The sequence below is a fragment of the Pelecanus crispus genome, chromosome Z (genome assembly GCF_030463565.1).
Source record: "Pelecanus crispus isolate bPelCri1 chromosome Z, bPelCri1.pri, whole genome shotgun sequence".
Lineage (NCBI taxonomy): Eukaryota > Metazoa > Chordata > Aves > Pelecaniformes > Pelecanidae > Pelecanus > Pelecanus crispus.
The window spans coordinates 46,068,453-46,212,631 of NC_134676.1; the positions used below are offsets into that span (position 1 = coordinate 46,068,453).

General features: G+C 42.4%; 1 protein-coding gene across 1 annotated transcript; it reads right to left on the reverse strand.

Annotated features, from left to right (window-relative positions):
- Window positions 1-39,920: 39,920 nt before the first annotated feature.
- PTCH1 (patched 1) lies at window positions 39,921-107,037 on the reverse strand. The gene is made up of 24 exons (XM_075725929.1): window positions 106,828-107,037; window positions 105,073-105,265; window positions 83,466-83,655; window positions 82,096-82,165; window positions 81,892-81,983; window positions 80,273-80,471; window positions 79,519-79,640; window positions 78,066-78,213; window positions 77,168-77,299; window positions 76,704-76,859; window positions 75,976-76,074; window positions 74,531-74,656; window positions 67,404-67,522; window positions 63,821-64,220; window positions 63,039-63,348; window positions 57,261-57,403; window positions 55,018-55,201; window positions 53,244-53,524; window positions 51,574-51,711; window positions 48,014-48,156; window positions 44,953-45,052; window positions 43,264-43,518; window positions 41,642-42,170; window positions 39,921-39,942 (listed from the first exon to the last, which is right to left on the reverse strand). The coding sequence occupies exons 1-23, from the start codon at window positions 107,035-107,037 to the stop codon at window positions 41,643-41,645; spliced, it is 4,338 nt and encodes a 1,445-aa protein (XP_075582044.1). The 3' UTR covers window positions 39,921-39,942; window position 41,642.
- Window positions 107,038-144,179: the final 37,142 nt, after the last annotated feature.

A 144,179-nucleotide genomic window follows, 5' to 3' on the forward strand; every position in this document is an offset into this window, starting at 1 on the left:
ATATTAGGTAAGCACTTCAGTATATTCTATAATAAAAACCTACCATGATTTTGACTCCTTAGTTAATCACCCTTAGCTCGATTATGATATCCAAAGATGATGATAGTCATGTCACAAATTTACTATCCAATGAACGATATTTTGGTTATGCCAAAAGAAATAAAAGTAGTAGTCATCCAGAACATAGATACTATTTTCTCATTTACTATTTCTCTACATAAAACGTCTACTAGGTCCTTTCACCTTGTTCCCACAAGTATATTTCTCATCTTCACCTTGACAATTCTCCTTTTACTTTCCAAGAACAAAAAGAAAATGTAATACATATTTACTTAGGCAGTAAGATCATATATGATTTATTCCCTACTTTAAAGAAAACCTATTACTAGCCCCCCAAAAATAAATTCAGAAAAAATTTATTAGGAAAAAAGTGAATAATTTTTTAGAAACTTCAGAAGGCCCAAGAGTAGTAAAGACTATGTGAAAATTAAAAATATGTATTAGTTATTCCTGTCACCTTATTTTTCACAGTGTCCCCTTGAGAAATTAGGTTCACAGGCTCTTTTATAGGTTGGTATTGAAATCTAATCTACACTCACTGGCAGTCCAGCAGCCAAGAATAACCTAGAGAACAACTTCCATCTTGATTCTGGACAGTGTGCTTATATCCAGTGTTGATTAGTGTTGCTTTTTTTTTTAGTAACTTTTCAGGGAAGAGCAAGTTTGCCTATTCCTCTTCATGCCTACATCCACAGACATTTTACAGCAAGAACAAACCACTATTACAGAAAACTGCCTGTCTATATGCAGACTTGCCAAATTAGAACAAATTGCATGCAAATATATCTTCCTCTGGAAATAAAACCAAAGAACAGAGTTTTGCCATAAGAAAGGAATGAACATTGGCTAAGCAGCATGCAAAATCTTGTGAACTAAATAGCTGTCAAGCAGATGGGTGGCATTATCATTCAACATTCAGACTAACAATTCTCCTACAGAAAGTAATTAACTCCTCTATTTTGCTCCTCTGTATTGGTTTCCTCTATTTGCCCTGACATTTTAACATTTGCCCTATTTGCCCTGCCTGTATTTTAACAGTAGTCAGATCCACCGTCTGAAGTATGTTATCAGGTCTCACTGGAAAAAGACCCAATTTTCATCTTTAAGGGACTGTGGCCTCTGACAGGGCTACTTTAATGGACAGCATAGGTATTAAACTTCTTGCACAGCTTTAATCTGAGTAACATCGCAAACAGCAAAACAACATTTCCAGTTGCATTCTGTTGTCCTGCAGGACTGAGAAAACTCGATGCCCTGAGGAAACATGCGTTGCTGGGATTCATACAAGATCTCCCTTTCTAGAACACTCTGAAGACATTACATCTCCCTCTCCTCCCAAAAGGATTATATGATCATAATAAAGCTCTCTCCTTCCCATTCATCAGGCTATAAGCTTCATGACCAAAAAAATATTATTCATTAGCCTGCCCTGATAACAGTAACCACTTCATCCAAAAATTAATTTTAAAACTTTCTGGTTCTAATGGCAGGCTTGTCTTGCAGCAGCAGATCTTCCTTTTCATGTACCCCATTTCAAGAGGCTAAGAGTAAAACCTTCTTTAATGGGAAAGTCAGAAATAATATCTCGGCACATCCATCTAATTCTTATCTTTTGCCCAAAGGAAGAGTGAAAGATGTGAAAGACATTTAGGAGTGATATCGCTGAATTTTACCGATGTTATTTGTTACCTTTCCATAGTGAATCTTAACAGGACAACAAGGCAATTAATTATCACTTCCATATACAAAGGATGCAACTACCAGCCCACAGAATGGATTACTGTGTTTTTAGGCACATATTGAAAACAAAGTCTGATCACAAGCTGCTGGAAGTCGCTCCTGCAAGAAACACACCAGCTAAGTTATTAACACTACACCACCACAAGTGTTTTGGTTTTTTTTTTAATAAAGTTGAATTTAAAAGGAGAAAACAGACAATGAAGCAAAGCACTTTTATATCTCTGGCAGAAGGCTCGACATAATTCAGCAAAGTACTAAACCATATGATGTCCTAATTTAAAGGAATTTCAGTGTCAGGACTAGCCAGATCAAAATCCAGCAAGGCCCACATAAAGCTGTCCATAACACTAGGCAGGGAATCAGATGCATATACAAAATGGAAATTTGTTTCAAGGCAATAAAGCAAATCCCAGATTTGACCAGTGCACGCTGATGTTAAACAGATCAACATGGCCTTCCAAAACAAAAGCCAGACTTGAAAGAAACAGGGGGCTTCTAGCTCACCCTTTTACTCCTTGCTTGTTCTTCCGTATCTAAATTGCTTACCTCTCATCAGCACACAGAGATTTGCCACAGAAAGGTAACAACAATATATGACAAAATACAGCAGAATCTAAAAATGATGTACTGGGCATGGTGAACAGAAGCACAAACAGGTATACACCTTCATAGTCTTCTAGAAATGGGGGGGCAGGGGACGGTGAAGCACATCTCCTTTCAATATATTTCCTCAGTAAGGCAAAAGCTTACATATTTTGTCTTGCAAAATCTAAACAGCAAACCTTTTGAGGTTATTTTGGTAACACTCAGGTCACTGTAATATGGCAATCTCTCCTAGTGCTTGAGGGATAAAGATTTTTTGGGGATAGCTCTAATGAATGTTAAAATATTCTTGGATTTCGCTTGCTAGACAGAGCCTTTTCACTCAGCCCAGTTCATTTTCAGCTGACTTCTGTGACAACAGCTGCAAAAAAGCCCACACAAAGCAAAATGCAGCTAAGACGACAATGCAAAGAAGAATAAATGCAACTCTGGAAAGAGGCATTAGGTCTGATTCAGCCTTTGAACTACAGGAGGCAGAACTGCTTCTGTAGAATATCTGGTAACATAAAAATAATATTAATGTATTTGCGCACCACTTCGCAAAAAGTCCAATCATTGCTAACACCAGTGTAGCTTCACTATGACTAGTAACATCACACATCAATTGTGCATGGGCCTCTGATATCAGTAGTCTAAACACTACATAAATTAGACCTTCTTTTGCAGGTTACAGGAAAAGGAACAGAATTCTGATTCTGTTTACATCAGCAGCAAAATTTTTGTTAGTCTCAATGGAGCCTAAATTTCACATGGTGCATTCAAGACACTGAGAAGCTTATCCACATAAAAGAGCTCACCAAGTCACTACACCAGGAAAGTTAGACCTATTAGCAATAATGGTGAATTCTTGTTAGATGTAATTTATTGTTTGTACCCCTTCTCCTATACCCAATCTGCCAGCTAATGCATTGCTCAGTATCTCGTGGGCTATCTGACACAAACTTTGACTACAAAGTCTTCACTACCCTCTTCTGGCAAATACTATGCTCTCACAGAGCTTCATGGAAGCCAAAGCAAAGATGCAAAAGAATATAAAAAGATAAAATACTGCCTATGGTATTGATACTCAGAGTTATTCATACAGTGTATAGAGTTGTCTTGCTTATACTAAGTGAATTCCTTTTCTCTGAAAATCTCTAGAACCATTTTTTTAAGAACTTCTAATACTTACTGTAGTAATGAAGCACATACCTTTCATTGAAATTCGTCACCTCTACAGAACTAAAGCATTTCTACATAACCGTAAGGAAACAGAGGCACAAACAGAAAAGGACTTGTCCAAAGTCCCTGAGGAAACAAATGACAGAAAGAGATAAAAGACACAAATCTCATATGTTCTAGCCCACTAGACAACACTGCTTCTCAAGGATTTCCTCAAAGATAATCTATTTTTCAACCTAAGCTCCTCAAGCATGACACAATGGTGAAGTGCAATATTCCACCAAAAAGAAAACGACCACACAACAATCATGGGAAAATATTTTCTTTCCAAGTTTTATTATACATACTTTTGTATGAACTCTAGTAACAGCATAATGAATGCATTCGTCTTTCGCATTAAAAAAACACTTACCAAAGACTCTCATACTTTTCACCCCTCTCTCCCTGACTACTTACACCCAGAAACAGCCACAGAATAAAATCTTCTGAATAAAGATGTATTTATGGCACTAAGTACACCTGACAGAAGAAGAAAAATGTGTTCTTCAGAAGAATAAAAATCACTTTGTGATGTCCACATCAACATTTACACCTTTTTGTTGTACATTATTTTAACACACTCCCACAGACACTTGTCCCTGGAGTCCATTGACAAGGTTTCATGCTATTCACAGGCATTAAGCCAGGCTACTCATTCTCTGCAAACAAGAAGAGATAAGTTTCCTCAGAAACATCTAGAGCAAAGGCTTTCAGTGATTCACTCAGTCAAACTCATACTGCAGCAACAATTAGCTATGTGGGCATTTAGACTGGAGACAGAGCACTGAGATTCAAAGTGATGAGACATTGATTTGGGGAATTCTTATTCCTGCATATTCGTACTTTTTAATGTGCTAATAGTGGATCCTGTGACTTGCCAGTAAGATTTTTGTTGCATCTGTTCATGAAAAACTCACAATTTAGCAACGCCACCCTTGGCATGAAATTAAAGCTATATAGTTCTGGTATTCTATGGGAAGGGAGTTCCTTATGAATTTGGGTCAGTTGATGATAGATGAGGACTTTTAATATACAACACAGGAAAATAGTATTAGCTAGTGGTATGTCTCTTGGCCTCTTCTCCTTGGCCACTCATATATGTCAATTTAGTTGTGTATTATGATACTTTATTACAGTCACTGTTTAGAATATTTCAATACTGGCACATAGTTAATCAAGATTTATAAAATAAACATGTCTACTGAATCTACTAGTAGGGAGGAAGGACAGCCTTGCAGTTTGGCTCCAGGAGTCAGAAGCCTACGAGTCTGATTCTCACTTCTGACACATCTCACACACGACACTAAAGAAGTCATTTAAGTTTCCAAGGCCTGTTCTACTTCACCTCTACAGAAGCCTGATTAGTACTGCTCTAATTTTAAAGTTAATAGTGCAGTGTATGTTTTTACTTGGGTTTTTTTAATCAAACTAAAAATACATGTCTGATAACATCATATTTGCTCCATTTGCAAGTAAAAAGAATTTATTCCTCTTACAAAGTTCCTTGTGCTGCAGTAGCCTCATGGACTTTATTTTGCCAGATTACCGTAACTGATGCTGTGCAGATTACATTTGAGCAAGTCATCTGTCTTTACATTGTGTCCAATAATATCTGCATAATTCATGACTAGTAAGTTTATGAAAATATAACTCGTGGCATTGCTTACCTACAGAATTTCTGTTAGAAGTTAAAAATGCATGTAGAAGTTCTATGTCAGAACCCTGCAACCACATGCAAGGCTGACAGTTAAAAAAAAACCAAACCAGCAGAAACCTCTTGCAAATAGCCTAAGTCTGACATGAGTCCATGTTTTACCATTACACAGTTAGAGTAAAATCATTCTTGAAAAGATGTTAAAGAAGCTGTAACTAAAAATTTCCAAATTCAGAAGCTTTAAATTATAATTGTTAAATTAATATAGACTTCTCTTTATGATTTATTTATGATTGTCCTGGTTTTGGCTGGGATAGAGTTCATCTTCTTCCTACTAGCAGGCATAGTGCTGTGTTTTGGATTTAGGATGAGAAGAATGCTGATAACACACTGATGTTTTAGTTGTTGCTAAGTACTGCTAATGCTAGTCAAGGACTTTTCAGCTTCCCGTGCTCTGCCAGGTGCACAAGAAACTGGGAGGGGGCACAGCCAGGATACTTGATCCAAACTGACCAAAGGGCTATTCAATACCATATGACGTCATGCTCAGTATAGAAACTTGGGGGGAGGGTTGACCGGGGAGCAGCGATCGCTGCTCGGGAACTGTCTGGGTATCGGTCGGCGGGTGGTGAGCAATTGCACTGTGCATCACTTGCTTTGTATATTATCATTATTATTATTATCATTATTATATTGTTATTATTATCATTACTGTTTTACTTTATTTCAACTATTAAGCTGTTCTGAGCTCAACCCAGGAGTGTTTCTCACTCTTACTCCTCCAATTCTCTCCCCGGTCCCAGCGGGGCAGGGGGAGTGAGCGAGCAGCTGCGTGGTGCTTAGTTGCTGGCTGCGGCTAAACCACGACAATGATTAATTTATATTTATGTTTAATTAGTTCATAATTATTATAATACTAATAAAGAGTATTTTTGTATTAGGGATACAGTGTTCGACTCCAAATCATCACACACCATGTGTCCTAGCCATCTAAAATCAGTATTATTTCTATACTAAAATGCATAACTAAGTCTCACTAATTTTCAAATACTTTTACAATACCCACAAAGTTACTAGCCCTCACCAAGGAGAAAACATTTAACATAATGTACCTTCCTGTAACCTAGAAAGTAGACCAACTATGTGGTCCTAAAGTGGTCGCAGAAGTTGGTGGGATCTGCCACCAAGTTTCAAGACACAAAGGATTTTTTAATTCCAAAGCTTCCAGAGAAGGAAAATACAGATTTTTTTTTTTTAATGTCTTCATTTTGTCTTCATTTTAGCAACATTAATAACAATGACAATCATTTATGATAACATTAACCAGAAAATTCATTCTAGGAATACCCTTCTTGATGAAAGTTAAATTTGTTTAATTCAAGATTTGACTTGAGTTTTGAGAGCTGTTTTACTGTTTACAGATGTCGTAAGACCTTTACAGCCTGCGCATTTTTTATATCAGGTTGGCACAAAATATGGTGCATTCACATTAAAAAAAAATACAGGAAATCAAAGACTTAAGATCTTTATTTGGGATAAATCTCATGCAATATATGCATCTTCTTGTAAATGTGCAAAACGATTCTATGTATAGGACTCTAACATAACTCAAAGGACTTTAACATTTTCTGAATTATTATTCAGGAAAAAATTGTTTCTCCCATCCTTCACCCTTTACAAGATCCTTCACCCATCTTTTGAAAGACATCTTTGTCAAAATCAGCACCTTCACAACTGTAGGTCAGTGTACTGAAACATATGGATTAGGGAAAAAGAAAGAAAAGAAATTACCGTTTAAAAGTACACTGAGTTTAAAAGGCTGCTCCATTAACAGAAGAACAACTGTGTCTAGTACCCTCAAATGGGTATCCTTTGTTGCTTTAATTCTCCATAACATCACCCTTAAAACTTCAGCTCCCACTGGTGTCCCTTATGACACTTTCACCCATGGCATCCTGTGGTTAATTTCATGGGCATACCATCCAGCTGGCCCAAATGCATGTGCCTACTTAGATGGAGGACTACTGCCAAACAAAACGTGGCACAACAGTCTCTCTCTTTGACCCTGCCCCCAATTTTTAGAAAATATATAGGAAAAGAACTGTTTTCAAACCTTTATCTTGCTTTCAAACTTGGTTAAAACTGACTAACACATTCACTTCTTAGTAGCCAAAGACATGAAGATGTGGAATAGCACAGATCTCCTTTCCCAGGGAAACTAAGATAGAGAGCACAGAAATTATTACCAAAACTTGATCCACGTCTGTAAGTGAAAAGATAACCTTCGTGATCTGCTCCCGACTCATACCTTCCCACTGCCATGTTCTCTAAAGACAAGTCTCCACTGAGGGGCAAGTACAGCAGCGTTTATATTCTCTTTACAAACCAACCACTAGAGGACAACCATCAGAGACGTTCAGCAGGCCTGCTTCTACCCAAGAGATGGCACTAGTGAACAAACATCCAGAGAGAGAGGAAGTGAGACTGCAACAGGGAGGAAAAAAACGATGAGTAAGAGGGCTTTCCAGCAATGCCAAAACTCAACAGACAGGAGATTTTCATAGACCTGCCAGTTGGTCACAATGTACTCTGATAAATATCTCCATTTCTGCTTCAACTATCATATGATGATGAACTCTTACTAATTTTGAACTTTGAGAAGGGAAGATGACGATAAAAGCAAGTAACACAGTAAACAGTCCACCTGACTCGGAAACGAAATTGAATGTTACTTCGTTTAATGGCTGCAGACAAGAAAGCGTCCCTTTAACAAAGACGAAAGAAGATTCACAGGGTTTGCACTGGGGGGCAGGGGAAGATCTTCAGATCTTTATAATTATGCATTGGAAAAAATTCCCAATTCTTAAGACTCTCCTGGCTTTCAAAGGCCTGTCAGTAGAATGTTATGTTCCACAAATTTTACCTAGAGGATTCTTCACTGTGATACAGAGCAGTAACCATAACCCCATTTTAGTTACTCTTCCCATCAAAAATGGCAATTTGGACATTTTTTGAGAGTGGAAGGCAGTGGCTTAATTACCTACGTTTGTGAACCAAAAGCAAAAATAAAAATGGCGACTCCTCCCAACACTTACGAGGCATTGGTCTTCCCTAATCTTTAGTTTAAATAAAAGGCCAGCTACACTATCTGACAGAGTGCTGCAAAAGCACGCTGTACTGGAGTTCCTCCGCTCGAGCAGATGCCTGTGAGTGTCAGATCGCAGAGTATGAAGGCTCGCACATCTGCTAAGTCAGAAGCATAAGCCGTAGACTTTTTACTCCCTCTCTCCGTGAACCATTTAGGAGGGTATCTACGTATCGTACAGATGCACTGATCCCGTACAGGTGCTGCAAGAGGACGTTTTATCGCCCGGTTTCCGAAGTTCCTAGAAGGAAGGGGAATAGCCAGATGCAGGCAGCGCAGAGGTGGACGCCTCTCCGCTTCCAGATGTTTTTCAGTACCAGACGATCCGACCAAGCACCAGCTGTCCGCCGGGACGGTCCCGCCCTGGACAGCCCGCAGCCCACGCCGCATTTCTCACCGAAGAGCTCCAGCCCCGCTCAGGGCAGTGGCGCACAACTGCCGCCCCCCCGCCTGAAGGCAGGGACGAGGCCGAGCGGCAGCAGCCATGGAAGACCGGACAAGGGCCTGGCGAGCGGGGCAGCCGGGGCTCGGAGGTCCCGGGGCCGGCAGGCAGCTGGCCGGCCCCCGCGCCGCGCCCACCTTCCCCCGGCAGAGGGGAAAGCTCTGGGGAGGGCCGCGGCGGCCCGCCTCCGCCCCTCGCTGCCGAGGCCGGGCCGTCCCCGTCCGGTTCGCCGAGCCCGGCGGAGGGCGCGGGCCCGCACCCGCGCCCCCCCAACCCCCCACCCCGACCCGCATCCACGCATGCGCGGACCCTCCTGCCCGCGCCCACCGAGGCGAGGCCGCCGCGGGCGGGAAACGCCGCTCCCCTCGCAGGCAGCGGGCAGGGCCCCCACCGCCGCGGCGGCGGCGGTCTCGGCGGCCGCCCCCCGAGCCCCCCCGCTCCCTGCGAGGCGCGGCCCCGCCGCACCGGCTCCCGCCCCCGCCCCCCTCCGCGGGCGGCTTACCCCGCGGGCCGGCTCGCGCCGCCGGTTTGGAATTTTCGCGCGCGCTCTGCCCTCAGGCCCGCGGGCGGCGCGCCTGCGCGGGGGGGGGGGGGGCGGGGCCGGCGGCCCTGGGCGGCGGGAGCGGGATGAGCGCGGCCGGGTCGCCGTCGGGTGTTCAGGGCTTCCCCGCCGCCCCGGCTCGCCAGCTCGTCCCGCCCCGCGGGCTGTTCGCGTCCCGCTGCAAACAGGGGCCGCCAGCGGCAGCCGAAGCTGGGAGAGGAGCCTCGTCCGTCCTCAGGGCTGATGGGCTCAAGGGGCTCCTAGTGACGGGCAGCCGAGGGGCCCGTGTTAACCTATGCATCCAGAAATTTACTAGGTGAGGCAGAGCGAGGTGGGTGAGGCACGCCTGGGTCCTGTGCGTGCAGCTGAGGTCACAGCTCCGCAGGGACGTCAAAATGGCGGGGGGGTTGTGCCGCCGGTGGGCGCTGCGGTGAGCCTGCCAGGGCCGTTCGGTGGGGGGGGCCAGGGGAGGGTGCCCGTGCCCGTGCCCGTGCCCGTGCCCCACCGTCCTGGCCTCTGACCGTGAACGAAGAAAATCCTTCGTTTTTTCTCCGCCTGGTCAGGCTAAGCGCAAAACCTGTTACACTTGCGTGCGTTTCCACTTTTGTCAACACCAGCGGGCCTGCTTACCTGTGTGAAAGAAGCGCTAACAGTGTGAGTACGGACGTACAGTAGATAAGAAATTTTGCTTTGAATAAACTTACGGTTTGAAAAAATACCCAATTTCTCTAACTGAAATTTGTGCAGGTACTAAAATGAGAAATACACGCATGGGGCACCTTACTGGCCCTCAATTTGTTAAAATGCATCACTAGTAAAACTCCCAAGACCTGTATTCTGTCACTTAACCACTGTTGAGTTGTGCTGGTCCTCAAGGAAGTCCTGCTGAAAATACTACACAATCTGACTTCTTAGCACAGTTTTGCTAATCACTCGCTGGCCCACTTAACATGCTCATATTTCATTCACCTTGCTCAACTCTTTCTCCTGTCACCCTGGTAGTTTTTCCACTCCTTACTGGTTTTATCTCTACTTTCATTGCTTGCAATGAAGGCCTGGTGGGAGATTGCTACGATATTTCTACCTGCCTTTCTGAGAAGCCATTAGCACTTAAAATTTCTTTCCTCGCATCTTCCTCCTCCCAAATGCATGTGCTTAACATCACTCTGTCCTGTCTTCTTTGAAAAAAAACTGCATAGTGAGGCACTCATTGCGATCCTACCTAAATAAAACCAAAACACGTTATTTGAAAGAACAAAGTCACTCTACCTTGAACCGCTCTCCATCTTGAACCTAGGTTGGAATGTATCTTTTCAGACGGGTTTTAAATTAAATCCCACTGACATCATTAGTCTGAATTAACAGGCTAGTTTGTATTACATTAATACTCAAAATTTGTACTGTGCGTGAACATAGGACTACCACTGCTGCTAAAGCTGAGGTTGCTGTTTCTACAATTTACCCAGTGCAGCTGATGTCCAAACTCCTTACTCTCATTCAGCTTTCCTAGAATCATAGAATGCTTTGGGTTGGAAGGGACCTTTAGAGGTCATCTAGCCCAACCCCCCTGCAGTGAGCAGGGACAGCTTTAACTCAGTCAGGTTGCTCAGAGCCCCATCCAACCTGACCTTGAATGTTGCCAGGGATGGGGCCTCCACTACCTCTCTGGGCAACCTGTTCCAGTGCTTGACCACCCTCACTGTAAAAAATTTCTTCCTTATATCCAGTCTAAATCTATTCTTCTTTAGTTTAAATTCATTATTCCTTGTCCTGTCACAACAGGCCTTGCTAAAAAGATTCTCCCCATCCTTCCTATAGGCCCCCTTTAAGTACTGGAAGGCCGCAATAAGGTCTCCTCGCAGCCTTCTCTTCTCCAGGATGAACAATCCCAAATCCATCAGCCTGGCCTCGTAGGAGAGGTGCTCCAGCCCTCGGATCATTTTTGTGGCCCTCCTCTGGACCCGCTCCAATGTGTCTGCGTCCTCGTGCTGAGGGCCCCAGAGCTGGACGCAGTACTCCAGGTGAGGTCTCACCAGAGCAGAGTAGAGCGGCAGAATCACCTCCCTCGACCTGCTGGCCACACTTCTTCTGCAGCCCAGGATTCGGTTGGCTTTCTGGGCTGCAAGAGTACATTGTTGGCTCATGTCCAGCTTTTCATCCACCAGTACCCCCAAGTCCTTCTCCGCAGGGCTGCTCTCAATCCCTTCATCCCCCAGCCTGTATTGGTATCAGGGGTTGTCCTGTCCCAGGTGCAGGACCTTGCACGTGGCCTTGTTGAACCTCATGAGGTTCACACAGGCCCACCTCACCAGCTTGTCCAGGTCCCTTTGGATGACATCTCATCCTCCTGGTGTGTCAACGGCACCACTCAGCTTGGTGTCATCTGCAAACTTGCTGAGGGTGCACTCGATCCCACTGTCTATGTCATTGATGAAGATGTTAAACAGCACCGGTCCCAGTACTGTCCCCTGGTCTCCATGTGGACATTGAGCAGTTGACCACAACCCTCTGGATGTGACCATCCAGCCAATTCCTTATCCACCGAACAGTCCACCCATCAAATCCATATCTCCCCAATTTAGAGAGAAGGATTTTGTGGGGGACTCTGTCGAACGCTTTACGGAAGTCCAAGTAGATGACATCCATTGCTTTTCCCTTGTCCACTGATGCAGTCACTCCTTCATAGAAAGCCACTAGGTTGGTCAGGCAGGACTTGTCCTTGGTGAAGCCGTGCTGGCTGTCTCGAATCACCTCCCTGTCCTCCATGTGCTTGAGCATAGCTTCTAGGAGGATCTGTTCCATGATCTTCCCAGGCACAGAGGGGAGGCTGACAGGTCGGTAGTACCCAGGGTCCTCCTTTCTTCCCTTTTTAAAAATGGGCACAACGTTCCCCTTCTTCCAGTCACCAGGTTCTTCACCAGACTGCCGTGACTTTTCAAATATCGTGGAGAGTGGCTTGGCAACTACATCAGCCAATTCCCTCAGGACTCTGGGATGCATCTCATCAGGTCCCACAGACCTTCACATTCTTTCATAGACCTTTCATATTCTTCTATTCAGATTTTGTGCAGCATGTCACCTTTTCTGATCACCACTGCTTCCAATTTTCTGTAAAATGAGACAAAATCCCCTTCAGTACAAAGGCAAATTCAGCCTACCCTGTAGAGTGAAATCCCCATGTGTGAATATTTACCTTACCTTTTTTCATTTCATCCTATCAGATCAGCAGCACCTGATGAATTAAAGGCTTGCCTGTGGAAGTTTCAAAGTACTTTCTTGGGAAACAGCAATTGCTCATCAAGGCAACCCACCAAGGCAAACTGGTGGGGGTGTTTCCCACACATCCAGCACATCTGCAGAGCACAAGTCGGTGCTTTGGGTGTAATGCCCATATTCGCCCTGTGAGTCCAGTTCATAACTCATTCGGGTCTTTAATCATTCTACTCCTTCTCTTTCTTGTCAAATGAAAACACAGGAGAATTTATATTTGTTATCTACCATCAATTGTGTTAACACTTCCTTAGATGTCAGCATTATTAATTATTTAATTGCTGAAACATGTAACTGTTCTGGTACAGTGGAAGAAGCTTGACTGGAAGAAGTTTGATAACATCATTTTTCATGTTTCTGATTGAACATATTCCATTGGTGTCCAATGTCTATTTCTGTCCCATAGTCACAGAGTAGCAAAAAGCTGCCTTTGTTAATCAGCTTGATGTTTATACATCAGCAGAGCCAATTTTCTTCTTGCTATGCAGAAACCATATCCCACTTCTCATGCACACCCAGACATATGGCCAAAGATCATTGTAATATACCAGAAGCTGCAAAAAATAAACCCAGGAATTAAAAAAAAAGAAGGCATTTAAGAAAGTCATGGGAAAGGGTATACTAGACAGATGTATAAAAATAGGAATAAATATAACAGCAAAGATGAAAGCAAATGACTGATGTGCATAAACTCCAGTGGGTGGAAAGAACACTTGGCAGTATTACCTTCAAATGACCCTCATTTTAAATAGTCACAAAATAAGTGGCAATGATATGAATAATGAATGAGGTAGTACAAATCAAGTGAATGCCAATACAAATGTTATGTTACTTCAGACATGCTGTATACAGTTTGCCACTCTCCTACCTTTAATAAATGCAAAACATTTGAGTGTTAAAAAAATGTTATTGGGACTATTTTTTGTAGCCTTGATCTTTAATAGCAGGTACTACTACACTTAGAGCTAGTCCAGCTGCCAAGTCTCAGACAGAGAATTACTAAGAGTAAATCTTTGAAACTTCCAAAACATATTTGAAACTGTTAAAAGTTTATCTCTAGTACTGCTATAGATAAGAATGCCATGACTTCAAAACCTGAATATTTAGGAAAGGATCTTCCAAATAGCAGAGAATTTCTGGCTGCTGGCTGAGAACCCTAGCACTCTCCTCTTCCCCAAGGTATGTTGCAAAAGCCCCTTGTTAAGCTTTGCACTTTGATGAGATACAGCAGATACTACACTTTGGTTCAGGACAAAATATCACTATTTTATCTTTTGGCCAGTATTAATTTGGTGGGAAAAAATCTTCTGTTGTGGGAAAAGAAGGAAATGCATCTTTGACCGGGGCGGGTGCGGGAAGGGAGGAAAAAAAAGTCCCAGCTGTTTGAAGCTGCTCAGAGGTTTGGAATGTTAGAATAAATACTGGGGGAGATAGATTGATGGGACAAACTGCAGGTGAGGCAAACAAAGGTGCATGGTAAACATAATTTATCAGTGCACATGATCACCAACCACATAGGTAATGTATTTTATGCACATTACAGTGATTAGCTAAAGAGCGCATACTGCTTTAAGCAACGCAAGAGCTTCTGCCTGAACAAACGAACGCACAGTACCAAGCAAAATGCCCTCAGACCCCTTAGCTGAAGTGAGCATGATACATACCTTCATATAGGTCTGTGTCTAGTTCAAAATAGTTGCTACAAGACAACAAGGAGCGAATGCAGCCGCTGCATACGTACTGTATTTTGGGTGACTGTTAGCATAATAGCTACACATGCTAACATCCTTGAGTTCCAGGTGTTCATTCTCTTCCATATCTCCCATTCATTTTCCAGTATAATTTCATGGGTAAGCATTGCTTGTGCTTTCAGTGCTGTTCTATGAAAGAAACAAAGAACAGTCTTCAGTAAGGAGAAGCAGAGTTGCTTCCTGGAGGCGCCAGCCTCTGCGAATATGGTTGATGGTCTTAATGAGCAGTGCGTGTCACACAGTCTTTATGTTGACACTGGAACAATTTTTCCTCTCCTTTTGATTGCTGATTTGCTTGTTGATTTCCTTTTGATTTGACATCCTGGGGAGGTTTACTTGCTCCTAAGAAGGGCAGGAACATTCGCTGTGTTCTGTGTCCCAAGTGATAGATAAATATGTTTGGTTTCCTCTTAACACAAATACTATCAAGTTTTTAGCTGGGGACCCTCTGTGGGGTTCTAACAATTGGCCCTGAATAGGCCAATGGTACTTAATGCTCCTTAAACTAGACTGTAGGAATTCCCCTAGTATCTCTTAAAGCTATGCCCATGGTATTTCCCTGTCTTATATAAAACATATGTTCACAACGATAAAATTTGGAAATTATATTGTATATCAATCAACTAGCTAATCTTAACATAGTCATGATTTTCATAATTTGTCTTGTTGCATATCTTTCCAATATGTGCATTATTAGAGAAGCTGAAGTATTTAGCTTGGTGATTGATTACGTTTCTATCCATAATTTATAAACTTCCTTGTGGAAAAAAATCCTGAAAATAATTCCTTTCCCTGTACCTATCTGCACTGTCAGCAGGTGCTATAGAAAAAAAATCATGAGTGAAGTGCATCATTCCCAAGACAGCAAAGACTGACTGAGACAGCAAAGATATAAAACTCTTCCATGATGTCCTGCTGCTGTTTTGTGATGATTGAACACTTGATGAATACTGGAGAGCATTTCCAAGCTTGGTCTGCAGGAACTAAGCACAGTGCACAGGAGCAGAGAGCATACTCATTTCCATGGTATTCTCTGTTGATACTTTGAAAAATTTCTACGGCATATACAGAAGGAGCATAAAATACTTGCTACAGAATGGAAAGTTAGTGACTTCTCCTTGACCTGTTCTCTTACTGACAGCTGTTAACAATATGAAATACTTCAGTGAGAATTTAATTTGTGTGACTATATTCCTTCTTGCTTTATATAAAATACTCTCCCTAACTAGAATAAGTATTTACATATTCTAGAACCTGAAAAGTTTGAGGAAAATTTAAGATAATAAAAAGGGAAATGCTGATTTTACTGGCAGCAAGCAGGAGCCAAAATAACAAATCAACGAAATGTGATAAAGATCACACTTGAACAAATTTACAGAGGTTTGGAGCTGTGGGAAACTGCCTGTTGAGAATCAGAATGCAGCTACCAAACTTTATATTCTTTCATGATTTACATCATTATTCAAACTCATGTCAAGTTATGAAGCATTAAATCTTAGAAAATGAAGTTACCACCATAATTTAAAGTACACCAGTGAACTCAAAGACATCACACACCGAGAAGTCTTTAGTTTTTTTCCTTTGCAAACTTGATTATTAGAAGTGAGATCTTCAAATTAAGAAATTAAATCTCCATAAATTCCTTTTTCTTGATGGTTTAAAAGTATAAGAAAGCTGACTACTACTTGAAACTGAAATTTCAAACAAGCCCACACCACCATAAAATGCTGCAAGTAAAACAGTTTATAAGTTCTTATTCCATTAAATACAGAAATTTTGAAATAAAACAAAAAGCAAAATTCACACACAGAAAAGGTATACTTCAACTTTTTATGGCATGATACAAACCATAAACTGAGGTAAAAAGAGAACGTTGCCTTATAACATCCCACTGTACTAAAAATGCAGCAAAACAGAGTCTCTGTCCATGGAGAAGACGACAAGTGGGAAAATACGAGAAAATGTAAACATGTAAGTGGATACATTTCTTTTATAACTGCCTTTTATCATCTGGATGAAATGCTTGAATTAAAAATGGAAGCACAGTTGCCAAACTGACATAGTTTCTTCTGAAACATGAGACTGCCTTTTCATCTATAAGCCTTCCCAAGCATATGCCTCCATCAAAACCAAACAAATCCAAAGTGTAAACATAAATAATATGTATCAGATGAAAAAATGAAGAAATTACCAATATTGACTCAAAGCACAAATTTCCACCTATAAACCATAGTATTCCTAATGCTGACTTCTATGGTGCATATTAAAAAAGAAGTAAGAATAAAATATTAAAAGGCCATAGAACACAGGAAAGGAAGAGTGGATGGAGAGACAGTGAGAAGACACCTCTCTTTGTTTTTAACCCAATCTCATGCAGGCATCTTTAGCTGATCCGTCTGAGAAATCGTCTCCATGGTCTGCATTTTTCAACGTTTGCTGAATGTTTTATATGATCCTTTGTTCACAGTAAGATAGGCCAGTCTACTAGTGTAGCTTTCATGCCTTTGCAAATTACGTATTTTTTCAGTGTTGCAGACCCCTGCCTCACAAAAAAGTCCCAAAGTAGGGACTCCCTTCAAAATGGAGAAGATCTCCACTTACTTAGTATTAAAGTAGCTACCAAAATAGTATATAGCAAGTCTGTAGAATCACAGTCGTTCTAGTATTAGTCAAAACCAAGCTGAAAGAATACAGCTCTGTGGTAGAAAACAAGAACTGCAATTCGTGGTTTGCCAACTTTGCACCCACATTCTCTATACATTAACCGAAAACCTTGTATTTCTCATTCTTTCGTTTATTTTATTGGACACTACAAGATGGTGCTTCTTTGACCTCCCAAAGGAAATACAACTCCAATATTCCAGTGCCTTCACTGCTTCTTTAAACAGTTTGTCTTCCACACTCCTTTGCCTGCAATACTCATAGTTGCAAATCTGTGGAATGCACTCTTTAATAAATCTCCTCTCATTTGTTTTAGCAATCCTTCTTCCTTTATTGGTATTAACCTTTCTTTAACCTTGTCTATCTTCAGATTTAGTCCCTTCCTTGTGACATCCCAGACAAAATATCAATTTGTTTTCCATCATTCTCTCATTAAAACGGTGTTCGTTGGTTTCCTTAATTTCCTTGCTGCATTAACTGAATATTTACATTGGATCACCTTTAAATGGTCTATAATTTAATACGGTGAATGTGATTCACAACTGATAATCATTTACATGCATATAATGCATACAGTTCAGAAGTGCTTTATACAGCTTTGTACAGACCATGGTGTACAGACAATGCTTAGTTTAAAGGCATTGTGTCAGACATCTCTATAAATGAAAGCTGTATATGTAAATACATGATGCATAATAAAACAGCTAAGACAAATATGGCATTATGATGAAGATAAGGTTGAGAACATGTATCTGTAAATTACAAATAAATTCAGCGCAAATTGTGTTGAATTAACCCAAACCTGAGCATCACAATGCCAAGTTATTAATTAAGATTACATATAAAATAAATCTAAATGTATTAAGAGACACTGAGTAAGAGCCAAAAATCTTGTAAGGCTGTTTGTGAAATAATCACAAGTTCAAGGCATAGAGTTTGTTGCTCCATGCAAGATTTTACTGATTTTGGAAATAGTTGCCTGCCCCGTTTCTTTTGTACCCATGATGCCACACCCCTTCACACACCTTGTTTTCCCTCAGCGGTGTTCCTGGAAGCTTGCTCAAGAGCTTTAGCTCAAACCTAGAATTTAACTATGCATTTCCCTACATTTATGTACTTCCTTCATTTCATAGGACATAACATAACTCTGGGGGTAGCTACAATGTCACTAGAGATTCTTTCATATTTGATCTTATAAAATAGTTTTTGTCATGGAATAATATGATATCAAATAAGAATACAAAGCTGAATCCCCTCCCTACAAAGTGCTACCACATGGAGCTCATAGTGACCTGAAAATAAGTGCAAGCAACCTTCTTGCCTATTAAACTCTTAGCTGAAATTGACTGGTCTGGACAAAGCATAAAATAAAGAAATTGTGCAGGAAGTCCTGTAAATTAAGCTCTGGTGTGTCCATGCTTTAGCTGCTCCTCAGTTCTCTCCTGCCAGTCTGCCCAGCTGTGAGGGCAGGGCTGTACGAGGGAGGCTTTGAGTTACTGATAGCTGAGCTGGCATAAAACCGCAGAATCTGCAGTGAGCAATAAAGCTAGTGTAAGCAATTCTGCATCCATGAGTAACAGCTCAGAGTTACATATCTATGGACTACTGCTGCAGACAGATGCCCAGCCTGCTATACCAGTGGCCTGATCCAGTATGGTAATTTTGTTGCTCCTAAACTACAGTTCATACAAATGAGAACAGAAGAATAATTAATACTTAAAATCTTAACATTTAAACATTTAGAAATACTAGCTACTCTCAATACCCTAAATACCAAGAATCCTAAAAATTTCTCAGTAAGTAGGCTCTTACTTCAGATGACCGGATTGTACAAATTGACCAAATGGCCAACAACATTTGGAAAAACTCAAGAAACGGGGTATTTGACTTTAAGAGAACAGAGGTTGTACCCTGTCTCCCCATGAGCTCCACCTATGCCGGAATGTAAAATGTGTCCAGCCTGACCTCACCAAAAAGCTAATGACCTGAGCATCCATTTTGTCAGCACAAGATGGACATGGACCTGTTGGAGCGGGTCCAGAGGAGGGCCACAAAAATGATCCGAGGGCTGGAGCTCCTCTCCTACAATGAGAGGCTTGAAGGATTTGGGGTTGTTCAGCCTGGAGAAGAGAAGGCTGCGAGGAGACCTTATTGCGACCTTCCAGTACTTAAAGGGGGCCTACAGGAAAGATGGGGAGAATCTTTTTAGCAAGGCCTGTTGTGACAGGATAAGGAGTGATGAATTTAAACTAAAGGAGGATAGGTTTAGACTGGAGATAAGGAAGAAATTTTTTACAGTGAGGGTGGTGAAGCACTGGCACAGGTTGCCCATAGAGGTGGTAGAGGCCCCATCCCTGGCAACATTCAAGGTCAGGTTGGATGGGGCTCTGAGCAACCTGATCCGGTTAAAGCTGTCCCTGCTCACTGCAGGGGGGTTGGGCTAGATGACCTCTAAAGGTCCCTTCCAACCCAAAGCATTCTATGATTCTATCCTATCCAGAAATGTTACTCTCTCTCCTTGAAGTCACAGTGCCTTGTGTACAAGCATGTCATAGGCAGTAAAATGATATTCAGAATGCACCTAGTGGCCAATGAATTTTGTGGAGAGTGCACTGGGTGAACCATGAGTCTTCTGGGTGGCTGAAAGCATTTTATTTCATTCCTCCAAGTGGCAATTTTTTCCCATCTGGTAAATGAGCAAAATGATACTGGCATTGCAAAATGCTCTAGGAACGACGACTAAGGAACACAATGCAAAAAGTAAGTCTAGTAATGATTGTAGAGGAAAAAAGACATTCAAATGACAGGAGTCAAGAAGCCTGGTTCCTCAGAGTCTTCATTAATTGGCTTTGTGATTTCTAGGAAGTCATTAACCTTTACCTTTTCCATGCACTAACTAAATAGTATAAGTCCATAATTAAAAGTAACAAAAATTAAAGTGTCAGTAGCTTTAGGAACTGAGTAGGAAAATTAAAACGTCACTGGGAAAGTATCTAGAATGCAAAAAAGGCTTCTGAGTGTTTTCCTAGTGAGTGTATTTAGTGGAAACATATGGGATACTGCAGTGAAATGTTCTAAACATGATAATACGTAGCTGTGCATTACAGCACATGCAATGCTTCAAACCAGTAACTAAATTAGTTAGTGAGACGTCGTCTATCTTCAATGGTTCCAAGTTCCTCACTATTCAAAACCTATATAGGGGCTGCATCATTACTTGCCACCTCCCAAAAACCCTTTTCCATGCCACGGGGTGAGAGCCAAGCTGTTGATGGGAACAGATGGCCTAAAGGACAAGGAGACTGGGAGCTTGACCCCCATCTGGAATTCTTCTCAGGCTGCAACAAGGGTGGAGCAAAAACTCCGCCAGCAAGACTTGTGCCTCTGTTGTCAGAGCTGCCCTTGTGCTGCTGCTGACAGCTTGATGATTCACACTTTGCCAGGCACTCTGTTCAGTGATGGCTGCTCTGTAGCTCTGAGAGGAATCAAAAATGGAACATGATTAAATGCTGCTCTGAGTTGTGCTGCTGCATTAATGGGAATGGGAAAGACATGTGAAGACTGATCTGTAACTGGATAATGGTGTGATACCCATTTGTCATGGAATAAAGAAAGCCTAATTAAGAAACAGCAGGGAGAAAACCAAGAGGTCTGTTCTTTTAAGGAAGTCTGCAGCCACTGAAAAAAAGGTTTTAAAATGTCGTTTTGCTAGCTTCAGTCTACTTAAAATTATAGTAAAATCTATTACTACTTGTTCAGAGAACTCGTAACCATGTTAGATCTAGAAAAGTCATAGTAGGCCAGTCACAGATAATGATATAATTAAGATCACTGCTGTGAAATATTCTCTATCAGAAAAGGACTATTTTTTCTGCAAGCTGTGGATTGGAGGTTGTGAAATCTCTAGTAGCTTTATGCTCATCACCAGTTTTCATTCACATGATAAAATTCCTTAACCAACATGTGTCAAAAGTAATTTATCATATTTAGCACTGTTACAAACCTGTAATGTCAGTCTCCTCTCATTCACAGCTTTAAAATAGGCAGGTTTAACAGTGGCTTGTTATGAATTCATTTCAGGCTCCAGAATATCTGTGTTTCTGCATAGTGCAGCTGCAAAGCCTTCTGTACAGCCCTTGCTGATAGCCTGGCAGAGCCCTTGGTCCTGTGCTTAAGGTTAGGCAGAGTATTGCGGCAAGTGACAGTGCAACCGATGTGCACGCTGTTAAACACAAGCTGACACGGCTTCTCAGCATCAGGGCTAACTTCCTCATCACCTCACTAATGCTTGTGGTTGAATGGGAAATGGTGGCCTGAATGTGCCTCCTTTGACCACACCGGTAGCACAGAGTGAGCCAGAAAATCTGGCTTTCAGCCGTGTGAGTCCTCTGGTTTATCTCTCTTCATCCTTCTGGTTACTAATGTCTCTGTGGATGTTCTTGAAGACACAGCAGAAATCAAGACTTCTTTTGTCTGCCTCATCCCTTTCAGTAATTAAATGTTCTCCTCCTAAGTCCTCTGCAGCATGCAGCCGTCGCAGATAAGGCTATACTGCCTTAGATATTGTACCGATACAATAAGACTTAACCACAAACTACTTACATGAGCATAATATTTCTTTTTTGTATGCTGGAGCTCTGGTGGTAGACATTTGCAGACTTTTGACATGTTCCCCCAGAAGACTGGTAAATACCCACACAATTCAGATCCTCTTGGCCAACGGCCAGGGCTAGAAGAGGGTAATGCGAATGCTTCTCTAGCATATAGCCAGAAACACCAGCAGTGGACAATGAGACAACCCTAAGGGTGTCTAATTTCTCAGAGACCTCCTGAGAATATGCATCTTCTTAGCCCTGTCTGTTATGAAATAGGCTATTTGCCAAGCAACAAAAATCATCTTTGCTTACTTTTTTCAGAACCCTCAGCTTGTGAATATTTTGGAGTCTTCTGAAGGTGTCCTGGTTTTGGCTGGGATAGAGTTCATCTTCTTCCTACTAGCAGGCATAGTGCTGTGTTTTGGATTTAGTAGGAGAAGAATGTTGATAACACGCTGATGTTTTTCCTTGTTGTTGAGTACTGCTTATGCTAGTCAAGGACTTTTCAGCTTCCCGTGCTCTGCCAGATGCACAAGAAACTGGGAGGGGGCACAGCCAGAATACTTGATCCAAACTGACCAAAGGGCTATTCCATACCATAGGACATCATGCTCAGTATAGAAGCTGGGGGGAGTTGGCCAGGGAGCAGGGATCGCTGCTCGGGAACTGTCTGGGTATCGGTCGGTGGGTGGTGAGCAATTGCATTGTGCATCACTTACTTTGTATATTATTATTATTATTATCATCATTATTATATTATTATCATTACTATTTTACTTTATTTCAATTATTAAACTGTTCTTATCTCAACCCAGGAGTTTTCTTACTTGTACTCCTCCAATTCTCTCCCCCATCCCATCGGGGTAGGGAGAGTGAGCAAGCGGCTGCGTGATGCTTAGCTGCTGGCTGGGGCTAAACCATGACAGAAGGAAGGCACTATGTGCATTTAACAATAATAATATTTTCTCTGCTAACAGCTATTTACAGTCTAGGTTGTCATGCTGTTAAGCAGTAATAATCAAGGAGCAGAGCATTTCCTAGGAATTAATGGCTGGCTGGGCAGAGTTTAAAGCCTGAGGTACAGCCAGAGGCTATTAACTCCAGCTGGTCATTAAAAATCCTTTGGAAATACCTTGCTCTAAGGTCAGTATTACTGTTAAAACAAATGTAGGCAGATGGATTTATTTCATGGGTTGCATTTTCAGTTGGTATGCACAGGCCTTTTCTGAAGAATTTACACCTTCTTAACATTAACCAGCTAATTACTTGAGCCACATCTCAGCATTCCAGTCATACAGTTTTAATTATACGTATTATGAAAAACGGAAGCAGAGTGCTGACAACTTGCAGATCAGTTCACCTGATTATCATTTCAGAACTGCTGGCAGACATGGGATGTGTTTTGCGCAGCAAAGAAACAAAAACCCTGAAATGTGCATATATTCACCAAGAAGCAAGTACTCCATCTTCTCCTCATTACCTAGTATGTTTGCACAAAGACATGATCATTCAGAATACCAGCTGGTCGACAGTCCAAAATGAAAATTTAACACAGGCAGGATTTTATAGGCTTTAACAAGAGCCTATGAATAATAAATAATTCCACTTAAAACATCTTCTGGGGAGACAGTGTAGTAGCAAAAGAAGAATTCAGGAAAATACATTTGGAATTGATTTGATGAAACAGAAAAAGAGCACTCAGTGGAAGTATTCCTGCTCATAAGTGGAGATAGGCACAGTTCATAATAAAACAGGAATTGATTTAAGCTCTCCAGACTACTGAACAAATCTTAAACTTATGTGTCTATTAGGTCAGTTATCTTTCAGAACAGCCAGCCACACATGGCTTTGTATTTTTGTAGTATTTTGATTTCAAAAAATAAAAACAAAAAACAGTAAAAAAATTGTCATTGAAATACGCTGTTGCTGCTGGGGGGAAAAGGAAATTCTGGAAGTTTAGTAGAAAACATTTTCTTTTAACTGTTTTATGTGTTTGTACTGTAATAACACCAATAAGCCCAGGTATGGATAAAGTAGAAGCCTCCCTCTCTGCCAGTTCTGTAATATCTGAGTCTTTTACCTCACTACCGATTTTCAGACTAAAAGTCAGATGACTTACCTGAAGCTTCTGAGCTTGACTGGTGCATAAAACCAGTTCTGCTCTTGTCAAGTGACAGATTTTTATTTCACCAGAATTTAACTTCCTGGGTGATTACCTTTAGGGGGAGGTGGCAGGACTTTGGGATTTGACTTCACCACTTTTAATAAGATGAAGGTCAGTATCAACACATCCTTCTCAGCTACTGTTAGAATCACTATCAGTAAAGGGAGAAGTATCTAAAGCCAGTCATCCTGCTGGGCAAATTATGTTTCAGCAGTGAAAGTAATTGTTTTCTTAAGGTACGCAGAGCTGTAGAGCAAAAGATGATTCCAGCAATCCTGTCAATGTCCTGTTGCACTACAAAATCTTGCGTCACTTCTGCTGAAATACTGTTTCTAGCTTGCTGAAATATTAGTAGCTATTTGCTTGCTGTCCATACACATATACACACATACACACCCCAAAAGCTGTCCCATCCTATTTTAAGATTATTTCCACTGGCATATGGGTTTCTTCTATTTTCCTTCCAAAAATGTTTGAACACCTCAACAATGTGCATATGTGTTACCTTAAGGCTTCTGAATATCCCAAACCCGAGCTCCATTGAGATCGGTAGGATACAGAGCAAGTCCTAAGGCACAAATCCTGCAAAGAGTTACACATCTGCTTGATTTTACAGACTTAAGAGTCCTCTGAGAGTTAAGTAAACATTTGCAGGATTGAAGCTTAAGTATTTTTTATTGTAATATTTTATTATGCATGTAGGAGTATGCTTATATCCCATGACTGTACTATCCGTTCAAATATACATTTTCCCTCTCAGCCACCAACTTCTGATAGCAATAGCCAAATGCAATCCATGAAGTCAGACTCCCAACATGAATTCAAGGCATTCTAATAAATGCAGATTTCTCCAACAAAAAAAGGCGCTTTCCTAGTTTAGGCTGAAATAGTTGCAAATGCGGCCTGTGGCTAGGCATGAATTATGGACTTTTATACACTGTTTGAAAATCTGTGCTTTTAGTGTAAGAGACAGTGTGTATAAAACCAAATTTTGTCCTTCTAAATGTGCTTTCAAGATGAAACATCCACCCCTCCGACATTAACTGGATAAGTTGCAGCAGTTGGAGTGAAAGGATGCCAAGACTAAACTATTTACTTAAAGGATTCCAATTTGTCCAAGCACCAAATGGTTTAAGTCTCTCAACCAGACAATTAATAATAAAAACACCATTCCAAAACACAATTTAGCACCCCAGATATATACCCAAGTTTAGCATTATCTGATTGTCCAACATGTTGCACATTGCTCTGAACAAAAATTTCTCACCAAATGGATAGCTTCAATATTGAAATCCGTATCAGGCATTCAGGAGGTATACTGGCAAAAAATTTAAATGCCTCTAGGTTTTAAACTGCAGGTTATCTTCCTGCAGACAAATACTTGGGGGGGGGAAAAAAAAAAACCTTTGAAATTATTTTTGTTTTCACTGGGGTATTCCAAGAATCAACACTTCTTCATATTCCTGAGGTTTTAGGCAGACTTCTTTCCTTGCGAGGATAGATACATGTCACTCAGCTAGGTAGAAAGTGCACTGCTCCTGAACTGAATAGATTGCATGAAAATAAAAGGAAACCTTCTTGTGGCACTACACCTTATAATTTATTATTTCTACGTCACCTGACACCTGTTTAGAGGGCCAAACTCAAGTGTCTTAGCTTTTTATGTGGACAAAAGGCGGAAATCGGGGCAAACGCAAGTAAAAATCCAAGTGAAAAACATAAATGAACATATATAAGCAATATGGAGGTCCAAAACAGAATGCTGGAAAACACAAGTAAACACAAATTTCTGTCTTTTGGTAGAAGAGACACAGCCACTGCAGAAACTTTCAGAAGTCACAGACCCTAGAGCAAGCAATGTCCACCAAATTCAGTTCACAATTCTGAAGTCAAGCCAATCAAAATGGTAGATGCTCACATGTCATGTGGTTATATTGCATGAAGGATTAAACTAATCTATGCCCAAAGTTCCTAGGTTTTACTGCAATACCAGAACCACTAATGACGATGCCCAGAATAACAATTTGGATGCACGGCTACTACAAAGATGAGTTATTGAAAGTAGTATACACGTTTTGGGAGTCACAGCATTTCATGGGCAAAGCAGCGTATCCTCTATAATAGGATTCCAGGTATACTTTTATTTATTCCCAGGGTCTTCCTCAGATCCATCTTTTTTTGATCTCGTGTACCATAAAGATATTAGAGAGAGCCTTGACAGAGGTGCTTTTGCGTAGACTCCTTGAATGAATTGTTACATATAGCAGCATACAAAGTTGTACATTTCATAGAGGCAATGTCTTCTTTCAGCAGCTTGCAAACAACATGCAATTTCAAATGTCATATGCTTTGGAGCACTGTACATTGCTGTCCCCTGGCTGTGACAATAAACTGCTTAAATGGGCACGTACCAAGACATACCATTTTTATCAGAGGGTGTGGGAAGGAGGACCAGTATTGTTTCTGCTGCTTATGTTTCTGCTGACCCAGTGAACACCCTTTTTCAGCAACACGTTTTGCAACACATATGAAGCTCAAGCAGTAAATACCCAACCAGACTACATGATCTAAAGACTTTGCATTAGCATAAATCCTGCTATCAGATTTCCACATTCACTTCAGCTCAGCTCATCTCGACTAGTTACAGAAAAATCCCTCCTCAGTGCCACCTTCTGAGCTATGAAACATGGAACTTCCCTTCTATGGCAAAGCACAAGAGAATTAAAACCCTGATAAAGATATGGAAGAGAGTTTAAATTGGGTTTAATAGTATGAAGCTGGGAGTCACACTTCTTTTATTAGTCTAAAAGATTACACTGCTGATCCATTTATCAATTTTCTGCTTACGGGACCACTCAAAATTCATTCGTATTAAACAAGCAATAAGCCATTTAGAAAAATGTAATGATAACGAGTTAATCTCTGAAAGCACTGAGGTAACTAATCCAATAATTATACTATAATTTTTTGTTTAATATCCTGTAAGGGACAGATCACAAATCTATGTTTTCCATTAGAGTGGCAGATATTAATAAAAGGGCCTCATTATGAAATATGCTTCAGCTCAAAACTCTCTGGAGGAAATGCTCTGACCCTGTAGTACCATTTAAGAAGATCATTTTGGATCAAAGGCCCACTGGGATATGGAGCATCTGTGGTGGCTGAAAAGCTTAGGTTTTATCAGTTATCGTAAGATATAATCATAAAAGAATGGGAAAGGATTCGTGACACACAATAAATAAGATGTGTAGCCACTTTTAATTTTAAACAGAGATTAAAACTCTTCAATATCAGTATTTTATGTAACTTACTACTAACGATTATGATTTTCATATATTGTTCAAGTGACAATACAGCTACCTCTGTTCTCCCGACAACGCAGCACTGGGTGAGAGTCTGAAAACACAGAGCAGCAGTTAAACAGATGAACAAGTATCGAATTTAAGCCATGATTTACAATGGTGAATGTTTCCAGAACCCACTTCCTTTGGAACAAAGTATAGGAAGAAAAAAAAAAGAGGAAAAAGCTTTAATAGTTCTTTCCTACCTCTGTAGGGTGGAACAAAGGGGCCAGCATCCAACAGAGAAACCATAGCTGAGTTCTCAGCACTCCTGAAAAATTGGTGTCCTATTTTCATGCCTAAATAAAATTGTATGATCCTGGAGAGGGCCACAGGAGAAACCAAAGCCAGAAGGGACTTGTAAGAAGGCAGAATTCCCTATCCGCTTGTCACAGTTCCACAGCATCACTTCTTTCTGTCATGGCTCTTTCCTGCTTGCTTTTCAGTGGCATTTTGTTCTCAAAGCTTTAGAGAAACAAATGTTCAAGATGCTAACTTGGTGAGAAGTGTTCTTTGACTGTAGGATGTACATCTATGAATCTGCAAGCAGAATTTCTGCAGTTAAATTATCTTTAATTATCTGGGTATCTTAACAAGGTTATACTCTTACTGACAGCCTGTCACAAAATCCCATTTGCCTTTTAAGTCCTTCATTATAAAAAAGCTAATAATTATGAATTTGATCTTGAAAAAAAAACTGCTTGTAGCCAAAACGGGGGGGGGGGGGGGGGGGGGGGGGGAAGCATTCTTCCCTGTTGGTGATTTTAGTGTGGTGGAATTTGGAAAGAAAAGGATCTAGGACAACACTGTCCCCTCTTATATTTTGGGGGTTTTTTTGTGTCATTGAGAATTACGAAAAAAATGACAGCAAAATGGGCAAAGTGTCAGCTGAAGCACATGTATAAGATACAGCTCTAGTTTGCCAATACAAGACTCCTCTCAGTTCTATGAACTATAAGTGCATTACTTACCCCTGTGATGGTCATGCCTCCAAACAATGTCCTAATCTTGTGTAGTATTTATTATTATTATTGTAAGGTAGGACTCTCAAATATAGTATTTGGACTGAACAGATCATAACTATTCCATGCATTTAGTGAGTATTTTACAAGGGCTGATTTCTTGTGATGAAAACATAACAATTTTGATGATGATGTATTATACTTTAATTACAATTGCATTGTTTTCTGTCTGTTTTGCGTAGTATTTCATTGGTCTGTCACAAAGCTCTATGAATATTTTCAGTTTTTGAAGGTTTTGAAGTCCAGAAGCTGGATTTATTCCTCAGCTCTGTGGTTTTCATTCACTTTTCTGTACATTTTCATTGAAAAAGTCCCCATTTCCCAAACTTATCCCAACTTCTTGCTTTCTTCAAGCCATCAACCCATGTTTCCATCTCAAAAGTCCCCTGCTCCTTCTAACCCATCCTGCCCTGGCTCAAGCCCCTTAATCCTTCCCCAGCCAAATTCCCAGCTTCCCAATGCCTCTCAAACCTTCCTCATCACTGCCTGAACACAAAGATGGGCTTTCTTCCCCAGCTCCTGTGGCCGTTCAAGGGAATACTGCTGCTGCTGTCCACAATTCAGACCCAGACAATGCCCTTTCTGGCATTTTTCTCCCCATCTGCCACCCTCTTACTGGCTTTCACGGCTAGCCAAGTCCATTCGCTCTTTCGTTTCTTTTTGACCAGAACGCAGGGATTGAAAAATGCACACCAAGACGCACGTATCACAAATCCCCACAGAAAAGCCAGTGCAACAGCCAGACTCCCAGCTGTCCCATAAGCGATGGCTTCCTATACACCCCTTCTGCAATGCTTCTTCATGAGGGCTTCCAGAGTCTTTGATTTTTCACATACTTAGCCCGTTAGGTGGCATGTGAGGAATAATATGGTGGTTATTAGGGGGATGTGTGTTCTCTGGAACAGGAAAAAAGTGTCTGCTGGGCCACAGCCCACTTCTGGGTCTGCCACACAATTTCAATGGGAAAAAATTAAGCGTTAGTTCAAGTATCCATGCAAAGAAGACCTTGAAGGGAAAGGTATTCTGAGGCCAGATAAAATAATTTTAAATGACACAGTGGAGTGTCTTCAATTCAAAGCCTTTTTCTTCTATTACAAGTACATTAAGGAAGCTAACAAGACCATTTCCAGTAAGTCAGTACCCTTCCATTCTGCTTAATCCCTACTTGTACTCTGAAGAAATGAATCAAAACAACAGGAGTGTGGAAAGGAGGTCTAGAGACTCCCATAGTCTGTAGGACGGTGCAGAAGAAAACTTTTTAGGAAGAGTCAGTGAAGCCAGCCCCCAGACCAAGAAAAAACACTTGCCTGGAGCCTGTTCTTCTAAGCTTCCCTTCAGGAGTTAGCCAAACAACAAAAATTAAAGCAGAAACTGAAAATGAAGCAATGTGCACTGGGAATGCCATCCCCAAGAAAATTGTGAAACCCCAGGTGCAACTTCCTGCATTTTGGAAGACTTTTAAAACATTTCAGGACAAAAAAGCACATGTAAAAATATAAGCCTACCTGGTATTTACCTTGGACTCGGTGCTAGAATAACTTGCCAGTAGCAAATTCCACACACTGAAACCACAGTTCTTACTACACACTTGCGTGTTTCCCATCATACACACGCACACACACATATACACACACACATTGCATAGGAAAACATTCAAAAAGCCAGCATCAACATTATAAAAAATATCCCCCAAAGCAAGTTATCACCTCCCCTATGAGTAGGAACACTGGGCTCTTATGCTCAGCATCCAGGCATAGCCAAGCCTCCCTTGTCCAGCAGAACGACACCCCTAGTCATTTTACACAAACTTCAAATGCACCTTTTAAAGAAACCTTTGTGAGTCCTCCCACATGGGCTCAGGTATAGTTCTCTCTCATTTCTTTTTCTCCTGTTTCCTTTCACTTTCTACTGTGCAGCTGGCTCACGGGCTTTTTTGCTTCTCTGTGTCTCAGCATCCCTTCACCCTGCATCTGTGAAGGCAAGCAAATGAGCACCACAGCATGTGTGTGTGTGTGTACTAATGCGTGGAGAATATCTAAGTCCCATGTTGCCAAGCTGAACCAAGTCTCATCATCATTAGCAGTGAAACTCAAATCTTCTTATATGTATTTTTATCACATCCCATTTCTGCAACTACTTTAATCATTACTTCATTTTTCCAGTTCGAATAGTCCCAGCTACTCACTGTAATTGTGAAACAAAGGACTCCAAATGTTCAAAGGCTCGGAGCCCATGTCACTTTCTGTTAGGAACTTCTTGAGTTTTCTGTAATAGTATTTCTTCTGCTAAATGTGTCTGATATAAACAACTTGGCTTTCAAAAATGTAAAACTCTGCATTACACTCATGCAAAACCTGAACCATAAAACAATTTGTGAAAGATATGCACAAAGCAGAGAAAGAAAACAAAACAAAAGAAACACAGGTAATAATTTCCCAGGGAACATACTCTGAGAGGCTTCTTAGATTTATTTTTTGTGATTCCTCAGGCCTGCCCAGCCCCAAATTTGTACTATCTTACTGGTGCACAAGAGATCTGATACTTCTTCACCAGCTCTTTCAGTTGGCTTTTTGGAACAACTCCATACCACAGATGTCTCTGGGCATAGCTGCATTCACCAGCTAACCATGAGCTGTGCTGGATGCCACACTCAAATCCCCATGAGGATGTGCAAAGGGGAAAGCAAGGAAGAGGAAAGGCAAAGAGAGGAAGAAGCATTGTAGTTGCGAGTAAAATCATATCTTGGGGGCGGGGGGAGGAAGCTATTTCCCTGCAGAGATCCAGTTCCACAGGGGTAAAGGGTGCAATCTACATCACTGCACTTCGGTTACAGCAATTTTCTTTACTGAAAAGGTTTTGTAAGATTTAAACAAAAGGAAAATAAAAAGGTCATAATTTGGTACAGAAAGGCCAAAAAAGAACAGAATTATAAAATATCACACTAATGAGAGAAAGACTGGATGTAATGGCAGTGACCTGGAGGCCTAGGATTAAGGTTCACAAGCATATTTCGGCATAGCTCTTCTGCATGTCTCAGATGGGTGCAAGACAGGCCAATTCCATAAACAAAACCCTCAGCTTGTTAGTTTTCCTTGTGCAACTTTCTGTTTCAGATGCAGCTCAAAAAAGCTTCTGAAGTATGTGAATCCATTCAAGAAGTCCCAGAGTACCACTGACTAAATTTCTTTTTACAGTCTGAGGAGGGAAAAAAAAATGATTTTTTTGACTTGATTCTCATCCTCAGCTATAGGCATCTAGTTCAAGTATGAGTCAGAGCCTCTACAGTCAGAAATCCGTGTACCTTTTGTAGACTATGACAGCGAAGGGACACCTCCACAGGGATGACTCAAGGGGTGTGCCAAAATTACATACTGTGGATCAAAGGAAGGGTATGAATAGCATAACCAGGACCACACTTGTCACTGTACGCTTTCTGGACCAAACCATGCAAAGATTAATACAAATGCAGATTTACCTATGAGTAATCCCACTGAAGACAATTTAAAACCAATATTTGCTTAAGGCTTTTAAACACCCTTGCTGACTCATGGCTTATTCCCATCAGACTTGGCAGGAATTTCCATGCTCCATGTATGCTTATTTCAGTAACAAAATATTCTGAATAGAATAGAATAGAATGGAATGGAATGGAATGCAATGCAATGCAATAGAATAGAATAGACTAGAATTAGAATAGAATAGAATAGAATAGAATAGAATAGAATAGAATAGAATGCAATAGAATAGAATGCAATAGAATAGAATAGAATCATTTTTGGTTGGCAGGGACCTACAATGATCATCTAGTCCAACTCCCTGACCACTCCAGGGCTGACCAAGTTAAAGTATGTTATTAAGGGCATTGTCCAAATGCCTCTTAAACACGGACAGGCCTGGGGCAGTGACCACCTCTTGACGAAGCCTGTTCCAGTGTTTGACCACCCTCTTGGTAAAGGAACACCTCCTAATGTCCAGTCTGAACCTCCCCTGGTGCAGCTTTGAGCCATTCCCATGCATCCTGTCACTGGATCCCAGGGAGAAGAGATCAGTACCTGCCTCTCCACGTCCCCTCCTCAGGAAGCTGTAGGGAGCAATGAGGTCACCCCTCAGCCTCCTTCTCTCCAAACCAGACAAACCCAGCGTCCTCAGCTGCTCCTCACAGGACAGGCCTTCCAGCCCTTCCACCAGCTTTGTCTCCCTCCTCTGGACGCGTTCAAGGACCTTCACATCCTTCTTAAATTGTGGGGTTCCTAAGGAACCATAACCAACTAATGTGTAAATCCTCATTAGTTCATGGGCTACTGATCCAATGGACTGTAATGGTTACTTTGGAGCATTACAGCCTATTGCATTAGAGAACAGCCATTGAAATTGGTTTAAATCCATGTACTGTCTAGTTAATTGGGAAACCTATTCATGAATGAGATTACAGCTTTCACAGACAATGTGCTTAAAAGCACTTTTTGCCCCCGTACATACACTTTTCCTCAAAATTATGCTGAAATATCTGACAACGCCGTAGAGATGCAGAGTGAAAAGTTAAATTATCTAAACAGAGCAATATTAAGTAACTTAAACAGAGCAGTTGGACACCACAGCTTATGTATGGGTTAGTATTTTCGCCAGTTATATGCTTAAAATTAGTTATACGCAGATCTTTTTAGGGGCTAAAAGTAACTCATCTTAATTTATAATCCTGTTTCCTCACTTGATTCAATATGGGCCAGACTGAATGAAACTATAAATGCATGTCATTCACCGAGCTCATGCCATGGCTACTTCTGTTCCATTCATTTAGTTTAGCAAGAACTTTGTTGACAAGTTTTTGCAAATTTTGAGAAGATAAAAGTGAACAAAAAGCCTCCCCCTGCCCTTTTGCCTGGTGAAAGGTCTGTACTGCTAATGAAAAGTTTTAGCTGTCTTTTAGGTGTCTGACAATTTGCTAAGTGCTACACTAAGGTGTGTGATGCTGTACAATAACACCCTCCCTCAGTCTTTACAACCACTTAAAGTTGAAGTTGTTAGTCTTCTAAAATGGTACAGATATTCTATAAAAGCATATTATATTGGCTACCAAAATAAATGCTCTTAAGTTAAAATAAATAGCCTACTTAAGGGAAGCAATAAAATGAAAGAGAGTTTGAATTCTCTTACATTAAATGCTAGTTACTTGGGGTGAAAGTTGTGAGTTTCCTATTTACCCCAGTTATTCTTACTGAAATAAGGTACTCAAATCTTTTATCTTGATCAGTCTTAACAACTAATAAAATACCTGGTCCCTTGTTTAATGAGAAGAAATAACCCGTTTGGCTCAGAGAGGTAAACTGTGATTACAGATGGCTTATATATTTGGTAACTAGGAAAGGGTAAATGGGCATTTTAACCTCAAGATTATTAGTTTAAATCCAGCCATATCAAAGGTCATTTGCACCCATCTTTCATGACTTACAAAGTCACATATACTTTCAATAAAGCCGCTTAGTGCCGGAGCAGCACTCCGTGGTGACAGGCTCTCCTAAAGGAAGCTCCCCACTTAAAAGCCCTGCCAACATCTGGCAGACCAGAGAGGTGAAACCTCTTGTCTTCCGGGCAAGACACAACATCTGTCACAAGGGAGAGAAAGAGGGAAGATTTCCCTTTGTCAAAGTAACAACAGGTGGAAAAAAGAAGCATAGTAATACGCTTCCTTTGAGTCCTTTCTAGTTATCAAGTAATTCTTGTTTAATTCCTTTCCCTTCCCCTCTCTTTCAAAAGGCCAGCCAGACATTCCTCCCTACAAGTCTGTTCCCCAGCGTAAACTTCAGAACAAAAAAATCCAGGGTTGCTAAACTGGATACAACCTGGAACAGAAAAATCAGTCTTACCTAGGCTTTGAAATACATTTGCAATACCATTTTGGATCCGCTAAATCCGATGGTGGAGCTCTCCCTCTTCCAGAGTCCCCAGGGTCTCTCACTTCTGCCATAAATCACTTTTCAAACACTTCAGTGGTCTTTCCCCCTGAACAGATGGGGAAACCCCCCTAATTCACTCACCCGTGAATGAAGTCTGGCCCCTGCTTCCCAGCCCTTCCTCTTCAACCGAGGCAGAGCCCTCCCTTGCCTGGGAAGCAGTTTCCAACCTCCAGCTTCCAACCCTCCCCACCGTGGCTTACAGCCTGGATCCCCAGCAGGTGTCACAAGGCTGTGGTGCCTGTAGGCAGCTGGGGACCTGCAAAGTCAGCCCCACTGTGCAGGTTTGAGCCCAAGGGATGGAAAGACCAGACAGAAAAGCCACGGGGTTTTGTGCGCTCCTGTGCCAAAGTGTACCTCCACCGTGTGAATGTGAGGTCCTAACTCGAATGAGCTGACTTAAAGATCCAGCAACTCCTAGCTGGCAGCTTGAGTTAAGCCTGGAGAAGAGCCTGGGAGGACGCTCTGATGAGCAAAACAAATTAAAATGCATGCTGCCCTGTGTTCGGTGCTTCTTAGGGCAAGCTGAGTTACGGCACGTTCAGTAACCCAAGGGAGATACGATTTTCTCCACTGCAGCCTTGCCCTACAGCAGCGGCAAGCAGGCATAGCTGCCGTGGCAGCAGAAACACTAGTGACACGTGCAGTTACAGCTGTTAAAGTGAGAGTGGAAATGTTCCTAAGAAAAGCTGTTGTAGGGTGGTAAGTGGCCTGGATGCCACTGCAGACAACCAAAAATCTGAGGTAGAGATTTTCTTTGCTTACGTAGTATCCACAGAGGCAGAATGGTTTCTGCAGTACCAAATACGCCAGGATATATGTTAAACATTTTTCGTCAAAGCAGCACTACTGCTTCATTTTTGTGTTTAATTAGCTGCAATTAACCACGTAAAGTTAAAATGGACACGTATTTTTTTAAGCCACTCAGGCTGGGTAGTGCAGTTTCCTGGCATGCATCCTGTTCTAGCAGTAAGGTTCAACATGCCTGCAACAAAAAGGGACAAGAATGATTAAATGGGGTAAGGAAGTAGTAATTGTTCTCATTACTTGCAGCAGCCATTAAATGTAATTACAATTTGGCAACGATGGTTTTCAGATATAAACAGCCGGTGTCTCAGATGCTCATTGGGAGTGAAAGTTAACAAAAATGAAACACCTGTTCATACACCAGTGCTGCTGCAGTTTAGCAGCATGCAGCATTCCTGAAGCTGTTAAATACATGTATTATGCCAACAAAAATTTGGCCACACGTTTACTTAAGGCCTGAATAAATACGGCCAATCTCGGACAAAAATCTGATTAAGGTCTTACCTGGGGTTAATAAGGCTGACAGCAAGAAGAGCCATTTATAAGAAATCTAAACATGACAAGTAATGTAAGGTAAATAGCTATCATTGATGCAAAATGGAATTTTTAAAGAAAAATCCCTGTGTTCTGACTGGCAGAACGTATTGATTTATTCATATGGTTTCCAGTCCCGTGAATGGCTGGGACACAAAAGGCAAAGTCAGCGAGTTGAGCTAATGCGAGACTTCAGCGGCTGCTGTTCTCATGGGCTGTAACCTAGTAAGGCCAAACCTGCAACCTGACGCAGTCTGGCTAGTCCCGAGGATCTGAAGAGTATTTTGAGTAGCAAAAAAACATGTGCGGGAGTTCTGCAGTTCATGTCCTTTAACTGTGTATTTCTCTCTTCCAGAAAACATAAAGTTGTATTTGTATTTCCTCTGACCACGAAAAGTAGAGGCTGAATTATAAATTATCCCAAGGCACGTTTGGGCTTTTTGTTTGTGAAAAATTTAGAGGACTCATGAAAAAAAGTCACATAAGGGCTATGGGATAAAGTAAAGGATTGCTGGCTCTGCGGCACTTTGGTGGATGCTCAGCCGCATATGTTTGCACAGGACAAACCACACTGAGGTTTGTGATGCGAGGAACTTCAGACAGGTGTTGCTACTTACAACCTTCACCCTGCTGCCCGCAGTAGCCTCTCCTCCTTCCCACGCAGCGCTTGCGCCGGGCACGGGGACCTGCGCCCTGGCCTGCAGTCGCTAGCACGCTTCCCGGAAGGAGTATTGGTCAGGAGTCTCCCTTACGGAGCGCTGTAGTTTTCAGAACTTCACATTTATTTATTTATTGTTCTGCAAAGTGGGAAAAACAGACTATTTCTCTAATCCAACTTAGGGAGCAAACACAGATGGAGAAAGACAAAGAATTTCCTCCCACTTCCAAGCAGAAATAAACTGTACATAAACTGCTTTACCCAAGGGTTCAAAGTCTACACAAAAATGCTTCATTCAGAGTGTGAATGAAGGCTATAATCCGGTGGAAAACCTATCCCCCAAGACATAACAAGGGCAACAGAATCAAAGAGCATGTTACAGTTTAGACAGGATTTTAGAATTGGCTCCTGCTTCAAAATGGGCAAATCTGGATCTCCCAAACATCCCGAATACTGAAACATCCCAAATTCTTGCTCCAAATCAGAATGATTGATTGCATGGGTTGTAACTGCATAGCTGACCAGTAGTACATAAAGAAGCATTCTATAAACAACCAAATCCGTAACCAATAAGTTATAATATTTTTTATTCATGTTAGAATTTCTATCAGTGTTTGAACATTAATATTTAGAGAGTTTGTACAATTTCCATTCAAAGTTTAAAATGAGAACCACACTAGATCACAAATGGTAACTAAAACACAGTTCAGAATTGTATGAATATTCACACTCTCTTTCTCTCTTAACACTGTTAAAACACTTTCTTTTCTGCCAGGGGGTTTACAAAGGAAAAGTGTGCACCGTAATCATATCTCAGCAGTGTTCCAAAACATAATGGTATCATCATTACATATAAACTCTTTAAAAATATACTTCTGTCAAAAGACTTGATGACTACTATGTACACTACAAAAATAAATTTTCATATAAATAAATTATATGGCATAATTTTATCTTTGTAACTGAAATGACACAAACCCACTCCTACCAAAACAGGCAGGCAATGAGACCCAGTTTGAATATTTTTTTTTTCCTTTTAACTCCTTATGCTAAAAGCTACGACGAGTCCTTAATGTAAATGTTATATACTCTTTCCTATTTAACATTAGTAAGCACTCTATACAAATAAAAATCCATTAAACAGTAAAAACATAGCTGTAATAGTGTTTCCAATAGAAATAAAATCCCTGCATCTTGTTTGTTATAAACTGGCATGACAAATACTGTAAGAAAACATTCTTATGATACAAAAATATAAATATCACCCATGATTAAAAAAGTTAAAAACCAAAACAAAATAAATGTTGCCAGCCACTGAGTTCTCCCCTTACCAATGTGACTATCGGAGAAGGTCTACATTGTGCACGAAGCAGCAGACAGCTCACCCACACGCAAGCACGCAGGAGGGCTCGGGCAGGGGCAGGTGGGAGACACCGCGGCTGGCCCTGGCCCCCTTCCCTCCCGAGGAAGAGGAGGGAGCGGGGCAGCCCGCGGCGGCGGGGCGGTGGCAGTGGGAGCCCTGCCCGACCTCCGACACGGCAGCGCACACGCTTGGCGCTGGAAGGTAGCTTCCAATTAGTATCATACAGGTTTGTTGCAGAGTTCGTATGATCTGAGGTCACGATGCTGCTAGTGCTAAATTGGGGCCCCTCGTCTTTTTGTCATTAAGAGTTTTCACGTTAAAACAGTGAACTGGACCAGTAGGCAGTTGCGACATTAACCCTTAGTGTGCACTGAAACAGTAGCTTATGTATCACGGGAATGACACCAGGCTCTCACCACCTGCTCTTTGAGCGTTCACATTGGAGATCTGTAAACAAGTGCCTCATATCAAAGTGTTTTCAAGTGAGCAAAAAAGGCATGGAAATTTGTGCATACTAATTATCCCCATTCGTTATGCTGGCAAGGTCTGCGGGCAAAGATAGATTCCCTGAAGCCACTGGAGAAAAACACCGTCCCATCAAAGACTTGGCTGCTGCTGTTCAGGCATTAAAGAAAAGCCCCACCACTGCTGTGTTTAGAAACTGAATATTGGCTGCGTTTGTTTGGCTCTGAATATACAATTGAACATCTACCTGCTCTAAAAAACAGCTTGGAGAAGGGCAGAAAAAAAGGTGAAGAAAGAGGAAGACAGAGATAATGAAAACTTCTGTTCTATTTTTTTAAATTAATGTTCTCCTTTCTTAGGGTTTGTTTCCAGCTGGAACACAGATTGTAGTGTTTTTTCAGACCCTTCACCTGCAGCAATCCCCCTTTAGTTTAAAAATAATAATACAAAAAGCTAAATTAGTTTCGCAAAGAGATCCCAGTTTAGCTGTTTTAATTAAAAGTGCCAATGCAGCATGGGAAAACACAAACAATAGAGAAAAGAATACCCCAGGCCTTACGTATCATTACAGTCCTGGACCCATCAGAAGCCCATTTATATTTAAAAAGTGAAAATAGATTTTTTTTTTATCCTTCCATTTGATTTTTATCACTTACTATTAACTTCCTTCCTGCCATAAAAATAAGGTGACCAAAGATACTGCTTTCAACACGGTAAAGACACAGCTGAGCTGTGGCTCACCATCAAACAACTCAATTATCCAGCTTCTAATGCCACTCATAGTTAACAGTATCAGTATCAAAATAAGGCATATGCTCCTTGAATTTCTATAACCACCAGCACCTCTCAATATCCAGCACCTTTGGAAGTGAAAAAAATAATGGTTATAGTGTTTGCACTTACCTGGCACCTTTTGCACAAAAAAAAAAAAAAGAAAAAGAAAAAGAAAAAAACCCCAAATCACTACATGAACAGTAATTAAGCCTCACAACATTCCTGGGAGGTAGGTAAGTGTAATTATACCCATTTTACAGAATGAGAAACTGAGGCATGGGGCAGTTAAGTGACTTGACCAAAGTCACGTGAACCAAGTCATTAAAAGTGTGAGAAACTGAACCACAACCCCAAACCTCAACTCCCTGTCTTCTCTTCTATTTAGTTGGGCCTTTGATGATGGCAGTCTATGGTGTATGTTGGTAAACTCCAACACAGTTTTCACTAGTGCCTACTATCAGGGAAAGCCAGACTCACATCAGCATCAGTGGGTTTATAAGCCCACTAAATGTTACCATACAGTAAAAGAGAAACTACAGTACACCAGGAAAATACACACAAAAGCATGCACACTTCCAGATGCACGCATGGGTACACACAGCAAAACAAAACCTGCACATAGCTAAATCTATTTAAGCCTCCCAGATTAACTTGCTTTTCTTCATATCTGCTTATTTTAAAAATTATCACGCATAGCGTGTTTGAAAGTTAACAGTAACATTTCACACTACCACAGGGTTGTGATACGCAAATTTAAAATATTTTAAACAGACATGTACCTTTAAAAAAAAAATCCTATTACATAAGCAATATTTGCATAGAATTATACAAGTAAATTATACAATATTTAAGCAGCAGCAACTTATGCTGAAATTTAAAACTAGATTAAGCTTAGTTGTGGCACAGAGATCAATGTACAAAAAGTACAAAGCGCACACAATATTGTCCCCATTCTATTGCCCAGAGGCAAACGACTCCAGATTATACTACTTTACATTGTTCTTTTGTATATTACATATGTGTACATCTTTTAAATACTTAAAGAAATATTTAACACAATAATACAATAGGTTACAGTAACAGTGAACTGTTGTCCTGATGCAGCATGTCCTCTTCTACTACTTCAAGCAGTTCTTCTCTTCAAGCAGTTCTGGAAATACAGTTTTCCATCTTTGGCCTCTTCTTTGCTTCAGTTATTACCCTTTACAAGTAAAGAGAAAAGAAAAACAAACATTCATTAAAGTTCAAGAAAAATAAACAAATCAAGCTAATCCAAAATTCATTTCGTGATTCTTGCGGTTACAGTTAGCAGTCAGGAAATGCAGGCTCTGCTTTCATCTCAGTCATGAATTTCCTGGGAAAGGAATACTGATGCCAATTAAAAAAATGCAGATGCTTTAATTTCTGGATTTCCAGCTTTAGATACCTGCGACAAATTCAGTCAAAATCAATGAACAGGTCAAGGAGAAATATGCTACACTGAATACTGCGCACAGTTAAGAATCTCATATTACCATGCAGTTCAGCTTGAAAAAGCTGAGCACAAGTATTTCCTTATTCTGAGGATACTATTACTTGCCATATTTCTGGACTGTGAGGCTACAGGCATTCATGTCTATTTGCACTTTGAGATGTTTGGAGAGACATTTTATAAATTAGAATGTGATTTTATTATGAGTCATCAAAAAATTTCCATCAAAATTCTCAACGTGTGTGCGCGCACGTGTGAAAGTGTATACATGTAAAATAGTGCTACAACCAAAATAAAATGGCTTGCTCTGGTCAAACTGTCACTGAACAGCTCTGAAAAGCAAAGACAGAAAACAGGGATCCACAGCTAAGTAACTATTCTACACTTCCTCTTTCCCCCAAAAGAGAAAAACAGAGTTAAAATAGTTGAGAAATGGTTTCTCAGGCACAAGTCCCCAAAAGCTTTCAGGGTAAAAACTGAATTGGGGTTCTCCCCTTCAAAGTATTCCCCATAAAATCAATGGAAAATTTTCAAGAAAATGAACAGCTTTATTCTTCCTCAAACATCTGCTACAGCATCCCATCTGTTCTAAACAGCACTGTTTCCTGTAACCTTCTCTTGCCAGCCTAAAGACAGAGTACAATTTCGGTATCAAGTCTCACGACGTCCTGGGTGTATCTGTTGTTTCACAGGAACACGCTATGTGCCCTGCCAGCCCACCTCCCCCCTACGCAACTCTGCAATAGCCACTGCAGCTGCCCCTGGAAAGGGAGAGATTGGTCCCACGACTCCTCCAGCGTCTGAGCTCACTTGGTGGGTCTCTGAACACCCCACCCAAAATGCAGGGGACACCCCGCCGCGCAGCAGTGTGCTAGGCACAGTGGGGCCTTCCCACCTCTCAGCCCATCTGCCAGAGGGATTCCGTCCTCACTACGGACTTCAAATTCTTTGATGGAGTTTTACTCAAGAGAGAACAACCCGTAAAGTAGCTGGCGATTTTGCACTCTCCTAGGCAATGTCATTCTGTACGATGTATTAGAACATGCCTGATTCAGGGATCAGAAGACAGGACCCATCAAAAGCAAATGCAGTCCCACAGCTTTGAAGATGTTACACAGTATCTCTGCTTCATTTTCCCCACCTGGTAAGCTGGGATCGTACCAGGTACTCACCCACTTTGCAAGGCTCTTGGAAGCAGCTCATGTCTGAACCCACCGTCACTTCTCGGTGTTGGGAAGTACTACCTTACCCAAGCTGATTTCTAGTGCACAATGTACTATACTCACAGTTAGCAGATTTAAGATGATCAGGGATCAGTAAGTAAACCTACCTGAAGGAAAGGTACCTCGGACAAATTTCATCTTTCCCCTTTCTTTCCATCACACCACTGCCTGGCACAAGCAATTGCAGCTACGGGAGACGGACCTACCTTACTGTGAGCTGTTGCCAGGTATCCTCTCCTCACATTCAACATCTTGCAGTTCTATAACTTCTACTTTAGAATTTCTTCTTTCACACCGCACATTAAAAGGCACGTGGGGGTCCTCAAACGGCCCGTGGTCAGCTTCATGGTGTCCCTCGTAGGACGGAAAGCTCGCTCCCCGCGAGCTGTGGCTGTGCACCGCAGGGTGGACAGCGACAGTCACTGAAGCCGAGGCAGTCACAGTAGTGATCGGCTGGCAGTACGCTGGTCCCGCGGCGCCCACGGCACCGAACGCTGGGCTTCTCACGTGGTGAGAACGAGCCCTGTGGCCCAAGCGATCCCTATTGCTAGGTCCTGAATGCCCTTCAGTAGAAATTTCAAAAGCGTCCCTGCGAGGGCGGTAAGGAGGTGGTCGCAGCCCTTCCCTTGCTTCCCGTTTGGGTTGTCTGCCCTGACGCCACGCCTGCTGCGTGCCGGACTCTGGATTCGACTGTAGTCTGGGACTCGACTGATGCCTTGTCTCTGGCTGAACCACCTGCAAGAGAGATGCATGGTTATGCCTCTGACAAAGCGAGGCAAACAAATACTATGCTTGCTTATATTTTACGCTGAGAACAATTATAATAATGCTGTCCTGGCCCTAACTCTACAAAGGTGATGTTCTGGAGTCTGATAACTGTTGATTTTTCCAGATAGTTTTTTGTCTGAAGTTATTAAAACCTGGAACGCATACCTTCAGAAAAACACAGGATGACAGCTGAAAACATTATTGTAAGCTTCCTACATACTGATCCATCTTTTCAAAGGGATGGGTGACAAGCACTTGATCTTAACTCGTTCAATGAGCAGAATTGCAGGCATTTGGGAAAGGCTCTATTCCATGCAGGGTACATACACAGGATATTAGTAGGGTAGTTTGTGTAGACTGTAGGAATCTGTTTTCTGATTTCTGTAAAAAGCGTGAAGCGCAGCAGCCGCATCAGTCAATAAACCGTGACCAACTTCAAATGTGGCTGTGCTTGTACCTATTTCTAGGCCTCTGCTGAACAAAAACAGATCCGCATTGCAGCTCAGCATGCGGCATCAGCAGGGGTAGGAGACAGCGCTTTTCACTTTCCTTTGAAATTGCAGTTATGCCAATCCAGTAGCAAGATGCAACAGGCCCAAGATTTGGTACAACCTTGAATTCTTCTGGCTCTATCAATCTTTCTCAATGTGCTGTCAGAGAGAGGTATATGAGATGGTGATCCACATGGAGCTGTGTGGAAGAGGTCTGGATCTTTTAATCTCTCCCCGTTCTCTCTCAGAACAGTCATCAGACAGACTGAGAGCTCTCTCTTGTGGCTGGTGCCAATATGATGTAACAGCAGTTACACATGCCAAAGACCTCTGCTTTCCTACCATCATTTTACCCCCAGCCTGATTCTAAAGGAGAGGATGAGGAAAGCTTTCACTCCCTGCTTACAAGTTTTGGCACAAACTCACAAAGCACGATCAGCCAGAAATATGATTTTTCCCACAAAAATAAAATCTGTGGAAAATTTTTTCCACAAAAATAAATAGATTTAAATAGAAAAACCCCAAACACGCTTCTTGCCCTCCTGCCAGTCAATATGCGAGCTACTTACAGTGGATCTTGCAAAGACAGGATTCTCAGTAGCTTCCACTATTACTTGATGGGCTGGTGCCCCAGGGCCGTGGGTGGCCTCATACTGATGAAGCTCTTCACTGATGCCGGACACTGTGGTTTGAGAGCTGTACTCCGAATCAGAGGAATCTGACCCGTTATTTGTGTGCCCGGGCGGCAGTGCAAACCTCACGATGCTGGGGGGTGGCTCAGGAGATGGTGTGGGCAATCTGTTTCGTCCATTGGCTGGAGAAACCTGATAATGCATTCAGTAACGTTCAATTAGCATTACTCTTTTAGTCATTAGTGCTTGACACAATTGTTCTGCCAAATACACCCTCCCATGCCACGAGAACCTTAGTACCAGTTTTCTGATGAACATTTATACTGAACTGAAGAAACTGATGAAAGAAAAAGAGACATGATCTCCATCTGTGGATATGTATGTAAACAGGATTACACAGATTCTTCCAGGTATCACTGTCTCAGAAGTGTTTACGTATGCGTGTGTGTGCATGCACTTATAAATACAAAAATAATACACGGACTTCCCTCCCCCTTCAGCATACGTTAACAGTGAATTCGTAAAATCACCACAAATGTGTATGTATAGTATATTTCAGTGTCTATTTGCAAAGAGAGATGGACACACACATAATAGCAATGTTCATGGTAATTACATATGCACACATACATTGCCTCAGTAAGGGACAGGTGATGTATACTGTCAGGAATACAAAAGATTACACACGGTTGTCAAAACTGTTTTAGTAATACTAAAAAAAAAAAAAAAACCTTCTGAAATATTACTAGTGCCGTATACATACCTTGTGCTTTATTCTTGTACATATATGTACATATATGTACATACATACATTTATTCTTGTATATATATGTACACATACATATATATAGACACGTTGACGCATAGCACACTGGTTCTACTAATATGTGATAAAGATAGCCCTATATAACACAGTAATTGTGTTAACTATAGAGTAGGTAATGAATAATCAACAACCAAATTCAAATGTGGTATCTATGAATCCTTTTTTGCTGGACTTGGGCTTTATACTGTAAAGTCATCAACATCTAAGTGAAGCCTTCCACCCGTCAAAAATGTTGCCTGAGCCAAGAGCATACAGCAGGGAGGGGTGACTGTATAGGGGGGACCTTCTGGCAGACCGTTCATGGTTATCAAGGTGTGGTCTGTGGACCACCACTGGTGCATGTTGGTCCACACAGGCCTTCCTGGTGGTCTGCTCAGTTAAATATTTTGAGGAAAGCAACAGAGGCAGTGAGGTAGGAAAGAAGAAGGTATGTGTACAAAACGAACTGTCTGTTACAAAATATTGGGGAATATCCTTATTTTACAGACTAGTTTGCATATCACATTATGCTTTTAAAAGCATAAATGATCCTACACTTGTATCAAGTTTGCTGATTGCAGCCTCTAAAACAATACTTACTAAAAAACCTTTAAAAATATAAGTAGAAGACTATCAACTAAATGACAAACAGCACATTTAATAAAGATTAAAAAAACCCCAAACACTAGAGCAAGAAACTTAAAAACTAAAAAAATCCAAGAGAATTTAAAAAATAAAGAGTTTCTAAAAAAGGGGGGTGATGTGGGGGCAAGGGTGCAGAGATAGTATTATTTCTTCTGTTCACCATTAATTTTACTGACCTCAGGGTATGGTCCAAAGAATGACAGCAGAACAGGAAGCAGCACCAATCCATTGAGAACTCCAAGAATGGTTAAGATTGCCAGAACAGCAAAGAAATACCTGAAGTAGGGTTTAAGGGGTTTGGGGGAGAGAATAGCCACAAATATTGTTAGAAATAAGGGATTACTAATCACTCCTAAATACGTTAAAATAATACATATACTAAATTAAGTCTAAAATATTGCTAATGTTGTACTAAATAATTATATCACTTTCCATATATAGATATAGGGTTTTTTACCTTTTGAATTAGAGAAGCTACATTCCACAACCCAAAGTGTTAGTTGATAAAGGAAAGAAAAAAAATTACATTTGTTAATTTCCCAGAATCTGGAAGCATGTAATGTTATTTATGAATGTGTTACACAAACACAAAAATATGGAATGTGCAGTGAATAGCTGAATGGATTGAAAGCACAAATACAATGAAAAGGGGCCCCCATTAGTGAAAACCCAGCAGAAGCAAACAAATGAAGTGAAGGGTGTAGAATTTAAACAATTTGGCCTAGAAGGAAAAGAAGCCCTCTTCTCCCAGCAGCTAATCCACTGTGAAATGCTTCTGCATCTTACAGCAGAATCTCTAATTAAATCTCCAATGTATCAGGTAAGGGTTTCCCTTGCTGTTCATTAATCACAACTTTCCGCCTAGAATTCTGTGAGTTCCAGTTTTACCAAATAGCTCGAATTGCAACCTTTTTACAACACAGGAACCCGCTTTCTGCAAAGAAAATGCTGCCCATTCTATAGTAAGCTTCAGCATTGTACTGAGTAAGAGCACTCCACAATGGCAGAGCTGCATTGCAGGCTAATCTTTTGTTGAACAATTTAGCATCTCTGAATACTCTTGTTTTGCGTCAGCCAATTCAAACATAAAGGCCGAAGTACTATGGAAGAAGAGGAAAGTGCACAAGTGGTTGTCCTTTCCCACCACTGAGGGCTAAGGTCTGGGATCCTTCATGAATACCAAGGTAAACCTGTCAGTAAAAGGAAAGCCTTGCTAGTTGGTATTCGGCACAGCTGGGGCTCTGACTAAACTTAAGACTGCGTTGTAACTAATGATTTCAACGACTCAGTCTTGGTAAATTCCTGGAGAAGGCAAAGGAGAAGAACGGAGGGCAAATTTGCTACTAATGGGTCTGCTGATTACATTGTCTAGCTGGCAACAAACTTTACTGCCTCCCTGTTTCCACATCTGATCAAATATATCAGACTCCTGTAAAACTACAAATATCCTGCTATTGTAAACATTTGGGAATTTCTGATCTGCATTAGTAAAAATCAGCAAGCCAGTCTACTCTACTAACATAAACCATCAGAACTTTATACTGGGAGACAGATCAACAACAGGCATTAAAAACATTTGCATCTCATCCATCTAACGCTAGGATAAACAGGAGGATTATAGCTCTGACCACTTGGTGTATACAATGTCTGTTAATTTACTTAATCTTCCACATTGTTGGACTAATCTATCGCTTTCCGGAAGTTTGGGATCTTCTTCACCCACTATAACAATGCTCAGGCTCACATAGTTTATTTTATTTTATTTTTTAAACAAGGCAAACTAAAGTCAGATTGTGCTAGAAAACGAGAAACTGATGGCCAAAAAAAGTAAAATAACGTAAGTTGAAAAGTTGAAAGGCTCATTTTATAAACTGAGAGAACATCCAATCCAAATTTGGTGTGAAGGGCTGCTACAATCTTCCATTTGCTATGACACAAAAATATGCTGGCCAAAATATCGTCTGTTAAGTAGGAAAGTAGCACACCGAATGTACTCCTGTAACTTTAGGTTACATCTGTAAGTAACCTGTATGTCAAAGTGTTCCAACCCTTACAAGATCAGGTCCTAAAAGAGTAATTCTACCTTATTTCTTCAACGCCAATGAAGTAAAAAATACTGACTTGGGGAAAAAAACCCAGAAATTCTATTTCAGGACATGCAATATCTGTATAGTAATAATCCTCATGTAGCTTTCATGAGGTCTAACTGCAAACTGCCTGTTTTCTTCAAATCTCTTACATACATAAACAAAAAATCTTGATGAGATTTAGCAGCCATTCTCTCAGTTCCTGCCTCTGACATTTTGTTGTTCTTGTTGTGAAATGGATGTCAGCTAAGTCTAGTCATCTATCCAGCTTATGTCTACCTAAGTAGTTAAATCATCTTTCAGAGCATTTTTATTTGGCCCAGTTCTACCTCAGTTCCATTTTAGGGCTTGGATTATTTTTTTTCATGCTGTAGTTTGCCACAAAGAACCTGTGTTACTTCTAAGATTAGCCATTTTACAGAGCTCCACAGGTTGTTTGGAATAGAATAGGATCTGTTTCACTGCACTTCTCAAATTCCCCTCAACGAAAAACTTGCTTTCCTCTCATACTTGACGAATTCACATTCTTAATTAAATTCACAAGAAACAGTCTGCCTGCAGTTCTAAACAGAAGGGCCTTCAGGCTTTGCTTTACAAAATTTTAGTATGAAGTTCTGTGTTCATACTTATGGTTCCCCAGCTCCCAAACAGGGTTTTTTTTCCTCTCCCTGTTATACATCGCTGTAAACCTCACATAACGATAGAAAGAGGAGGCCCAGAGAGAGTCACTTGCAGCACATTTGTAGGTTCATGTGTCCTTTGCACGCAAATTGTTATGCATACAAGAAGTCTGGAGGACCTAAAGGTTAAAGGTCAAACCCAGCTAATACTGGACAATACTAGATGCTTTGAACTGACTCAAACCCAGAATTAGCAAACTTTGCTAAAGAGGGCCATTTTTGTGTTCTTTCACGCTGGGTGTCAGATTTTCCTGGAACAGATTTTAATACCAGCAATGGAAACACTACCGTGTCTAGCATGTAACAAGGAGTTAATAAAACAGAGGGAAAGCAGGACCATGACGTCAGCATGCTTGACACACCATGCATAGTAATAAAATGACAGATACGCTGAAGTGACTAAAAATTAAAAGCATACTTATTTTTATTTTAAAAAGAAAGTCAAAGACACACACACACAAATGCTTTACCTGACAATAAAATCAAATTCTGATCCTGCAAGCATTAACACTCCAAGCAGAGTGGACACGGCCCCATCCAGCACTGGCGCAAACATGTGTTCCAGTGCAAGGACAGCCCTATGGTTCCTGTCTCCTATGGCCGTTAAAAATGCCTGTAAAACAACGAAATCCACTTCATTAGGCAGATGCACACAACCTTCCAAACAGCCTCCCTCATAGCATGCACAGTTTTTCACCAGTTCATCACTTGGAGCTACAGTTTATGAAAGCATCCCTACAGCTGGCTAACCTTCAAGAGAAGGACCGGTTCTGCAGTCATACCACATAGCTGCTGCTGAAGTCACACGACCGGAGCACGCACCGATTACAGAGTCAGACCATAGTAATAGTTTTGGAAACAATGCCTGCTTGCATCAGCAGGCTTTTGTCTCCAGCTTTGCTTATTTCCACCTGCAAAGAATTAACTTCATGGTGAAAGCACTTCAGGTGTCAAAATTACAGGGCTACTCCTCTAATTCTTGTGGGGCCACGGCTTCCATGCCTACCATGAGAAGTTTGCTGTAAAAACAGCCAATACTGGTGCAGGCTTTCCCATGCAATTACCACAAACCAAGGACTGGTAGCTTCAGCTCAGGTACACGGTGAGAGGTAGAGCAGTGTTTATAGCACATCAGGTCCTTCTGTCCCTTTACACAGAAGCGTCCATTGGCACAGTGCATTTCTTCTCACTGGCCCGAGGCTCCAGACCATCAGATGTTACACACAGTAAGCGCCCAACTGATGGGAAGTTGTCGGCACGCTCAGCAGGACTGGTATGAAGTAACACTAGATTGTGGGGGTTTTTTAACACTTCCATTTCCCTCAAAATAAATGTTTTTGCTACTTCTACTACTTCAAAGCTAGCAGGCCTATACATATAAAATAGCCTTAGAAATAGCGCTGAACACGGTAGTGCCTGAGCAACAGTATGACTAGTAAAATGGCTGTCTTCCTCCAACTCCTTAGTGAACAAGCTGTATCAAGAAAACTGAAATGGTGGTGTTTCATACGAATTTGTCTTCTCTGTATGACTTAACAGTTTAAGAAGACAAGAACCTGGTTGATCTTCCTGCGATTTATAAGGGTGCTCTCTTCAACAAATCCTCTACTGCCTATTAAGATACGAGCTCAAGCAGCTATCTTCTTCTTGGTCCTGGAATTTAAGTCTCTCTTCTCTAGCGGCTTATTTTCACTTATCTGACAAATTTTGGGTGAAATCAGTCAACACATTGAAAAGTTATTTGGTTGGACAAGCAAATCAAAAATGGGTACATGAGGAGTGAGATTCCCAATCCTTGCTTCTGTAGGTAGCCCAACCATGTATTATTCCTCTTCAGTATGGGATTAGAAGTGGTCTATGGAAAATTAATGTATCCAGGACATTTTATATTCCCATATACATAAATGGATAAAGAATACCCCCTCAGGATAAAGGCAGCTGTTAATGAGACAACTTACATGAATGGGAGCTATGGGATCTGATCCACAAACATATTAACAAGTTACATAAACATACGTATGTGTGTGTAACTAAAAGATGCATAACACAAGAGTCTACTATCCATTCAAAATTTATTTGTAGAATTAAAAAAATGGGGTCACAAGTCACAAGCGACAGCAGAGAACTGAGCCACAAGTGGATCGTGAATCACTCTTAAACAAGTTCAATTAAGTTTTGTATCAACAGTTCCAGCACTGCCTTTTTTGTTTATGCAACACTGGTTTGACTGTCTACATGCAGGAAGTTCTGTGAAGGTCAGTACTGCTGCTATCATTTGAGGTCTACCACGTATTCTTTTATTTAAAGCCTACATTTGAAAGTTTCTGACTCCACAGTCATGGTGAAAAAAATGCATTTTTCAGTCTGCTTGGAATTTTACCTTCAACCACAGGTGACTTTTACTTTTAAAGAGAGATATATATGTATCTATATATGAAGTCCTGTAAATTACATTAGTTTCTTCCCATTTAGAAACAAGTAAGTGCTTTGTCCTTTTTTATTCCAGTTTTCCTGATTTAAATCTTCAATTCTAAGAAACCATCCATCCTTTCTTCCTCTTGTACACCATTAGTTTCTGACACTTCCCAAACTACTGCAAGTCCTAGCAAACAGGTTTACCTCCAAAAGCCTAATTATCTGTAGCAGTAGGGGGAAAAAAGATATCACCGCTTCAGGGATCTAGTTTACTCCTCTTTAACCATACCCTACTTCCCCTACGATTTTTCTTAAAATTATTCTTTCCATCCTGCCACTTTATGTGCCCCAACTCTGTACATCATCTACAGCATGTTCCCAGTATTTGGCCATTTCTACTGTGCTAAGATCCCAGTTAGTTCTCTCTCTTTCACTGTCACCAGATCCCCTTAGCAGTCTACCAGTTGTCCTTTTAAGTCTAAAAGGCCCATTGCATTCCTATCCAATCTCACCACCACTTTCCAGCCCTCTCCCTTCACTTCTTTTTGGATTGAACTGTACTAATGTACTAGAGATTATAGTAGACTACGAGCACCTCCTCCCTGAAATAATACATCATTGACCACTCATCCTTTCCTACTTTTTAATACAGTAAAATTCAAACCCATGGAGACAATTATATTCTTAAACTATTCTGAAATATCAATTAGAACAACCTTATAGGAAAATGACTTACGCTGAACGTGTGAAGTGTTGGAAAGGTCAGCGCTGACATTGTCAAATGTGAGCACAGAAGAATACCCCTTTACTCTATTCTTTGTCACCAAATAAAGCAAGATGAGTTTCGCGTATCTTGAACAGCCAAAACTGCCCCCTTGTAAGCGCACTGTTTTTTCTATGCATTGTTGCACATCAGGTTGACTAAGCTGGGTGAGTAGGTGCACTCTGAATTTGGACAGTTAACCTTGAAAATGTTGAAAATCTTTAGATAAAACACACTTTTTTCCCCCTCTCTGCTCCTCCTCATCACATTGGAAAACTTTTTTCCTAGAGACCGCATGTTTGCGCCCACTATTAATAGCTGATGGGTTCTGAAAAGAAGGTGCAGATTTTCCAGGTAGAAAATTAATCCAAATACATTCAAACTTTAGTGGTCCAGAGAGATCAAATTACACTATATGTGATTTTGAAAATCTCCTTTAAAGGCTTCTCTTCCACAAGATACAGAATCTACATGCAAGAGGGAACAAACAGCTACATTGCACCAAGGCAACAACAGTGAAGCTGCAGACAAGGATCAGAAGAGTCTGGTCTGAAGTGAGGTGCATTAAGAGCTCTGCTTTCTCTATGTATTTCCATCACTCAGACAACTAGATACCATAGGTAATGTATCCCCTCTTGTATCCTGGGAGACTGACTCAATAGTTAGGAACTACTGCATCAAGATCAACTCTGCTCTATCAAGACAAACCATATGGCACCCAAAACTGTTTGTGACCAATTTCCTTCTGAGAATCATGTCACTGACTTAGGAGACTAAGTAACAATTTGTGATCCTAACACTGCCACCATTTTATTTTAAAATATTTTGAAAATGCTTCCTGATTTTACGTACCAGAGCAACGTGAACAGTGAATTCCACGCCAATGCCAACAGAAGCAATCAGAATAACCACAGGCACTGCACTCAGCTTTATTCCAATTAGACCCATCATGCCAAACAGCTCCACAGTCATCAGAGCCAGCACCACCACCTAGATGATTTCAAACAGCTGTTAGTAACTTCTTATACTCCAGACAAATGAAGAGCAAGATATTTTGAAACATGGTGACTATAAAACATACTCCTCAAAGCCACCCTATATTCCCAAAGACTAGCCACTTTTCCTTGTTCTGTTGTGCTCAATGGCAATGACTTGCTAAAGAGCCAGTTCAAATTATACTCCTAAGAACCAGTTAACAGACCAAGCATCAGTTTTGTATTGGTCACAATTTATCAGTGATCTGAAAAACCATTTATTCTTCCTTATCATGGATACCCCCCAAAACATACATTTTCTCTTTTTCACCTGTTTCTTGGACAATCCTTCCAGAAAAAGTAACTTTCAACTACCTGTATTGGAATTCTTTTTGTAGAACTGTAAATATCAGTGAGGATGACTTTTGAGTAGGTTTAAAGCCCAAAAGAAGGTGAATGCCATAATCAGCTGATGAGTCTCAGGTTACAGAGGGGCTCTGAGCTTTTAAGATACTTGGAGGGATTGACACGGACAAAGTGAACAGTTAAATCTAATGGAAAGCTTTTATTTTTCTTTCATCTACCTTGTAAAAAAATTGAGGAAAAGGGAGGGTAGGAAATCTGTAGAATCAACTTTAACAGTTGCTAAAGCCAAGCAGGAAAAAAAGATAGACATACTTATAAAAGCAATGGTGGACTCTGAAAATAAACGCCTTTTCCAAGGGAAAAAAGTATGCACTACAATAAATGATTTTATAAGCTAATGAATCAAGAGTAATAACATAAATTGCTTGATTAAGTGCTATGAAAAATATTCTAGACTAAACATTTACCTTTTAACATACCTGTCGTATAAACGTACGTTACAAAAACTAGTAACTGTTTTATGCTTTTCTACTTCTGGCTTTTTATAAACCATACGATAGTTTATGGAATTTAAACATAGGAACATCATCATTCAATTTAACTTGAATGTTTACTGAGAGGCTTATGGTGCCTTGCCAAAAGCATGGAGGAGTATTCTCTTCAGTTTATAATTTTATGGTTCTTTCTCCTCGATAGCTCAGTTACACTCTTTCCACAGTGTGCACCGTACAAGCTAACCACTTCAGTTTTTCCAGAAAGACTGCATTCAGAAATCAGTGGGAAAATTTACGGGCAAGTTAGTCACAAGCAACTACCCTGAAAAATAACTATGTCTGATAAAAGGGGAGAAGGAAGAAATCATTAGAAATAACTTTAATAAAGCTCTTAATTTTCCTCTGTGTCTTTATTTCTCATGCTAGCATGCATCTGAGCAAGGGCAAAAGTTTATGTACCTTTCTAAGAAACCTTTAAAGCTGCAAAAAAGGTGGCCAAAGGATTAAGGTTATTAAGGTTTGTACTTTTAGCATGAACCCTACCCCCTCAAGTTGAATAAATATGTAATGAATGATGCAATATACATACTCCACCAGAGGCCCAGACATAAACAAAACCTTCCCGACTACAGCAAGAGCTATGCTGAAAGGAATTTGACTTCAACAAAGACCCTTATAACAAACTTACAATGATCCCAGCCGTCCAGGGGTTTAGGAGGAAGAGGGCACACACCAGAAACGTGCAAGCCAAAACCACGCTAATGGATAAGAGGAGCCAGTGACGAAGCCCAATGTACTGCTCCCAAAACAGAAACGGGTAACCGTTTGGGTAGCTGGCGATCCCCAGGCTGGTGTAGTTACTACAGATAGCTCTCACTTTCTCGATAGCCTCCACGAAGTCAGAAGTTTCACGCAATCCATTGAGGTAGAAAGGAAACTGAGCATATTCTATGGGCTCAGCTGCTGGAACTGGGAAGAGTGACAGCAGTGTTAAAATGTGTGTTTGGAAAGAAGAAGATACACAGAGAGCACGATTAACAAAACACTTTGTTCTCCACAGCAAAATGCTTAAAGGTGTTGAATTTAGATTTTAGTTCTTTGGAACAACTGACATTTGAAAAACTCAGTAAATTGAAAGCTAAAGCAGTACAGGAGATTATGAACACAGTCTACATCAAGTCCCCCAAACAATTCTATATAATTTAACAGATATATTTCAATATAGGTATTTAATCCTTATCAGTGCTATAGTAGTTTTTACTGAATACCTGGCCAAAAATCCCTAAATGCAATATAAAGTAGAAGATCACATCATCTTAAACACTTTATCTGAATGCTCTTTGTTAATTCAAGTGCAGCTCCTTTGAAATCAAAGGTCATTTCCCTGAGATCAACTGAGGTCCGCTGACACAAAACTAAAGAAAAATTATGCTCAAGCAGGCTGGTTGGTTTTTCAGATTTCCACTGAATATTTTGAAAATCAGATTCAGAGATCCATGTTCTGTTACTGATACAAATGACTGGGGAAAAAAAACCTTAACATAAAAGTAATGGTTTACTGAGGAAATACATAACTTTTTATCCTTTAAGAATTTAACAAACCAACACTCTCCATACTTCTTTTTGAGCGTAATGCTAAGTCTACTGTATGACAAGGGGAAAAAAAAGCCTCCACAACAAGCATTTTGTTACTGCCGTTGTGTGTTCCAGACCCTGCAGGGTCATTCAGTTGACTTGCTAAACACGATTTGCCCTATTATAATCTCAACTATAAATTTTCATTAAGACAAGACTTGGCTGACTGCCACAAAGCTCTAGGGTTTGGATACACTGAAGCACAACTAGCTGGTTACCCAATCACATTTCCAAGCGCACCAGTCCTCTCCTATATGCCCTCTCCCCTTCCCCACTGGTGTCCAACTAGCAATCCTCCCAATAAATTGAAAGCTGAAGCAAAGCAATGCGAACTGGAACTGGTGCTCTGGAAAACAGTGAATGGCATGGAATGGGACTGCTCCCCTACCTACGTAGCTCTTGGACCATATCAATGTCGGTAGCTTAGCATATGAGCTAACTTGATAAAATTCCCCTAGGTATTAAGAATTGAGGATAAACATGATATAATCTCAGTGATGAAATTTCAGAATGACATAGGCAGGAATTTCATGCAATCTCCAGGTTTCTCTCACAGACAGAACTATCAGGTGACACTAGAAAGCAATGCTTACTGTAAGTTTTTAGATCTTTAAATGGTTATAAAACTAATTTTTCAGTGTGATATAACCTTGCAGTGGTGCCACACCTGCAATGGTGCATGGGTCTCCTATGATTAGAGTGACACAATATATTGTCCTGTTTAGGCTTCTGTGCAGCATCAGCCAACTACAGAGTTACTGGTTCTTGAAGAAAGGAGTGGGTGCACTTATATAAACTGTAAGACATTAAGACGAAATGCTACTTACTTCTCAGCCTTGTTTCTGGCATATAGTCTGCTTTGTCATGGACCCACTCTGGGCGGTGAGGCCGGATGTTGGCTTGCGAGGCAGCATAGGCCACAGGGTCATTGCTAACCCAGGCTGTCAGGTAGATGTAGAAAGCATTTGGGTTAATGATTCCATCTGCATCCACCAGACGCTGTTTAGTCAACTGCAAAATGGAAAAAATTAGAAGACTTTCAGAATGAGTTTTGCTTTCAGGGTTCTTGCCGTAAAGCTTTCAACAAACGGCCTCGAGATGCAACACACATATAGGAGGGGAAAAGGAAAAGAGTATGAATCTTCACTTGAAGTGACTTACCAGTAAACTATTGTTTGACAATGAAAAAAAATCTAAAAAACTACAGTGACAGTAGAAAAGTGGTTATTTATAAATTAGTACTCATATAATATTTACAATAACCACTAAATCAGCGGACAGTTCCAGAATAGACTGAACCAATTAAATCCGAATTCTGAAAGCCTGCAGCCAAGAGTGAAAAACAACCAAGTTGGAGAAACATATTTAAAGACAGGGAAAGAAAACCTGGCAAGAGTCCCTATACACGTCTGTGTGCAGTTAACCTCTGTTGTTAACACTGAAGGAAATGCCACCCAGTAAATGGAGGAGAGCTATAAAAATAAAACAACATCTGTATAAATTTTGCTAACACTTGCCTCCTATGACCTACGCATTCAGAAAATGCCCAGCGTCAAGAAAGCAGACGAGTGCCCTGTGTTATTTGGGTCACTGTGGGCAAATGCATCTGTGGGGTAAACAGCAGTGGTACGCTTCTAGGGTTCTGTAGCCAAATCCTGCACAGCTAGAGCTCTGACAGGGGACTCGGTGGGTGAAAAGTATTACTGGGGGTTTTTGTTTTGTTTATTTAAAATTCTGGCTCGGCTCCAGTTTCAGGTCTTTTTAATGAAATGAAAAACAACAGTGACAGCCGTTAAAAAAAAAAAAAAAAGCTGGATTCCAAGGATCTGGATTCAATTAGTCCACAGGATATGCAACAACTGTATGTCTTCAAGCTGTCTCTGGAACTGCACAGTACAGCGCTCAGCCCCTGTGGGTGCACCACACTTTTCTCCCTCCCAGGCACAGGAAATTATATCAGCAGCTGCAGTCCAATCGCATTTGTTCCACAGTGTACCTGGTACACTCTGCTAAACAAAATCTCACTGAAGGTTTTCTCTTCAGCTCCCTTTCTTTGCTTAATTCATGGCTGAATCTTCATTCAGACCTGACAGCATGTTGCATGTTGCTATACAGCAGTGTGTTTTACACACCATAGTAACTTTGAACAATGTACTCCGTAAATCTGTCACCTTTAATGCCAGGAAAAAAAGAAAGACAATAAGCAGATCTGCCAAGAAGCTCATTAGAAAGACTGTTTTTCTGCCTGGAAGCACAACGAGTCAATGATGACTCCAGGAGAGGAGAAGTTAGGTTATTGTAGAGTTTTTTCTTAGATGTTTGAAAACTGATTTTCGTGTCAGGAGTCAAACCGAATGTGTTTCTACCTACCAATGGCTACAGCAAATGCAGTCATATGCTGCGATACCCTTGCAAAAAAACCTCAGACATATTTTATTTAGGCAGCTCAAACAACTGCCATTCTTAGTTCTACAACAGTATAGCTGTATTTAGTGATGATGGTACAAGAATATGATACAGCATGTAACAATTTCAGTCCCCCTCCACTATCATTCATCAACATCACTTTACGTGTTATGTTTTGCATAAATGGTAGGAATTAACCAAATAATTGTAAATGCTAGATTCAAAGCCACAGAAGAAAGCTGTCAACCCTGTAAGCCAATCTGATTCAAATCAGAAACAATGCCACTTGGGCAACAAGGCTAATGTTGGCTCTGTCTGGCATAGGACCAGAATCCATCTACCTATGGATGCAGCAAAGCATTTTCCACAACAATTTCAGTGGAAACCGAGTTTGTCAGACACAGAAGCAGCACCGAACACACATCAACCAGTAATAATCAAGGGTAGGCATTCCCATTGTTGATTTTGAACACTTTGCAACACAGGCCAGACTGCAGCTAACAAGTGGCTTCAGCAAAGTCAGTGAGGCCATGCAGTAAGGTGTAAGTCAGGCATTCAATTAATCAAGTTGAAAAAAGAGACTACGACATGCTCTTTGCATCTCCCCCTACTCCTAATGACTTGTATAATCCTGTATAAACCAGTATGGACTCTGATACAGTACCTGGCTGATGTCAATGGGCTTTGCTCGGTTGCCTGTTTGTACCAAGAGTTTGTAAGCCAAAACAGCATCATCAGATCCATTTTTATAATTGTTGTAAGTGATCTTCCCTGTTTCCCAGTCACTGTCAAATGCATCCTGAAGTCCTGAAGAGTTAAGGGAGGTAAGGGGAAGACAGAACAAGCAGGTAAGCAATCACTCTTAGGAACAAATTTCAGCAGGAAGAAACAATTACTCTCTTTCATAGCTGAATCAGGAAGAAAATTATCCACCAGCTGCCTCCTACATTTGGGGCTCCTCATTTACTGTCAGTGTGTGGAAAGGTAAAGTACCAGTTGCGTATCCTGTATTTTGCCCAAAGGAAGGCAGGGGAAGCAAGAAGGTGCAAGTGAGAGGCCTCAAGTCTTCCCATGTTGTGCAGACCAGCAAAGCTGAGCTAGCAAGCTGCAGATGCAATGCGCACGAGCGTAAACCAGCCTCCCCTCAAGGCAAAGAGGAGATCTTGTATGGGATCAGAACCCTCTGGTCCTGCATCCTTCTCGGAGCCTTTTGAGAGCAACCTAGAGCTCTGCTTGGAGAAGTATAGGGGGAAGAGTTAAGATTGTCTAGAATAAAAAGTGGTTTTCCTAATGAGCCACAATTCCAGAACCATCACACTCAAAACTCCATATGCATATTTGCATTTATCACCTCTTTCATACACACCCTCCTCAAAACAAAGCTGAAGCCTTGCCCTGACCTGGATGGTGCCAGAAGAGAAAAGGGCTGAGTTCAGCCCTGATCCAACTTCACTGCCTACCGTGGAGCTGAAACCAGAGGAGGCATTTAGTCCATTATCTAGAAGGGAAACACTCTCCATACTCCCCCCTGCCTCACCAAAACCCTGGCCGAGGGCGCTGAGCCACAGAGGACACACACCGCTCTCATTAACTGTTTTGGGCTACTGCAGAGCACTGAGGCAATAGCTTCTACGATATAACCAGAAATTCCACTACAAGGCGGAAAAAAACCCCACACTCAAACTTGCAACTTCAAACAGCAACTCAGCTGCTCCTCGAGCACAGCGTGAGTGAACACGATTTTGTCAATTTGTTCCATCTGTTCAACTTGTGCAGCTAATACAAGTCGTGGGATCTGCTGCCAGCACATGTAAAGATCACAGCCAACACCTATTCACTCTCAACTGTTATTTTCCTCTTTGCCACCCTTCAAGGGGGAGGGAATACCTCACAGCACAAATTTGGATCAGATTTAGTACAGGAAGCCACAGCCCAGTACAAGGAGGTTCTGTGCAAGCAGATGACAAACCGCATGTCCAGGGAAGGGAAGGAAAAGGCCAGGGGAGTGGCGGTGGAGGGAATCGCCAACCCACCTTGCAGCTGTGCTGAGGAGCCGTAATGAAAACCGTCATTACAGATCGGATAGCTTAGCTACAGCTGTACGGAGATAAGAGTGCTGGAAGAGAAAATGCACCCAGCCAACAGGGCCTCCGGGCCAGAGTACCTGCTCCCATTTACAAACTCATCCCCCCTCCCTTAGAAAAACTGCCTCCCATGTCGTCCTGCCAAATCCTACCCACTCGTGAAGCCAACAGGCTGAGAACCAAGCGATGAAAGAAGCCTGCCAGACCTCTGCATGCAGCCCTCCAGCACCTGCTCAGGAGGAGGACACTCTGCCATCAGGTTTTCTGGCATCGCCAAAGGACTTCAAGGCCCCCTTTAAAAAAGCGTTGTTTGCTGGTGCCCTTGAAGAGGGGAAAACATCGCTTAGGACATGCAGAAGTATCAAGCCATCCCTCCTGTGCCAAGTTCAGCTCCATGTGAGTCTCTCAGAAAGTGGCCAGGTGACAGCATTTGTGCTATCGTATCAGTCATATGAAAGACACCTTTGGGAGGTTAAGAGGAGGCTGTCAACACAGTACATGGGAAAGGAGGAGACCACCAAAGAAAATCTTAACTTACAGTAAAAATGGCTCCCTTCGGCAGGAAGAGCACACAAATTGCTATGATAGACAGCGTATGGGGGCAGAGCTTTCAGACTAACATCCAACCCATGTCAGGGGGCTCCACAGACACACAATAACAAATATGTCCATTGGCAGGTGACATAAACAATTTGTGGTTGCAAGGTACGTGAAAAAAGGGCATGTACATTTAACATTACTGCAGCGGGTGAAAACTTGGCTCTCTTGCATCTCCCCCCCTCCCCTGTTCTCACAACTTTGGTCATCCCTCAAATCCTGCTCCCTTTATTCCTCGGCTGGCTTAACCACTTTACACTCTGGGTTACTTTACTACTGACCTTGCTGAAACTTAAAGTTTGCGGAAAGAACACCAAGAAACCACTATTGGTTGTGCTTGATTTCTAAGGAATTTAAAATTTCAGTAATTAAAATTTCCCATAACACTTTGAAATTAATAGCAGAGTTGCTGCTTCCAAAGCAAACAGCACATACATTACAAACTGTTCATACCAATGATTTTAAAAGATATTTAATCTTTTATAAATGGGATTAATGAAATGTTTCTGGGCAGAAAGATAAAAGTAACTTGTTGACCTCTTTCTGCAGAGAAGTTATAAAAATTAAGGGACTTTTTAAAATCTTATATATGGGATTTTTTTATATCAGCAGTCACTTTTGCTTAAGGCTTCAGAAGAAAGTGAAATCCTCCAAAATTATGTGGGATGCAAGAATGGGGGTGAGGAAGGAATTCCTACTGATTCATGTGAACAGCTGGCACCATGAAACACCAGATAAGATTACCCTTTGCAAAAACAAACCTAATTACAAGCCACCAGGGACTTCAAGCTACCTCATTTACATTCAGTCACTTACAGAAATAATGTTAACATTTCCAGTTTAAATGAATGATCAGTGTTAACTCTTCTTCTGCTGCATTTTCAGTAACAGAAAATATGCTCACATGGTATGATACCAGAAAGCAAAATACGAGAGAACCTCTGAAAAAAGAAGTGCGTTAGGCTGAAGGCACTCCACTGCTAGTAAACAAGGAGAAATGTATGGCTAAGACCAAGGATGTCTTCTTGATAAAAAATGCTTTTGTTCACATGCTGTTGCTTCCCTCATTCTGCTGGACAAATGTGTGTGTGTCAGAGGGCCATCTTGAGCCATTAATCTCTAGCACTGAATTCCCAGTCAAGTCAGCAGGAATTAGCCATGAAGTTCAAAGCTGCCCCTACTTTGGTTATCCTGGTCCTCCAGCATATAAAAATGCACCAGTAGAACTGTTCGCACCTCACAGAGGATCCTCCCTGAATCCAGCCTAAAACTGTACCTTTTTTGTAAATTCTGTTTTCACCTTTCCTCTTCTTTACTCCCTCAACATCAGCCCCAGTTGGTAACGATCAGGTATTATTCTATTAGTGTCTGCACCTTGAGAGAATTTCCTGTGACAAGTGTGGCAGCTATAACAGTTTAGTTGCCCCTCTGTTACATCAGTGTCCTGTACCACTTTAAAACATAACTTCTATTGATATATCTCAATATCCTTTGTCTTTACAGCTTTGTGAATGCAGTATCACACTCTGCGAAGACAGCCCTGCACCTTTACAAAACAGCTGGTTTGTATTAACTGTGCCCCTCTCGGGGAAGGTGGGGAGGAGGGGTAAGGACACAGACCTAAATGCTAGTTAGTAATCATCATGAATTAATTCTAAAGCTTTGGGTGATCAACTGGGCAAGCAATGCACCTTCCATCACAGGGCTGCCACGTCCACTTGAACCACTGCAAGTCACTGCTTCCTGGGAGTGTCCCTGACCATTCCATTATAACATTTTAGCTCCGTGCACCCTGTCAGTATATCCAGGGCACCAGGAATATTCACAGCTCCTCTAGTCGAAGAAAAGAGGAGGACAAGGAAGAAGGACAGGTAGGCTAACATGGGCTAGAAGGGGAAAGGTAGCTATGGGCAGTAAGAAGAGAATAGGAACACCCCTAAGAGAAGAGCAGATCTGGAAAGGTCACATATGAGCATGGACATACAGCATGGACATACAGCACAGAGAAGATGATGTGCAGGCCCTTGGCATTGGGTGGAGGCCACACAAACAGTCCTTAGCCCAAAGAGGTGATTACAGAGAGGACAGGGAGGCATCCAAAGTGGAAGAGGTTCAGGAAAATACATGGTGCGCCTGAAAGAGGGGGAATGCGAACGTGAGCACCCCTGGGAGCGACACCAAGCGAGCTAGCCTCCAGCATTTCACCCTGAGAAGCCAGCAAGGGAGCAGATCCAAGGGCACCTCTTCATTACTTTACTGTTGGCAGACTCTGCTGAGGTTCAGTACTAACACGTGAAGATCCTGCACATGATCTCAGATCTCCACCTCCCTCACAGGTTTGGGGGCAGGGGGAAGGTGGAAGGAGGGACAAACACTTTTTTTCCTACTTTTTTGGAACAACCACAAAAAAATACCCACAAAAGAAATAAAATAAATAGTGGAGTTACAAGAGAATTTGGAAAGGCATGTAGAAAGATGCTTGCTTAGAAATCTATAAAGTATAGCAAGGTTCCAATCCAGCAAAACATCTAAGCTATGTTGATTTTTCTTCCTGCCAGTAATACCTTCCCTTAACGGTTCAATATGCTTATGTAAGCAAAACATTTTCAGTAAAACTTCCAGTAAGTTGACCATAATGCATGGATACAATATATTTAAAAACCATTAAAAAAACAAAGCTGCTAGCTGAAACACTGCTTTGCCTGGTTTATCAGTGCATTAAACACACAGGAAACTTGATCATTGTGTTTACATGCGTCACTTAAATGCATCCACTTTCCTAATATTGCCCAACATTTTCAGAAGGAATAAAATACCCCAAACACTGGCAGTTACCTAAATGTTGTCTAAGAATCACTGGCTGCACTGGTCATCTGTAAATAGTTAAGGTTAAAATTTACAGTCTCACTAGGTCAGCACAATTTATTTTTCTGTTGGCAAAAGCTTCTTGAAGATTCTCCTAACAGAAACACAGAGGTAGGACAGAAGTACTCCTGGGGAAACTATGTTTGTTCACAGCAGAGCGCTGTTAAATTTGCTGAGATGTAACAGTACTATTTATTTTAAATACAAAACAGTTATTTGTCTCAACATATGTAATTATAGTAACTTTAATAACCTGACTTCAATATAATTACCATGATAGTACCTGAAGGGCCATGCCTTCTCTTGTCTTCCCCCTCCCCGTGACAATTCAGGACAGAAAAAGCAGCACCACAGAAAGAGTGAAGACACTTGACTGGCAATCTAGAATGTATAGTAAATTCCCAATCCAATAAAACACATAAGCCACACAGAATTTTCTTTATGCCAGCAGTCCCAGTTGAAGCCAACAGGATCACTCATGTGGTGAAAGTTAAGCCTGTGACAAAATACATCGCTGGATGGGGACTTTTCATTTACTGTTCTCAAAACACTCGCAAACGTTTATTTTTTCCAAGACAGGGAGCCATATTTGGCCATTAATTATACAGCAGAACTCCTCATTAGCTGCTTAGAAATTAATGGCATGAGATGGCCTCTCATGGATATAGTCTCTTAAAGCTTCAAAACTGTCTTACTGGGGAGTAAACTTAGCCACAAAGAATTTAAGTGTTGGAGAAACAGCGAGTCAACGTGCGAGTTCAGATCAGCAGCTAGGCATTCTCCCTCTGGCTCACAGTCTTCAACCATGTGACTGTATTCAAAGAGGGGAGCATTACTAGCGTGAACAAGTGGTTGCTACTGTAGAATTAACAAAAGTTCATCCAACTCTGTCTTACCTTGCAGCCAGTCTCGAAAGTAGTGCAACCACATTTTGGGAAGCTGCCTATCCTCTTCCAACAAAACGTATGTCACATTGCTGAAACTTCTGTGAAGTTCGTAAAGTAAGTGCTGGACATTTGGATAGTCTGCTTTCTGTGTCACAATATACATGTTGTAGAATGAAAAGTACTTGAACTGTGCGGCAATAAAGTCATATTCTCGTGTTTCCCGTGGTACAATGTCTGTGAGATCAAGTCCATCTCTCACCCGGGTAGTTCCATAAAGGCTGAGCCCAAGTAAACCCAGAAAAAGAAAAATAACCACAATCTGCAACAGAAAATGGAAATGCATTTGGGTTTAGGTTTCTAAAGAAACTAACAATTTGTAATGGCACAGTGCAAAGCCAGGTTCAAAATTAACACCCATCAGTCTACTTTCAAGCTTTTATTTCTTGGGTTTTTTTTTTTCATATACATACACACTACAAGGCTAAGCTAATCTATGCTTTATTGAAGGGGAGAAATTTATATCATAGTAAAGTTTAAAAGTGGCTCTAGTTTCACTGTTCACAGGCTTATGTTACCAAAAGTCACCGAAACCCTCACTTGTCACTTACATTTGAAAAGTATGTCTCTACAGCACTCGCAAGATAGAATATTTGAAGCGTGAAATTAGCTGTAAAATTATTAAGAATTGTTATTCCAAAGGAATTCTATTTAATACCACTGCCAGGATAATTTTATTACTGGGAAAGGCAGAAGTCTATTTTTGAAAAACAGGTAAATAGTTCCCTGATTACCTTAGCTTTCGGTTTTAGGAGGAATGGAGCATAATGCTTTTCTGCAAAAGATGAGAGTGTCCACTTTGTACAGGGTGGCTCAAGGCAATGCATACTGGAGTCTGAGAATTGGGAAAGCAAATCCCTCGTCGAGCTTGTGCTTTCTGGGCTCTGGCAGCTAAGATTATCTTGCGTCACTGTCACTGGCTGCACAGATATTTCTGAGCGAGGCTCTGCTGTGGTGTAGTACACCTGCGTATGAGGATCATATTCTGTGCGCAACTGCACTGTAGACTGCATTGTAATCTGAGTTTCATGTGCAAAACTGTGGCTGCTGTACGGGGGTGGAGGACTGTAGCAAGTATTGTCGTTTTCCGCATATGCTTGAGGCTCAATCTGAATTACTCTAGTGACACACGGACTGTAAGAGAAGAGAAAAACATCTGTTTGCATTTAGATGGATCTTTATTTTAATCAGACTACATAGGATAACCTGCTTCCATCTGAGACTGCTTCTACTACTATTAGACGGTTTATATTAATTAATCGTAACGCTTTGATGTGAATTTTATTCTGCACCTTTAGGAAACATTTCTCAAACGTGGTTCAAAGTGTAGGCCTCTGAGAATATGTGCGCCTTTCTTGTGCTCAGCAAAGAAGGAACCAGCATCTGTCTGAAGACATTGACATCTACTCACACCACTCCATTAATTACACAGGCTAATCAGGTCAATACCCAGGTAGTTGCACACACAGAGTCTGAATCACAATTGTCTTGGGTTTGCGTGGCAAGGTTCTAGTAGCAGGGGAGCTACAGCGGTGGCTTCTGTGAGAAGCTGCTAGGAACTTCCCCTATGTCCGACAGAGCCAATGCCAGCTGGGTCCAAGACGGACCTGCCACTGGCCAAGGCCGAGCCCATCAGCGACAGCGGTAGTGCCTCTGTGATAACTTACTTAAGGGGAGGAAAAAAAAAACACACGGGGACACAAACTGCAGCCAGAGAGAGGACCGAGAATACATGAGAGGAATGACTCTGCAGACACCAAGGTCAGTGAAGAAGGAGGGGAGGAGGTGCTCCAGGCACCAGAGCAGAGATTCCCCTGCAGCCCATGGTGAAGACCATGGTGAGGCAGGCTATGCCCCTGCAGCCCATGGAGGTCCATGGTGGAGCAGACATCCACCTGCAGCCCGGGGAGGACCCCACGATGGAGCCAGTGGATGCCTGAAGGAGGCTGTGACCCTGTGGGAAGCCCGCGCTGGAGCAGGCTCCTGGCAGGACCTGTAGACCCATGGAGAGAGAGGAGCCCACGCTGGAGGAGGTTTGCTGGCAGAACTTGTGACCCCATGGGGGACCCACGCTGGAGCAGTCTGCTCCTGAAGGACTGCACCCCATGGAAGGGACCCACGCTGGAGCAGTTCGTGAAGAACTGCAGCCCGTGGGAAGTACCCACATTGGAGAAGTTCATGGAGGACTGTCTCCTGCGGGAGGGACCCCACGCTGGAGCAGGGGAAGAGTGTGAGGAGTCCTGCCCTGAGAAAGAAGGAGCAGCAGAGACAACGTGTGATGAACTGACCACAATCCCCATTCCCCATCCCCCTGCGCTGCTCAAGGGGAGGAGGTAGAGAAAATTGGGAGTGAAGTTGAGCCTGGGAAGAAAGGAGGGGTGGGGAAAAGGTGTTTTAAGATTTGGTTTTATTTCTCATTACCCTATACATGTTCTCACTCCTCTCTCCTACTCAGTTTTGACTGATAATAAATTGAACTGATTTTCCCCAAGTTGAGCGTGTTTTGCCTGTGACGGTAATTGCTGAGTGATCTGCCTGTCCTTATCTCGACCCACGAGCTTTTTCGTTATATTGTCTCTCCCCTGTCCAGTTGAGAAAGGGAGTGATAGACCAGCTTTGGTGAGCACCTGGCATCCAGGCAGCGTCAAACCACCACAACAATATGTGTGTGAGTTTGCATCTACATGCCCATGCTGAGAATTAAGCTATTTAGATCAAAATGTAAACACATGACATGGTGAATTCTTCTGTTTAGAACTACTGAAGTAACTTAAATAATATTTGGGCCTTCTGGATAAGATCTCAGATATTTGGGAGGCAGGTTGAAACCACTTGCCATACACTGACCGAATGTTTTAAAAATTAAGTAAACACATGTGAGGATTAATTCCCAGGAAGGATGGGCAACATGAAGAGACAAAATTACAGAAGCAATTGAAGCATTCCCTTTATTTTAGTCTATGCAAGACCCTAAAAGATACCTAGTTTATTTAAAAAAAAAAAAGAAAAAAAAATCAGAGACAAACCTCTTCCTGTAAATGAGAAATGACAAATTGATGATAGAAAACAGTATCAGAGATTTTTCATCAAGTGGACAAATCCTATGAAAACAAGAGGAATTCAGAATGTTGCCTACTTAAACAAAGCAAGCTCTCATTAACTGCATGTCTTCATATGTAAATGGACCCAAATTCTGACACACATTTGGTGCAACTCTAGATGAGGGAACAAGTGGGAGGTCCGATTGCCCTGTATTCCTGAGAACAAGGGCTCCAAAATTCAAGCACATGAGGCAATCCACTGAAACTATGACTGAATTGGAAATAGAAAGTAGGAGTCCTGACTTGAGATCAACTCCCTGTTCTAACCACTCCCTCAAAAACAAAGTTAGGAGAGTGCTTTCTCTCTTTGACATTAAAATTAAAATGTCAAACTATGTCAGCTCCTAGGTGGTGTGTAAAAGACTAAGATTACACAAGGTGGATTCTCGACATCCTGGTGATGACAGTAATAGTACATGTGTAGAAATGTAGCTGATCCTCTTCATTGCAGGCAAAAGCAAAAACTAAGGTAGAAAACATGCTTAATTTCTAAGCAGTGGCTCCACTAATGACAGCAGACTCCTCCTAGCCCCACTCTATGCTCAGAGCTGGCTGTGTATCAGGTAAAAGTGTGTATACACTCTTTAGAATGGCAGCATTACCATTCTAAATTACTACTGTAGCCATAACATTATCAAGAAACATTATCAAGCATTATCCTGTAATGGTACTGATCATCCTGCATTCTTTGTAGTCCTATGAAAAGTCCAGCTAAGGGGCAGTCATTTTACAGTTTATACATTATGTTTATGTATTTAAGTTTAAAGGCATAAAAACCATAAAAAATAGCACATCGTGTTTAACTGAAAGTAAGGCTTCTCAGCACCCTGAGTTAGGTACAGTCTTCCAAGATTATCCAATACTAGCACTGGACAATTTGCAGTACCCCGCAACATTCTAAAAATACTTGAAGATATTCCTAAAGCACGGATCTTTTATCTGCTTTTAAAAAGTTGTCCTCCAACAGTCAAAGTGAACATACATATGAATGAAGGGAAAAGTGTGTGTGTGTGAGAGAGACAGACAGACAGACATTATTTTAACTTTTCCCCTCAGTCAGGTAAAAAAACAAGGTAGCAAATGGAAGGCAGTAATGAAATCATAACAATAACATACTGACCCCGCTGCAATGAAGAACTCCGACTCCTGACAAGGAATGGTAGCATTGATTGGTGACCACAAAAAGGACGCACCTGATACATCCATCTATTCTCACCTTGTAAAACAGCAGAATATATCCAGTCTCCTGTCTTCCCGACGATAAAGGTCCATGCTCAGGATAGCAGGAAAAATCAGCAGAACCATAGCAAAGTTGAATACCACCACCACTGCTGCCTAGGGATCAATCACAGGAGAAGCGATGTCGTTACTAAGCTTCATGTAGGGCATCAGCTTTACAAAGCATAAAATTTCTTTTCAGTTCTCACCCATTCACCCATTTATCATGTCAACCCGTCAGATGCTTTCAAGCTTTTCCCTGAGGAAGCTGGGAGATACACTTTTACATTCCCATTTCATTATAGTAGGCCTATTGTAGTTATTTCATTTCTTTTAATAATTAACTTCATATTATTTTAATATAGCTGTGCCTGGAGATGTGGTGATGATTTTTTAAGTGGAAAAACAGAGTCAACAAATCATACTTTTGCATGAGATTCTGCCATAGAGTCTCACAGTAAAAAAATACGGAAGCAAAAGCAAACCTGGAACTAGAACTGAAGTTCTCACATTTAAGGGATCTGAAGTAATTTAACCATCACAATAACATTAAAGCACATTATGAAATCAGAAATGAAATGGAAGATTTAAGTAAGTTTTAATGAAACTGTTCTATTTAGTAAAATATTATGCACTTGATGTACTTAAAAGTCTAGCCAAAAAGAGCAACATTTTGGGTTTATCAGGGATTACTTTTAAAGGAGAACCAAAATTATCCAACACCACATAGTAAATCTACACATTAATATGCTTGTGTTTAACAGATCTTGATTAATGAGCCAGTCTACCAAAACGAGTCCTAAATTGGAACAAGAATACATCTTAAATTGGAACAAGAATACTTGGTTTAATTTGTAAGGCGAACGTTATGTAATGAAAAAACCAACCTCCCCGCCCACCCCCTTTCAAACCGTACTTTAAACCCTTTCCCACACAGAGATTCCCAGAGAATCTCCATAAACATATGTGGTGCAGCATCTATCATTATTATTAATAGCATTTATTTGTAATGCAGAATTGTTAGGAGGACTAGTCATCACAAAGGGAAAGCCTGGGCACAGATGGGACTGGAAGATAGTTATATCTATCTATAGAGTAGGAGAGACACTGGGGAAAAAAAAGTTTGAGCCATCAACAGGTGAAAAAAACCCTTGAAATCCTTGTATTTTACCCATTAGATAAGCAGTAGCTGTCTCAGTAGTAGCCCAGTTTCATGTTAAGGAAATCATATAAACTGCCAAGCACCTCCATCTGTAACTTCTGAAGTAACAACTGCTTGTGTTAAAACAGTCATTAAAAAAAGAACAAAAGTTGGGCTACAAAAATGAAGTCACTGACCTGGTATAAACAGGCCCTCCCTTTTCCAAAATAAATGAGTGGCTGCTTTTGATGTTGAAAAATCAGGCCTCAAAACTGGCAGCTCAAAAAATGTGATATCCAAAATCCATGTTTTAAAAGTTCTTGACTTACGTGTCAAATAAATAATATAAATTGCCTAAATAATGCAGTTTTTATTTTTGTGTGTCTCTATCTGTGAAAATCAAAGTACTAACATATTGAATGATTTTTAGGGTTTTGAAGCTGTCAAAGTATAATAAAAAGACTAGATACTGGTTTTACTTTTCTGAGAGTGACAGAATCAACTAGTTATGCAAACATTTTCTAGTCATTTCAATCATAAATATATTGTATACAAAAGTGGGTTTTATTGGTGTTTCTCTTTTGTTGTCGCCAGCCTGCCTGAAGTAAGATTTTGGTCCTGCTAGTTCTCTGTAGACATAACTACTAGAACAGAATTTACCCAGTACTTAAAGCCAAATTACTATCTAACCATCATTGAGAGAAAAGATCCAATGACAACTTCATGATTTATAAATATCCACACAGAAAGGTATGTAAGGTCACAGCCAAGACATTAAAATTAAGTGATTTCCTTTTGATCCTCTCTAGAATTAATTGAGATCTGTCACAGAAACAAATGGCTGCTGTTGCAAGCAAGGTGTTTGTTGGACCTAGTTCATACAACTCTTTCTTTATTGCTGCTAAACCATAGAAGGTTGAATCACCCATATTAACGTGAATAATTAGTTGTGTCTAACCAAGATCTTCTATCAAGGATTAGCTAAGGTTTATTGAGATTTGGAAAAAACAGCTGAGGCCTGACTCAATAATTCTGACTCCTCCCAGCATGGCTGAAAAACTAACTTAAGTCCTCTGTTCCTGCTCCATAAACTGCAAATACTTCACACCTTATCAGCTCCCTTTGTAGATCCCAACATCCTTGAACCTCAAATGTCGCTCAACCTGAAACTAATACTTAAGTGTATGGTAGAGATTCCATTAAATTTATATTCACACTTGATTTTATGTGAAGCATCAAAACTAATCCAACAACACATAGTAAATCTGCCTATTAACATGGTCTCTCTTTTTAGAACTAAATTTTCCATTGTGCCATCCTGGTGTTGATGTACTAACCCTGCAAGTACAATAATTTTAAACAATCCTGTCTGTTCTGATTTGTACTTAAATAGATTCCTAGAGGTTAACACCACACTTCCTACATATTGCACACTGCCTCTCCGCCACCCACCTCCCCAGCATTTCAAGGATGTAACGGTTCTCAGTTTTCACAATTAAATACAGAAAATATTGTTCTTGCATCAATTCTGGTTTGTTGTACCGTCAAAAAACACCCCACGACTTGATAAGGAGAGAGAAGGGAGAACTGTTGAGGTCTGACTCAATCTCCGCCCTGATGCATCAGCCCCCGCTTCCCCTCCCAACACCATTCAGACATCTGCTGTCTGGGAATGGGAACATATGAGAAATGTGATCATGGCAATACCCACAATCTGTAACAATTACATTGATTGGAAAAGCACGAACAAAAAACCGTGGTGGTAGCAGAACTTCCAGATACAGGCAATCTGTTAGCAGCACCCAAGCTGACAGCACGCTTAGGATTTTTGGGGAGAGGGCATCTCTCACCCCTTCAGAGATGAATGGTCAAATGGCTGAGGACGGGGCCTCAGACCTCTTCCTTGTGAAATCAACAAATGTAAGATTAGTCCTAGAAGGGATAAAATGGGGCCTACTCAAGAGTGTGAAATGAAGGCATTCAGTGAAATGAGATCAGAGAGCGGAAGAAAAATTCCATTAATCAGAAAAAAATGTTGGTCACTTTCTGAGAAAAATGCCCCGCTTTTCTGCATCTTTTCATAAATGCAGAGCCTAAAAATATTATTGCTGCTGCAACTGTTACCAGAGACAGAAGAATGGCAGTCTGTGCTGGAGGCAGCAAGGGAGAGGCGAGCCAGGCTGGTAGGCTGGGGCCCCGCCGAAGGTATGCGCTGCTATGTGCCATTCCTGGCAGCCCACCCAAGGAGAACGGGTGTGCTGCATAGCCAGAGGTGATGAACAGACGAGGAGGTCTGTCAGGGAAACTTCCACCCTACCGCTGCCTATCTGCAACTCCCTCCTGACAGCGCACAGGCTTGGATCTCCCCCTGGCCCTCCCCTTTCCCCCTTAGGCTTTAAATTTCCTTGTTAAATTCTCATGTCAGGAGCAGGGAAAAGGTAAATGACGAGGGTAAAAGGAGCGGACAAACCACTTCAGCAGAGTAAGATAATGGAATGAGCTTAAAAACTTAGGTCCTTTCTCTCCACAAACCTACCACCACCACCTGGTAATGCACTTTTACATTTAGGAAAAAAACTTGTCATTCTTACTGTAAGGGAAAAAGTTACCGCTAAGACTTACTGGGAAAAGTTCCACCCCTGCTCATTAGTGAATCCACACCACTCCTCTGCTGTTAGGGGAGGAAGTTTCTGGTGTAAGCAAGAAGAGATAGATGAATTTTTGTGAAGCTGGGCAGAATTTAATCCATAATGGTGTCCGAATAGTCTGTCTGAGGAAAGAATTCAGCCCGGCAGTAGTTACACTCTGCCTTGCCTGCCTTCATTTATACTCAAAACACAGGGCTATGCTTAAGACATTCCTACTGCAAACTTCAAAAACTTTCAGTGGATTTCTCTGATAACCTCCATCACAATTTTAAGAAATGGAACACATCTGAAAACTCAGGACCTACTCCTTCAAAGTCCTGAGCACTCATACAGGTGATTCTTGCGACTGAGTATTTGGAACATGTTCAGCCTCTCAAAGCCCTAAAACTGCTTAAATAAGGGACTAATAAGATGAACAAATGAAAAAAGTTAACACAGTGAAAGAGCTAAAGCAGTCCCTATCTGCATAATACAATTTATTTTTAAAATCTCACTTTCAAAAGGACTGATTTCCATTTTTTAAAACTCGGCAAGAACTAACCCTAGCAAATTCCTAAGACAGCATCCGACTTGCAGTGTTTGAGTTCCATAAAGTAAATGAACAACTCAGAGGTACCAATGAACTGCTTTAGCTGGCAGAACAGAACAGAAGCAGAGAAAGAAGAAAACATTGATATGCAAAACGTGAGCTTCTAACTAAAAGTTGGGCTTGCAGATGCAGGAAACCATGTATTCTCCCTCAGCAGCTGAGCTATTTTACAGATACTGGGCCTCAAAAGTTATGGGAACTTTGACAATTATCTTGCAATGTCTTAAGAAAAGTGAATGAAGAGAAAAACAAGGTCAAGAGCAATCCTTTTTTTAAGCTCATCTGTTAAAAATTCACTGTCTAGATGAGAAGAAGGCAGCATCTGTGAAAAGTAAATGCACTATTTCATTGCCTTCTAAGTCTTGCTAGGAAGCTATCAAAGACTGCAAGGACTTCTTGTTTAAACAAGCCTGAGTAAGAGGAGGAGGGAGGAAGAAGACTGTAAATAAAGAAATCCATATATAAATATAGACCACCCACCAAAATCTGCCATGGTTATCTGATTCTGAATGTTGTGATTAATGTATTGCCTGATTTTGATTTTACCTGGTAAAGCTAAGCAAAGCAAGTAATAGATGTTCCTTTCCAACAACAAAGGATGTTATTTTAATGGTTTCTAACTTACATACATATCAGTTAAATATATTGCTCTAGCACCAATAAATCTTCATTACAGGTCTCCAGCTGCCCTTTTTTTGCACGTTTTTCCATCTCTTATATACATATAAGGGGTTACTATGTGCAAGCAAAGACAAATTACAGATGCATGTGAGAAAAGATTGAGCAACTCAAACATTAATTTCTGGACACCCAAACATTCCTACACATAAGTTCCATATTAATCACTGCCTTAAAAAGGACTTTGATCGTGATGTTTTTATTCTGAATAATATCAACATGTTCATACATGAATATGTTGAAATCTCACTGGAAACTTTTTGTTTGTCATTTTGCTATGCAGACTTCATTTTCTGAACTTTCAGTGACTCAGTCTACAGCATGGCAGCAGGCAAAAGGAAAGACTTTAGGAAAGATATATTTAAGCTTTACAGTAACAATTACAGATTACAGTAACAATTACAGCTGTTTTCTCTAAATATGTTCCAAAGGCAACCTTGTCACGTTCTGATGTGAAGAGTGTGAAGAGCAAGAACAGAGGAAGGCTGAGCAAAATTTGATCAGATAAGGAAGAACTAATTTTGGTGGCTCCCACGCAACAGCTTAGGCGTGTCATTAGGACAGAATGACCCATCTCTGTTGAGTACTTCTTATGAGACGCGTTTAGGCTGAAGTAACTTCTGTAAAGCACAGGTACTGCAAACCCTGACAAAACAAGCCTTCTCCTCTGATTCCTAGTGAAGATGGCCAGTATCCTGTTAGCTGCTTAAGGCTGAATGTTTGAAATCGGGCCACAGATTTAGGAGACATAAATAACTTCTTCCAGTCAAAGAAGTGTTACATTTCAAAAAATATTTCACACATTGACACGCTGACATATTTTGCCATAAAATAGAACAATTTTCTGTCCCGTCACCTGTAAGAAGAGACATCTAGGTTTTGGCAAATCAGCAGAGCTAAATACTGCTAACCATTCAGGACTAAGGATCTAGTTTCATTTGCCACAGACATCTGCTAAACAATCCGGAAAACCAGGGAGGCCTTTACTTTCTCTATTATTGACCACTGAATTGCCTATTTAGAACGACATGGTAAACAAATTATTAACACTTACTAGTAAGGTAACTGCAATCACAACAGTTTACCATTTTACACCTTAATGCAGGCATACTTAAATCTCTGAAAACAGAAATAATTGCCACATGTATTATGAAAAACTGCAGCCGTTGCTTCCTCTGGGTAGCCAAGGCTTCAAGGAGAATGAAAAATGATTGACAAATGAGGCTACAGCAGAAGAAAAGTAACTACTGAAAAAGTACAGTTTGCCTGCTCTGCACCAAGGTCACCCAGTGCTATAAATTGCTTGTGTATTAAAGCAGTGTCAGAGGAGAAATTCCCAAAGCCTTCTTCAGAGAGCCCTTACTTTTAGAAGAAAGCTTTCTCCAGCATCCTTAATATTTCCTATTCCTGAAGGTATACTATCACAAACAAATACAAGAAGACAAAGAGAGAAGGAGAGAGCGAGCGATACATGGTTCAGCACATAAAATTCACATTTTCTCTCAAAGCAGTTGGAACGTAAAATTCTTGAAGTTTTCTCCAAGTTTGCTAAAATTACATTGGGTGCAAGGCAGTACAAACTGCTGCAGTAATAATTAATATAGCAAATGCACATTCGCTGCTGTCATTGCACTTTGGTTACAGTTTTTAAGAGCAGCAAACTGGACAAACGTGAATGAAAGGATTAAATTCCTACTGAGGAATGTTACAGTACACACTACAGTATAGTCTACTCCTCTTGACTTAAGAACACAAATCTTTCTGGAGACTTGTTTCTCCTTAGTTGCATACACCTTGGTTTTTGCACTCAACCCAGCTGTGATGGGGCAGGGTATTCTTTCGCCTGCTGACAGGATGCGAGACTCCAGGCATGAGAAATCAGAGGAGCAGAGTCAAGGGCAGACAGCAGTTGTTATTACCCAAATCTATGGTAACAGTGATCGCAAACTGGTTCAGTGAACTGCAGCAGCACTGAACGCAGATGTTAACACTACCACTAACAGGTATCATCACTGGCCTTCCATGATGGGACCATGCATAAGAGCTAACAAAATAGCATATAAACTTACTTGGAGTGAAAATGCTCGTAAAGCAGGAATAGGGATTAAGGCAGCCATAAAGAAAGCAGTAACATTGCTGATAGATGTAAGGGCTACACTTGCTCCTGTTCGCTTCAAACATTCACCTGTTCTGTCCTGCAAAACAAATGACGTATCTTAAAAGTCAAATGAATAAGGTGATGTCCTGCAAACAAAGGGGTCATCCTACAGATATTACACAGTAACAGTGAAAAATTATTACAATGAAATTCCGAGTACAAGTGTGCATTTGAAAGTATGTGAGAATAAACAATATACTAAGTATACTGTTCAGGAGAAAAGCAGACGACACATGAAGTGCTCATGTTTTTTGCAGGTAGAAAACATTACCAAAGCTGATTCTAGCTTCAGAACACAAAACTAAGTGGGTACTGACATTATATTAAATACATCTGTAATTAAGTAGGATGTATTTCCTACCAGTGGAGTCACTTGGTGTTCTCATTTTTCAGACAAAATAAGCATGTATTAAAAGCATAGAGGCATAACATAGCTACACATCTTGAAGAAGTATGTAACAAAACAATAAAACAACCCAAAACCCAGGGACCACACACAAAAACCACAAAGAAATCAAGATAAGCACATGACCTTTTCCCAACCCAACAGGATATTTTGAAGCATATGGAGGTTATAGTAGAGTGGTTGTAGTGCCTGCATGCCAAACCAGCTGGAAAGAGCACATGGAAGACATTGCTTGTACAAAACAGAATGGGCAAATACATGTTGCTTTTAAATGGTTTGTACCTTGGATATGAAACTTTGGACTGAGGGTAAAAAGGTCAATAAAAGCGAAGGATCACAAAAGTGACGACATCTGAGATTTCATAACATTGATACGTTATTCTTTGAAATGTCATGGTCAATGATAAACATCAGAAAAGAAAAACAGAAAAATATACAAAGTAACTCAAATTTAAGTCCATCACAAGTAGGTAAAGGTAACAGTTGATACAAATAAATAAATGTTTGTTTTCTAAGCTGTCCTCCTTCTTTCTTTTCACCTTAACATCTCTGTGTTCTTCCATTAAAAGCATTCTATCATTTAACTGTCAGGCTCATATTTCAGTTTGTTCCTAAATTTACAATTTTTGCTGAAATTTTGGCAGAATTTGGATTACGTAAATTAGGCTTCATGTGAAGCTATAAATTAAATTTCCAAGACAAAATAAATCCAAAACACTATTAAAAAAAAAAAGAAAAAAAGAATGTGAACATTCAAAAAAATTCTAGGATGACATGCATTTCCACCATTTCCTATTTTGACAGACATAAGAATTTCGAGACCCTAGAAAAAGCTTTTGAGAAAAAAACTGGGTTTTTTTAATCACTACTAATTAATTCTGGATACAGTTATCATTTCCTATATGAAGCCTTTTGTTTTATCTTCCCTCAAATCCCCATTTTGTTATTACCTCGAATGGAATTCTCTTATTCTGCCCTGTTTCGCTAAATGCATGTGCCAGAAGGAAAACATCATCTACACCAACTCCAAGAGCAAGAAAAGGCAAAACCTTGGGGGAGAAACAAAACAAACAAAAACCAAGAAGGTTGTTTTATGATCTGCCATGCAGCTAGCCATTAAATGGCTAATTAAAGCAACTTTTACATTACACTGTACACAAATCCAAGGGTAAAATGCAAATTAAAAGGATGCAATACAGCTATTAACTTTTGTTCTGGAATACTGCTGAGGAACTTGCAGTATACCATTTACAGGTACAAAATCTCACTAAAAGTAATTCAAGTTTTGGGTAGACAAAGAGTATCTGATAATAATCCAAGTTATATTCAAAATAATTTCAGAATTTGAACATCCTGATATATTCAGATGTAAAGACAAAATCTGCAGCTTCTAATGTACAACTGGATGCCTCCACCCATACTGGGACACAGAAAAATCAAATAACCCAGAATCTAGTAATCATACAAACTACACGATACCTGCTTTTTTCTTTAATATCATTTGGCAGGATGATCACTTAATTTCTCACAGCATAAGCTATGAGATAGGAGAAAGGCACAAGTAAAAATCTAGAGCCAAAATAATTTTGCACTTTTTTTCCCCCCTCACAGATTCAGTTGTGTTCATTTCCTAACAGAGTACTTGTAATTTAACAGCAGACTTCTGTCTCCTAAATACCTGAGTTGTGGCAGCATTAAAGGAAATTCCAATCAATGAGCACAGGCCCAATCCTGCAGCCACTGAGAGTGCAACCAACAAGACTCCTGCCAGCCCCACGGCACCCTGAGACTTGGCACAGTCCCACCGCAGCATTGTTAAACAGGCGTAGGCAAGCTAAAGCAAGGGGAGGGGGGAGGAGAAGGAGTTGGGGGAAAAAAAGCAAAATATTAGAATGGATCCTTCTCTAACAGCTATCTCTCCCCACCCAAAATACAAATCCTTAAAAACATTTTTAAACAGAACAGACACATCACAGATGTTACACAGAGGAACAGGTGACAAGCCTGAGGCAAAAGTTTACAAACGGTAGTTTTTATTTCGAATATACCTAAAATGTTCTGGACTACTGACTGGTAACGATAAAGCAGATATTTAAGCCCTGCTCTACTACCAGAGATAATGAAATAAATTTATTTTATTACCATTAGTAAGTAGCCACTAGCTACTCTGATAACACTGACATCAGAAAATGACTTTAGGATGTCATCCAGGGTGGTTGTAGTAAAGGAAAGCACCTTCTGAGTAGAGTTTTGTGCGACACTTTGATGAACAACCTGTGAAAAGAAAAATAAAACTCGGGTGTGACTAAAAAAAAATTCATTACCACCTTCTACAGCACACATCTGAAATCAACTACTTTGGCCTTAATGTTCCTGCAAAAGCCCACACCCTACACAGAGATGATGCTGATGCTATGCAGATGTGTTTGGCAATTATTTCTTGCAAGCTACTGACTATGAGACAAGAATTTGCATCCTTCAGGAAAGCCTACTGCATTCCCAGCCCATTCCAAACGTTTAACTTGAATCCTCTTCCCATAACTCCACCATGGATTTGCTGCAGTGCGAGTTTTGCCTTTAACCCAAGGCCAGCAATCTCTTTGGGCCGTTCCTCTTTCCCCCCTGCCTGGCCATTGGCAGAGGTCAGAAGCAGCGCAGCAGAGGTCAGAGCTTGGGACACAGAGGCCAGGCACTGTCACACAGCCTCCCTGCCCGGGCTGCCACTGGGAGAGCAGCCCATGGCTGGCTAATGTTTTCCAGACACCTTTAGAATAACCAAACCACCAAAAACTTTTAAATTCCAGCTAGCTCTTTGGTTCCTTCTCAGCCCCAGCAAAGCAAAAATGCACTAGACAGCAAAGAGCAAAACCTTCATGGCTTCATGGGGGAGGGCAGGAAACAAACCAAAAACCCACAGCTTAAAAACTGGGAGGCAACGACTCAGTTCTGGTCTAGCATCTTCTTGAAGAAATACTGTAAAAACCTGTGACAGAAGGCAGTGGATCTCACAGCATGATATCTAGGTTATTTTCAATTTTACCTCAACATACATCCTCTGCCAGGCTTCCAGAATTGCTGCTGCCTTATCCTCATTCCAGTTGATATGTGAAACATATTCATACCCCTTGAAGTGCTCATACATTTGCTTAGGAGTCATTAACTGAAACATGGTTTGCAAAGCTTGGGCACTGTGACATGGAGAGAAGGGAGAGGAGGAAGAAGCACAAAATGAGCATTTTCAGGAAATTATTTTCATGGCATCAAGTCCCAAATAAGACCCTGATGGGAGCTGGCATGAGCTCTTGATTTTATAGGGCACATGTTCATATTAAAATTGAACAGAGTAGAATTATTCTACTGTGTATTTGGTGCAGCTGTAGTGGTCTACGCAGTATTGAGGCTAAATCTGGTTTCACTGAAGTTAATTAGAGTTTTGCCATTATTTTCAATAGGATCAGTTTCAGGAGCAAAGAATGTAACCCTACAAATCAGTTATAAAGATCATGATTGATAGACAGATTACTGTGAGGATGCCACAGAACAGTTATTTCTGCGAGACCTTGTAAATGCTATTGGTGATTTGTCATTTGAAGACCTTGGTCTTTTTCATCCCTTGGAGAGAAACACCAAATTAAACTCCTGGTGCCTGACAAGCTGCAAGGAGTACACAATGGCAGTAACTATCCATCCTGAACTTCCACAGTATGCAACTGTATCCAACAATTTTAGAAGCTTAAGGAACTATTTTATTTTTCACTAAAAATATATTCTTTGGCTACTTGTTGAAAGACTTACCAATGTTTAGTGTGAATATAAAAAAGGCCAAAATTCATATTAAAAGTTCCAGTAAAAGTTCTCTGTATTAAATATGAAAGCATTATGCTTTACTTAGTTTAGTATGGCCTACATTTTTCAGAACAGTTCTATTTCACATGTTTTTCCCCCATTTAAGTCCAGTGTTCCATGACTTCTTCAAGAAGTCTGAAACAAAGGGGTTTGTTTTATCACTCAAAACTGTATTAAAGATGTAGGGACATAAAAATAGACTTTTCTCTGTATTATCTTGAACAAACAGTTCAGTGGAGATTCTGGAATTCTGAGAGAAGTCAAATGAGTGAGCACAATATCAAAATTATTTTTCCCCCTTTTTCCTTTGATCATATTTCAAAACATGATCAAAGGTGTTCAGTGCTTTATAACACAGTTCAATGCTTTATACATACATTCTAAACAACAAAGTTGCCAGGAAAAAGCTTTCTGAGTGACATCCACTATCATTCTGAGGTTAGAAGCAAGAAGAAATGATGCCTCTTTAAATTTAAACAATTGTCTAATCACTCTTTTAAATTCCCTTCTCTTGAGGCATCTCTTCCTAAACTAGGATTCATAATACACATGAAGGGCAGTAGATTTTGCACGGTCTTCCCCCCATGCCCCAAAACCCAAACTCTAACAAAGAAAAATTTTGAAATTTGCTTTAAACAGTTGTTTACCTGACAAGTTTGCCAGAACTGTTCTTGACTGTACCACCTATAATCAACTCCTCCTGCCAATGCATATATTTTCTTGACAGTCCATAGCATCCACCACTCAAAACAAGGGCTATATCAAGAGGCTAGAAAAAGTTATAAAGAAGCAATTAATCAGTTTTATAACTTTAGACAAACTCATACCATAATTCAACACCCAGTGTACTAGAATAACAGATATTAAAGACAATCTAGGAGGTCTATAAAGAGAAATGTCTTCAACAAATGAAGTTGAACAAATCAGCCAGATACTTGTTGACCAGATGGCAGTTTCTCCAAAGCCTGATAAAGGGTTATATAAAATTGGGGCCCATGACTTCAAATTCTTCCCAAAAATCAACAGAACTGGTGCTACTTGAAGTAAGGCTTTGCTGCGTGGTGTGAGTGTATAGCAGCAGCTCTATTCTAACAGTGGCTATGTCTGAGGCATCAGGTTTGCTGAAATGCCACATCACCACGCTGCCACACCCAGCCAGTAGCTGACAACTGTACTCTCACTCTAAACACGTGCGATTAAGCACTGCATCACAGAACGAGGGGAAGTTTGTGACTGTGGGCTAACAGCATACAGCATATAACGGGAACAGAAAAATGACATCACTCAAGAATACAAACTATGCATCGCTTGGAAGAAAATGGTACCTTCTTCTCTCCTCTCTGACCTCCCCCCCACCCTGGCCTCCCTTGAAAAGATATGCACAAAGACAAGCAAACTTACTTTGGTGGAATTTTTATTGGGAGCTGTGATTGGGCAATCAGGATCAGCAGGATTCAGGCAGGGTCGATCCATATAACCATGACCAACCTCCGCTTTATTCAGCATTTCTTCCCAGCTCTCCACTTGGTAGTTTATTTTCTTTAACTCTTCCAAGAATTCTAAGGGGTCAAAGTTGATCCACTGCAAAGGAGGCTTCCCTCTGCAAGAGAAACCAGGAGAAAATGACACACACAAAGAAGACAAAAGAAGTACTGAAATAAACATGCTTTTAAAATTCATATTTGTCCAAATAATTGAGTTATTTTCTGTTACAAGTTAAACCCTTTTCTGGTAAGGTTGTTTCATAAAATGTAAGGCGTGTTTTAATTAGACTTGTTAATGTGCAGCCCAGTTGTAATTTTAACAAAAATACTCAGTTCTTACAAAGTTACTGTATAAAACAGAATTTTCACAGGTTAAAAAGTACTTCCATTTACAAGCAGAGCAAAACAAATCATCAAGCACCTAAGTAACAAAAAAGCAGCCAACTGCTGCTTCAAAGAAGTAGGGGAGGAGGGGAGAGGGAAAGAAGAGAGGGGGCTGAGGAAAGAAAGCCTTTCTCATAGTATCAGATTACTTCTTGCTAGTCTAATAATCATCTTGCAAATGTAATCAATCAATATAGCTGATTGTTGTTTATCTATAACAATATTGCACTCCTTCAAATACCCTGGCAGCTTGACTATCAACCATCAAGCTTTCCTGCTACCATGACTGTCACCACTATCACTGTCACGTCTCCCACCCCCCACTTCTGAATTTGTGATGTTGCCAGACTAGAAAGGCTTTTGGCTGCCTTATTCTGTGGTTCAAACCACACTGTATCTGCTTAACCAGGCTTAAGTCATTATTCCGAATCTCCCAACCAGAAAACACAAACCCCCTTATTTCCCCATCTAAAACTGTACACTAAAGGTTAGGAGATGGCCATTGCAAATTGCTTTTACAGAGACGCGCAAACCAGGACAGAAACAATAACTCAAATGCTAACTCTTGCATAATTAACAGAAAATGCCTGCACAGATTAACAATTAACTCTTTAAAGGATTCAGGGCATATAATATCACACTTGTAAACTGTGAGAAACCACCCATAAAAGATACTATATGGTTCCTCTAATGATCTCATAAGCAAAGGATTTGTTCTTTATTGCTTAGGAAGACTTGAGATTTAACCCAAGACATCTTCTTAGGAATAAAGTTCCCAGCCAATCAACGTTTTTGTATTTTATGGAAAAAAACCAAACCACCAGAAACAAGTTTATTTCAGGGAAAAAAAAGGCATTAAATTTTTAAAGCTTGAATTCAGAACTTACATTTTATTTTGCATGCTAGTAGAGTAAGAAAAATAACATAGGATTTAAATAGATGCCTAGAAATCATCTTTTAGAAACAGGAAAATGTTTGTTCAATGAAAAAAAAAAAAATCCATGCATATTTTCTGTGGAGACACTCCACTTTCTCTTTTATTTTTCTGTTAAACCAGAATCTGAATAAACAATGGGAATGCAACTGAAAAATCATACACAGCTATACAATTACAGTCAGTCAGACCAGAAAGTTATAAAAACCCATGCTTACAATAGATAGGCAGTTCCTGACTGTAGCTTTGCTCCCTCCCAGAAGCAGTCCAAAGGAGTGATAATTAAGCAAGGATAAAGATATTCTATGATCTGTCAAAATCAGAAAGGGGAAAAACACAGTTATACTAGAATATCATCAAAGCAGCACAAGCTGAATCATGAGAATATACAGATCTTATAACTAAATGCCTGCTACACATACCTGGTCCATGTAACCTGCTTCTGTGATGAGTTCTCCTGATTTATAACACAAATGTTCCAATTTCCACTGTCTGTAAGAAACATAAAAAATGATTTTTTTTTCTTGCACAATTACTGAAAGTAATTGTAAAGTGTAACAGATTTAAAATTGCAACTCATAGACACATATTGGCCTCAAGCAGCAAATCATTGAGAAAGGCAAATATTATTCAGCATAGATACACTACACCTCACGAAAAAAGCAAAGGCCTTTCTTTTTGTAGTTACAGACTAGATGCTTGTTTCAGTTATTCTCACATTCTCTGTAAAACTCATTAGAAATAATGGAGCTGCTTTTGGATGAACAGGCTAGTCAACACACGTTAAAGGGAGAGAAACCCATCTTTCTATAAATGAGACCACTTGTGACTTAAGGTATCACCCAGTGACACAAGCGAGAGAGAAGCCAGCTCCAGCTCAGAGGACTAGAATATTCCCAGCTGACGCACACATGCAGAAGAAAAGAAACCATTACGACTTCTGCCTTCCTTTTTCAGCTCTGTTACAACTTCCACTGCCATGACTTCGAACGCCTTAGACAAGGCAGGAGCTGGGTAGAAGGTAATCGGAGCCTCGGCGTTAGTTCACTGAAGCATCAGTTGGATGTGCTGAAAAGATGTGCTGAAAGACAGGGGGCTTCATGCCTTGCAGGCAGCACCCCCAGGCACATCACCATGCAAGCAGTAACCCTGGAGGAACCACTTTTCAGGGAGACATCTCACTAGCCCAAAGCTGGTACCTTCCTAAGGTGCACCTTTATCATTTTTTTGTTGGACAGCACACAACTCCCAGCCTTCAGTATGTGCACACAGACACTCTGAAGGCCAACTCTGTCTACATTATTAAACAGCTCTTATTCCACCCACTGCCATTTCTCACGCATCTGCATTTCCCTTTATATCCAAACTATTGGAAGGATAGTAACCTGTGCCGCTGTTCACAGTCATGTACCTCCTGATGGTGTCAGCAAGTGAATTCAACTCTAATATGGAAGGATTTTCAATGTTAGGGATCCCATCCATAAGGTCCTGTGTTTAAGAGCACAGACATCACTCCTTTACCAAGACAAATGCTGGATATTGTAGCACTGCTCATAGGGGTACACATTCAGAATCTCTTCCAACAGCACTTACCCCATCTGATGTGTTAAAAGCCAACTGGTCACTGTCATGCCACAACATGAAGTACCAGAAACCAGTGACATTCAAATCAAAACACAGTCCTAAGGGAAAGCCTATGAAGTGCTAACCATTTAAAAATACATGGAGGGAAGCATGTGCCCACTTTTTAGCTGTTACAGATGATGAAGAAAACTTCTGCTTCTTCCCTTACCTGTTGTACATATAGACATGTACTCTGCTGGCCTGAAGCGCAGAGTCAAGGTGCTGTCGGAGTGCTTCTGTTGTTAGTACATTAGCACCATCTTCCTGTGGAGTCTGGATCATGAGCTGGGGGTTAAACATGGCCTCTTCTCCAATCTTCTGCCGTGTGTAATTTAACTCCCGACTCACTCGTCCACCAACTGATGGATAAATATCAACAGCTTTGTATTAGCCAGTAACTGCTTATTCTGGGTTCACTTGATGAGCGCTCTCCAGTCAGAAAAACTTGACCATGTGCATGACTATTCTGTCTCAAACTGATCACAGTATAACTCTAAAACTAATTATTTTAGTAACACTGCAACAAAAAAACCACACTCCTCATTAAAATACCATTGCCTCTGCTGCACTAAAACATTGATGCGTAAACTGGAACCTCAAACAGTTTTTTCTACATTATAACCAATCTCCCATATGTAAAAATTAAAAAAAAGAAAGAAAAAAGAAAAACCTTTTCCTTGCAGACCAGACCAAATACTACATTACAATTTTTTACACTTGTATAAACAGTCTACTCCAATAGCACGTTTCAAGATAAATGGCTTTAATTTACACTCTTCTCCTAAATGATTTGGCAAAGGCAGAAGGAGAATGTTTCTCTTAAGTTAAAAAAAGGAAGGAGCAAAAGAATAAGTGAGCATGAGTACTTCTTTCAGCCCTAAATAAAAAAGAAAAAAAATAGTAAGTTCACATAAAGAGATGCAGTTTTGAGTATAGCAGAAAGGACTGTCTACAGCTAATTTACCCCAGTGGTCCAGTACCTGCATAACATGCTGTGAGGCAGGAGATCATTCATGTGCAACATCTGTTTTTAAACCCACATGAGCTGAACAGTGTGCTCCACATTAAAACGTGGTGGAGAAAAAAAAAAAAAAAAAAAAAGAAGAAAAAGGCAGAGGGAGACTGCAAAGTCAACAGGCTCTAGAGGGAGCCATATTCAATTTGCCTTGCCAGAAAACACTACATCAGAATGGAAAATTATCTTCCCTCTTACAAAAAAGCATTCAGCGAGAGTTCATATACTTTATATAACCTCCCCTGTAGCCTCTCTAGCAAATGCATGTGGGAGGCGGGGTCAATTAATTCAGGCCATTAGCTGAATCAATACCACATCCAGATGAGGAGGACAAGAATAACCACCAACATGTTGTTTCCATCCCTTACAATTTATTACCTTTATTGCTCTGCAAAGTCCAAGCTACAGACAGACCTGGTCTAATTTGTTACATTTTTTTCAGTCCTAATCAGCTTGGCACTGGTGATCTGAATTACTGCCAAAGTTTAGGTCTGCAACAGTGTGAACAGAAATTAGGCATGTACATCTCTCTCTTCCTAGGCCGTGTAACAGAAGACTGATCTGTAACCAGTTGGTGGTGTGGGAGATAACATTCCCAAGCCTGAACAGGGACATACTTTTTCAATCACTTGGGCCTCTAACCCACCCATAACCCTCCTGGGGCTAAAAGGACCACCAGGCAAGGAGCTGAGCCCCTGCATGGATGAAGCAGTCGGAATGACACCCTCAACGATTAAACCGTACAGTCATTCTGGCACAAAGGATTGTTTAATTTCAAGAATTCTTTGAAGAAGTAAGTGTTTCCACAACACACTCCATTTTTTCAGCCTGTCACTGTGGGATTACCTCCTTCACACCAAGTAACAGTGACCAGCTCACAGTAAGAAAAAAATAAAAATCAAAGTACAACTTCTTTACCTAGAGTCCCTTTATAACTTAACATCCCTCTTACTACCATGAGAGAACATACAATCATTGAGACTGCATAGGCATAGTAACAAAAAGCTATTGTTAATTTTTATCAAGAATTAAACCCTAAAAATACTTTCACTCATGAGGCTCATGTTCATGCTCACTGCTGTCTTTCTCCACCAACCAGCAGTCTATGACATGCTAATAAATTTTACTTCATCTTACAGGAATATGGGGTGGGGGTGAGAGAGCAGAGTTATCCTAATCTGTATGTCTTGGAACCAGAGCTTTCTTTTGCAGTCCTTTATGCTGCAAGTGCTTCCAAAGACAAAATGCCTCTCCCCCTCTTTTGTGTCTCAATGCCAGCCAAGACAATAAAGCCCCAATTTTATGAGGACTGTGGAGTCTACCATAAACTTCTACTCCTGGTACTATATTCTCTTCCATTCCACCCACACTTTCCTTTTGAATTTAACCAGGATTTGGACCAACAAATCATACTCCATGCAAGACAAAGGGTGGCATTCCTATCTCTGCTGAAAGTGACCAACTGTTTACTATCAACAGAAATGATTGCTTCCTAATCAAGGTCCTGTCAAACCACATTAACTTCACTGAACAAGGCAGATTTAGCTAATCAAAATTGCATCACACAAGTCAGTCATCAGAACAGAAGCTGTTTTTTTCCCCTTTTAACATTCAAAACAGGAATAGCAAAACCACCCAAGAAGGCGGGTGCACGTTCCAGAACCCAGCGACAGATCTGCTCTGCATTCTTCTCAAGGCATTACACCATTTAATTATTTCTTTGATGGGTCCGTTATGTACATTTCTTCAGCCAGAATAAAAATAACTCCACATGCAAATGTAGATACTTTATACAATGTAACACTCAGGTATAAAGAAACTATAAATGTAGATTGCAGAGCAAAATTCTGATTGCCAAAGTCAGATTATGTGAAAACACATGGACAGACCAGAAGCAGATGGATACATCAGCGGCCTTTCAACATATCAGAAGTAATAACGAGCAAAAGGGAAGGCAAAAAAGAAAAATTGAAGATGCTTCTACCAATTATGTTTTCATTTATTTTAATTGAAAGTTTGCAAAGATCACTGGAGGCTGCCGCACCCAGAGATCTTAAGCCTCCACAGTCAGCACGATCAGCTGAATATGCACTTTTTAAAAATCAACTGGTCTTACTACCTCCCCCCCCCCACCCCCCCATTATCCATGGCTAGTGCAAAAACCTAGCAGAGAAACCACTAAAAATGTCAGTGAAATGTACCTGAAGCCTCTGGCCTCATTGTGCTGAACACACGAAATACTATGCTCAACACTTGCGCACTAAGAAAAAAAATATATACATTACGGTCATCACAGGATTTCCATACTATAGGACAAATGATATAATGGAAAACATGACCAATGAACAAAATGCTGGTGTTTTGTGGTTTTCCTTTATGGATTCTGTTTTCTTGTATTTGTTGACAACAACATTTTACACTCAAAATGCTACTGACTTATATTGTATGTATGGCATACAGTACAGTATTGTATTCCATATGAAGGACAGACAGAACTATTTCACTTTAATATTCTGGTGACAAAATCCACACATCACTGTCCTTTTTCAATGTATCAAAAGCTACTTGATGGTATTCCAAGTCCTTTATTACATGATTCCTTATGATTTAGTGCCTAGATGGCGAAGTTGGTGGCACAAATTCCCACAAGCCAAAATGCTGATTTAAATTACAGATCGGTACATTGTTTCATGGCACAATGCAGCACTTTGTACACTATCCTTCCAGCAGCGTCATCAGGTTCTGGGTGTCTGCCTGCTAGAAATGAGATACTACGCCATCTGTACAATTTAGCTAACAAATTAAAAAAAAAGGGGGGGGGGGGGGCGGGGGGGGGGTATCACAACAAAGTAATAACACCAGTGTCCTGGCACCGTTTCTCACTTAATGTATCAGTTTCTAATTCTCAAGAATGTGTTTGAAGGCCAGTATTCAACATAAGACACTTTTAGTGCCAGCATCTTTGTTGCTGAGTATTAGTTCTTGTTAAAAACCTGGTTTTCCCAGAGAAAAGTATCTCCCCTTCGCCCCCTCCCCAATATCCACAGGCTTCCCTCTTAGCTCTCTGCCAGAACACAAGACATCTGCCTTGAGCAAGTCAGCATCCCATACCGTGAAACATGCCGCTGCTCCTCGTGAACTTCCCCACCGACCTGAACGGAAGCTGGTCAAGGTACTAAATTCTTTGCCCTTCTGAAGGGCCTGAAAAGAGCAGTAATTGTCAGTATGGATGCTGGGTTGCTAAGAAATATGTAAGGACCACCACGTCTCCCTCCCCCAAGAGCAATGAACAGCTGTCAGGTGGTAACAAGTTTTAGTCATCCCTAACTTGAGGCAGGCCTGAACCATGACCTGTAGGTGAAAGGCTCTAGATCCCATTACCAAGCACCGGGGTCACAGTCTCAGTGTTTCACTCACCACACATAAATATACTTTGGTGCATCCTAAGTGAGAAGCACCCAGAAAAACAAAACTGCTTGCCTCTAGCGTTCATTTGCAAAACACTGATGCACCCTCCAATGACGTAAGAGTGAAACTGTATGTTTTCATCGGCACAATTTCTGACATATTTTCTTCCACCAACTTACCAACGATTTCAAAGTTACTGGGTCATTCAGCTCCTGTGCTCATTTCCACCGTGAATGTCACTGTCTTACCTACACCTTTCCCACAATTAGCATTAAAAATTTATGTGGCGTACATTAACATAAAGAACTCTGGAATCCACCACCGGGAACTGCAGTCCCTTCCACTCTGAGTAGTCTCAGGAGTTAAGTTTGACCTCTGCTACACTAAGAGATCAATCCTAAATGAAGCCATGAGTGATAGCCAAAAATCACCGCTTGTTAGTTTACTGTCCAGTTGCTCAAAAGGCATGTAATATTTATTTTTCAGAATATCTTACAATGTTCCATTTCAGGTTACTGGAATTGCATCATATAGCCTGAGGTTTTGTTATTTTTTTCGGACATGAACACTACCTCTATTAACCATTCAATAGTTACCTTGTGCACAACTGTGCAACAAGTAGCTTAGTAGAAAGCAAGCTCTCTCTAAAAAAGAACATTCCTGAGAGCCAAACACCTGGAATAAAAATGTTTGCCTACCCGTGTGGAGGTCAGACTTTGAGAAACCAAAGATTTCCAGAATACCTACTGGCTTTGGAGCCCAAGTTCTTCTGTGACAAGCTTAAGGTGCGTGAACGGAGCAAAATTTTCCGGAGAACCTTCCTTCTGAAGACTATGGGCCTTAAGGTGTTTCCACTTCAGCACTTGTAGGGGGAGCTTTTTCATTTTTCCAGGACTGTAAATGTGTAGCTTTAGAGCAATCCAGCCCAACCTTTTGACAGTGACAACTACAGGCACTAAAATCGTATTTCTAATCGTCACGGACACATCACACGGTGTTTTCATTTCATCCCTTCAAAAGATGCAGACCCGTTTTGATAAATCAGATGTGTAGATTAGTACCCTTACAATGCTTACATTACAGCCTGAGCAATAGCCAGTGCAGGCAGCCTCTGCAATTTGGAATACCTGTTATCACCACAACAGAAACCAAAGAGAAACAGAAAATAAAAACCCTTCCTGACTCAGTAACCATATAAAAACAAAGACTGAGAATAATATCCCAATGTGTTCCCTGAGACTCAACCTTTACCAACCAACCTAAAAAGCAGCAGTGTGCAGAGAAAGACAAGGACAGCTCAGGCTTGCAAGGAGAACAGACAGCCCCCTGCTATGCGATGCGCTCCGCCCTGGGCAAGCGCCAGGGAGAGCTGCAGGCGCCTTGCCTTCTCTCCCTTCAGCACCCTCTCGCTGCCGGGATGGGAACCTGGAAGGGTCTTTGCCTTCATACCTCTCTCCCTGGCATCCTGCATAACCCATCTCCCTCAACTACGACTGCTGCTAAGGGCTTCTTTCTACTCTGCTTCCTCACGTAGTCTCTCCTTGTGCTGTTCCCCTGTGCATCTCCTTTACACATGTACACAGGTGTTACTCAAAAACTACAAAATGAAACTAATTTCAGTCCATTATGATGGTACACAAGATAAGCCAGCGAGCCACAGCTTTGCCTCCCTGTCCTAATTGCATACTGGGATTAGAAGTGCTCACACCTGCTATATACCAGAAGGTAGCAGCTAATGACACCAATGACAATTTCCATTTTTATTGATAAAGGAGCACAGACCTCATGACAACAAAAGATAGCAGCCAAGTACTACTCACACGGGATCGAAACCTATAAAGAAACTGAGATAAACAGTTGAAGTTCTCTGGCAGATACAAAGACTACCCTGCCTCTTACTGGGCACAGAAAAATAATGGCCTTTTGATTTAAAGCTTCCCATTGCTCTCTAGGGAGTTCTGTCTTCACCTTCCCTCGGATGTTTGAGCTTGTCTGTGCTGCTCTTTGTCAGCAACAGAATATAGTTCTTCTGCACACAGACAGCATTAGTTAACACCCTGACAGAAGAGCAGGGAAGACAGCACCTTCCTGAGAATTATCATTCTCTAGGCCTGACTGGCAGAGTACAGGGGCAAAACTGTTTGCTGGGAGGAAGTGCAAAACACTGTCATTTAAATTTAAGTTTAGTCAGCACAAGAAATGGGACTGGTTGGCATGTCCACTTCTTTAAACTTTTAAAATGCTGTCTACTTGTAGAGTCAGAAATGCAATTGTTTTACACGGTTGACCTCTGAATTTATTAACTACTGACTGTACAACATTATTGTGTATTTGATGTATCTGATATTCTAACAATGCTAAGGATGGCTCTCATAAGACCATCAGGATTACATCACTAAAAAGTTTTGGCTACCTGCAATGATTTCTTTCTGCTCATCTGTTTAACTATGCAAAATAAAGACTTCGTAGGGAGTGACTGAAATTGAACCACCAAGAAAAAAAAAAAATCCCTTGAGAAATGATGAGCTTAACAAGAGCTAGAACACAGTGGTAAGCAATCAGCGTCTTAAAGAGATTACATGGTCGTTCAATGGGCTGTGCAACAGCTCCATGAAAAATTATCATCTTTATCATGTAATTAGACATGATCTATGCCACCACTGGACTACAGGCAGTCAGAAATTCCATGCTGTGTCTAGGTTTTCTTGCACGGCATTTACTCTGCTGAATACACATCTCCGTGTTTGTATAGCTCACATGGAGTAGCGACAGTTGTGCCTGCCCAGGTTAAGACAATGTGCACCCTGCCATCTCCCTTCCCAACATCCAGATGGGCATTCTACGCTTCTCCTTATCCCCCATTATAATGTCCAACAAAAGGACACTGTCTGTCTAGAATACCACCACATCCCAATGTGAAGATTTAACCAACTTCCGTCTCTCTTTAGCACCACTGACTTCTAGGAAAATCTAGAAGCAATGTGACCATCTCAACCATTTCTGTCACACTGAGGATTAGATAACACTATGTTCATCATTTTTGCTTAGGAAAAAAAAAAAGAAAAAGCAAAGATAAAAAGACTGTGGCCAACAGATGCAAAAAAGTTACAAAAAAACCCCATAACAAAGCACTTCAGAAGGCTGCTTTTTATCTCCCAAGCCATCATATGATATGAGTTAAGCTACTCCTCACACATGCTGGGGATGACTCCAGTGTTGCTGTTACAAATTTCATTAATGCTGACATGATTATGGATAGCAAAAATAAAAACACACATCAAAGATGGCTTTTCATTCTGTCACAGTTTGACAAAGTTTAGAGCTGTGACAAGGACACAAAGCTGTCTGCATACTCAAGAAGACAGCCCAACAACAGCTGCCTCTGCTTGTAGGGGGAAACGGTCCCTGCAATTTTAGGAGCTAAAACCTTTCCTTTCCAAAAATCAAGTAAAAGCTGGTTTTACGTGTATGTATCTGTATTGCCCACAGGCAGAAAAATATTATTTCTGATTGGATAAAATAGACAGATTGCTAAAAAAAATTAGACCTTTTTTGATGCATTTCTTGCTTGGTGCCCCTCTGGGTTGAGAAACTGGAAAAGTGCAGTAAAAAACACAGCAAAACAAACACACTGAACACTACAAACTGAAAATGAAAAGCAAGCAGCTTTGAAATGTACAATAATATACAAAACTGGTACATGCAATTCAAACTTTCCAATTAAACATAAAATGCAGTAGCTGCTTACTGAGCTGCGACACATGTCCTTGGTAACAGGATATGAGCTGTTCACCTCTGGGTCACTGGTTCTAATCCAGCCAGGAACAATAGTGACCACAAGTTGTTTACCATCTGACAGCTGTTTGCTAGCTTATGTGAAATGAGTTGGTGGTCTCAGTCCATTTCCTAGCGGGCAGGTGTCCATATTATAGAAAACCACCATCACAATTGGCATCCTTGTTGACCACGCCAACAAAGAAGACTGAGGAATGAATGGGCATGGAGAGCAAACTAGCCTTTCTTCCGAAGACATGGTCCCATCAGGTCAGAGCTAAGCCACAGCTTTTGGTGGAGAAGCCCAACTACTGAATTTTCTGGCTGAAGTAGCAAAGGAATAAAGGACTCCAGACTCTGCTTCTTCCCAGAAATCAGGGCGATGGGCCTACAGTGAGGACAGGCAGCTAATACAGATTACTGCAAGTCTCCCAACAGTTTATGGTCATGTAACAGTTTACACCCGCTGAGGAGCAAAGCTGAATTTTTATTTTTCGGTAATTTAAGAAAACACTTGAGCACTCTTCCTAACAGGCCAAAATCCTCAATTGTATGTGAGAGTGACTAAGTTTCCAGGAGTTCTGCTGAGAAGGGTATGTAAGGGGCTTCAAGGTCTAAACCTAAGGATTTCAAAACAGCTGAATATAATTGTTTTAAGTTACTTTAACTTGAGTAAGAGCTTCTGCTGGGTAATATGTTAAAAACAATTTGCTGTGTTGTTCCACAGCAGTCAGCTTTCCTCTAGGCCCAACTTTTCATTTAACCTCTCAGTGCCCTTTCCTCAAATATGTAATTGTTTTCCTGTGTGGTTAAAAGCAGCATTTTTAAGTCTTTTCATCTGTACTCCTGGGATAGCACAAATTTCATCTGTACACGGAGTAGCACAAAATTTGAATGCAATTTTTTTAAAGGAACAGCAAACGCAATGAAAAAAACCTCTTTAGCCAGAACCTTTTAGGGGATACCATTTCCTCAATAGTGCTTTCAGGAGACAGCAAAACTAACGTATAGAAAAATGAAAGGAATGAACATGTTATGAAACAGGGTACAGTTTCTTTCAAGTATTCCCTACCAGCTGCTTGCTGTACCATCTGTTGTTGCCTAAGCAGCTTCCTTCTGAATGGCTTTGCACTGAAGCAGAACTGCTCTCACTGTCGGACACAATCAGGTCAGGTCAGCGCTCCCCCCAGCACCGAACCTGCTGCCTGTCACGGCTCCCCCCACCTCGATATTTCTTACTGGCCACCAGCTCCCAGGACAGCGCTGCATCTGTCAGGAGGCCCATTTTTCATAGTTTGCTCCCTATTCACACCGAGCAGTAAAGCGCGCGCTTCATTTTGCGCAGGGCGCAACCAGAGCTTCCCGTCAGACGCTCCGAGAGCGTGGCCATATGGCCCGGTTTGTTCTGAAGCAGAAAAGGGCTGGGAAAGAAAGTTATTAAGCAAACGACCAAACGCACCCCACGACACAACCTTTATTTTCTACCTTTGGCTAGGCCCATCGTGCGGGTGACTTCACTCCACCGCCGCAACGGCGGCCTGCTCTCCCTTTGAACGCGCGGTCACCGGAGGCTCCGGCAGCGGCGGAGACGCGGCCCGGCCCCGGCCCCGGGCACAGCGGCAGGCGGGAGGCGCCCGGGGGCCGTGCCCTCCGCCGGCACCGCCCCGGGGCTGCCGCCGCGGGTCCCGCCGCCCTCCGCCAGCGCCTCCAGCCGCCGGCACACCGCGCAGCCCGCCCGCCGCTCCCCGCTTTCCGCGGGGCCGGGCCCCCCCCCTCCCCGGCGCCGAGCGCAGCGCCGGCCCCTGCGCCGGGAGCAGCGGCGGGGGGCAGCGGCGGCCCCGAGGGGGGGCAGGCCGCCGCGCCCATGCGCTGCCAAGGCCGCTCCTTCCCGCCGCATCTGTGCGGGGAAACACACGTCGCTGGGAGCCACTTTCATGATTTTGTTGCGAGCGGGATTAGCTGGATTAGGGGCTGATTCATAAGGACCCCCTGCGGCTGCGAGGAAGTTTCATCACAAGGTCAGTGTGGTGTGAACTATATTCTGTCAACACCACCACTCCTCATAGCCGACTACAAAAAATACAAAAGGGGGGGGGGGGGGGGAATTGCAAGCGAAATATATGAATGAACGGTTTACGGCAACAAAGAGATTTACAGATTTCCCCATCAGCTGTTTAAAAAAGATGTGTACCCTTCGACGCTGTGCTCCTTTAAAACAAGAAACCTGTATTAGTCATTTTTAATTTATAAAGAATTTAGTGGTTTAGGAGGTGGGAGGAACCTGGGGAATAAGTGTAGCAACCCACACACAAAACCACAGAGGAACTTCTGGCACTTAGTCTAAAACCAGTCATGCAGCTTGAAGATTGTTGCACTGTTGAGATTTTATTACATATAATGCTGCCACCTTCAAGACTTTAATTCCTAGCCCCCTAAGTGCAGTAACAGAGACATTAAAAAAAAAAAAAAGGCAAAACAAAACTCAGGTGGGTTGGAATACAGAAAGGAGGTGGTGAACTAAAAGTTTTTTTGTTTTGCTCCTTAAAGCATAATTACCAATCTCATACCTCCCCCCCCCCCAAAGATTCCCCTCACCCCATCATAATGACATCGCTCAAAGACAGCAACACTTTTGTAGCTGGCATGATGCAAAATAAAATCTACAGTGGAAGAGAGAGACTTTTGTTTTGCATGTGTGTGTAGGTTTTGGGGGGTTTGGGTTTTTGGTTTGGTTTTTTTTTTTTTTTTTTAAGAGCAGTCTCTCTTGCACAGAACCAGGCTGTTCAATCAAAGCCTTATCTGTTATATTTCTGTCCGTCTTTCTCTTCTGTTTAGTGCATTCACCAACAAGAGAAAAGGGGGTAAAGCAATGGAGGCTTTGACCTGCAGCTGTAACACAATACTTTCGCACAGCCCTGTCGACCCCTGACATAAATTTTACACCGCAGCTGGCATTTACACACTTAACATTACCATATGTATAGCCTACTCTGTGCTAATTATGCTAATCACCTGTCTAACTCTCTGCTGCGAAAAATGGTTGTATTTAGCAGTCCACTGCCTACCAATACAGCTTACTGTGTGGCTGAAATGTACATTCAGACGGCTCTGAATGGCAAGATTTTTCCACGTTGCTGGCTTCATTCAGACCACAGAAAAATTTATTCAAGTCAACTGGTTTCGGTCCGCAACAAAAAAGTTACGAGAAAAAAGTGAGTGTGTTCCTGCCCTAACATTCTAAGTCTGCTTGCAAGCAAAATGATAAATCAATTGGTGTGGGAAACAAAAAGGGAGAAAGATTTCTTTTGCAAGCCATGTGAAACTGTAGCCTATTTAAAAAAAAAAAAAAAAGGGAGAAAAAAAAGAAAAAAAGAATAAAAAAGGTCATCCTATTTCCTCAAATCTCTAGAAAGAGCAGTTAATAGATGTTTACGCCTGATCACAATTCTCTCAAGTTGCTAGCTTTTATCTACAGTTGGAAGTCATACTAAACATGTTTTAGTTTTGTTTCTTGATCTTAATAATTTGCACTAGAATATAATATTTTCTATTATCTACCACTTAAGCAGCATCAGCTTCTAAACAGCAGGGGCTTCTTTTCTGAGTATGGGGAACACTTCAAGAAGTCAGTAGAGTAAGACTGGTGTAAATTAAATCAGAATCAGGCCCATGTTGAGAGGCAGATAAGATAAATGCACCGGAAACACTCTCCAGGAAAACTGGTGCAAGAAAGTATCTTCTTTAAGTACCTGTATACTTTTTTTTTACTATTGCAGAAAAGGTAATTTAGGAAGAAAAATTTAAAGTTCTAATGGATGGGGTTTTTTTCTAATGTTATCATAGTGTCAGCAGGAAGGGAGAGGTTTAAATGAGTTCCTAAAGCTTATTTTTCTTCTGAGTATCTCACTGAGGAGATTACACCGAGATCTGCATTGGGATTACATTCCCAGAGCTATTTAAATACAGTTTATCACATACAAATAAGTTCCTATAACCTCTTTCCCCTCTGCACACACCCAAGGAAGCTATGGCAATTCACAGATTTGTCAGATAACCCAAACGTAAATCTGATTACTGCATCACCCTTGGCAATTTCCTTTCAGGTCAGATTTGTGGAATCTCCTTTCAACTAGTTTTAAATGTTATGAAATGACATGTTCATACACAAAATAGAAAAATGTGCAAATAAACCTCCTATATCCACTACCGCATCTGAAGAAGATAAGCACACTGGAAGGGAAGTAATTGTTAATATACAGCAAAGGGTATTTAATTAAAACCAAGAACAACTCAGCAATGTTTATACTCAGAAGGTGCAGCAACACACCCAGTCTTTCCATTACACAGCATGAGGTCGAGAAGAACCCTATGCCTCTGCCTTCCCTACTTCCCATCCTTTGTCCACTCTGCTTCCATGTGCACGAGACTGCTGTTCACAGTAAGGTAAAGTAACAGGTTTTGCCTGTCAGCAATGGCCTTTACTTTAATATTTTACTTATTACATGCCTGTTTGACTAAATTAAGCAGCCTCAGCCAAGACACATCTTGCTTTCTAGCATCTCAGTTTCAGTTATTATTATCTGCCAGTCCAAAGCACTAATTTATGTGTTCTTTCAGCTCCAAAATACTGATTGTGCAGCCAAAAACACAAATAACACTACAACTACTGTGCTGCTTTCAGAGTGTGTGGATTTTTCCCTTTTCTTCTATTTTTTTTTTTTTTTTTAAACTAGGAGATGGACCACCCTGCTCTCATGGCACAGAACACTATTTACATTGCAATACTTGACTGTGTAATACATCTGGCATTTTTGGGCAGGATTCCTGAGCTAGGGGCCAGAAGCCCTTAAGCAATGATTTAAGGGGGGAAAAAAAAAATCATACAGCTTGACTTAACAGTGCTCATTTCTAGTTTGTTGCACTTAACTTTTGGTTACTGACTGAAAAGCAGAAATGCATCAGACTGGTAAACAAGAGAAGGCTGTTTCTTTTAATTTATCTTACTGTTAGTAAATGAAGACTGTATTACAGTTTAAGGGCTCAGTTCCAGCTTCAGGTATACGGGTGTACAACATTCTACATGTGCCTTAAAAATATCAGCTTTTTCTTGCACATGAGCAAAATACAGATGTTTCAAATATACAATGATTACTTGTATATTTGAAGCTGGAATTAAGTTCAGTACAATTCTCCAAAGGAGCAGCACCTTTGCAGAAAGAGTCAGGTTATGGTTCTGCTCATTCCCTTACCTCTTATATATTTTGCTCAAGGACTGAAATAACTAAGTTTTCCAAAACTATGCACAAGTTAAAGCCAAGACATTCATTCTAAAAACCAAAATTAAAATTCTCCATACATCAAAATGTCTATATGGTCAGCAGTTTCCATAAAGGGCTTTCTACCTCACGAAATTACTACTTCTGCCAAATTCAGGATGTTTATAGCAACTGAGGTGATACTGAATGAAAATAACAGAAAAATAACAATAGCAAGTAAATTGTGTTTACAGATATTAAACTAAGTTTACACAGCAAAAAAGGAATTAAGAAAAACAGATTTTATTTTTAAATTCGGAATTTGAAGTTACTCCTTCCAACTCCACTCCACCTATTTCTAGCGCAATGTACAATGAAAAGTTATTCCAAGTCAAAGTTGCTCCATCAACAGCAAGGATGAACATAGCTTATTGTATCCAGTATTCATTGGTCATATTCAGCACTGTGAGTGGATAATAAAATAGCACACATCATGCAAAACAGGAGGAAAACATTTTCCCATTCTCCTTGATTCATGGTCACAGAAATAAAGTGGCCATTATAAGTTAGCATGCATTTTCAGTGCAGAAATCATACTTAAAAGTGCTGAGTTTTCTGCCATTGGGCACCATCTCAGGAATCTGTTGCCCCAGTAAAGCACCAACAGTAGAAAACAATGCAGTTTCAATAAGTTTTTTTTTAAAAAAAGAAAAGTTGTGTTTCTTTATCTTTCTGAACTCTGACTGGGGACTACATTTCTTATTGTAGAACTGTCACTTAGTCCTTAAGGAGTTTTACTGATTTCTTCAGGTTTTTCCAGGTAAAGTAACTCACAAACAGAAATGGGGAAAGACCTTCTGCATAATACAAGGCAGAAGAGATTAGAGAAATGAAAAGAACCAAAGGTGTACCGAAGATAAATAAGAATGATTGAGGAAATATATGTAACTGTACAGCAGACACAAAGAAGAATGAACTTCTTGGTAAAATTCTGCACTCCAGTTCCTGCTGAACTCCAAAAAAGAGCAGCTAGAACCACGTATATCCATGCCATCATCTGTAGAGAGAAGCAGCACTGTGCAAAGGCTGGAAGACTGAACTTTATTCTATATACAGGAGAAAATGCCTGACAAAGAACAGCCCCACAAGGACTATAACCAAAATGCTGTTTTAACCAACCAGAATATTCTTAAAAAGCTAGCTGTGAGGCAGAAAACGTTACAACCATGGTTTTACCTGAGTGCTCATAGGTTGAAGCATGTAATTCATTGTTAAAAGGATTGTGCATAAAAGTCCACGAGTGTCAAAATGAGAACATGTTCCATTAGACACCAAAAGGAAAGCAGTTGCAGCACATTAAAACTAGCATCCTAGTGGACACAGCTTCCACAGGTCATAGGGAGGTCAGCTTTGAAGGAGAAATCCAAATGAAATATAAACATGGCATTGTGGAAACCAGACAAATCTCCCATAGCTTTGTCCAGCCAGCACTAATCTAGGCATCAGCTGTGGTGCATAATCCAAACAAAGGGATCAGTCAGTTCATACATCTGGAAGCTGTCATATTTTGGAGCCTCCTAACAGTTATGTGTAACTGAAACATCCACTTGCATGCAACAGCCTTTAAATTTGTTGAGCGGTCAAGAACGGTTACATGCATACGCTATGTAGTATTACTACTTTCTGGGGAACCACCACAAATACTATTTAATAACAGAGCTTGGACCAGCTCCTCCCACGGAAAAAATAAATCATGAAAACGGATGGAGTCAGGGTGAGGACCTAGAGTTTTCCTTAATGCATTCTCTGTTGAAAGCAATTTTGAGTACCCATGGCTTTTAGAGCGCACTCTTGTCTGAATCCAGTGTCTGCTGAGGAACAATGAGAAAGGAAGGCCCGTTCTCTAGAAAAGAAAGACAGTTCACTGAGTAGGTAACAGGAGCTGCTAGTACACCTCAAACCACTCACCACCACCTCCACACAGCACCACAACTCCAGCAGCAGCCAGCCCTACAGCTGAGCTAGCTCTTCTGCCTACCTGCATTCCCCCTGTTCCTGCTCAGCAGCAGTGACGTGGGGACCAACAATAAAGCAACATTGCTTTCAACTGTTCTATTTCACTCCAGTATTTCTGTACTGAAATCTCCAAGCTCTCCAGAACTACAGAAATGCCATCACACCCTGTTCATAAGCCGCAAAATCCCCAGAGTGCAAGATGACACTCAAAAGCTCAGAAGAGACAAAAAGGGGGATGGTACAGCCAAGGCACTTCCCTCTTTAAATACACATTTCAACAGAGAAGGAAACAGACCCTTCCAAACAAGGATCTGTAGGGCACGTTCTGGCACAGACATTGGCAACAGTGTATTAAGTTTGGAAATAATAATGAAGATTAATTTTCTGCAGCCCTGAGTGAATTAAATGCCTCTCAAGTCTGAAAGGCAGAAGGAACCGTGCAACCATGCACTTACAGCTTAGAGGTGTGCCAGTTCTACTGGAGGAGATCCTCCTCTTGCCCCCTTCCAAGAAGAGGTAGAGCGGGGGGCACGCTGTTAGTCTGCTGCGGCTTTGTACATAGGTAAAGGCCTGGCTACACTAAAGTTAGGTCCAAGTTCTGCCTCTACATTCAGTGAGTTCAGGATTTCACCCTTCACCTTCTCAATGACCCAAGAATGGTCACATGCAATACCTTCATTAAAACTCTTGCAGATGAAAGAGGAATTCTAAAAGCTGAAGCTGGGTTTTTTTTTGATGTACGAGCTTTTCAGCAATGAGCACCAACTCTGAGCAGTGATGTGGACACCTGCCAAGATGGAACTTAATAGAGACCCCCAGTGATTGTGAATTTAATAGCAGGCCCTTGAAGATGACAATCAAACATCCATATAACTAAAACCTTCAAACATCTCTTCTTAACAATTTCCAACATACAGAAAAAGAGGGAGTTCAACTTCACAGGAATATAACACCCACTGTCCTGATGTTTTTATCCACAAACATCACGTAAACCTTAAATATTAGAATTTGATGCTACTTTTCAAAACAGAAGCATGGACTGAAACACTCTTCTGTTTTGACCAGTAAACATTAAAAAGAGCATGTTGCCCAGATGACCATCCTTCAGCCATCGTGAGGAAACAGCACTACTACTTTCCCATTTGAGAAACCGCATAATAAATAATCACACTTAATTCAAACAAAACAGTGGACTCGGAAATTTTCCAGATAAACACCTTTCAATGAACCTTCAATATGCGCTGAGGGACACAACACATTGCAAGGCAGTATTCAGAGATAAGTAAGCTCTTATGTCACCTGATCCATATGAAACTAATGGATTTGGTGATGTGATCAGAGACAACCCCCCAGACTGCCGCACAGCCTAGCAACACCCCACCTCAGATTCACCAGCACAGTAGCTTCTGCTCTTCTGCCGCCTACTCTGTGTCGATGTGGTGATGCAGATGCAAGCACATCTAAAACAGTACTACTACGCTGCTGCGCACATATGTGCATGTTTGTGGGAGAACTGAGTTATACCTGACTGGGCCAATTCCTACTAATGGTACTCAAACCAAACATGTTACTCCAGCCCACTCACATAAATTTGCCTCCTTGAAACAACAAATTCACAAAGATCTGTTCCTTTACTATTCTTTTTTGTTTCCCCAAAGAATACTAGTGTAAAGTTAACTGATGCCTTCAGCAGAACATAAGAATAACTTTCCTCTCCGCGTGCACTTGATCTTGCTGGGTTAAGCAAACTGAGAATACATGGACATACTAGTGGTTCCTGCATCACTCACATGCTTTCCTATGTTGCACAGGTAGATTAACGTACTTTAAGATGGGTCAGCCATAAATACTACAGTAGAGTAACTTGATTTTTGCCCCTTTAGAGTAAAAGGAAAGAATACTACACATAGCTCAACTCTTCACTTACAGCTTTTGCCATACACACTCAGTCCTAACTCACAATCAGAACACTTTGTTCCAAGTACCAAAGCTGAACTATATGGCTAAGGAGGCATTTTGTTTTCCCTGCGGGCTGTTCTATACCTACCGGTTATCACCCACCCTCTTCCTTCAAACTGGCTTAAAGAAGGGGCTCTGCATGTTAGAGCTTGGTTAGCTTTGTGAAGAGGACTGCTTAAAGAGGGAAAGGTTCAACTAAGGTACTGCTAGTGCAAAAAGTGCAGAAAGCAAGAAAGGAAGGACCGACCACCATGATCTTCAACCTCTTAAAGAAGAAAAAGTAATGAAGAAAGTGAGAGGGAAAAAATCCCAAGACAATGGTGACATGAAATGAAGTATCGAGGAACAAGACTAGACCATCTCTCCCCTTACGAGCTGCTCCAATTAACACCATTCAAGGCACTGCAGTAGCCAAATTTCAAGCTCCACTTAACAGAACCTTCTCTGGAGCCACAAAACTACCTTCTTTCAGAAGCAGCGGCTGTGAATTTACATGTGTGACTGCTGTTCACACACAGGGTCTTAGAGTGCCTATTAGAGTGGTAGCAAAAAACATAACCAGTTATGGGCATGATTTCTTTTCCATCCAGAGTACATTCTAGTTATGAATGGATGTTTCTGAAAGCACATCTGTGTCCAACAAAATTCAGTCACAGAGGAAATCAATGCAAAGCCCTTTTTGTTCTCTCAAGGGCGTACGATGTATAAAGATGCTAAACAGTCTCCACAACTCCAGTACGCATGGACACCCACATACAGCAGTTCAGCTAAAGCTGAATGGCTGTGGATAACAGAACCGCCATTAAAATGCCAGTCCAGAATTTGTTTGCCCAAGAAACTAAAACAAGCATTCTCCAGTAGCAAGGTATGCACACGGGGATGACAGACCCGCTGATGGGCTGAGGGGAAACAGGTATGTGTCCCAAGCAGCCTACAAGACAGGAGCATGGATTGAGAGCATATTGTGGGACACACAGTAATTAACTGAAGTGCTCTGAACAGCAGCCAGAGAAGGATTGTGTTTTTAAAAAAAAAAAAAAAAATTAAAAAAAGCTACTCTGCAATACTTAGTGCCAAGAAACAATCTGAAAGAAAAGCCACTTTGGTATCAGGAGGCTCACAGAAGGCCAAGAGTGCTGGCACAAATTCTGAAGGAGGAAGACTACTACAGGAAAAATGAAAGAATGATGTTTTGGAGATCTGTTTTTCTTTTTCTTTCTTTGAAAGTTTGCCTACCAGGTGGGTTTCTAAACTCCTTATGTAAATATTTCAGCCATAATAGCTTCAGGCACAGACTACTAATCATTTATCTTGGAATGTGCATGCCCTTAAAACTCATTCAAACTTCACTTCACTATTTTTAATTAATTGTGTTATGGTTTTAAAGCAACCGTTTACTTCCAGCAAACTTCAGTGCTGTATTATGTTCCATGCTCCACAGTATTCAGAAATACACCATATAAAACCAGTCTCTTTATGTAAATACTGCCAATTTATTCAGCAGTAATAACTGTAAAAAGCTTCAGTAGCAAATCAAAACTGTTACTTGAGATGTATTTCAAGTAATCTACCATATTTGACCAACATTGCCCACTTGATTCAAACTCTTGGTAAAGAAAAGGTAGAGGGAAAAAAAGACAGCTATTTTAATAAACAGGGCAATTCAGCCACTGCTTCTACTAAAAGAAACCTTGATCTAAAGGGTCCCTTAGTGTAGTAACCTCCATGGAGTGTACTTTAAAGCTGTCAGGACCAGGTGCATACAAGTGCAGAAAAACGAGTTTGGTCACTGCTTTCCACTTCTGCATGGGAAAATGCCATTCTTCCTAACAATCTCTTTCCATACCTGTTCCATCTCAAATTCTCACTCTGCGCTTCTGTCTGTAGTTAGGCAACAGAAATATGTCATTGTATTTGTTAAGTTTATTTGTATAACACCCTGGTTCGTGAGTGGAACGTTTACAGATTCTCTACCAAGAGGGCACATTTTAGCAAGCCCTTTCGCATAGATGGTCGTAGTTCTAGAACGGGAAGACTAGAAGTTAATATAAATTGAATTTGTAACATTTTATTTCATCTTAATCAGCTAGCCTATTTTTTGCGATCTACAAATGCAAGGGTTTCTAAATGCAGCATTTAATTTTTTTTTTTACATTATTTAATTCTGACATGAAAACTAAACTCAATAGATGTGAAATTACATAGGTCAACACTATACAACCAGCTGCATTATTAATTCATCTTGGCCATAAAAACCTTGGGGATCAATTTCAACTAGATTTTATACCAGGGACTTTTCCCCCTCCCCCCTCCACGAAGCAATAATGACATGAGAAGAGGTCAGTGCAGCAATTGAGCTAAGTGGCTATTTTGCAAATCATATTTTTTTCCTTGAGAATTGCATTTTTACTGCTGGGCCAGTCATACAGGCATCGTCAGCAAGCAATGCCTTGGTACCATAGGGTTACAAAAAGCACATGGCATTAACAGGATGGGATCACGCTTCCGAGTAAGTGAACCCCCGTAATGTCAGGATAATAAACCTCAGGGAAGCATGCTGGATAGAACTGCAGTCATGTCTTCTTTACCAAACACTTACAGAAAAGCATAGACAAAATACATTTGAGCAAAAACTGACAAAAGAAACTTTGCCACAACGACCTCAGAAGCACTTACTAGGAAAAAAAAAAAAAAAAAGAAAAGAGTAGAGAAAAAGAAGGGTGTTCACAATCATTTGTATTTAAGGTACATGGGACCTAGTGACCAGCAGACTGTGAATGCACATCCCTGCCTATGGATGGGATCCTGCAGCGTCTGCTCTGTTTCTCAGGGCTGTTGGCAGCAGATGTCACCATATTTTGGGCTCCTGGACTACATGGACCAAAAAAAGTCCAGTTGGTAACACATGATTTCCCAAAACAGAGAAACCAATACTCACTAAACGACCCGTGAACCTCATCCTGACCCCAATATGGCTGTCATCTACAAGGATGGAATCTGGTCCTATATGCTCTAATTCATATCCACAGGGCAGGACAGACCACCTTTGTAACAGTTGCTAACTTTGTTTGCACTCAGCGCTAGCTTTTCCACACATGCACATACAGAGAGCTATTTAGCAATGATTATTTATGCAGCCCTCCATATTAACTTTTATAAGCCAAATTCTGCTGCGAGCGACTCTTGACATAAACCCGAAGTTAACTACTGCAGTCAAGGAACTCTGTTTTCACGTCAACCCAGCTAACGGGGGGAATGCGATGCTAAGTAAATAGTATTTCCCCGCAGGAAAAACAAAAACAAAAAAAAAAACACCACCAAAAAACCCATAAACCGAACACCAAAAGACCAAACCAACCGCGAAACCCCGGCAGCCCGGAGCCGTGCCTCCCGGAGCGGGGTGCCCGGCGGCCTGGCCGCCCCGAGGGACGCGCGGGGCCTGCGAGGGGGGCGCTGGCGACACCGCTCTGCTCCCCCCGCACCCCCCCGCCTTCCTCTCCGGGGTGGGGGCTGCCCGTTTCGAAAGGCAGCCCGCCTAGCCCCGGCCCCCCGGCACCGCTCCCGCCTTCCTACGCCGGCGCCTCGGGGCCGGGCCTGGGGCAGGCGCCCCCCGCCCCGGCCGCTGCCCGCGGCCACCCCGCTCCCGGCGGCCGCGGCCGGCCAGGCCCCGCTTCGCCACGGCAGCCTTTTGGGTTCGTTGAGGGTTTTTTGGGGTTTTTTTTTTGTCCTCTCCCTCCTCTTTTTTTTATTTTTTCCTTTTTTACCTTGAGACAAATGCTCCCCCCCACAGTTGAAAGCTGTCCAAAAACCAGGACCACACACAGGCGCCCGCCCCGCCGCGCCGCGCTCCTCGCCGCCCGCCCCCTCCCCCCGCCGCGGGCGCACGCAACTCCCAAAATGGCGGAGGGGCGCATCCCCGCGCAGCCGCCGCCTCCCGCCGCCGCCGGGGACGCACAGGCCCGCCGCCCTGCCGCACGGGGAGACGGCCCGCAGGCGGGGGCGCGGGGTGGCTGGGGGCGGCCCGGCCCGGCGCCCCCCTCGCCGAGCGCCCGGCCCGCCGCCGCGGCCCCCCCGCGGGCGGGGAGGTGGTACACGCCGCCCGGGGCCGCGCGCCCCGGCCCAAGGCCCGCCGCCCGCCCCGCCGGCAGCCCGGCCCCCGCCGGCGGCGGGCCCTCCTCGGCATGCGGGGCGGCCGCCGCGCACAGGCGTACACACGCAGGCCCGCACGCCAGCCCCCGCCGCTCAAGCTGACTTTACCCGGCCGGCCAGGCGGGGAGGGACGGGTCGAGGCGGGGAGGGGCGGCAGCAGAAAGTGGGGGGGGGGGGGGACGGGGACACCCCGGACTTACCTTCCACCCACAGCTCCTCCACGTTGGTTTCGAGATTAGCTGCCCTTAATCCTACAGCGAAAGCCCCAAATATCAGGAGGCCGACAACCAAAAACTTCCCGCAGTTTTTCTGAATGTAACAGCCCAGTTTAAATAACAGTCTCTGAAACTTTGCTCGCAGCCACAGCGGCGCTCTCCGTCCCGTCGCCTTCCCCTGCAAGGCAAGAAGAGGTCAGTAGTTGAGGGGCCGCGGCAGGCCGCCGGACGCGCGCCTCCTGGCCCGGGGGTGCGCGGGGAGAGGCCCCCCCCCGGCCCTCGGGCCGCGTCCCCACGCAGCGGCCCCGGGGGCACGGAGGGAGCGGCACCGCCAGCAGCTGGAGCGGGCGTCCCGCCTGCGGGGCCCTCGCCCCACCGGGCCGCCGGCCCCGGGCGCAGGCCCGGAGGTACCTGCCGGTAGCCATCCTCGCCCCCGACCGACCCGGGGGCTGGGGGCGACGCCGCCGCATCAGAGCCCCCCGCCCCCGCCAGCAGCTGGGGCTGCGGAGCGTTCGCGCCGGCGCGACCCGCGGCTCCGGGGCAGAAGCGTCCACTGCCGATGAACCGCAACAGCCACAAGAAAGACAAAAAGTCCCTTTTCCTGTCCTCCTTAGACCTCTGAAGGGCTGGGGGGGGGGGGGGGGCGGCGGTGATGGAAAGCTAGTCAGTAGCAGTTTGCTGGCGCTTCCCCCCCTTCCCAGCTCCTAGCAGGGGTTTGGTGCTGAGGCAGGACCCACGTGGTGAGCAGCGCTGCAAGATCAGAAGTAATTCATTTCCATAGAGTTTGGAGACGCTGTGTGATCTGAATTAGGAAGTAGAGCAGCCATCTGTAAGTTACGACAATATTTGTGAACGGAAGAGGGCAGCCACATGGATTTTTTTTTTTTTTTCCCTTTTTTCCCCTTCTCCTCCTTTCCCCCTTCTTACAAAGCCTAGAAATCCTCTCCCTGAAGTGAAACCACCCCTGCAGCAAGGCAGCGTCTCGAGGTTGTTTACTTTGAACATTTTTTGGCCGGCGGAGATTGGCGGCCGGGGCCATCCCTCCGCCCCGCCCGGGCCGGGCCGGGCTTGCGGGGCGCCCCGGCACCGCCAGCCCTTCCCCGCCAACGCCGCCGCCGCTCCGCCGGGACCGGCGCGGCAAGGGCCAAGGTGGCAATTTGTTTACGGCCCTCGCTTCCCCTCCGACCGCCGGAGGAGGAAAACCCGCTGCAAGCTTTCTCTGCTGGGGGACCCCCCCCCCCCACCCTCTCCGGGGGCAGTCGCCGTGCGGGCGCTCGGCGGAGAACTCCACAAAAGCACAACTTCTGCCAAGAAAGCGGCCGCCCGCGTTCGCCCCCGTGCCGGCCGGGAGCGGCTGCTGCCGCGGTGGCCGGGGGCTACCAGGGGACGGCGAGGCGGAAAGGGGGCGGCGGGGGAGCGGGCCGGGGGCTAGCCGGGGCGGGGGGGTCCGGGAGCTAGCCCAGCCCGTCTCGGGAAATTAAGAGAGGAGCGCTCCGCAGCGCAGGCAGGCACCCGGGCAGGCGCAGGCGAGAAGGAAGGGAAGGAGGGCACTCTCTCCCGCACTGAAGAGTCACAGACGTCCCTCTCTTTTTCCCAGCATTTTATTGGTGGCTGTTTCATTTCCATCTCCTCCTTCCACCCCCGCGAGAAAACACACCACCTCCCTCCTCCTCCCCCGCCGAAAAACAGCACTAGCACTAGCGTGTATCTCTGGAAAAAAGAGTGAGAGAGTGAATGCACCTTTGAGATCTGCTCCAAGGCGAAAGCCGCATCGCAGTAGCTCGGCCGCTGCAGATACTCCCGGTCGGGCGCCGCGGCGCGCCGATTCCCTCCGGTCCTTCGCCGCCTCCCGCCGCCGCTCCTCGCCGCCCGGCCGGGGTGGCCGCCGCCGCCGCCGCCGCCCGCACTGCTGCTGGTCTCCGGCTCCGACGCGTTACCGGCTGAGGCCATGTTGCCGCCGCCGCCGCCGGCGGGACGGTGGAGCTGCCGCTGGCGCTGCCGCCGCCGCGGCGGCGGGGCCCGGGGGCCCGGGGGCGCGGCGGGGCCGCGGGGGGCTGGCGGCGCCGCGGGCCGCGGGCTGCTGCTGCTGCTGCTGCTGCGGGGGCTGCCGCCGCCGCCGCCGCTGCTGCTGGGGCTGGGGCTGCTGCGGCGCGGCCGCCTCACGCGGGGCGCGGGGCGGCGGCTGCCGCCGCGGCCGCTCCGGCCGAGTCGCTCCCCGCGCCTCCCATTGCCACATCGCGCGCGGACCCCGAGCTGCAGCCGGCCGCTCCCCGCGCCCGGCGAGGGCGGGCGCGACCCCCGGGCCCCCCCGGCCGCCGCCGCGCTCTCCTCCGCTCCCGTGGAAATCGCCTCCCTCCGGCCGCCGCTGCCTCCGGGAAGCCGCTGTCCGCGGCGGCGCTCAGCGACGGCGGCGCGGCGGCGGCGCGGCGGGCCGCGGCGGCTGCTGCTGCTGCTGCTGCTGCTGCTGCTGCTGCTGCGCTGCCTGGCCGCGCTGCACCATCCTGCCTCAGCGCCCGGGTGCTTCCCGCGGGCCGCGGGGCCGGCGGGGCTCGGCGGTCGGCCCCGCCGCGGCGGCGGGCGGCCGGCTGCCTGGCGCTCTCCCCCGGCGTGTGCGCGGCAGCACCGAGCTGCAGCCCCTCGGCTCAAGAGATGAGATGAAGAAGAAAAAAGGGACTCTCTCCATTTGGATAAAGAGGAGGAGGGGTGGAGGGGGGGGGGGGGGGAGTATGAGAGGAGAGAGAGCGAGAGAGGGAGAGGGAGGAAAAAAAAAAAGAGCTGAAAGCCCGCCCCCGGGGCTGTCAGATGGCTTGGGTTTCTGCGAGGCGATTGGCTCGGGGAGGGCAGAAATTACTCAGCAAACATGACTATTATTAGCTGCTTAGCAACAGCTCACCAAAGTAGAGAGACCACCCAGGCCGGCAACCCTTGTGTGTGCATCTCCAGCTTCAGGGGGAGCCTTAAAGAGATCCAGCCTTCTTTGCATGCAATACTTCCATTAAGGAATGCCTCCCCCCATTCTCCCCCCTCCCCGCTTCTTCTTCGTTTTCTTTTCAAGAAAGTTTTCTCCATTCCCCCCCCCCCCCCCCGGGATGCTTGCAGACAAATACACGCGCGGAACTTTCTCGCGATCGCCATACAGAAATACAGTTTTCCCTTTTAAAAAAAGAGAGAGTAACGGGGGAAAGCAGCATTAAATGATTTCTAAAGCCCTTAAAAGAAAATCCTTTTAGAGGCACCTTGGCCTCAAGCTGCAACAAATACTGGGAGGTCCGAGCTGAATTCCCAGGCTTGCAGAAATAATGACAGGGTGGTGGATACTGCGGTAGAAAGTGCCAGATTTTTCTCCCTCTCTCTTTCTTTTTTAACTAAAGAGGAGACTTAGTTCCTTGCAAGAAAACCACTCCGTCCAGTTAGAAAAACACAATGAAAACTTAACACTTGAGGGATTTAAAGCCGCGCGGTAGCTAGCCTGTTTCAACTTAGGGCTCATTCTTTAACTGAAACCTGAGGAAAGCCAATTTTAATACTTTTTTAGTGTAAAAGTCCATGAAACGCAGCCTGCCTGGCTGCGCTAAACACTTCTTGAACTATGCGCGATTGTTTACTTTTTTGGCACCGCTTCTCCCCGTCCCTGTTCATTCAGAATCAGCCATTAATCCCTGCCGTTACAGCTGCGCGCATTGCCCCCAGCCGCGGGGGCTGCGCGCCCCGGCCCCCAGCGCGGCTCCCCGCGGAGGCTCCGCGCCCCGGCGGACCTCCCGGCGCGCTGGCGCGGAGGGCAGCCCAAAACCTCCGCGCCCGGCCCGGGGGGTTGCCTGGGGGGGGCTGCCCCACTGCAGGGCGGCTGCCAGGCGCGCCCGCTGCGGGGGAAAAAAAAAAAAAAAAAAAAAAAAGAGGGAGAAAAAGAGGGGAGTGTGCGGCGCACCCGGGGTGCGAGGGGGAGCCCGGGCAGCCCCCTGCCCGCTGCGGGGTCCCGCCCGCCAAGCCCGCGGGCACCGCGCACTTCTTCCGTCAGCCCCCCCACGCGTGTGCCCGGGCCGGCGGTCGTGGGCAAAGCCCCCGGGCCCCAGCGCACCGCCAGCGCCCTCCTCCCCTCGGCGGGGCCGCCCCGGCCGGGCTGCCAGGCTCACAGCCCCGGCGCCGGCAGCGGGGGCGGGCAGCGCCCCGGGGACCGGGGCCGCCGGCGGGAGCGGGCTGCGCACCACACCGCACCCCACCGCACCCCACTGCACCCCACCGCACCCCACCGCCGTGCGGCGGCTCTCTTCGTGGAACTACCTAGAGGCAGCCACGGACAGGGGCTTTCCAAGATCACAGCCGCCGGTGGTGGTGATTGGGGGGGTGGAGGGGGGTGTCCCTTTTCCTTTCCATCCCACCTCTGTTTTTTCCCACACTGGGAAACCTGCCTCCGTGAAGGCCCGGCCCTGTGCGCCGCACGGGACTGTCTCCAGGAAAGCTGCTGGGAGCAGCAGGCTGTGGCACACGCACACGTAGGTGCATAAATACGGCAGAAGGAAACCTAAAGGGGTCGGAGCTGGAGGCTGTTTTCTGTTGGAGGCTGAAACCCGCACCTGGGGTGCAGTCGGCCACCTCTAATTCAAGTTCCCGCTTGGGAAAGTGACCGTCCATCTCGCTAGGAACTGATGTGCCACTGCTTCTGCCCCTGCTCAACCTCACTGGGTCTGATGGGGTTGGCAGGGCTGAGGGATGGAGAAGGAAGGGACGGGTGGAGAGGCGTTTTGGTTCAGTGTCTCAGCAAGCTCCAAAAACGGGGAAGAGTGTCCCTTCAAGCACCTCAAGCCCCCAGAACTGCCCTGCCTGCCTCCTGCCTGCCTCCTGCCTGCCTCCATCCTGCCTCCTGCCTGCTCAGCCTCACACAATAGCCCAGCGCCCGTCAGTCCTTGCTCCTGGTTCCAAAACTCAGTCTGAAGACTCAAATTTAACAAGCGCTATCTTAATCTCCCCTCTCTCCCTGTGGTCTGGAGGGATTTTTTTTCTTTTTTTAAAGCATACACAAGAGATGAATTACTGCAGGGATCTAATTGGCCTTGTTTCTGTTGGTTTTTGGTTGGGTTTTTTTTTTTTTTCTTCTTCCTTAAGGAAGAAGTGTCAGTGTAAAAGTCTCCACTTGGGTGGTCAGAGCAGTGGCTGCCCTGAATTTGCCTCATAGCTGATGCCTGCATGCTACATTCCTGGCGATAATGTTGTTCCTAATCAATCTGCCCTTATTTACATTTGTAAGCACTGCTGGCTGCGATATGCGTGCCCTGTGTGTGCAACTGCTCCTCCACACCAAGGGCTTTTTCCATCTTCAGCAACTCGCAGGGATCCCACAGGTTTCTTATCTCGGACTTGCTCTGTGGTAGAGGCCTGGGAAGGTGTCTCCTTGTGTAGAGTGGCTGCAGTCTGCAACCTTTTGTACCTGGTCCTCCCAATTCCTGGACAGCCAAGCCTGGCGTACAAGAATGTCAGGGCTTTGGTCATAGCAGCTTCATTTTGTAATGCTCTGCCTCTTACTTTGGTCACCTTTGCGCTCATAACCCCAAATACCGCAGAGCTTCGCACTTCCTCCAGCCAGATGAGGGGCCAAATCCAATACAGGTTAACAATGGGTGGCAGGTTATTTACACTGATTTTACCGTAACACATTTTCCCAGGTTGCTCATCGCCTGCGGACGCAGCACCAGCAGCCCTGCTGGAGCATCTGATTACCTTAATAAAGAAACGGCGCAGCAAGGAAGGGCCGGCACTTTGGCTTCCTTTTGCAGGGGCTACGAGCGAGCTGACCGTGGCAGAAGACGGACTTTGCGGGGAAATAACCTGGTTCTGTCCACCGCCTGGGATTTTTGCCTCCGACGCACGTTTCCACGGCGCAGGTCGGCCTCGGCCCCGGGCTGCACACGCCCGCCTGGCGCTGGCTCTGACAGCAGGTAAGGGCGGAACCTTCCCCGGGTGTCGCGGAGCAGCCTGGCCAGCCCCTCCGCTTCCCCCGGCTGTGCCCCGCTTGCCGCCGGGCAGGCGGGGGTCGCGGCCCGGGGGCGGCGGGGCGCAGCCGGGAGCTCCGCAGGGCAGCGCCGCCGCGCAGCGCCCGCGCCGGGGGAAGGAGGCGGCGGCGGCACCAAGCGAGGCCTCTCCCCCTCCTCAGCCCTGCAAGAAAGGGAACTGCTCGAGCCAACTTGTCAAAATAATGCGGCTAATTACCCCTGATCTCCTTTAATGGAAAGCTGCTCTGCACGCCACAAAGGAGCAAATGAGGGATCTACAGCACCAGCCCAGGAGCGCTGGCGTTTTTTTCCTGCGGAGGGCTGCGGGGAAATGTGCCTCCAGAGGAGCCCCCGAGGTTGCTGTGCTCCTCCAGCGCAGCAGCGGGCTCCCGGGGGGCAACCGGAGCGGCCGGGGAGCCGCGGAGGACAGCGGCGTGAGCAGCAGCCCTCTCCCTCCAAAAGCTGGAGGACATCCCAGCCCTAGCAGACCTTGTCATGCTCCACGAGGGGCTTTAGCTCTAGAAACCCAAGTCGTCTTCAAAACACATTCTTTTCCTGGCGAAGTGCCCTGCCACTTGCAGGACTTTAATGTGCGTAGAGGGGGGAATGTTACCCTGAACAGTTTTTAGCCATTCCGGACAACACCGGGTCTGTGTAACGATATAGCTCAAGTCTTGCATTTGGCAGAAGGCAGGGCATTCATTTTCATGATCTCTGCCATCGGGTCTCGCAGAAAAAAAAGCTGAGCGACACGATCTCTTTGACCCACTGCTGGAGCAACAAATTTATTAGAGATATAGGCATGAGAAATGAAAAGGAAGTAAAACAATTCAGGCTCATTGTATGTCTTTCTTTCATACTGCTAATCCGGTTTACACATCACGCCTACATGTCTCAATAGGGCTTTATACACTGTGGCAAAGGCAGAGCAAAATAAAAGGTGTGTGTGTGTGTGTGTGAGAGTGCGTGCATGTGTGTGCATGTATGTGTGAAATAAGGATAAAAACAGAGAAGCCCAAGACATTTTCATTCAGAGTGGGCTGCCAGTTATATATCTACCAGCTCTTGAAAGCAAATAGATTTTAAAGGATTCTTCCTCCTCCCCCTCCCTCCTCAGACCTAACGTTTCTCCACAATACTACCTCCTGTCCAGATACAGTGCCGGATTATAATCCAGACACGCAATGACCCTAACAACCCAAAACAGGAATTAGATACACCTATCAGACTGGTGCCAAAACAATGTGAGAGAGCCTCTAGCCAGAACTGGTAAATGCTACCTGGCCAAGAGCCACCTTGGCTCCAATGTTTCTTTTAAAACCACCCGATGACACCAGGTGTCTCCCCCCTTCCCCTCCCCTCTTTTGCCTCCCCAGATCTACCTCCTCAACTGGGGCTAAGGCAGGGGCCAGGGGAGATGTGTCGCTGAACATCCCCCAGCCTCCAGCCCCTGGGAGCGGTGGGACAACGCGCACAAGGCCGATGACAGCAGCGCTGTACTGGTCCCAATGGTGCCAGGTACCAACCAAACCACATTCGGAGTCCGATACTGGAGCCAGAGGCTGAAGCCGCTATTCAACTTAACCTAAGGCACACCACGTATTTCACTGCTGTGGTTAGGGAGTGACTGTCCCTCCTTTTCCGTACAGCTGTGTGTTTTCAGCAGCTTCCACTGACTGCGGGCATTCAGCCTGAGTTGCAGCGAGAGGAAAAGGGCTCCTCAGTGCACCTCGTTTAACGAGCCCTGTTTAGCTTTCCCGAGCAGAAAGAAGATGCTAAACCGCATCTTCCCGGCGGCCCCTGTCCTACGGAGCCTGGCCCGGGAGGGGTTTCCGCGCCCCGCACGGCAGGTTGTTTGGACCACGGCTCACACAGGTGCCGAGATGCCGGGGCGGGGGCCGGTCCGCACTCCTCTGCGGGACGACGCAGAGTCACCGCAGGAGACGTCCCATGGGCGGCGGGTCCCCCCCCCTCCCCGCCTCCCCGCCGGCAGCTGCGAGCCGCAGCGCGGGGAGCCGGCCGGGCCCGGGGCAGAGCAGCCCGGTTCCCCGGGGAGCCCCGCCGCCCCCTGCCCCTCCGCCGGGGCCCGCACCGGGCCCCCGCCCCACGCCGCCCGGCCGAGCCCCGCGCTGCCGTCCCCGCTCGGGCTGGAGCCGGCGGGCGGGAGCCGCAGCCCCCGTCCCCGGTCCCCCGGCACGGCGGAGGCCCCGGGCCCCCGGCACAGCCCCGGCGGCTGGAGGGAGGCTCCCCCCGCCCCCTCCGCCAGCCCCGGGCCCCAGCGGCCCCGGCCAGGGCCCGCGCAGCCCCTCTAACACCGCCCCGAACCCGGACCCCGGACCCCCGACCCCGCCCGGGCCCTGTCCGCGGGGTCCCGCTGCTCCCGGCCCCGCTGCCGGCCCGGGGTCCCCCGGGGCTGCACCTACCATCGCTGCCCTCGCCGGAGCCGCTCCTGGGGAGCCGTGCTGGAGGGCTGGGTGCGCCCTCGTTCACTGGCACTGGCGGCTCTAATGGGACATCAGGGTTTTCTTCCTCTGTACTTTTCTTTCTTTCTTTCTTTCTTTCTTTCTTTCTTTCTTTCTTTCTTTCTTTCTTTCTTTCTTTCTTTCTTTCTTTCTTTCTTTCTTTCTTTCTTTCTTTCTTTCTTTCTTCTCTTTCTTTCTTTCTTTCTTTCTTTCTTTCTTTCTTTCTTTCTTTCTTTCTTTCTTTCTTTCTTTCTTTCTTTCTTTCTTTCTTTCTTTCTTTCTTTCTTTCTTTCTTTCTTCTTTCTTTTTCCTCCCTTCCTTCCTCCCTTCCTTCCTTCGTTCCTTCCTTCCTTCCTTTCTTCCTCCCTTCCTTCTCTTCTCCTTCTCCTTCTCCTCCTTCCTTCCCCCCCCCCCCCCCCCCAAAGGAACTGAAAGTGTAAAAAAATAACCCTCCTAGGTTGCAGGCATTCTGCAGAGTGCTGGAAAGCCTCACAATTACATGCCTGTTTCTATTAGGCAGCTCCATCGTCCTCCATGTGGGTGGTCTGGCTCTCAATAGGCAGGACCTGTCAGGGTCACGTGACGAACCCGCAAACGTTACCCCTCTACAACAAACTTTGGGGGGGGGGGGGGGGGAAGCAAAGGAAGGCAGAGCCCCGTGCCGCCGGCCCCGCACCGCTGCCGCGGCCCCGCTGCCCCGGCCCGGCCCCGCGGCTCCCCCGCCGCACAGCGAGCTCGCAGCTCTCGTTCAACACCCTCCGCCTCCCCTCCCTTCTCCCACCTTGGGTTTCAAGAGGACGGAGAGTGTGAAAGGTGCCAGGTGGAGGACTGCGGTTTCCTTGTTGAAATGTATAGTTGGATGTGTAGGGAGAGGAGAGAGAAGCAGTTTTCTTCTGGCTGCTGAGCGCCCCGCACTGCACCTGATTGAGTATGTTGGGTTCTGAAAGGTTTATGCCCATCCTGCTCATTTTTGCTAGAGGTCACTAGAAAGTCAGCTTTCAGGTGCTGAAGCAGCTCAAAGCAAGAAAGGTAGCTCCAGTGAATACTACCTGAATGTTACTGGGGAAGACCAGAGAGCCATTTTCTTTTTTAAAAGCAACATTTTCTTCAGTAGTTACAAACAGGATATAAACACTGCAGAAATTTACTTACTACCTTTTTAGGATCTTGTGGTGGCTGGGTATCGTTACAGGCTCTGAGAGGGGTGGTGTCAAGTGTTGCTTCCAGATTAGGGCACATTGCAAGGAATAAGTGGTGTGTCTTGGAAGACATGTCACTAATTGTTTATGGAGGATCCCCTAGTCTGACTGACAAAAATCCATTTGGTTTGCTACCAGATTTGGTATATCCACAGTGTATTTTGAGAATAAAATATATTCCTTATTGCTGTAGTCTTGTGTCCAAGTCGCCCGGATATTTCTGTTTGCGATACATTTAGAAAATGTGCTTCATGGTTGGGTTCAGTGGTTTCACATGACTTTTTTGGATAGCCTTTGGCCATGTTTTATCTATATTGCTCCTGCTAGAGAATTCCTCTAATAGCAAATAATGTGCATCTTACAGTCATATATGTTTACTATCAAGAATATAAAAACATTATATAAGAAAAACTGTTTGGGAAACATCTCCTGATTAGTTTACATTAAACAGCCTAACTCCATACATACTCTTATCTGCATAAAACTAGGCTAGGCATCAAAATAATGAGCAAGAAGGATACTTTGCCTACAAAACTGTTATTATTTTTACAAGACAGAGGGGCTTGTGTCAATGATAAAGAGTTGGAAGAGCATGGGAAAAGATATTTTTACAGGATTTTTAAAGAGTACATGGAAAACATACATCACTTTTTATGCCCTCACTGGTCAATCACAGTTAGATTACTGAAGCAAAAGACAGCAAAGGTAGAAGGTGCATAGATGTCATGGTTGTAATCCTCCAGTCTGTCCTCCCACCCAACATATTCAGTTTTAAATTTTCCAGAGAAACTCATCATAACTCCTGATAATAAGTTCCAGTGGTTTCTGACTCCACATATTGGACAGAATAGCATCCACGGTGCCTAGCCTAGCCATGCCATGTAGCCACAGTACTGTTATTTAAACTGGCAGGAGGCAGAATAGCAGAATAGTCACATAAAGAAACAGCAGTTATCCTGCTAGGGAAGAAAAGGGGGTAAAGCAATGCAACATGTAAGTGTGCAGTTTTAGAAAGAGCTGTGCAGTACAAAGAATTAGAATCAATAAAAGAATTGGGATGTCAGTGAAAGTTAGGAAGTATCAGAGAAAATAACCTGAGAAATATGAGACTCCTCACTCGTTCATCAAAAGTACATCAGTGATAAATACCATAGCTTTCACTGACCCTTTCTTTTGCCAGTCCAATTCCTCCAGTTATTTCTGTACTACCCAGCAAACCTGAGTCTTTGGCACCTGATGGCACTGAAGTGCCTAACGTCTTCAGAAAAAATAGCATAATTGGACATGAACTGTCCAGACATGTGACACAAAGGAAATAAAACAAGTGACATGTATGGGGATCACCCAGAATGTTTCAGAAGGGGGGGGAAAGAGGTAACAGTGCCAGTTTCTTCATCGTCTAATGCAGCTATTTAAACAAAGATGTTACATATAGCTGGGAGATTAAAACAGGAAGAATGGTTTCATAACCATCCTGTTTTCTATACTATTTCCCTAAGAACCTCCTACTAGACTCTGTTGGAGGCAGCATGCTGGTCAGGCTGGGGCTTTGCATGACATTGTTTTTATTTATGGTCTTATATAGCAAATAGTTTGGTATTTTGTCTGTAACTTCACTAAACTATTATTTGCTAATAGTAGCTACTACTCAATGGTAAGCAGCCATTTACATCTGTATATATATACCTAATGGAACTCCTGGGGATAAAAATAGATCTGTTACTGTGCAGCCTGTACTCTCAACAGAAATAATGATTATAGATCATTGACAGGAACCTTTGAAAATGATGGGGAGCAAAATTCATAGCCTGGTAAACATGAACCATCATGCTGTCCTGAATAAGTAGAATGACTGTGGTGCACTCCCATTCGCAGATATTTTGTCAGGAAGTGGTTACTCAAGTGTGAAAGCTCAGAGGCTTCTGGTTGGTGGTTCCCAATGGCATCTCTTACATTGCTTCCTAGCACAGACAGGTAACCCTACAGTGGCCAGTGCTGCCACATTTAGTCTACTGATAATTACAAACAATAATCTGGAAGTTCATTCTGGTTCTGCTTGGATGTCAGTGCTTCATGAGGGAAAAAGGGAAGGAGGAAGGGAAGGGAAGGGAAGGGAAGGGAAGGGAAGGGAAGGGAAGGGGAAGGGAAGGGAAGGGAAGGGAAAGGAAGGGAAGAGGAAGGGAAGGGAAAGTGAGACAAGTAAGCCAAAGCTGACTTTGCTGCTGAAAATGAGACATCTTTTCTCTAAGCAGGATCATGCTGCAGGATCTCACCCTCTTTTATTCCCCTTTGCTCCTATACTAATAAAGCCCATATTTCATAGAATCATAGAATCGTTTACTTTGGAAAAGACCTTTGAGATCATCAAGTGCAACCATTAACCTAACACTACCAAGTCCACCACTAAACCAATTGAGGGTAGAGTAATAATTTCAAGTTTCCTGGCTTGGTGGATGGATTATTTTTCAATGAAGATAAAACTAGAATAGAATCATAAATGTTGGAAAGGAACTCTAAGATCATCATTCCAACCACCAACCCAACACCACCATGCCCACTAACCCATGTCCCGAAGTGCCACACCTACCCGTTTTTTGAACGCCTCCAGGGATGGTGACTCCACCACTTCTCTGGGCAGCCTGTTCCAATGCTTCACCACCCTTTCCGTGAAATTTCTCCTAATACCCAATGAAACCTCCCCTGATGCAACTTGAGGCCATTTCCTCTCATCCCTATCACTAGTTACTTGGGAGAAGAGACCAACACCCACCTCACTACAACCTCCTTTCAGGTAGTTGTAGAGAGCGAAAAGGTCTCCCCTGAGCCTCCTCTTCTCCAGACTAAACAATACCAGTTCCCTCAGCTGCTCTTCATAAGATTTGTTCTCTAGACCCTTCACCAGCTTCATTGCCCTTCTCTGGACATGCTCCAGCAACTCAAAGTCCTTCTTGTACTGAGAGGCCGAAAACAAGACTGACCCCAAAACCAAACCCTGGGGAACACCGCTTGTGACGGGTCACCAACTGGATTTAACTCTGTTCACCACAACTCTCTGGGCTTGGCCATCCAGCCAGTTTTTTACCCAGTGAAGAGTACACCTGACTAAGCCATGAGCTGCCAGCTTCTCTAGGACAATGCTGTGGGAGACAGTGTCAAAGGCTTTACTAACATAGATGACATCCACAGCCTTTCCCTCATCCACTAGGCAGGTCACCAGGTCATAGAAGGAGATCAGGTTGGTCGAGCAGGACCTGCCTTTCATGAAGCCATGCTGGCTGGGCCTGATGCCCTGGTTGACCTTCACATCCCTGTTGAACGTACTCAAGATGAACCACTCCATAATCTTCCCCGGTACCGAGGTCAGATTGAGTTCTACCTGGGCTTTTGCTTTTCTTATTTTCTCTCTGCATGACCTAATGAGATCCCCGTACTCTCCTTGAGTTGCCTGCCCCTTTTTCCAAAAGCTGTAAACTCTCCTTTTTTTCCTGAGTCCCAGCAAAAGCTCCCTGTTCAGCCAGGCCAGTCATCTTCCCTGCCAGTTCATCTTACTGCACATGGGGACAGCCTGCTCCTGTGCTTTAAGACTTCCTTCTTGAAGAATGCCCAGCCTTCCTGGACCCCTTTGCCCTTCAGAACTGTCTCCCAAGGGACTGTCCCAACCAGTGTCCTGAACAGGCCAAAGTCTGCCCTCTGGAAATCCATGGCAGCGATTTTGCTGGCCCTCCTTACTTCGCTAAGAATCAAGAACTCTATCATGTCATAGTCACCAAGCCCAAGATAGCCTCTGATCATGACATCTCCTGCCATTCCTTCTCTGTTTGTAAAAAGCCCGTCAAGCGAGGCACCTCCCCTGGTAGGCTCACTTACCAGCTGTGTCCAGAAACTATCTTCCATGCACTCCAGGAATCTCCTAGACTCTTTCCTCTCTGCTGTGTTGTATTTCCAGCAGATGCCCGGTGAGTTGAAGTTTCAATCTAAGTCTGTAATCTAAGTCTGTACTTTCCTTCTGAGGCCACTGTTGAGTGGCCTGTTGAGCTATCTTGGTTGTAACTACAGGTGGTGCTGCCAAGCAAACCATTCTGAGGATGTGATAAGGCCACAATGTCAATGACCATGTGTCGCACCTCCATTGGAGACACAATTAAGGCAGGAGCTAGCTAAGATTAAGAGAGGTGTCTCCAAGTCTTGCTGTGTTCAAGGCAGCCTCATACCTGGATGACTGAATGTGGTACCAAGTACCTGCAGGTCTGATGCTAAAGTGAAGCATGTTTCCAACAAATTTTTTTAATGAAAATGGTCCCTTGTTACTCCAGTGCTGAACCTCATTATCAAGAAAATGAGTGTGGAATTCTCATCACCCAGCACTTCTAAAGTCCCATGGTTTCCAGTCCTGAGCTTGTTCATCTCTGGAGCAGAAAAAGGAGAAAGCAGAGAGGGAAAAGGAAGACACTGACTGCTTTGCTTTCATTTGTTATAGAGAGGGGCAACACAGCTGTGGATATAAGTCTGGCAACACAGCTGTGGATATAAGTCTGGTAGTCCTTTGCTGCTTGTATCATGAGTATCTTGCAGACAGTTGGTGATTCAGGAAAGCCTAAGACAAGACATGTTCCTCATGATGCGCCACAGCTGGTCCAAAATGGTGTGGAATCAAGGCTCATGCACAGTACCCTCTCCCTACAGACCGCTAGTGTGGAGTTTGCCTTATTTACAAGTGTGGCAATTTTGCCTTGTGCTCAGCACAGAATCCACTGTAATCCCCAGATCCTTTTCTGCATTATGCTTCCCCGAAGCCTTCACTGTAAGCATATCTATATGCCACTGGAAAACAGTTCTATTCCACTTTTTTATATCATATTCACCTGTTATGAAATCTCATTATTTTCTTAGCCATTTTACTTTGTATCATATTGCAATACAGTAAGCTTTCCAGTAAAAGTTTGGCCATCATCAATGAAAACAGGAAACATTTTACCTTACCTCTGTTGGGCCTTGTTGGAAAAAAACTGCTTGTTAATCTTGCAAATGAACTCCAAATTCACTGACTTAAAGTAAAGATATTGCTAAAGAAGTTTTTGATTAAGAATAATCAAAAAATTAATAAGGGTGGGAACTCAGCTGCTGGGAATTAGCCCATCTTCCGTAAGCCATCAACAGTATATGATTTACATTGCTAATTCGTTGACTAACTGAAACTGATGGTTTAGTTTCAGAATGTCATGTGAAGGATACAAGACCCAATGTCATATCAAGGATTCTCACCATACTAACAGAAACATAGAACTGAGGGAAGCTCTTTGGAGAAAACAAATAAGTGGTTTCCAGGCTGCACTCTCAGGCTATCCCTGGCTTCGTATTAGCTCAATAAACCGGAGAAACCTCTTAGGCCATCCCTGGTCTGATGGTCATCCCTGGCCTAAGGGTTTCTCAGGTTTATTGAGCTAATTAACCTAGCACATAAGGTTTCTGGTGTGTTTGAGCAGGAAATAGAGTGGACCCTCAGAAAGAATGCAAGTGACAGAAGGCAAAAGAGAGGCAGATCTTCTGCATGGTCTCTTCTTTTCCATCAGCCTCAAAGCTGGAGCTCTGAAGTTTTGCATGTATGTATGAGTGTATGTGACCTTTTGATAATCCTACACATCAGTCTCAAGGTATGGTGTGAACCATCTCTGTGAGACCAAAGATTTCATGTGGTGCAGAAAAGCAACAGAAGCAGCACCATGGATCTAAGTGATTGCTAGGAATTTGTCTGGATCCAAGAAATGGATTCATACCTTGTACCTGCTGAATCTGCAGTGATAAATGAGGGTTTGGGATGTATGGTTAGGAGGACGCATCAAAGAGTGTGTTAGTCTGTGAATATCCTGTTTCTACTGCAATGTTTCCCAGATCCACACCTCTCTGTGGGAGAGGGAGGGACCCCTTTTCCAAGAGAGACTTGGAATTTGGTCAACAATCCTCTGGGAACAATAGTGGCCTCAATAAGTCATGGGACTCAGCTAGGGTTTTCCTGACAGGTCATTCCTACCTGTCTGCCACATGAAGAAGTGTTATGGAAGGGCTAAGCAATTTGCTCTTCTCCCTGTAGTACTTCCTAGGACACTCGTAGCCATCAGGAGCAAGGGAATTTCCTATGCCATCATTTGCTATTAACTGCACTTTACATTCAAAATAGAGTGATGCTGGTGTTGGGATGTTGGGGTCACACATGCTAAAGACATACCGAAAGGCAGTTTTGTAAGCAGTGATTTTTTAAAAATTGGAACAAGTGGAATAGTTGGGAATCTAGGCAAAGTCGTGGGTACACAAACCTTTCTTCAGCTCTGAAAGAATAGCAGCAAACTTCAAAGTTACGTGCAAGTTAGGAACAGTGCCTAATTATGCTGAGTTTCATTAGAAATGAGAGGAAAGGTATTTGGGCCTCTGGAGCAGAGAGGTGTTAAGAGGTGTTATCTCCTAAGACAGTTGAGAAACAGGTAATTTATTGCCTAGGGAACACACAGAGGTTTTTGGAGGTAGCTGGAGGAGAAAACGGAAGAGGGGAAGTATGCCCTAAAACCACTAGTGAATCCAGAATTTCTAGTGTCTGCTGTGGTTATGAGCTTCAGTTCCCAGGTGCATCTTTTGAAGGGAGTTTTTAATAACAGAAGCGTATGTGTGCCCAAAAGCTATCCTTTTCCCTCCAGCTGTACAAGTTGGACTAATAAAAGATATTATCTCCACCTACACATCTTCTCATTTTAACGAACTGGCAACTCAGCTACAGAAAAGTCCAGTGTGTCTGAATGCCAAACTGTTCAGAAGAAAGCCTAACTTTCTTACCCTCCTGAGGTTTTTAGTTGTTCGACTATAGATGACAGGACAGAAATCTGCTTTGTCCTTTGCCGGAGTGTGTAGGCCCTGAAGCATAAGAACTGAAAGAGTGCTCTTGGCATTTCATCCCAGCTAAGTTAGCTGTAGAGTTTTTCTCACCAGATAAATGCCAGCTATTTGCCTCAGTAACATTATGAAGTTGTGTTTTGTATGGTTTCTTTGCCTTTTCATTTTGTCAAGTACTTTCATGTTCCAGTGGGGGAAGAGCAGCCAGTTAGTCTTCTCTACAATATTTAATGAGTCTGGGTAAAAATACTGTGTTATAAATTGTAACCCAAGACACTCTTGTGGTAGAGTATTTCCTCTTAAATAACAATGGAAAAATTTTGCCTTTTATTCTGTAAAGTAGGGAAGGAATGCACAGAGCAACTCTCTCCCTCTTCCCCCAAGAATCGTGCATCACAATACACTTTCTACATTTGTTTTGGCAGTTTCATTTTCCTTATTAATGATATTATTTAATCTACTAGCAAATGGATAAATGAAGTCTTAGCACTCATTATGCTATTACACTAATACAAAAGTACATTGTAATGCTCTGCTACTAAATCTTTGCTAAATGTGAAACTGAAGAAAACATCTGTATTAGTGAAGTTCAATGACATACACTATTGAGCATTCTGTACTCATCTGTAACAAATTGTCTGGACAAATAGGCTAAGATTCACTACTCTAAGGCACATGCATAAATGTTTACGAATCTATTTTTAATGTTTACGCATGTTTCCATATCTCGTCATTATTGCCACTATTGCAATTGAGCTTTGTTTGGAAAAAAGTTATTTTCTTCTCTGGACAGGTGTCTGGAGCTTCTGCCATTTTGCAGACTGCTATTTCAAGCTTGCACTGGTAGTAGTGATAGTGGTTCTTCCAGTCCATCACTGACCTATGACATTTATATTCTTTTTACACACCATGTTCTTGATTTTGGGAAGTGCTTAATTTCCTCCACTTTGGAGGCAGCCAGAAGCCCCTCTGAAAATAAACAAACAAACAAGAATCTGCTTAAAAACCTGGGACCTTACATAGCAAAGGTGAGTGTTCATAACCTGGTAAAATTCATGCTTTTAAAAGCAATAATTTGAACAATAATTCAGTTGCAAGCTGAGGCTACGTGATATCTGGATGGAAGAGCTTAAAAAAACACAGCCTTTTAGAACCATGGGCTTACTTCCAGCTGCATTGACTTCACTGAGAATTAATTGCTCTTGAATGAAGTAGTGCTGTTGATTTACTCGGCAGAACTCTTCCATCTGGGTGAGTCCTAGTATTATGAGCTAGTTAAAGAGTTCATTGCTATTTTCAAAACCAGTAAAGTTGCTCATTTTGACCTGTTCATGGGTTATGTAAGAAATAGTCTCAGTTCAGAATCTGTGAACACTCAGAAATACCTCTTTTTTTCTTCTGTTCTTTATAAAGAATATTTTTGCAATCCAGGTGCCTGTATGCTACCAACAGAAGATATCTGCCTAGAGTGAAGATTTGTGAAACATAGCAAATAAAGGAGAGCAATATTTTCAAATCTCCAGCTAGCAGCCGTTCTAGCCTTTTATATTTAGTTTGAATATCCTATAGAAAAGCTGTGTGGGCTGAGTGACACAAGGTTAAATTTTAAGCCATTATACAATTAATTGTACTGAACTTTGAAAACTGTCCTTGTCTTCTGACCTACATAATATCATTAAAGCTTCTAACCCATATTTCCGTGGCATATTACTTCAAAAGAATGCTTTAGAACATGAACTACTTTAGATAATTAAGAGAAATGAAATTGCATTTTGGCATACTGCCACGGAGTACAGCTTTGGTTACAGGAAATAAATTCCCTTCTCAGAATTGACATTTTTTATTATTGCCACCATTGATTTGATGGTGCCATGGCCTAGAGCAGGCATCACAGAAAGGCTGACAAAATTAGAGAATGTGAAGAAATGCCTCTTGCAGTGTGATGTCAAGAGGAAAATGTATGCTTTGGTTAAGATTATCATTATCAGCACCAAGGAGCTTTGTAGGTGCGGATCACTGTGATAGTAGAAACGGGGGAATCAGACCCGTCAGGTGTAACGAAGCCTGTACAGTCCTGTGGGTGCTAAAAGTCTTTTGATTTGAGATTATAACAGCTTGATATCAAAGTCTGCACAGCTCCTGTAGGTTAAAAAAACAAACAGCCCCCTCCCTGACTTTGTCATTAGGAAATACTTCTGGACAGCAAACAAAAGAATGGTGTCTCATTAGTGATAGATGTCAGGGAACCACATTTTCTTTGGTTTTGTTGACACATTGCTTTCTTAAAAGCAATCTCCCTCAGTTATAATGGATTACTCCACCAGGAGGAAAACTAATCCTCCTCTTCAGCTGCCAATCAGGGCCGAAGAGTGTTCCAAGAATTCCACAAGATGACACTCTTAGCAAAATAAGAGTAGTTTGGGGAAATCCTTCGCCTTGGTTGCCTTGTGAGGGAGTCATGATTTACAGGGGTTTCACATTGCTCTGGAACTGTTACTGAGATTTCAGCACCTGCGTCATAACAGCAACTCTTTTTTTTCTTCTTTCATTAAGGAATACGCTGTTGACCTACAAACCGAGCAAAACTGTTGTGGAAGTTATATATGTATCACTAGGGAGTAATTGTTAACTCTTGCTATGTAATAAATGTCTTTTTGGAACAGGCTTTTCTTATATGAAAAGAAAAGTAGGAAATACACCAAGTAAAAAAGCATTCAAATCTAGAATTCCTAATACTTCATTCTTAGCAACCACAGTAGGTAGAGCCCCCCCTTGGCTGGTTGAATCACCCTGATATTTGTATGAGACAAAAGGGAAGCTTTTCTAAACTTGTGTTTTCTGATGTTAGTTAGTTGGATATAAAGCGCAAAAAAAAAAAAAAAAAAAAAAAAAAAAAAGCAAATGTATAATAATCCATATTTTTCTTCCACGATACCTAAGAAATGTGGATACCACAGTACGTAGACCCAATCATATGAAGAAAAGTTTAGTGATCATAACATGTTACCCAAGCTGTAGAATCAAAGTTTTTACATCCCTTCCTCTTCAAAGTATAAGCAGGTTAACAACAGCATGTCATCATCTTCTCTTGCAAAAAACCTTGCTTACAGAACAGGGTGCTCCTTTAGCCCACAGTCAAAACTGAAATTCAAAAATCAAGAGCTGCTTTGCTTGTTGTAGTTTTGGGTTTCAATGCTAAGGGTAACAAGATCTTACTTTGAACTGACAGTCATAGGTGGGAGATGGGACAGGAGCTTTTAAAACAGTTTTGTCATGGAAGCTAGCACCTTTGAAATTATCATGAGTAGCCTCCAGGCCACCCAAACCTACACGTGATTCCTTTTTGCATTTCTTCTTCTCATGCCTATTCCCCACGTGTCTTTTTCAGACTGCTGCTGGGAAAAAAAAAAAAAAAAAGAGCAAAAATAAATGGAAGGGGGAGAATGGCAAAAATATCCATGAGTATACCTGAGCTTTCTCAAACCTCCAAACCAGTTCATCAGTTTTGTTCTCTTAGTTTTTTCTGAGCTTAAGTTTGAAACCTGAGCTGTTGAAACACTGATTTTCCTTGCACCAAGGCATTTCTCAAAAGGAAGACAGATTTCACTGGAAGTTAATTTCTTCAGTAAAAGATGATATTAGCTACAAATAACTTTTATAAATTGAAGATTTCACATCATATAAAGAGCTAAATTCTCTTACAAACTCAATTCCAATAAAGCCAGTGACACTGCATAGGATTTAATACTAAGGCTGAGTTCAGTGTGGCATATCAGTCTTCAGAGGACATTATAGAGATCTATACTATGGGGAAGGAATTTAAGAACCTGAGAGCTCTTGTGGTAATCTGATGGGCAAAGGGTGGTTAAGTGAAATGTTTAGTTTTCATGTGTTTCAGGAGACTGGTTTGAACAAACATTTTTGTGTTTAGGTACTAAATTGAAGTACAGGATAGGGACTATCTTTTAGGGGTTTGATAACACTTGAAAGTGAATTCAGATGAAAGGGTCTGAATTTATGGCATTCCAGCTATTTCTGGCTTGCTTCAGCTGCACACAATCTCACTGGAGAGCAAAGGGACCTTGTTCCTTTTTAGTTTACACATTTTCAGGATGAATTAAGATATCTTAGAACACAGTGGTCTTGCTTGACAATGAGCTGGAAGCTATTTGTGGATAGTTTTCCTACTCTACATCTAATCAAGCTTTTTTCTTGTATAAGAGGGTTATGATCCCACCTAACACTTTTTTAAGCTATCACAGTACAAATTACACATTACACTTTAATAAAGTCCATGGCTAGTGTGAATGTTGAAAAAGAAAGACTCTTTTGCACTCTACTTAGCCTTGTGGGACCTCTTCTTCTTGCCACAGCATAAAAAAATAAATAGCAATAATTGTCAATTGATGTGTGGATGTTGATCTGCAACTTCGACTGTACTCTTCAGTTTGTACAACTGGGCCGGAAACCTCATGTATGCAAGGGTCCTCATGAGATTTCTAGTGCTTCTGAGCAGGCAAACAGTCCTCTGTAAACAGCTTTTCTTACGGTGTTTCCCCACTTCCACTTCCAGTCCCTGCAGGAATCAGAACATACAGAACTAGGCCAAAAAAGAAAAAAAAAAAGAAGACGAAAACAATGGAATAAAGCAATTAAACTCTTTCAAACTGCCAGCAATGCCTGCTTTGAGCTTGTTCTGAACTGATCCCTCCAGCTCTGCTTACAATTTTGGGTGTGACACAACTGAGGGAGAAGGGGAGAGACATCAATTGTTTTCTGTGGTGAAGAAGGCAGTAGATTCCAAGGGCAAAAACCACCAAAACAAAGTAGAGGCTTCTTAGGGATCACATTAGGGATTAGGTCCTAACTTTAAGAGGCAAATAGTGCTGATCAATGGTTATACTTGGCTAGCACTGGTTGAGTGGTTTTCAATGGTTGCCTATGCTTAGCGCTTCATGAAACTAAGCTGCAGCTTTGTAATGTAAAGGCTGCATTTAAAATAACAGTCAGTAAACATAAAGCACTACAGAAGGAAGGGTTCTTTACAATGAATTTGGGACTCATGGAACATTTTTGAAATTGTTCTAAGACTTCTTAAAAAAGCTTACCTTTGAAAAGGAAAAAGTATTTTTTTTGTCTATGTTGAAGAAGTTCATGTATAAGCAATTTGCTCTTTGACTGTACTCAACTGTATGGAAGAAGTGAGCATGATGTACAGTATAGCAAGTACTGGGTTTTTTACTCTTTAACAATGAAGACCAATCTTCTTGATAAAAGTGTATTCCAAGGTCCGTTATGGAAAGGCCTTTCTTTGCATGGTAAGGCTTTAAATATCTTGTACTTATTAAATGCACTTTCAAGATTGTTAGTAGCTTGCTGGTAGAGCTCAGATTGGTATGTGCTTAGCCTTAGTACCTAAATCTATACCTACACAGTTAGATTAAAGTGTATTTTCAGAGATTTGAACTAGCTGCAGTTCTTCCTGCCTGATCATTCAACCTAATGTGGGCACCACCCAGTGCAACACTGGATGGCTAGCACTCTTAAAACTCTGGGAAGCCACTTCCAGCTAAGATTTTTAAACATAAAGGGAAACTTCTTAAGGATGCATAATCATAGAGGAATTGCAGTATTTAACTCCAATTTCTTTTTACGTAAAAATGCAGGGTCCCAGTTTACCTTAGTCAAATTAGATTTTATTCAGTCAGGCTGAGGGTATGCAGGATGTGTTTAATCTGACAAATTTCTTCTGAATCTAAAACAGAATTGAAAGGTCTGAATGTTGAAATTTGTAACTCATTCAGTTTTATCTTCCTAACATTTGCTATAGATTTCCTCTTAAATCATCAAACAGGCACTTAACTTAAGCTTATGACAATGCTCTTTCAAGAAAGCAGATTTTGGCTATGTAACACTGTCAGAAGCATGTGGGCAGACCCTGACACCCACAAAAAGCCTCCGACTACTCTGGTGTTCCTCCTAAGCCCTAATAATATGGGAATGACTCTCAGTTGCAGGACTTTAGACAGCAAATATAAAGGTGAGACCCTGGCCTAGCTTTTATCAATAGTGACTGTAATTCAGAACTATGTAAAATAGTATTTGTCACCTTCTACCCCCTTAAAATTACAGTAATGGCTGTGATATATACAAAACGCTATTCAAACACTATTAATGATGTTATAATACATCAATTTTATTCAGAATTAGAAAACGTTGGGAAATATTTTGCTTTATTACTTGAAAAATGAGACTACATTTCAATCATAGTTTGTGCATACTTAAATGTCAAGAATGAAGGTTGAAAATTTGCACTTAATTTTGGCATTTCCTGGTCTTACAGTGCTTAATAATATGCCTCTAGTATTCTTTTAATATAGTTTCAAAGTGATATTTCTTTGTATGTTCATACAGTGGCATGAACCATTCTGCATGATATCTGAACACTAAAATTGAACAAATACTGTGTTTATTGCAATACGGCGGCAACGGGAGGTTTGTAGCCTACCAGCACTGTATTCTAGAAAATAGTCTCCCTCATAAGATAAAATAGAGCTAAGCAGAAGTAATAAAGTCTGTATCCACATCCCTGTAACTGGTTTCTTTCTCTCAAAAATGACTGGTGGAAAAGTCATTTCACTAGGATACTGAAGGAAAGATACAAGTGCAAGGGGCTATGTTCAAAAGGAGACATTGAACAAGAAATGTTTGGAAAATAATAAATGTTCGTGTGACTAACAGTTGCAGCTCTTGTAGTCCCTACAGTATGCAAGCCAGTCCAAGGCCATTATCTGATCACCATGCATTGCTTAAAGCAAAGTAACCAGCAAGGTGATAGGACTGTGTGGCATTTAAACCAGATTAGGGCTAAGAACTGATCATAGTGAGTCAGCCAAAACAAACTTCTTGAAGACTGATAACCAGTCTTTTCTTTTTTATTATGATTACCTTTTAGCCAGATCAATTTCTATTTCACCACGCAGCCGTAGAGGCATCAGAGCTGGCACAACAAACAGCCCAGAGCACAGGAGAAGCACAGGGATGGCCTCTTGATAGCAGCCCACACCAGGAGCCTGTGTGGTGGTGAATGGCTGCAGATGAGAATCCAAAGATTTGAAAGGCTGATAGGAAGTCAGAGGAGAAAGAAATGTGGCCTTCATCATCTGTAATGAACAATCAAGCCGTTCCTGTTGTCCTTAAAGTACTATTGCTGTTTTGCAGTGTAGACCAACTAATGATGTGGATAGTATCCAGAAATGGCAAAAGACCTGTATAAAATTCTGCTGTTTTAAACATTGAGACTGCATAAGTGATCCACTGCCTTTCACTAAGCACTAAGGACCCAATTTCAGGTCAAATAATTGTTGAGAAATTCAGTATCGCCCAATAACACTTCCCCTGTAGTACAGTTTAGAATTGAATCATTCCTCCTCTGAGATTTATGAATTATTCATTAATATTAGCTACTGCACTTCACAGATCACCCAAATGCTAATGCAGAGAACCTATTATATTCTGCTCACTCATATCAGCATATGTCTGTCACGAGCCAAGGTTAGCAGGGAAAGCATGTGAAAATCAACACCATTCCATTCTGACCCCAGGAGATAGCAGGGCATGTGGGTAGAGTGTTTCCACTCTTGGGTAGTGGCATGGCACTGCAACTAGTAACATTATGACTTAGAAGGAGTGTTGAAAGATGAGGAGAATCATCCCATAGAAAAAGTATAGAAAATAATAGTTGTCATCATATCTGATAGAACAGAAAAACAGTGCAAGCAGCATAATGAAGCAAAGCGACAAGAAATTTTTCAGATGCTTCCAAGCTCTTAATCAGAACAAGCAGTTACATACCTACTTTTATTAACTTTTTAAAAAATGAAATTAGATGCAGTCTGTTTATTTACCATCCACAGAATAGGTAGTGTAGCCTGTGTAAAGGCTATGTTGCCTTTCCTATGCTTTTTTGGAGTCTCAGTCTCTCTCTGCAGTTGAGAAGCAAAACTTCTCCATGTGTCTCTTCTGACTGTGTCAGGTAGGATGACAAAAGAAGTAGTGCCTTTGCATATGGAAACAACAAAATAAGTTCTGTTCAAACAAGCACTAATGACTCTTGGTTTCCCAGACATATTTCAGCCCCTTGCAATACTTTGTGCAACTTATCTCAAATCTGGTTAAAATCAGTGAACAGCCAGACTATATAATTTGTACTTCCCATTTCCTCACAAAACCAAGCTAAAATTGTGCAGTCATCTGCTTTAGGACACAGGACTAAAGAATGCTTTGTAGGTACAATGCTAGTTTTGAGCAATTTGGTCTCTGCCAAGAAAGACTAATTAGTAGGTCCATTGTTTGTGCAGAATTTTATTTATTCATCTTGCATTCACTTCCCCTTAGCTGTGACAGCCTAACTGTGTTATTCAACAACATGTCTGAGAATGGTTATATGTCCTTTTGCAGGCAATCCGTACATCCAAAAGTACTGTTACTCACTAATGCCACCGTCTCCAGCTACCAGAGCTGTAGGCTACCAGAGGTATACATGGTACATTAATCAATAACTATCCGATGCAAAAAGAAGGTGCACATGCTGAAAACACTGAAGCATTTTATTGTGTGATAGCTGGCTGCTGTCAATGGGGATTTCAGAGGTGTTTGTAGCTGTGATGTACCAGTGACAAAGGTCTCTGGATGTTTGCTCTTGATCCCCTGTTTCTGAGCATTTATTCTCCCAAATACCACAACATACTCTGGTAGCAAGTCACAGATGGCAAGTAGGACTGGTGTGTATATCTTACAGTAACCACAGGTCTAAGTACAGTTTAATGGACATTTTATGTAAGCGCACAAACAACTCTCAGGTGCAGATCTTGCCAGAGGATGCTTATTGCTATTTCTGGATAGCTCTCTGCTTCACAGGCTGCCTTATTGCAGAAGGCTCTGTGTGTTTTCCTGACAGCTAAGGCTGTGTTGATGGCTGTTCATCCAAATAATGAAGTGGGCCTAAATAGCCCCATATTGCCTGAGTCATAGCCTATTATTTTTTTCCATGACCATCTCCACATAATGTGAGTTGAAAAAAAAACAGTTAGGAGATGGAAAGTATTGTGGGCAGAGTTCAGGAGCAAGACAATTTGTTGTTGTGAAGTAAATATGGAAGAGTATGGTTAAAAAAATAAACAAAATAGAAAGCTAAAACAGGGTGATACTTATTTTTTTCCAAGCCGTCTCTCTGTTAAAACTCACACATCCATCACTGAAAATCTCTGCTGGGACTGATTTAGTTTTTAAGCAAACCCTCAGCAGTAAATCCCTCAAGTATAACTCTTTGGCCAGATTACTCTAAAGTAATTTAACCCACTCTTTCCAAAAATTGCCTTAGTGTTCCTTGCCTCCATGTACTTAATCTTCAGACTTGGCATCCTGGACCTCTAAAAATACTGTCACAGTGCAGCCTGCAAGTGAACACTGGGCTAAATCTTCAAGACCTGACACTTCACATCATTCTATGTGGATGTAAAAATATCCAGATTTGAACATGGGGCAGGAAAGTTTCTAATCGAGCTGATTTTCAGACAATGTTGCAGAATATAGATATAAAGAGTATATTTCACCCTACCCTCCCTGTCTTGCCTTTTGTAATCGAAGCAGCCTGCAAGCCTCACTTCCTTCCCAAGGCTGTACAAACTTCTGCTGACTCTTTTCTGTCTCTGACTTTACATCTACCAATTACTATTTTCTTCCTGTCTGTCCACTTGAAGTGGGACTTTAAACAGCAGAGGTTATCTGCTCCTAAAACCTCTCTAATGAGGGATCTGTAAGTTTTCTGATGAAGAACAGCAGCTTGTCATCCACTCATTACTCTGGCATGTAAATACACTGAGGGTGACCAAGGGAACGGGGAGCTCACTGCTGCCAGGCTTCCCGTTCTGCTGCCAGGCTTCCCGCTCTACTTGCTGGAGGCACAACATGCTCACTGATGTGTCCGCACGGAGAGCACAGGGTGAAATACACTAATGTATGCAAGGGTGACTGCGTGGGAGGGATGCCTTTTACTTACAGTCGGTGAAAGTCCTCAGGACTAATTGTTCAAAAAAGTGAGGAAAACAATATTTGTGACAGCAAAGTGTTTATGATGATTTCTTTCTCAATTTCTACACAGAGGAGGTTAATTCATGAAACTTGCTAAAGTCACACGTCAGCTAGGTGCAGACTACTAGTATTTGAAGACCACCTGATGCGTGCATGTACTTAGCCTCTGATTAGCTACAAGATGCAAATATGGATTTAGAGTATTTGAGAACTCAAAGTTAACTTGAGAGTACGATGTAACATAACCAAGTTTCCTGTACCAGGAATTTAGTGAGGTTTTGGCATAGTCAGAAACTGCTGTTTATTTTGCTTTCCTCTTCCTTCTGTCATGGAGGGCTTTGTGCCTGTGCAGTAGCACAGGATGCCGTTACCCTTGGCTACTCAAGTTGCACAATGGTTACAGAAATTAGGCACAGCGCTTATCAATCTCCTGTTTGCCTGCAGACTCCTATTCTACTGACCACAGAACTTCACAGTAGGCGTGCTACCTGTGCCAGGATTTACAGGTGTGCCTGAATGCCGGCTCGCTTCAGACCTGGGCTAATTTGTTCTGTATTGGCCTACATGGGGTATTGAAGGGTTTCAGAAGTTAATAAGCCCAGAGGAAATAGGCAGGCTCAAGGAATTACGTTGTGAATGTAGCACTACTTGAATCACTCCATTTCAGCACTCTTTTATAACACTAATTTTCTTGTCAAGGAGTCTGAAAGAATTTAATCAATGTGTATTTCTGCTCCTATTTAGGGAGCCACTCAGCCAGTGCACTTACTCTGTGATGAATGCTAAAACACTAATGCACTAATCACAAAGAGAATATGCAAAAGATAAAGCAAGAATTGCTTGTAAAAACATTTTTTCTCCAGGATAGACTTAATGAAGACACTAATTTTTTTATACTTCTGCCCCCTCCCCCCCCCCGCAATTTTAAAAAACATCACCTTCACAACTCATCATCTGTTAATAGCCTCTGATTTCCAATGTATTACAGGCTTGGTAGCACAAGTTTCTACCTTATCAGACTGATTTATTGACCTTGAAAGAAATTCTAAAAGTGTTTGTTTCTTCAGCCACCACATAAATCAACTTTTAAATTTCTTTTAGCCTCTCTAAATGTATCACTCTGGGAAACTTCTTTGTTAGGAGGCATAAGAGAATTCACAATATGGAAAGAAAATATCATTGACTGATCCCAAAGGAATCACAAGACAAATACCTGTGGGTTGATTGACTTCTCTACACCAAGGGCATGGTTTACACATGCCTGTTTTCAGTGGTAGGGTCATGTAAGTGGATTCCACCTGCTCATGTCATGTCCTCTCAGTGGTGTCAGTGCAAGTGCTCATGAAGCCACAAGATGAAGTAATCAGGGAATATATCCAGGTTAAAAATACTGTCTCTTTTTTTCAAGGGTAATATCCAGCTTGGCTCACTCATTGACCCAGTTCATCACAGGGTCTCACAAACAGTAGTACCAACTTAACCTGTGCCAGGCGGGAGGGAGGGAGGGAGAGTAACCTCTCCAGGTGCCAAAGGAAACATGCATGTAGTCCATTGCTTCTCCCTGGGTCACTGGAGCAGTGCAAAGTGACTTTGCTCCTTTTAAAGTCCCAGAACAGTGTAAGGGGCAGTGGGGTTTCTTTGAATGAAAATCCAGTGCAGAAAAGAATGGGCCTTCTGATTAAACACACCGACAGGCACTGCTCATCGGCTGCAGTGTGCATTACATGCCAGAGCATTCACCTCTCCAAGCCTGCAACTGTCTGGGGGAGGATTTTTTTAAACCAGAAGGTCAACACAGAACCCTATACCCAGAACCAAATGCTTTCGTAAATACTAAGTGCTATACATGGCAGTTGTTCATGGCAGCTACATTTTTATGCATTTGCGGGAATAATGTAGTAAGCATAATGTAAACATGCATCACTCTTTTGGCTCAGCGTTCATTCATGACTACTCTCATTGCAGTTGTAGAGCTGCAAAGTGGTGCCTGGTTTTCTCTTACAGACACCTCCACAGTAATTTCCTTAGGAAGTAAGCTCACTCTCCCCCATGGAAGGGCTTTCAGAAAATGGGGAACTTCTTTCAGTGCCAGCCACTGAAGACTGGGCTGGAGTGCATGGACTTTTTATTTATTTATTTTAAACACCAAAGTATTTCTCTGTAACAACTTGTCAGCTAATGAGTTCTTTTTAAACATGGCTCCTAAATAGCGTACACAGTATTGTTTTACTAATAGTCTCCAATTAATAGACATTATAAAAATATAAACAGCAGGAATGGAAAAATCATTAAAAGAGTGGCTTTTGGCTTCTGTCATTTGGGTGAAATAAATGGTTTATATTGCTGCTGTTATTACTGATACTAGACATAAAGCAGATTAAAACAACATATGTTTTCAGTACTAAACTCTGACGAGATGTGCATGGATGCAGGCTCAAAGCAGAATAAATACATTGCTGTCAGTTTGGGAAAACAGCAGCTCATTTGACAGCCCTTTCCCTGTACATCAGAAAAATCAGGGGACACCATGCCCCGAGGACTACAAAAATGATGATCACGGAGCTGCCGGAGAGGTATAACTGAAGTTGTAAAGACTGGCATAGTCATTCCATTGCCCCAAATGTTTTGGCTCCATCTGTGCCATCTATTTAAATAACCTTTTTCCTCAGAGCAGGGGCAAACAGAGCTGCACCTCCTAAAAAGCATTTTTTTTAACACAGTGATGTATACCCGCAGTTACCAGGTGAGGTGAATGCTTCATTCAGGCCAGCACCGGCACCTTAGCTGCAGAGCTGGTTATGCACAAACTGTCCTGCTCAACAAGTTTATCATACCAGGGTATGATAAACCAGGCCTGGAAATAGGTTATTAAGCACACCGGTGTCTTTCATTACAGCTCAAGGTCTCTGGGATACGCTAAGCAGGGAGGAGGCGGGGGAAGCAAATGTTCCCCAGCCCACAGGATGCCACCTCAAAGGCAGTAGCGCTGGTGGGAAATCTCAGAGAGGTATCCCAAGCCGGGACACGCTGACCTCAGACGTGATTTGGTAACCGTGTGGAATACAAAGGATTTGTCTCAGAGAAACAACTTCAAAGGAGTGAGTTTAGGAGAATTGTACTCTGAGTCTTAAAGCAGTAGTAGAGCTGGTAAATTCAGAGCAATACAAATAACACATAACCAACTGTGTCACCCCCCTCCCAAGATACATGCGCTTTAAAAAATGCTTCCAAGCTAAATCACAGGGAAAGCTAAAACACCTAGAAATGCTTGTTCCAGAGGTTAAGGGTTGCTAACTGCTGGCCAGCCTCTTAGCAAGGCCTCACCCAAATTCAGCGGTTAAGTCCCCAGAAAAAAGGTCAAAAGAGAAGATGTAATGCAATATCAGAAGAACACACAACTGGGGAAGAGCTGTCCTGTCACTACCTCCCTCATCCCTCAGATAAACTGCTTGGCTACAAATGGCAAGGCTGATAGAAGAAAAGGTAGAAGAAATGGTAATTTCTGCAATGGGGCAGGAGCTGTCTGGGCTGATTCTGAGTCTTGAAAGTCTTCTGACCCCGCTCACATCTGATCTTTTCTTGCTCACGACCACTTTCTTGGTGCCTATTTCTCATTAGCATCGCTTCTTTGCTTAGCTTATGCTAATTTACACCTGTAAAATAAAGCCCATTGAAAGTTTGCAGACAGGTCAAAACTGTAACAAAAAAAGTTTTCTTCAATAAGAATAGGTATGTTTTCCAGCCCTAAGTTTACTGCTTCCTGAATTCATGAGAGATATATGACTTCATTGCTCTCACTGGAATAACAGTGTCTAGGCAAAGCTGTGAACTCAGCCGATGAGGGTGTACATATGTAACTGCAGTTTCAGTAAATAGGGACTGCTTCTATCCATGGAAGGATGTTTTCAGGAGGAGAAAATCAATGTTATATAGACCATTTGAGATCTTTAAACAGATCTTGAAGTTTCAAGGCTAAAAATACCTGTGCTAAGGGAATGGCTCAGGTTTATGTTCCTAAATGTTACAAAGGTCATACAGTAAGTTTTATTTAACTACATTTTTTTGTCACAAATATTTTAACCTAAGTTATTCAGCCACAGTCTAGCTCTGATACTGTAAACAGAATAAAATATAGATGGCATTCATGTAAGTATATATATAAATATGTAAGTATACAAAAAATAATAGTATTGAATAGAAAATAATGCTCTCAGAAAAATTAATTATTAAAATATAAAACTGATAACCACTTGAATTTATAGTGCAACCCATAACTATCTTTTGAAGCCTAAACCTTGTAAAAGCCTATGTTTTTAATTACTTAATTTATAAAGATTTAGAAATTAAATTCATGAATTAATTTTCACATTGTGTTTTTCAAGAGTCTGATTTATAGAAATAAGTTGCCTTTCAAGCTTCTACAATCTTAAGCAGAATGAAAAAGTATGGTACCATTTTAAAAGAATAAACTACAGTGAGGAAGCTACTTGTAGAACAGCAGCATTTCAGTGTGAAACTGCCAACACATTTACTGCCTAATGCCTATATTTAATTAAACCAGCCTGTGAGCATAACAGAGAATGCAACTTCTATGTTTTTGAAGATGGTCCAGTGTGCATTCCACATGGACTCTGTGTGTGGTCTTTTCATGGTCAGAAAACAATATTCTTCTCATGTCCCATGTTTTCTGTGGTAATCTTAGTTGGCTGTGTACTTCATCCAAATGCTGAACAGTCATTTGCTTGCAGATTCACAATGAAACCCTACAGTGTCCAGCATTGCATGTAATAAATACTCTACACTTGGTATTATACTGTAACTGACTGTGAAAGCTCTGTAGATGGGCTTGTCGTATCCACCCTTTAACATAGTGGTTTTATTTTGGTTTAGGGGGAAAAGTGGAGTTAGCAATGATTTACATTTTTATACATGTGCTCTAAATCCCACATTTATGCTGAGTTAAAATGGTTTGCTCTTTAGCTCTTTCAGTCTTTTTGTGAAAACACTGGTTGTAAGAAGAGCCGAGGAGGGCTAACAGGAGGTTTTGCACCCGCAGAGAAGGAATTGAAAAGTTCAAGAACATTGTTAATCCAGGCAAATTTTCCAGAGTACTGAAGAACCAGAAAATCTGAAAACAGACTGAATAAGCTCTTAGAAGACTGACAACTCATAAATAATACCAATTTTGTTGTCAGTTTACTTATCCATCTGTTTCTTGAGAAGTTAATTTGGGATCTTTGACATTTGTGTATTGTAAGACTTTATGATATCTTCTGATGATCTTTAAAGTTTCAGTGAAAGACACCTGGGTTGGGGGGGTGTCTCAATTTAACACCTCCCACGCCTCATGCCTTCAAAAGGAATTTAATTTTGTTTAAAAAGTATACAATAAAACTACAGGCAGAAATACCTTTCCAGTGAATACAGGACACAAACTGACAACTATGTGCTTCTTGTGCCATTAAGAGGCCTGATTTTCCATTATACGCTCACTTGGCTAATATTCTGGTTTCAGCCATGGCTCCCTTTCACAGAGGGAAAAGAGTGGACATATGGAAAGGTATTTGAAGATGCAGCTCTGGCCTTTCTGGACAGTCAGGACAGAGAGTGATAGCTGGGTATTCATAACTCTGGAGACTGGTTCATCCCTGATTCATACAAGCTGTTCCCTTCAATGAAACAGGAAGAAGCCAGCACAATAGAGGTTTTTCAGAGTGAAGAAACAGGGAAGGACTTAGCATCACAAGGCAACAAACTAATTTTATTATGAAAGATGTTATGAAATAGTTTGTGGTTCTAAGATTAACTTTAGCTTAAGCTTCAACTTCAGAGCAGTTGTCTGTTGTTGACTCTGAACCCCTCATTCTCTTGGTCACAAAATGGGGGAGAAGCAGAGCATAAAAACCCCTTCTACAAGCAGCTGCCCTCCTGCCCACCTAAACCATGACCCTACTGAATCTCAGGGATCCAATCTGCAGAAGATCTCAAGACTCCTTGCACCAATGATAGACACTACATATTCCAGATAACACAGGATTTTTCACAGTTTACAGTCAATTCCCAGTCCAGCGTGAAAAGTGCATAGGATCCAGCTCCTTCTGCTACTTTTGTGGCAGATGGACGCGTTAGTCCAGGTTTTCAGTCATCTGAAAAAACATCTACTGTGAAGGCACAGGAAAATTGTAATGTGTATTTTTTTATTAGGTCTTTGGATATAGTTCTAACTGTAGCTGTACTGTGGGTGAATGTAGTACCAATACACTTGTCCACTCTCAGAAGACCAAGAAGACAGGTAAACTGCCAAACTACCAACGCAGTCAAATGCATTTTTATAAGTATGGGACAATTGTTAATTTGATTTCTCATCCATTCTTAAAGAATAATACTAAAAAACATCGTAGAGGTATAACCTAAAATTGTTATAGAGATTTTTTGTTATGACAAACTTCCCTCTGTCCCTAACTGCGATCTTGGTCTTGGCTCCTCTTAGTTCATCTGTCCTGTTAGACAGAAGTGTTTTTTGGTGTAAATGGCAGATTTTATACATCATGCCTCGGTAATGCTTTCCAACCTTTTTGGGATCCAAAGCAAGCTACCCTTAAGTGTTGCAGAAGCCTAAAAAGAATGCAGCATGATTACAACTGTGGCTGTTCCGTCTTGTAACTGTTCCACTTTTTTGGTCCCTCCCCCAAATTCTTTTTGATAGGGAAACAATAGAGTGAGCCGTTCTCCATAGGCAGCGTCTCATTGCCAGAATGAAACAGTCTAAGGAATAACATTCATGCTAGATAAATATGCTTGTGGCTGCACAGACCACGGGAAAGAACAGTATGAAGCTGCAAGCCTCAATATCTTGTTTGTTAACTATCAACAAGGAAAATCTGTTTTACAGAAAGGCTGTGTTATCTAAAAGATAATTGGGTGTAAATGACTGTACTCTGAATCCAGACCCAAAGGTTAGAGAGGCAGGCAGGTGGTACACAATGATAATGGTAGCAGAAAACAATGGCTCAGAGAAAGCTTAAAAACTGTATGAGAAATAACTATTTTCTGTCTGTGTGCATCCTTGCCATGAGACGAGGGAACAACTGGTGACATTTCACAGGAATGCCTTCACGGACTGCTCAAGGGAAGAAACCCAGAGGAGTCAGTACTTCCAGAGGACCAACTCCTCATTGCTACCTGTTATGTCTCACGTGCCATTAGAAGGAGAACCAGGGGTAACAAGGCTGTGATCTACTGAATAACCATGGCAAGCTCTGCTACTCTCTGGAAGGTCCTTGGGTACCTACCACTTCATTGGACCACATCCTTGTGGCAGGGCAGATGTCAGTGCTCTTCAGACCCTGTTCCTCGAAATCAGAGGAACCCCAGCAGTGAATTAGGACTCCTCCCTACCCAGAGTTTTCCTTCCAAAGAAAGTCAGAGAGCAAGCACTGCGTGGTAGCAATGCATTCAGATCTCAAACCAACGTGGAGCTAGGAGGTGAATGGGAGGTGTACCCCTGGGCAAGGGTTACCGTACACAGTGTGGGTGTACCTGCTCTACACTATGTATGGCCACACTACATTTCAAGTTTATATGATGATCTTTGCATTGAAATACATTAAAGATCCTCCCCCTCCAGCAGAAGAAACATCATATAAACAAAGACCCAAATCATCACACGCAGTACAGATAACTGTGTTCAAAGCTCTGCAGCTGAATTTTACATATCCCAGAAGTAATTCAGAATACATGTTATAATTGCAAAATCACAGCAGATCTACACTGTCTACCTGGAATTCTGTACACTGCAACATTTTTGATTCAGATGTGCATTGCCTATATGTAATCTGGCAATGGTTTGGTAACTGAGTTTGCACAGATGGTGAGGCATCCATCAGCAAAGCATTAAGACTATGTTGTAAGGCCTCTGGGGAAAGGACCACCTTTTAAATCAGTGTTTATATAATACCCCACACAATGGGAAACCAAATCCTCTTTGAATTCCTAGATGCCATCAAACCAAGCCTGTAAGCGTGTATATATTACACACACATTATTTATGCATTATAGACGGACTGAATGACAACTGACTAAAAGCCAGATTCCTTACCCCTATTTACTTAGGGTGAGATTTTTGAAGAGTGCTGGGTCTTTTTCTGAAATTCTATTCTAAAAGGATAATTTATTAGACAGTGGATATATGAGAGCAAATTTTCTGGAAGAAGAGCTGGTTTTGTACAGTAATGCCTGTCTGCCTGTACCCGTGCCCTGGGTTAGGGCCAGGTCACCAGCTCTGCTGCAAGGCTTCCAGAAAACCCTTTAGTCAATAATCTGTCTGGATTTGTAAACTGACTATTATAAGTCTCAGAATGAGATGGAACGACTTTCTTTGTAAGTCCTTCAGATGATATCTGGCTGCATCTGTGATGCCAGCACAACTTACATGGAACTGTGAGAGAAGAGAAGGCTGGTGCAGCACAGTGTGCTTTGCCAGCTGGCTGGATTTCTTTGAATCCAGGCTTTTGAGAAGTAGATCTGTGATCTGATCACAAGGGACTACAGATTAAATCTCAAAGATGAATGATCCACGCAATAAGGATCATAAAGTCTTTTGTCTTGGAAGTGGTGATTTGAATGGTAAGCCCTGAGGCAGTAATAAAGACAATAACAAACACATAGTAAAATTCCTTTAACTCTACAGACACTTAGGAATAGAAGAATAGTTTTGTTTCTCTTCTTACTTGATATATGTATATCTATATATGTATATATATCTACATATGTATATATATCTACATATGTATATATACATAAATGTATGTATTTTTCAAATGTATACAGCCTTTAAGCAAACCAAACCTTTCTTCCTTGGGCTGGTTTCCTAACTCCTACTGCAGTCCAGTGTCTGAGGTTATAACTGAAGGATGCTGTGATAGCTGTCAGAATGACCGGTATTTAACAAAGACTGTCTTCACCAGCCATCTCTCCCGTACTAAAATGGAGTGCATTATGTCAGGGGCCACCCTGGTTTTATTGAACTCAAAACCACTACAGGGACTGCAAGTGACTCTGAAGCTGTGAGCATAAACCTCCTTTGTTGTGTATGTGTGTGTTAGCATGTCATCTTTTGGGATAATCATCCAAATGTGGTGCCTATGGAGATGTGGCTGATTCAATACTTGTGCTCCCGGGTGGTCAGCCTGTTATTTAAAGATTCACTGGCCTCATGAAGATAGCCACAAATGGAACGGTAACCATAATTACAAGAGGCTGTTCCACTAATCCATGGTTAACAAATGTTAGTTAGAAGATAAATAAGCCTTACGCAAGCATTTCCTGGAGGTGTATAAGCCTTGTGTTTTCATTTGTTCTGGCTTCCCTCTTCTTTAGAGCAGGGATACAAGAAAATAAAAAAGATTCTGTAATTTAATTTTGTTTCAACTGTTAGAAATCACAGGAAGTCATTGAAGTTGAATTATCTTTTAACCCCACCCCTCCCACCCCCCAACTATTACTTTTTATTTATGATACTGAGAAACAGCATAATTATTTTCCAGGCTGAGTTTCTGTTAACAACTGCATTGTTTGTTCTGTTGTTTATCTTATTTCTATTCTCCAGTGTTTATAGAACAGAACAAGAGGGAAAGACTGATTTTCCTTTGTAAAAAATTGGAGTATTTGCTATATTTTCAGTATACTTATCACATTCATTCTTGTCACTTTTTCTGCAGAGTACCTTACTGCTTTAGTTGTTCTGAACTGCAACAGTTTTTCAAGATACAGTTGTGTCCATTGTCCTTTAGGTGACAAATTGTTATCCAACATTGGTGGGTCTAAAACAGGCCTGATTACACAGCAATGAAGGAATATAGGAATTGTATTACTAGCTCAGCAGGCTAGTCACATAACTCTGCTCAAACCTACTTATTGGTAAAAGTCCCTACGTAGCTCCTAGCTGGATAGTTGTTGTTTTCAGAATTTAAGAATTAGGATTTATTCCTTTAATTTTTATGCTGTTTAATGTAACTTTGGATGTTCTCATTACCCATACAAATGTGTAATCCTTTCTTGAATCCGGCTAAGCTCTTGGCCTCACACACAATTGGTATTCTGCCATATCCAAACATTGCTCATACCACCAAGGAACTATGCAGTTGTGCAGGAGGGACAGAGAAGCAAAGATTTCACCCCTCAAAAGCATCTAAAAGCAAATAAAGGGGTGTAATTTATTGAAACTAGTCAGATGTTTAGGTCTTCTCTCTTAAACTTATAAACATTTAAAAATGTTGATATAAATTGTATAAGATAAGTTTAGTCGATATACTCTGTTTATTCGTAACATAGAGGAATCCTTTGTTCATAGAAGACTATAGGAAGAGGTCATATCTTATTAGATGAGATGCTACAGGTGGAAAAAGCAGACAAGGCCTTCAGATCCAGCATTCCTCCAGCAAATTTGAGAAAGAAGCAAGAAAGTCTAACATAAATACAAGTTAGGTGTAATTGCTCTTTGTTAACTGTGGTGATGCTGCTTAATTAGAACAACTGAGCAAGAAAGGCCATTAACAACACTGAGAAAGAGATGCTTGTGCTGAAGACAGACAGACTATAGGACAGTAGAGAGGTACAATGGAATGGAGGGAAGAAAGGTGTTAATGCTTGTGCAGTGGGAAAGAAGCAGGAAGATTGTGAATTGCCACAAAATCAGTACCCCTATTGAATAGGTGCCATTTTCCAGTAAAACTATAAGCTTTTTAAACCTCCTTTGAGAGACTGGAGTGGAACTATGATTATGAAAAAATGTTCTCTTATTGGTATGTGGTTTTCATTCACTGTTATTCACCCTGCTCAAATGGTATTTGCTTCATCCACTTCCTTTCCATCAGATCACTTAATGTGCTGGAAGAAATATATAATAATTTTTCTCTGAATAGGTCCGGGATCCAGGTAGAATGTGGTATGTCTGCATATTTTATTTGAGTGGTATGTTCAGAGATGTGATCTATTTCTCTGGACATGAATGCTTGCCATGTGAACATCATCTTCAGGCTCTGGTAGCAGATACCCTGCATGTTCTTCTCAAAACAAATGTGGTAGTATTTGAGAGCTTAGCTGCATGCTGTAGATTTGAGAGACATTTGGTGATTTCTGGAAGTAAATCTATTGGCTTGTGCATTTCGTGAGCACTGGTCTGTTGCCCTTACCTTACTTTCTGTTTTTCTTGAGGTTTGTTTGTAGGAGAGAGTAGTGAAAAGCAGCTTTACCCTCATGGTGAAAAGATTCTTTGAGACTAGGCAAAAAAAAAAACCCCAAACCCTAAAAAACAACAAACGGTGGCAAACCACTCCCTCTTTTGTACACCACTGAGAGATTAAAGATGGGATCCAATATTCATGAAGGAAATATTTCTTCTCTGGACTTGTCCAGAACAGATATTGAAGTTTGAAGATAAACAAGCTTATGTTGTCTGTGATCAGGAACCGGGCATAGGGATTTCCATCCCTTTTCTTCTAGTGTTCAAGTTAAAAATGTGGAATTACTCTTAGAAGGGCTTAAGAGACTTACAAAAAAACTAGAAGACACTAGAAGAAACTTTCTAGTGGTAAGGTTTATGACATACTAGAACAAATTAAAATAAGCAGTCTGTGGGGTCTCTAGCATTGGACAGGCACAATTCATCCTCTATTGACCCTGGCTAAGAAGACAATATAAACAATATTTTGTGGTGTCTTATAGATATACAATCTGTACAATACTGAAGTACAAGTTGAGAATTTTTCACACTTTATGAACAATATCAATGAAAAAATGATTGAAATTTAACCGCTATTAGGATGGTATTTCCATTGCTGACCATCAGTTACATTCCCAGGTAGAAGCTCCTCAGCTGCAGCAATACTGATTTAACCATAAGAGTAAGAATACAGTTCAACTATTTGCTGAAATACCATGAAGTCAAATGATCATACATAGGTGACAGTCTGGTTGCACTTGGAAATTGAGCTTACAGATGTCTTGCTGTCATAATTTAAATCTATCTATAAACAGCAGCTATATCAATAGTTCCACTATTTCTGATATGACTGAATCGACAAAAATGGAAAAATATCAGTTCTGGTTTTAAAATCACCTTGAAAACAACTTTAAACACAAAACTTGAATAGGTATAATGAACATGTCAAAATATATGAATTAATTTACTGGCTAATCTTTATTACAGATTTTTAAAAATCTTTCTTCCTCAAGCACTCTCTGATTATGTGAGATTTTCTGAAGAGCAAGTTAGTTGCAAGCAAATACTTGAACATGCTGTGTGCTTTCAGGGATGAACCTGGGGTTTCACTGAAAGACTATCTGTTTATTCAGAGTTTTCAAGAACATTTGCAGTGATACAGCCAGGTTTGAGGTGCAGATGACAAATTATATCATCCTCAGACTGTTCAGTAAACACATGCCTGGCTGTGAATTCTGCGCTTGAGCTTCAGCTC

Coding starts and splice junctions, on each gene's coding strand:
- PTCH1 (XM_075725929.1), bottom strand. CDS start 107,037: ATGGCCTCAGCCGGTAACGCGTCGGAGCCGGAGACCAGCAGCAGTGCG. Junction 105,266..106,827: donor CCTTGGAGCAGATCTCAAAG/GTGCATTCACTC, acceptor CTTGCCTTGCAG/GGGAAGGCGACGGGACGGAG. Junction 63,349..63,820: donor TCCTAAAACCGAAAGCTAAG/GTAATCAGGGAA, acceptor TTTCTGTTGCAG/ATTGTGGTTATTTTTCTTTT.